The 140,694-nt window shown below is 34.5% G+C and overlaps 18 protein-coding genes, 2 long non-coding RNA genes and 2 pseudogenes across 26 annotated transcripts; 12 read left to right on the top strand and 10 right to left on the bottom strand.

Annotated features, from left to right (window-relative positions):
• Positions 1 to 24,352: 24,352 nt before the first annotated feature.
• Positions 24,353 to 27,975, bottom strand: LOC116176097. Of its 3 annotated transcripts, none has more exons than XM_031494580.1 (5): positions 27,196 to 27,975; positions 26,848 to 27,040; positions 26,240 to 26,737; positions 25,046 to 25,830; positions 24,833 to 24,993 (listed from the first exon to the last, which is right to left on the bottom strand). In XM_031494580.1, the coding sequence occupies exons 1-5, from the start codon at positions 27,952 to 27,954 to the stop codon at positions 24,958 to 24,960; spliced, it is 2,271 nt and encodes a 756-aa protein (XP_031350440.1). In that variant the 5' UTR covers positions 27,955 to 27,975; the 3' UTR covers positions 24,833 to 24,957. The 3 variants fall into 3 exon arrangements, with proteins under 3 accessions (XP_031350432.1, XP_031350440.1, XP_031350446.1); XM_031494586.1 differs by having other exon boundaries at positions 24,919 to 25,100; positions 25,156 to 25,830; XM_031494572.1 differs by having other exon boundaries at positions 24,353 to 25,830.
• Positions 27,976 to 30,803: 2,828 nt separating this feature from the next.
• On the top strand, positions 30,804 to 33,544 carry LOC116164931. Its single transcript, XM_031479195.1, has 4 exons — positions 30,804 to 30,870; positions 31,326 to 31,714; positions 31,768 to 33,316; positions 33,372 to 33,544. The coding sequence occupies exons 1-4, from the start codon at positions 30,807 to 30,809 to the stop codon at positions 33,542 to 33,544; spliced, it is 2,175 nt and encodes a 724-aa protein (XP_031335055.1). The 5' UTR covers positions 30,804 to 30,806.
• A 292-nt stretch (positions 33,545 to 33,836) lies between these two features.
• Positions 33,837 to 37,407, bottom strand: LOC116164921 (uncharacterized protein K02A2.6-like). Its single transcript, XM_031479187.1, has 2 exons — positions 36,814 to 37,407; positions 33,837 to 36,434 (listed from the first exon to the last, which is right to left on the bottom strand). The coding sequence occupies exons 1-2, from the start codon at positions 37,405 to 37,407 to the stop codon at positions 33,837 to 33,839; spliced, it is 3,192 nt and encodes a 1,063-aa protein (XP_031335047.1).
• A 476-nt stretch (positions 37,408 to 37,883) lies between these two features.
• On the bottom strand, positions 37,884 to 42,345 carry LOC116176125. Of its 2 annotated transcripts, XM_031494605.1 has the most exons (9): positions 41,988 to 42,130; positions 39,218 to 39,434; positions 38,949 to 39,158; positions 38,867 to 38,896; positions 38,703 to 38,813; positions 38,594 to 38,656; positions 38,306 to 38,535; positions 38,099 to 38,258; positions 37,884 to 38,043 (listed from the first exon to the last, which is right to left on the bottom strand). In XM_031494605.1, the coding sequence occupies exons 2-9, from the start codon at positions 39,411 to 39,413 to the stop codon at positions 37,940 to 37,942; spliced, it is 1,104 nt and encodes a 367-aa protein (XP_031350465.1). In that variant the 5' UTR covers positions 39,414 to 39,434; positions 41,988 to 42,130; the 3' UTR covers positions 37,884 to 37,939. The 2 variants fall into 2 exon arrangements, with proteins under 2 accessions (XP_031350465.1, XP_031350461.1); XM_031494601.1 differs by lacking the exons at positions 37,884 to 38,043; positions 38,099 to 38,258; positions 38,306 to 38,535; ... (3 more) ...; positions 38,949 to 39,158; positions 39,218 to 39,434 and adding exons at positions 39,520 to 41,409; positions 41,504 to 41,764 and having other exon boundaries at positions 41,988 to 42,345.
• Positions 42,346 to 70,614: 28,269 nt separating this feature from the next.
• LOC116164914 lies at positions 70,615 to 71,293 on the top strand. Its single transcript, XM_031479175.1, has 3 exons — positions 70,615 to 70,816; positions 70,879 to 71,094; positions 71,184 to 71,293. Exons 1-3 carry the CDS (start codon positions 70,615 to 70,617, stop codon positions 71,291 to 71,293), a joined length of 528 nt encoding a protein of 175 aa, XP_031335035.1.
• Positions 71,294 to 71,725: 432 nt separating this feature from the next.
• LOC116176613 lies at positions 71,726 to 73,792 on the top strand. Its single transcript, XR_004146476.1, has 3 exons — positions 71,726 to 71,798; positions 72,735 to 72,924; positions 73,091 to 73,792. It is a non-coding gene; the product is annotated as an uncharacterized LOC116176613 (long non-coding RNA).
• Positions 73,793 to 77,634: 3,842 nt separating this feature from the next.
• Positions 77,635 to 82,889, bottom strand: LOC116176268. Of its 3 annotated transcripts, XM_031494762.1 has the most exons (9): positions 82,776 to 82,889; positions 79,031 to 79,248; positions 78,755 to 78,970; positions 78,585 to 78,662; positions 78,481 to 78,537; positions 78,352 to 78,426; positions 78,075 to 78,298; positions 77,863 to 78,022; positions 77,635 to 77,813 (listed from the first exon to the last, which is right to left on the bottom strand). In XM_031494762.1, the coding sequence occupies exons 2-9, from the start codon at positions 79,239 to 79,241 to the stop codon at positions 77,680 to 77,682; spliced, it is 1,155 nt and encodes a 384-aa protein (XP_031350622.1). In that variant the 5' UTR covers positions 79,242 to 79,248; positions 82,776 to 82,889; the 3' UTR covers positions 77,635 to 77,679. The 3 variants fall into 3 exon arrangements, with proteins under 3 accessions (XP_031350622.1, XP_031350614.1, XP_031350630.1); XM_031494754.1 differs by lacking the exon at positions 82,776 to 82,889 and having other exon boundaries at positions 79,031 to 80,481; XM_031494770.1 differs by lacking the exons at positions 77,635 to 77,813; positions 82,776 to 82,889 and having other exon boundaries at positions 77,869 to 78,022; positions 78,067 to 78,298; positions 79,031 to 80,479.
• Positions 82,890 to 83,609: 720 nt separating this feature from the next.
• LOC116164910 (putative nuclease HARBI1) lies at positions 83,610 to 84,956 on the top strand. The gene is made up of 4 exons (XM_031479161.1): positions 83,610 to 84,420; positions 84,473 to 84,669; positions 84,731 to 84,878; positions 84,930 to 84,956. Exons 1-4 carry the CDS (start codon positions 84,184 to 84,186, stop codon positions 84,954 to 84,956), a joined length of 609 nt encoding a protein of 202 aa, XP_031335021.1. The 5' UTR covers positions 83,610 to 84,183.
• On the top strand, positions 84,871 to 85,556 carry LOC116164899 (putative nuclease HARBI1). Its single transcript, XM_031479150.1, has 2 exons — positions 84,871 to 85,134; positions 85,174 to 85,556. The coding sequence occupies exons 1-2, from the start codon at positions 85,002 to 85,004 to the stop codon at positions 85,554 to 85,556; spliced, it is 516 nt and encodes a 171-aa protein (XP_031335010.1). The 5' UTR covers positions 84,871 to 85,001.
• Positions 85,557 to 86,257: 701 nt separating this feature from the next.
• LOC116164890 lies at positions 86,258 to 88,734 on the bottom strand. Its single transcript, XM_031479141.1, has 4 exons — positions 88,507 to 88,734; positions 86,881 to 88,237; positions 86,632 to 86,829; positions 86,258 to 86,578 (listed from the first exon to the last, which is right to left on the bottom strand). The coding sequence occupies exons 2-4, from the start codon at positions 87,097 to 87,099 to the stop codon at positions 86,258 to 86,260; spliced, it is 738 nt and encodes a 245-aa protein (XP_031335001.1). The 5' UTR covers positions 87,100 to 88,237; positions 88,507 to 88,734.
• Positions 88,735 to 90,638: 1,904 nt separating this feature from the next.
• Positions 90,639 to 93,747, top strand: LOC116176312. 2 transcript variants are annotated; one of them, XM_031494820.1, is made up of 6 exons: positions 90,639 to 91,559; positions 91,669 to 91,899; positions 92,211 to 92,525; positions 92,585 to 92,711; positions 92,767 to 92,900; positions 93,315 to 93,747. In XM_031494820.1, exons 2-6 carry the CDS (start codon positions 91,669 to 91,671, stop codon positions 93,630 to 93,632), a joined length of 1,125 nt encoding a protein of 374 aa, XP_031350680.1. In that variant the 5' UTR covers positions 90,639 to 91,559; the 3' UTR covers positions 93,633 to 93,747. The 2 variants fall into 2 exon arrangements, with proteins under 2 accessions (XP_031350680.1, XP_031350672.1); XM_031494812.1 differs by having other exon boundaries at positions 92,755 to 92,900.
• A 15-nt stretch (positions 93,748 to 93,762) lies between these two features.
• LOC116164880 lies at positions 93,763 to 96,240 on the top strand. Its single transcript, XM_031479130.1, has one exon. It carries the CDS (start codon positions 93,763 to 93,765, stop codon positions 96,238 to 96,240), a length of 2,478 nt encoding a protein of 825 aa, XP_031334990.1.
• A 1,636-nt stretch (positions 96,241 to 97,876) lies between these two features.
• On the bottom strand, positions 97,877 to 99,009 carry LOC116164871. The gene is made up of 3 exons (XM_031479123.1): positions 98,567 to 99,009; positions 98,048 to 98,518; positions 97,877 to 98,001 (listed from the first exon to the last, which is right to left on the bottom strand). The coding sequence occupies exons 1-3, from the start codon at positions 98,694 to 98,696 to the stop codon at positions 97,877 to 97,879; spliced, it is 726 nt and encodes a 241-aa protein (XP_031334983.1). The 5' UTR covers positions 98,697 to 99,009.
• LOC116176287 lies at positions 98,995 to 100,639 on the top strand. The gene is made up of 2 exons (XM_031494782.1): positions 98,995 to 100,499; positions 100,550 to 100,639. The coding sequence occupies exons 1-2, from the start codon at positions 99,203 to 99,205 to the stop codon at positions 100,561 to 100,563; spliced, it is 1,311 nt and encodes a 436-aa protein (XP_031350642.1). The 5' UTR covers positions 98,995 to 99,202; the 3' UTR covers positions 100,564 to 100,639.
• Positions 100,640 to 104,706: 4,067 nt separating this feature from the next.
• On the top strand, positions 104,707 to 105,262 carry LOC116176540. The gene is made up of 2 exons (XM_031495151.1): positions 104,707 to 104,839; positions 104,898 to 105,262. Exons 1-2 carry the CDS (start codon positions 104,761 to 104,763, stop codon positions 105,227 to 105,229), a joined length of 411 nt encoding a protein of 136 aa, XP_031351011.1. The 5' UTR covers positions 104,707 to 104,760; the 3' UTR covers positions 105,230 to 105,262.
• Positions 105,263 to 105,301: 39 nt separating this feature from the next.
• On the bottom strand, positions 105,302 to 106,647 carry LOC116164863 (protein ALP1-like). The gene is made up of 2 exons (XM_031479109.1): positions 106,323 to 106,647; positions 105,302 to 106,292 (listed from the first exon to the last, which is right to left on the bottom strand). Exons 1-2 carry the CDS (start codon positions 106,433 to 106,435, stop codon positions 105,302 to 105,304), a joined length of 1,104 nt encoding a protein of 367 aa, XP_031334969.1. The 5' UTR covers positions 106,436 to 106,647.
• Positions 106,648 to 111,174: 4,527 nt separating this feature from the next.
• Positions 111,175 to 111,846, top strand: LOC116164838. The gene is made up of 3 exons (XM_031479065.1): positions 111,175 to 111,254; positions 111,319 to 111,486; positions 111,541 to 111,846. Exons 2-3 carry the CDS (start codon positions 111,352 to 111,354, stop codon positions 111,844 to 111,846), a joined length of 441 nt encoding a protein of 146 aa, XP_031334925.1. The 5' UTR covers positions 111,175 to 111,254; positions 111,319 to 111,351.
• Positions 111,847 to 111,902: 56 nt separating this feature from the next.
• Positions 111,903 to 113,238, bottom strand: LOC116164826 (putative nuclease HARBI1). Its single transcript, XM_031479055.1, has 3 exons — positions 112,916 to 113,238; positions 112,715 to 112,862; positions 111,903 to 112,661 (listed from the first exon to the last, which is right to left on the bottom strand). The coding sequence occupies exons 1-3, from the start codon at positions 113,236 to 113,238 to the stop codon at positions 111,903 to 111,905; spliced, it is 1,230 nt and encodes a 409-aa protein (XP_031334915.1).
• Positions 113,239 to 114,186: 948 nt separating this feature from the next.
• Positions 114,187 to 114,931, bottom strand: LOC116176628. Its single transcript, XR_004146479.1, has 3 exons — positions 114,858 to 114,931; positions 114,666 to 114,802; positions 114,187 to 114,616 (listed from the first exon to the last, which is right to left on the bottom strand). It is a non-coding gene; the product is annotated as an uncharacterized LOC116176628 (long non-coding RNA).
• A 3,415-nt stretch (positions 114,932 to 118,346) lies between these two features.
• LOC116164820 lies at positions 118,347 to 119,608 on the top strand (annotated as a pseudogene).
• A 427-nt stretch (positions 119,609 to 120,035) lies between these two features.
• LOC116164810 (myb/SANT-like DNA-binding domain-containing protein 3) lies at positions 120,036 to 120,644 on the bottom strand. The gene has a single exon (XM_031479034.1). It carries the CDS (start codon positions 120,642 to 120,644, stop codon positions 120,036 to 120,038), a length of 609 nt encoding a protein of 202 aa, XP_031334894.1.
• A 6,122-nt stretch (positions 120,645 to 126,766) lies between these two features.
• On the top strand, positions 126,767 to 128,887 carry LOC116164802 (annotated as a pseudogene).
• The last annotated feature ends 11,807 nt before the right edge of the window (positions 128,888 to 140,694 follow it).

Raw genomic sequence — 140,694 nt, 5'->3', positions numbered from 1 at the left:
TTTTTAGAACATTTCAAATTATCGGTAGATCTGCATGCTAAGACACTTGTAGATAAAGAAACGTCCCTAACGGTACAGTGTCCGGTGATGCGCTCAGATGAAACGGGAATTCATGCAGTGTTTGTAGACATCGCCCATCGTTTCGACGCACTGCTTCGCAGATATCCTGACATCATACGACCAAATATTCAGGTACAAGACCCAAAGCACAACGTGCTCCACTACATAGAAACCAAAGGCACACCAGTCTCGCACAAACCACGTAGACTTCCTCCGGAAAAATACAAGATAGCGAAGAAGGAATTTGAAGATCTTCTCCAAGCTGGTATCATACAGCTCTCATCATCTCAGTGGGCTAGCCCAATGCACATGGTCCAAAAACCAGATAAGTCATGGCGCATCTGTGGAGACTTCCGAGCCTTAAATGCAAAGACAACTCCGGATCGATACCCAATCCCGCACATCCAGGACTTTAGTCATAGCCTAAAGGGTAAAATATTCACTTCGATCAAAGCGTATTACCAAATTCCTGTTAATCCTGAGGACCGCCCGAAGACAGCAATAACGACTCCATTCGGCTTTTTTGAATTTGTTCGAACATGTTTCGGTCTTCGCAATGCTGGCCAAACATTCCAACAATTTATGGATCAGGTACTTCTAGGGCTAGACTTTGTATACACATACATCGACGACGTCTTGATCGTTTCTTCAACTCTAGAAGAGCATATAAACCATGTTGTAACAGTGTTCGAGCGCATGATGTTACTTATTAACAAGATGTGATCACTAGCAGAACGCATTTCGAACAGAGTCGCGCATGACGTCACCGTGTGACAAACTTGCATGGGGGGAATCAGGCAAAGCATGGCTTTTAATGTAATTTCGTTAGGATTTTTATTACTAATAAATAATAATTTATATTTTCCGTTGACGGTAAGTTCGGTGTCATAGAGTAATAATAATAATAATAATAATACGTTTATTGGTACAAGCCCAAAGGGTAACATGTTCAGCCACAGCTGATCTTCCACATGTACCCAACAATACATCACATAATACAATACAACTATTTTTTTTATTATTTATTTTATTTATTTTATTTATTTATATTTATTATTTATTATGGGTGAATTGAACCTGACAGACGAAAACATGTCTGATTTATCAAAAAACGCGCGTCGATCCATAATCAAGTCTAGAACATGGAGTAACTGGAATGAGCAATGGAGAGAATCGGAAACGCTCTTAAAGAAGTTCAAGGGGGATGTGGGTCCGATGTTTCTACCAAATAGGGAAAGGTATATACTAGGAAAAATATATCGGCTCAGGTTAGGACATACCTCCATCACTCACTCATTTCTTTTGGTTAATGAGAATCCCCCTCAATGCGAGCGGTGTTTAGTAAACCTAACTGTAGTCCATTTACTGTGCGAGTGTCCAAAATATAACGCAGAGAGACAGCGGTATAATGTGAGAGAAGATATTGTAGAAAACCTGACAAGTGAATGTCAATGTAAAAATACTATAAACTATTTGAAAAGTACTAATCTATTAACTAAAATCTAAACTACAATATTCTTACCAATAAAATGGCAAATGACCATAGCAGTCGACGCCTATAAAAAAAAAAAAAAAAATACAACAGAATACACAGTAGTAGAGCACTTTAGCTTTTCCCCTACCAGTCTTTTTAAGAAGTTTTAAATTTACCTCCCACACACAAACACCCTAACTCTCACAGACACAATTGCGCATAGTGCATGTAATGGAAACCCTCTACCGAAAACCTCATAAATTCAACCGTCCTGCTCATCCAATAGTGCTTTTTTATAATTGAACTTAAAATTTTGAAATTTTATCGAGGTGATATTAAGCTTGCACGTATTGAGCCACTTGCATACAGAATATTTAAATGATTTTTTGAAAAAACTGGTACTGAATTTCGGAACTGTGAGTAGGCCTCTGTGTCTTAAATTCAAGTGGTGTACGTCTGTTCTAAAGCTAATTTTACTGTAAAGGTACTGCGGATGCTGAGTACGGAGCAATTTAAAATAAAAACACGCACAGTGAAGAGATCTGCGCTTTGCCATGTTTAGCCACTTAATTGTTTTTCTTTTATGCGATACATGATCATACTTTCGTAATCCAAATATAAAGCGAAGACATGCGTTCTGGACTTTTTGTACCCGGCGTATGTCAACCGATTTTAAATATGCCCCATACACAGTGTCACAGTAGGTTAACTGTGAGAGGACAATAGAATCACACAGTACAGTTTTCAGTTTGGTGCTTAGAGTGTGACGATTAGGGTACAAAAATCTCAATTTCGCGTAACATCTAGATAATACAGCATTTATATGTTGCGTAAAAGTAAGTTTGTTGTCAATTAGTAAGCCTAGATTTCGTACACAATCTTTAACGGGTATTAATTGATTATTTAGCGTAATTTTCATCTTTCCATGTATTAGGTCTCGGTTTTTTTGCGTTCCAAATATGATGACCGATGATTTACTTGGATTCATAAGTAAGCCGTGCTGTGTAGAAATATTAAGTAACTTTTGTAAGTCATTATTAATAAGATTTATTGCCTCTTCAACATTTGAGTGGTGAAATGAGTAATAGAGTTGCGTGTCATCCGCGTAATAATGAGTGTTACAATGTTGAATTACAGATGAGAAATTGAAGGTGTGTAGTGTAAAAAGAAGTGGGCCCAATATAGATCCTTGAGGTACACCTTTTGACAAGTGCATGCTATTAGATGAATTCCCTTCTAACATTACCTTCTGACACCTATTTTGCAAGTAATCTGTAAGCAGTAAGATAGCGGATGCACCTACGCCTATATGGTCTAAGATTGCTAGCAAGATGTTATGATTTATCATGTCAAATGCCTTGGAGTAGTCTAGCAGCACCAGTACAGTGAGCTTACCACAGTCTATCGCAGTCATTATATCGTCAAGGATATGAGTAAGTGCAGTAACACAAGAAAATCCAGGCCGAAATCCTGATTGTGTTATTGGCAAGATGCCATTACATTCCAAGTAACCACACAACTGTGCTGCCATCACTTTCTCCAAGACCTTCGACATGGCCGGTAATATACTAATCGGTCTCAAGTCTTTATAATTTTTTGGATTACTAATTTTACATAAAGGCCGTATAATGGCTTGCTTCCATGCAGATGGAAAACAACTACAAACAATGGAGGAATTGATGATGTGAGTGAGATACGGTAGCAAAAAAGGACAGCAGAGTTTCACGAAATCTATGCTGATTCCATCAGATCCGTATGATTTTGAGGAAATACTGTTGATGATTTTATAAACATTGCTCTCATCTACTTCCGAGAAGGTAAATTGGCTCTCAAAAGTGCGTACGTTCTCTGAGTAATATTGCAGAACTTCGCTATAATCGTTATCAAGTGCCGTCACCGAGTTAATAAAATATTTATTTATCTCATTTACATCCTGCAATTCAGTGGGAACATCACCTGTCTTAGGAGTACCATAAACATTAGTAGTCTTCAATATCTTCCACAACTCCTTTGAAGAGTGATGTTTTTGAACATAGTTGAAGTAACTTTTTTTTTCTGCTTTAACAGCGTTATTTGTTAGGTTACGCAATTGTTTGTAGTATTGGATTATTAGTGACTCTAAATCTACGCAGGGCTTTATCACGCAACTTCTGCATCAACTTAACGTTGGGTGTAATCCAAGGTGTATAAGGTTTTCTAAATTTTGTAACTTTTAAGGGCGCATGCTTGTCTAATAGCCATACAAGGCTAAAATTTAAAAAACTCAATTTATCGTTAACATCCGTGAATGCATAAATGTCGCCCCATGGAAGAGATTTAAGATAGGTGCGTGAAGTTAGCACGACATTGGAAGCACAAACAATTTTTTTTGTGCCAATCGTTTGTGCTTTGTTTGTGCGTGATTGTGCACGAAAAAGTTTTTTGGCACGTCCCACCATTTTTTAGATATGAGGTACCGTGTTTCCGTGCCAACTTCACGCCATTTTGGAAGCACAAACGAACTTAATTATGTCAATCGTTTGTGCCTTGTTTGTGCTTGACTGTGCACACAAAAGTTTTTTGGTACGTCTGCCCATTTTTTAGATATGGGGTACCGTATTTCCGTGCCAACTTCACGCCATTTTGGAAGCACAAACGAATTTTATTGTGTCAATCGTTTGTGCTTTGTTTGTGCTTGATTGTGCACTAAAAAGTTTTTTGGCACGTCTGCTCATTTTTTAGATATGGGGTACCGTGTTTCCGTGCCAACTTCACGCCACTTTGGAAGCACAAACAAATTTTATTGTGTCAATCGTTTGTGCTTTGTTTGTGCACAAAAAAGTTTTTTGGCACGTCTGCCCATTTTTTAGATATGGGGTTCCGTGTTTCCGTGCCAACTTCATGCCGTTTTGGAAGCACAAACGAATTTTAATGTGTCAATCGTTTGGACTTTGTTTGTGCTTGATTGTGCACGAAAAAAACTTGTTGGCACGTTTTACCTTTTTTCAGTTATGAGGTACCGTGTTTCCGTCCCAACTTCACGCCATTTTAAAAGCACAAACCAAACATGTTTATGTCAATCGTTTGTGCTTTGTTTGTGTTTGATTGTGTAGAAAAAAGTTTATTAGGCACGTTCTAACATTTTTTCAAATTCAATAATGACATATGTTTAAAATTTTATTTATATTTACTATAACACATACAATAAATTGGAAATCTTATTTTTTCTATAATACATAATGTCCTACTAAGTATAAAAACTAAATAAATCATTATGATAAAACTTAAATTATAGCATACGTAACTCTAAATAAAAAAAAAATAGATGTAATTTTATAGAACCTTCAAGTCTTAAATCGAATATATTAATAAATGAGGTAGAATAATGGTGTTCGATGAAACTGTTAATTTCTTTTTTTCTAAGTCATTATATACTTCCCAAGTTCCATCCACTCTGCGACTTAGGCATGTATAGTGACCAATTCGTTTATCGAAATCGTCTATTTTTCCAATTGGTGGAATAAAATTTATTGCTGATCGTAACAAATAAGAACTAGAAGAATATTTAAACTTTACAGATAGGGGAATGTCTAATAAAGAAGTTGTACCGCAATCACACGTATCAATAAACAAAATATTAGACAATTCTGTTGTAAAATTGCATTTATTGAACATTAAGCAGTCTTCTGCAGACTGGATAAGATCTTTGAATCCATTTTTTTTAATAATATTAATATTTATTGGTATTGTTTTAGAACATAATGTTTGATGTGTAACATCACATTCTTTACTATCGCATATATTTGTTGTGCAAGTACTGTGGAAATCATCTCCTAGAAAATATTGCAAAACATTTACGGCGTTCATCGCGCACTCCACACGGATAGTATTATTAATTAAAGTGGTTTTTCGAAATTCAAAATTAGAAGATAGGTAAATTTCCCCTCTCAACTTATAAGTATGCAATTTTGTTGTGCCAGTTGCCAACTGTTTTACTATTTCCACTACTTGAGGTGATAACATCTGCTCCATACAAATTTGCACTACATTGCTATCACAATACGTAGTTGTTAACCCCTGTATTACGGAATCTAACGGACAAGTATCCACAAATCTGTATTTTTTCTTATTTAAATTAACACATTTATGTAATAAATTGCCATTAGTTAAAATACCGATTTTAATTTTTTTGCCTTCGGTGACATGCAGTATTTCAGGTGCTGCTGCCCCATAGTACGACTTTCGTTTCTTGACACTAGTACCTAAATTTCGCCAATTTTCGTATGCATCTGTTTCATCTGCAACAAATATTGTATCAAGTGTCATACTTTAATCAATTTTACACATTACGTACCTTTGATTGTCATAATTTGAAGTTCATCCGGTTCATCATTCTTCTTATTTTCACCCAAGTTTTCTTTATCCGAAGCAACAGAAGTTATAGCTACAAATTCCAATAAACAAGCATGGTATTAATAATTTAAGTTTATATTACATACCTTCACTTTTATTTGGTTCCCTTGTGACTTTTTTTTCATCGTCAGTCGCAAATGTGTTTCCAACTTCATCTGCAAGTAACATCAGCATTTAGTGTGTATAATTTATTAAACATGAATACTTTACCTATCTTCATTTTAGCTAGAGTCATTTGTCCTTGAATTGCCTCATAATGGTGTAAAAAAAATTTATCAACTTCCATTGGCGTGTAATAATTCTTAAACGTGCGATTTTTTAAGTCATTGAAATAACTTTCAACAATGGCAGATGATTGAGTAGCAAATCCATACATAAATGTTTTTCTCATAACACCACTCCATAAAACAAAAGTCTTAAATAAAAATCTTAAGTCAGTAGTCACATTTGGGCAATAATGAAAGTTTTCATTGTCTGTTGACATTGTGCATTGTGTTAACGATTTTTCAAATATGGCATCAAACCAAGATAAAATTTCATAATTTGAATATTCTTCGGACGTTGATTGTAAATTATGTTGATTTGCTTCATCTTCTAAATCACTTGATATCTCTAACGTGGGTAAACCAGAAATTAAGCCTTTTAACTTCAATTTTTGTACTTCACATGGAGTTAAGGTACCTTCATTGTCTGCTCCACTATATTCACTATTAGCGATAATTAACAGGCCTTCTAACAATAATGCGACTTCTTCTAAGGTTTCACATTTTATTAATAATATTATGGCTCGTACATAAAATTCATGTAGCAGTCGAGGTTTTTTAATTGAATCCCATCGGCATATAATATTTATTATGTGAGCATAATCTGCTCGTAAATATACCTCAGGCACTTCACAATTTTCATTACTCAGCAATTTATAACATATTTTTAAATAATTACTTAACGACATATTTAAAAATGCCCATGCAACTCCCCCTAAAAGTGCTAATGAATGGTCAGTGACTACCACTTTTGGCAAAATACATCCCGATTTAACCCAAGTCTTTAACCAAAAAGAAATAGAATTTGTGTCGTGTGCTTCTGACAGCATTTGACAAACGGGTATTTGATTTTTTCCTAAATTGATTACCGCAGAATACAAAAATATATGACCTGATAATTTTTGTTGTGGTCTTTGCAATTTTTTAACCAACCCCCCTGTAAGCATCAATCGCCAAAACAGAAACACTTTCAACTTTATTATAATGATTATATAGTTGCAGTTGTTCTATGGTCCAATAATGTAACATAAATTTGTCTAATGAAACTAATTGTATACTAGTCATATATGGAGGAGAATACTTTAAATTTAATAAATTTTCTATAGGACTTTTAAATTTATCTAAATCATTCATTTTTTTGTCGGAAAGTTCTTGCTTACACTTTCTAAGTACATTTAAATTATAAATGGATCTTGAGTTGAATGGTAATTTTTTCTTCTGTTGTTGATAGGCTTCTTCCCTTTGCCAATTTATAGCTAATTTTCCATCGGCCAATTCTTTGCCTACTGTTGCTCGTAAATCGCCTTTTAATTTCCTTTTTTTAATGTTAGTATGCAATTGTTCATTTTTATTGCGTATGACAACGTTTATTTCTAATTCTTCATTTAAAGGTCCTTCTTCATTAATCATTTCTAACTGCGCACCGCATTCGCTGCAACTGCCATATATTCTTAAATATGGTCTTGAAGAAGCAGATATGTAGTGTTTCTTAAACCTCCAGATACAATTTCCTGACACAATAGAACTTAACTTTCTATTAATAATTTCAGTCCATCCAGCCTTTAATTTTACTTCAAACTTATTATTACGATAAAACACTTTTGTAGGTCGGATTTTTTCCCAATCGTCATTATTTACTTTAACCATGTGTTTCTCAAAGCATAGTTCTTCATCTTCAGATGTAGTACTTTCAAGAGAAGGTATTTCTTTATTTTGTTGTGCAATGTTTAAAACTTCATGAGAATTGTATCTATTGCACTTTACAATAGTGTATACGTATTTTGGCGATATTTTATGATGAAGGTATTCAGATACTTTTGACCAGACTAAAGCGGTGGGTCGATTTAAGCTAGATAAAATTTCCTCTTCGTGTGTAAGTAAAGCATCTACTATTTTTGCTTTAGACAACTGACTTTCTTTAGGCATTTTGAACTTACTCTTCAATTCTTGCAAATCCAACCTTTAGAATAAAACAATATTTATACATTTTTTAAAATGCACATATTAATATCCAGGGCGTCCCACAGTTTCGACCTTTATTTCTAGGTTTCTCTTTCTCACACAGGCCGTCGATTAATGAATGTAAAAAAATAGTTAATACAAAAGAAAAATACCTTAAAAGGTAGCACTTAATATTAATTGCATTAGGCCCAGTTGCACCAACTAAATTAAGGCGCACTTAAAGTTAAGTATAGCTTAAAAACCGTGGTAACCATTGTTGAGACAATGGTTGCTATGTATTTTTTAAATTTTATTATGCGAAATTTAAAGAAAACGCAATTTTAAAATTTAAGATGGTAATTACGCCCTCTGGTGATAATTTCCAGAACTTGAAAATATTTTCCAGCGATTATTCATGACCGATTTACCCAATAATTTTTTTTACCCCTAAGTCATACGACGAACAGTTCCCGAGATATGGCCGAGGAACAGTCTTATTGGGTCACCCGGTACATACACTGTGGCAAGTTAACGACGGGATGTAAGTAATTAACATAGAAATTTTCTGCGATTCCTGCTCCCCATTTCAACAGAAAAAATAAAAACACTTCCGAATAGATCATTAAAATTAACATTAGATGACACTAAAAAAGTGTGCCTATGCTTTTTTAGCATTAAAGTTAAATTAAACATTCAACAATTGGTAAAAATTGGTTAGCTTTTATTTACCTACCGCATTTGATACCTTATTTAACGCATGATGACACTTAAATCAAATCAAGTAAGGTAACAAATGCCGTAGGAAAATCACGGCTAACCAATTTTTAACAACTTTTTGTATTCTGTACCTTCACTTTTTATGCCATTAAAGAAGGGCCTAGGTACACCCTTTTAATATTATTAAATGCCCTTGTTAAATGCCTATTTTCATTATATTTCCAACGGCGTTTTTATTTTTTCTTTATATTAAAATAGGGAGCAGGAATCGCCAAAAATGTATTTTCTCATGATATTTCCCTATGTCCCGCTGTCAACTTACCACACTGTATGCGTATGTTTTACTAATATATTTTTTTTATTTGCGCAACATTTTAATTTATAAAATGAATTATTAAAATAATTTAAGTACCTATGCTGTAAAATTAGAACATCACAGCTGTGACACGCAAAAGTAATAGCTGATCCCTAATTGCTGCTAACTTTGGGTTTTCTTACAAGAAAAACTACACAAACAACAAAACAAACATTCATAATAAGTGAAAAGTAAAATAAATTCGATACTGTTTTGATTTAATAGTAATAAAGTGTACTACATATTACTTCACGGACTCGAGTGCAAAGTTTGGTTTTCGTAAAATAAGTTGAAAACGATTACAAAACAATTCAATTTTCGTACCTACGAACTACCACGCCCTGGATATTAATAATAAGAAATGTTTTTATGCAATACAACTCCTCACTAAGTTTGTTATTATTGGAACTAGGAAGTTGGCTAAATTAGAAAATATTAAGCATTTTTAATGCATTTCTTATTTAAAGAAAAAGACACTATGATCACTTTGTCGTTTGTCTGTTACTCCGCAGATTATCTCTTATTTAATTAATTTATTTCTTATTTAGTTATTTATTATTTAGTCTACTAAAAAGCTGGAAATAGTGTTATTGTATGAATGCCGCTCGAGGGCCTCCAGGAGCAAACCTGCAAATTTCAGGAAGATCGGCCAGTAGCCTCAACAGTGCAATGGAAATGCACTTCAATCTCTCGAATCATTGAGACCTTTCCCATTTTGATTGTTAATTTTCCTATCGCACTTGCCAACAAAAATACTTCATATTTGTTAATTTGCCAAACTTCGTATATTAAACTGACTTACCGATAATTTCCAATGATGTATTCACGTTATCTTGTATCAGTATTTTTTCAAGGTAATATATAATGAATAAATAAAAATACACACGTCTATACTTTTTAAAATAAAAGAAGTCTTTATCATTCGAATTAGTTAAACCTACTGCACAATCTTGTTGCAACAACATACCAATACCAGTATGTACTACCTATAAATTATTACATTTGTCATGTTACTCATGTTTATAGTTTACATTTATTAAGCAAAACAACCCTATAAACGAAGGAGAATGTTTTCAAATTCTGAGTATATGAGGTTTGTTTTAATTGCTCTTGTTACTACAAAACGTCAACGGTCAACTAAATCATAATGTCTATACTAAGAAAAAAGCGGTTTTGGCGTTATTTTATCGTGTCGTATTAAATTATGCTTAGATGCCATGTAAGCCTGCAACTCGTAAAGGAAATATCAAGTTATATTTATAGAGTCGATAATTACTTTGTGTAGGTCCATATTATTCTTCATAAATAAGTAATAAAACTCAATCTACACTAGAAAACGTATTTATTGCTAACGCGTTTCGACAATTTCCATTGTCATTGTCAAAGCAAATTAAATTTTAATTTTGAAACAAGCATATTTGATTTCTTGAAATTTGGAAAATATGTAAGGTGATCTTTGGTATATTGGTAATCATCAAAAATGAAAATGATATACACCCCTACAACCCGTGATAGAACACGTGCGTCAGGCGGCACAGATTAAAAATCATAATCAATCATTATCAATTGTTGTATAAGTGCAATGTTATGAATATACAACATGTGGTAAAGCATTTACTTCAAGGTCTTTTTTTGTATTTATGAATTTGAAATCCCTCAAGAACATCCAATTTTGATTTATAATTACAAAAATGTAAAAATTTAATATTGTTTTGTGATGTCATAACATGTTTATGTTCAATTAAATGTTTAGCATAGTTAGATTGGTTTATGTTGTGATGTTTATAACAACTTACGTGTTCTTTATACCTAATATCAAAATTTTTTATTGTTTGTCCTATATACAGGGTGTCCAAAAAAAACGGACAGGCAAATTGCGACGCTATGGCTGATATTTTTTAATAAGCAACAGCATGGTTGGATATAGCTTTAATATGACTATAATTTGAGTAATAAATAATTTTAGCCGTACTTCCGGTTTAACCGGAAATGGCCCCTACTTTCGATTTTCAAATGGAAGGTATATGGTTTCTATCTTAAAATTGAATTATCAATTCATTCTCAATACAACGATGTCTAATTTTTAATATTTTATGTAATAAACAAGCAATTAATCGCAAATGAAAAATAGCACTTAAGTAGGACGAACATTGTTTGAATATGATTATTCTAGTTATCCATGACAGGACAACACTACCTGATAAAGCCTCATTTACACAACACCGGCCGGCGCTGACCAGATGGGATTAGATTACATTTAAATACAAATGCTAGCCGGTGTCAATCGTAGTAATATAAACACTTGCATTTGAAAATGCATAAACAATGATGAATCATCGAAATATTATCTGATTCAATCCCGTCGGCGCCAGTCGGTGTAGTAGTGTGAATCAAGCTTTAAATGTCATCTTGACGGATAATGTAATTTTCAGTCAAGGATAACTACAGAATTAAAATTCAAATTCTCAAAATCGCCTACTAACGCGTAATTTTTCTTTTACGACTAATCGGTTATTCGTTGTGTAAAATAAAGAAAATTTGACATCGCTGTATTCAGAATGAATAGATAATTCAATTTTAGAATAGAAACCATATACCTTTCATTTGAAAATCGAAAGTAGGTGCCATTTCCGGTTAAACCGGAAGTGCGAGTAAAATTTTTTATTACTCAAATTGTAGACATAATAAGATCATATACAACTACGTTATACTACTTATTTAAAAATATGAGCCATAACGTCGCTATTTGCCTGTCCCTTTTTTTGGACACCCTGTATACTGCATTACAAGAGCTACAATTTAATTTATATATACCCGATTTTAAAAAATTATCTGTTTTATCTTTAGCATTGAAAAGAAATTTAAATGTATTTAAGTTAGTTTTGTATGCTATTTTATTTGTTTTTGTTTTCTGTATAATTTTTGCAATTTGTTCTGAAAGTTTCCCTAAATATGGAAGTGATATGTAGTTGATGTTTATTATCTATTATGTTACCAAAAATTCGTTAACCTAAAAGAATTAATTTAAGCTGTAAATGAGGAAATGTATTTCTTTGCTGTAATAATTTTGTTTTATCATTTTATATTGTTTTTTTAAACATCTTTACTTTTAATTCTTGTAAAGGTTTTTACGATAAACCATTTCGTCACATATTCCTTTGGAAACTATATTCGCTAAATGAGCAGTACTGTTATTTTTGAATTACGGTTTGTATTTTAAGAAACAAAATGTGATCCTAAAACTCATAATAGAATTGAAAAATAGTGAGGCGTGCCAAAAAATTTATTCCTGCACAAATGATTGACACAAACAAATTCGTTTTGTGCTTCCAAAATGGCGTAAAGTTGGCACGGAAACACGGTACCCAATATCTAAAAAATGGGTAGACGTGCCAAAAAACTTTTTTGTGCACAATCAAGTACAAACAAGGCACAAACAATTGACACAATAGAATTCGTTTGTGCTTCCAAAATGGCGTAAAGTTGGTTCGGGAACACGGTACATCATATCTGAAAGATGGTGGGACGTGCCAAAAAATTTTTTCGTGCACAATCAAGCACAACCAAAGTCCAAACGATTGACACATTAAAATTCGTTTGTGCTTCCAAAACGGCATGAAGTTGGCACGGAAACACGGAACCCCATATCTAAAAAATGGGCAGACGTGCCAAAAAACTTTTTTGTGCACAATCAAGCACAAACAAAGCACAAACGATTGACACAATAAAATTTGTTTGTGCTTCCAAAGTGGCGTGAAGTTGGCACGGAAACACGGTACCCCATATCTAAAAAATGAGCAGACGTGCCAAAAAACTTTTGTGTGCACAGTCAAGCACAAACAAGGCACAAACGATTGACATAATTAAGTTCGTTTGTGCTTCCAAAATGGCGTGAAGTTGGCACGGAAACACGGTACCTCATATCTAAAAAATGGTGGGACGTGCCAAAAAACTTTTTCGTGCACAATCACGCACAAACAAAGCACAAACGATTGGCACAAAAAAAATTGTTTGTGCTTCCAATGTCGTGCTAACTTCACGCACCTGTGTTCCGTGGTACTTTGTTGTCAAAGCAGGTGTTTAAAGAAGTGCAGTGCAAGTTTTAATTTAATTTGCAAATTTATTGACAATTGCATACAGAGATTTGTTCTATAATAATTATTCATATTAGTGGGTTTTAACTTTTTCTCTTGAAGTTTAGTGTTGGTTAGTAACAATTATCATACTGACAAGGTAAGTGACTTTTTGTTTTCGATTTTGTGTTAATCCTCTATGTCCAAACACCGAAATGTACCGTAATTTAGTGTTGAACGCGTATGAAAGTGATATTATTCGGCATGTTATGAAAAGTGCGAACATTTTCGTTACACGTTTTTGAAATGAATCAATAAGTAGAACAATTTTTTTACTTGACTTTTTTTGTTTTTTTAAAATTACACATACATCCTTATCTTTTCTTATACTGCTTATGGCACCAACAATGTTCTTATTTCGGCCTTCTCTAATTCTCTATATGTACTAGATCATGGTGCGCAGCAGAATTCCACCAGAAGACTTGATTGAAGTCCTCAAGGCGTGGAAAAATCAAATTCAAGAGAATTATTCTCATTCTTCAAGTAGTATTTGGTTAGAAATTAGTCAACACCTCTCGAATGAAATGTCACCCAAAGCCATTTATACATTTGTGAAGGAGAACAGGAAAAATTGCCAAGAAAAATTGGGTTTAAATGTTGGTTTAAATTTATCGGACGTAACTGCAATAGACAATGCTGAAGAAGACGAAGAAGAGTCCCAGGAAGTAGAAGATGTTGACATTTATACCGATGTAGACATTTGGCAAAAAATTATTTCTAAAGATGACTCAAGAAAGTTGAAACAGGGTTGGGCTGATATTATAAATGACGTATTGTGCACTAACAAAGAACTGCTAGAATGCATTTGGGTTTTTAAGTTTGGGTACTTTAAGAAATTTGACAACGAGTTTTATTCTGTCGCACTTTGTAAAGAATGCAATGGAAAACTTCAATTAACAGGAGAGATTCCAGATGTAAGCGGTGGCCAACAAGTAGCAGTAAAGATTCGATGCAGCTTTCTAAAAAATGTAAACAAAACCCTACACTCTGGAAAACATAAAAGAAAATTAACAGGAGAGCGAAGAGAGCAAATGTCCCAGATCCTCGTTAAGGAACTCCCCGTAAACGTGCTGAGAAATGTCGCATTCTCTTCCAATGCGAGTGATCCTTTATTACGGAAACTACCCAATCTGGAAGTGTTGAAGAAATGTAAATATGAAGCTGCGATTAAAAAAAATAAGCACCTTGCGTCGACCGAAAAAAATGTATTGGAGAGACTGAACATACTAATGTGTACCCAACCATTTCAATCCGCAGTGCATCATTTGGCATACTGCAAATTTGCCATACAGTATTGGAGTAAAGAGCAACTCTGTTTATATAATACTTACCTATTGTAAGAATCCAAAAAATTTTCCTTCAAAATTGGCAATTGATGCAACTGGAGGCTTGGTTAAGAAACTATCGCGACCGTACAACAAACTTTCCGGAAATATTTTTTTATATTCTGCTGTAATCCACACTAACAATAGACACGGTCAAATACCGGTATCCCAAATGCTGTCGGAGTCTCATGACACAATTTCTATTTCAAACTGGTTAATGCACTGGAAGAAAGACGGAATCCATCTACCAAAAATAATAGTGAGCGACCACTCATTAGCACTGATGGGAGCAATATGTTGGGCATTCAATGATATGCATTTAAATAAATACATAAAGGAAACTTTTTTCCTTTTGAAAGGTTCGCGTGTAGAACTTATTGAAATTCCTCGTGTTTATTTACGGATAGATTACGCACACTGTATTAAAATTGTGTGTAATTGGAGCAGTTTAAAAAAAAAGCCAAGAAGGTTTAGATAATTTTACCAGCATTGTATGGCGAAACTGATTCAGTGTAACAATTTTTTTGAGGCAGAGAAGATTATTGAGTCCATATTAGTGCTTTGTAATAGTGAATATATAGGTCACCAAGAAGGCCAACCAATTCCTGCGGCAATTCACAAATTACACCTTCAGGGTATAATCGCATCTATAGATCCTGTGGTTTGTGACGATGAAGCAGGGGACTCAATCGGTCAGGAGTGTATTATGACAGATGAGTGTGAAGAAGTGGATAATGTGAAAACCTGGATAGAGTCTATTAAAGAAATGAGTTTAGAGCAGTGCAATGTTGAAACCGACGAAGATAATTTCCATTATTGCCCCGAAGTTGGATCTGACTTGATGAAATTCTTGAGGACATTTATGATATGGTCAGCTGTCCTGCAACCGCAATTTGGTTATGGAGGTTTAAAGGAAAGTTCAAGTATTGTGGAAAGTTACTTTAATGATATCAAAAACAGAAGCTTTAGTGCAAATGAGCTGCCAATGAGGGCTGACAAGTTTTTTATCAATCACTTTAATGCCATACAAGGCATGATGGTAATCTCTGAACGAGAAAATAAAATATCATCCGCGAACGATCACAATGCAGTTCACCCAAAGAAAGGGAAACTAGACCAAGGCAAGTAAATACATATTAATTACCCATAATACATTATTTCTATTTTTACATTAGGGCACAACAAACAATGTCAAATGGAACATTTTAGTCACACCACCCATCAAGCAGAAGGTAATTACTACATCACGTTGCACACTGATTATACTACGTTTATTTATACACTACGAAGTCTTGAATTGTAATATGATGTAATTATACTTTAAAAGAATACATACGTACATACTTTCTTATGTATACGTTGAAATGCACATGCCATTGGGAAATTTGGTAACCTCAATAGCACATATTTACCTGTCATTCAATATTTGGAAATGGATTTCGAGTTTGATATATTTAGCGCGATTCCCTTCATAAGTTCGAAAAATGCGCAAGGGAATAAAAAATATGAATGGTAAATTAGTACTGGATAACATTTTAAGAAATTTGTGCGTTATGTTTTCGGCTGAATTTCCTGCAATATGATAATCGATGCATTCCATCATGTTTGCATTTATTTGTTGTGACTCTGCATTTTTTGTTTGTCACTAGCTGCTGTTTAAGTTGTCTAAATGGCTGAACATATGTATTCTTTTAAAAAATTCTTTCTATACGTATTATACAAGTGGATTTACAAATTTGGCTACTTTGAAAAATACCCATTTGTAAATTTAACGATTAAGGAGAAGTTGTCATACGCCATCAATTAGCCAATTTCCAAGTACCAAATTCTTCAAATATACAGGGTGACAAAATGTCACAAAATGAAATGGGGGGTAGTATGGCCCAAAATATGCAGAAAAGTCCGTAAATCAACGGTTTCTGAGATACGGAGTGTTTAGCGTTAAAATTTTTTTTTATTGTGTACAAAAAAATCAATGATATTAACAAATAACAGAAAGTCAATGAAGATGTTCGAAGTGCCCTTGAGGCGGAGATGACGTAGCTGCATTGAAATGGAAGGAGGGCACTACGAACATCTTCTTTGACTTGCTGTTATTTGTTAATAGGTAAAGTTGATCTTTTGTACACAATAAAAAAATTTTTTAACGCTATACACTCCGTATATCAGAAACCGTTGATTTGCGGACATATGTTTATTGAGACTTTTCTGCATACTTTGGGCCATACTACCCCTCATTTAATTTTGTGACACTTTTTTTTAACACCCTGTAGATATGTAAATGTTTAAAACATCTTTAATTATGTCAATACATTTATCACTTTCTAGCTGTAAAACAATCTAACATGCACCAAAGTTGGCTTGTAATGAACCTCATAATCGAATTATACTATCAACATACCGCAACCGCAATATTCAATAAGGTTGTCGTTGATTGACTTTATTAAAGTATCTTTATGTGTTATAGAAACAAAAAGCAGAACCGATCCTCAAGAAAGTTATAAAGTCGACAACGACCCTGATGGTGAATTATCCGAATCTGAAGGTTAGTGTTGATGGAATACATTGAACACCAACTTTTTATCATACATAGTTTTTAAAACGAGGTATAAACGTGTTAATTTGAATTAAATTTTGAATTCCTTTGTAGTCGCCGTTAAAGATATTGAAATATATATGTTACGTCATTTTAGTTAATTGGTCATTATTCGTAATGTAATACATTTTTGAAAATATTTCTTTATTACTTTGCAAAAGTGAAACTACCACTGCTATCAATTAAACTAAAGAAATATTGATTTAAAAACATTGTGTTGGGTTTTTTTAAAAAGGTTTTAGCGTTTCAATTACTCACATTCACCGGTCATTATGAATAATGCCCAATTAATTACCATGACCACAGCATATACATGTTTAGTCAAAACTAATTAGTAATAATAATTCCAACCTGTTTAATAATTTTGATTTTATTTTATTTTATTTCTACTACAACCTACTTTTAGATGCATGGGTTGAAAACTGGAGAGGACTTGGCGTTGCAAAGAAGAAGCGTACATCTTATTATGGCGTCCCATGCCCAGAAGTGTTAACTTTGGAGGCTGGAAAAAAAATTAAAATTCCGCTTTTACGTAATGGAAACTGTTTCAAAACGCCAGTCATACATACCGTAAGACGGGGCTACTTTGGACAGCTCGGGTAAATTCGAACAACGGGACCGTTTAACATGTAAAAATTATGGGGGGGGGCAGTGAAATTATTCACGGGGTCACCTGATGAGAAGAGAGTGTTTGAAACAGTTGCCCTTGAACGTTTGGTGAGTATGGATGTTTTTTTCGCACCCAACGATTTTTTACGTCGGTTTCCGTAAGTAAGCAATTTTTTGACTTTTTTAAAAGTGGAAAAAGTAACTTGCGTACACCGAAACCTATTAATGATAGAGTCGTAGTTTTTCCACTTTTTGGAAAGCTTGTATGTTAGGAATGTTTCGTGTAATTTGTAGATTTTGATTAGTCCATTGTTTTTGTTCAGATCGTCCTAACAAAAAAAATCACCTTTTGAAGGGTAACTTCGGACAATGGTGCGAAGTTACAAAAGGCAACTGGGGAGCCGCCCCTACCAGAATTATTCGGTAGAAGTGTTAAGAGCAGCAGTAGCAGATGTTAAATCTAACAAAAAGAGCATAAGAGAGGCGTCGGAATTTTATGGGATTCCAAAATCGACAATTGGTGACAAAGTTAAAGGGACTCATGATAAAAATCCAGGACGGCAACCAGTGCTGAACACTGATGAAGAAGCAAATTTGCCTCATGGAATATCAACTGCAGCAACCTGGGGTTTTCCACTAGTGGAATATGATGTAAGGAAAGTTGTGCAGAGCTACCTTAACCGAAAAGGAGTCCAGATTGATCGATTTTCTGATAATTTGGTAGGAGTAGATTGGGTTAAGAAGTTCCTAAGTAGAAATAGACAGTTATCAGTAAGGCTTGCGCAAAATATCAAAAGAAGCAGGGCTAGCGTCAACCATGCTACTATTCAACAATATTTTGATGAATTAAAAATTTCATTAGAAGGTGTGCCTCCTGAAAACATAATAAACTATGATGAAACAAATTTTAGTGATGATCCTGGGCGAGTGAAAATAGTGTGCAAGAGGGGCAGTAAAAATTGTGATCGAGTTATTGATGCAACGAAAACCAGCATATCCGTCATGATGGCCGCTTCTCCTTCAGGAACATTGCTACCACCGTTTGTCGTTTATAAAGCGAAGCACAGGTATCAAGAATGGGAGGAGAATGGACCCTTAGGATGCCGATATTCCTGCACACCATCTGGCTGGTTTGATGCCCGAGCTTTTGGAGAGTGGTTCCAAGAAATAGTTTTACCCTACTACCGGAATAAAGAAGGAAAGAAATTAATGATTGGTGACAACTTGTCCTCTCACATAACATTGGATGTTATTCAGAAGTGTGAAGAAAATAATATTACATTTGCCCTACTTCCTGCTAATTCAACTCATGTTTGCCAACCGCTTGATGTGGCTTACTTTGGTCCTTTGAAGAAATGTTGGAGGCGAATCCTAACCGATTGGAAATTAAAAAGAAGGGGACCTTTCCAGAAATCCGATTTTCCCACATTACTCAATAGAACATTAAATGAAATCAAAGCAACTTCTGAGAAAAATATCATTTCGGGTTTCAGAGCAACCGGAATATGGCCTCTAAATGCAGACCAAGTTTTAAAGAGAATCCCAAGACAACAGGATGAAAATAATGATCCAAATGCTTCACTGCTTTCAGACAGTTTATTAGACTTTTTAAAAACATCGAGGATGCCCGAACCTAAAACAAAGACCAAAAGAAAGCGCATAAATGTTACAGCTGGAAAAGCTGTGGAGATCAGAGATTTCAGTGCACCAGAAGCGATATTAAACCAAGTGGGACAAGAAGTAGACTTAGAAGACTTTGATGATGAACCATTAAGTGTTATGAGGGACCAAATATTAGAAAAGAAAAGGCTTGACTTACTTGAGGCCGGCCCCTCTCATCATGACGATTTTCCGACAGAGCACTTTGAAGAAGAAAATTTAACCGACAGCAACTTGAAAGATAAACCTGAAGTTCAGAACGTTAAACCTGGAATGTTTGTCATAGTAAAGGTTCCGATAGAACATTCTTCAGATATAAAATATTATGCAGCCAAAGTTATAGAAAAGGTGGGTGAAGATACTGAAAGTCCCCTTCTTCAAGTAAGATTTTTAAGAAAAAAAAAGACTGAGAAAGATACCTACTTTCACTTTCCGGATGTTCCTGACCAGAGCTATATTGAGGGTCATGATATTTTTGAGATCCTCAATCCAGTGCCTTTAAGAAGGGAACGATATAAATTTTCTAACGCGCCAAAGATTGTTCTACAGTAAGACGTTATTATTGAACCAAAAACGAGTGATGACTTGTGATATATCAAGAGTTTTTTATTTTTGTTTATTGTAAGAAAATGTTTTTTAGTTTCATACTTGTTATATAAATTTATATAATTAAGTTTTTGACTGATATTTTGATAGTAATGTTTTTTTTTAAATAAAACACGTTAAATAATTTGAAGAATTTTTGTATTTTTTGAGTTTCTATGTGAAAACAACTCTTTTTTTTTTAAAAACTTATATTTGTGTCCGAAGTTACTTTTTAACTCGTAGAACTTCAATTTTATGCATTTTTAAATACATGTCCGAAATTACCCCACATATGTAGGTAAATTCGGACACCAGAGAAAAAAAAACTATTTTTTTCAGCAAGTCATAGCGGAACGGTGTAGTAACCTACGAAAAAAAACCTGGTTCTATTCGAAATAAAATAAGGTAAAAAAAAAAGAAAAAACCTCAAAAACTGTCCAAAGTAGTCTTACGGTAACAAAAAAAAGTTTCTGCTGCAAAACACATGCCCGTTTGATGCCGTAGTACAAATGATGTCTTCAGCATATAGTGACAGTAGAGAAGTACAAACATTTATGAAGAGCGAAATATCAGAAAATGAGATTTTTAATTTTGTTGCAAGGCTTTTGGAAGTCGGTGCAACAACTGCTATTTTGAAGAAAAGAGCCGATTTAATAATTTCTTCCAAAAGCTTTCAAACTAATACATTGGTCAACGGAGTTATTACCACAGTGAATTGTGCAAGCAATATTTCATATGTTTTATCAACTTTTATTGATCAATTGCACTGTGCCGTAGAAAATATGAACTGCGATAAATGCAGTTTTACGAATTGTCGACTGGTCCCATTTATAGTGTTAAATATTAATGAAGAATTTTATATAAACATGCAACATTATTTTGAACATTTATCCAAAAACGATTCAGCTCTGTGTTGCAGAAAGTGTAAACACACACTCGATGTAAGTAGAAAATATAGACCGTACGTTTTTATAGAGTGCGACAAAGGCCACTGTTCATTATCTGATATACCATTATCGATTAAATTAGAGAATAAAAGTTACCTCTTAAGAGCAGCAGCTCATTTTGAGGAACCAATTCCATCAATTTTTTCGGCAATTGGTCATTATATAGCATATTGCCGAAGGATTGATGGCAAATGGGAAACCTATGACGACTGCAGTAAAGAGTATCAAAACGCTAGTGCTGCCAAAGTGATCAATCCGCACTTGTTGCTTTATTCTTTGTAATCTAGCTGTTAAGTATCTTCGATGTTACAATAAAATATAAATATTAAACAATATTATCTATGACTTCTTTAATACCTACAATGAATAAGCAGAAGATGTACAGTGTCCTATAGGTAATGCCTATAATCTAATTATATCATATCAAAAATCGCGAGAGGTACTCATTAGGTCCTTTGTGTTATACACTGGGACGGTAGCATACACACTAATTAACTGATGATTGAGTTTATCCCACGGTGAATACAATTTCAATGAATAATTGGTTATCATGCCATTTTAAGACTGCTGAGATTGCTGAGAAGGAAGTCGAAACAAAACTTCAAAAAATCATTCTCCAAAACGGTTGGTGCTGTTGATCTGAAATATGAAACAGGATGACATGTACACATAGCAGCACAAGCAGGATAAGGTTTGGATGATCCTGCTTACAAAGTGTTGCAGGGACGGATGTCAGCAACGAAACTTCAAAAATTCATAGCTCCAAAACGGTTGGTGCTGCTGATCTAAAATATGAAGCAGGATGACATGTACACATAGCAGCACAAGCAGGATAAGGTTTGGACGATCCTGCTTACAAAGTGTTGCTGGGACGGAAGTCAGCAACGAAACTTCAAAAATTGATATTTCCAAAACGGTTGGTGCTGCTGAGCTGAAATAGGAAGCAGGATGAGGCAGGATGATAGCAGCATAGGCAGGATAAGGTTTGGGCAATCCTGCTTCCAAAGTATTGCCAGATTCCCTGACCTTTGTGCGTGCTATGCGTATGCTTTCAAGAGAAAATGAAAATATAACGAGGGGCGTAACTCTTAATGTTACACCCTATAGAGTGAATGTTTTATCAACATTCAAAATCGATAGAATATCTCCATCAAAAAGAACAAACATAAATAAGAAAACCATGTATTCAATGTACTGAAACGTAAATTCCAGGAAATCTGATAACGCGCATTCGCTACCTTATAGTAATCTCACAAACGCCTACACATATTTTTTTTAATCCTTTTAAATGTAATATGATATGTGTAAATAAGCGAAGGAATGTTGAATGGGGTCATGGAAGAGATAATATAACGAGTCTCGTGTGTCGGATACGCACGATTACGGCTTCGCGGGCTTCCGATGATGCGCTTCAAGTCAAAAGCCCCCTATATAGTCCAGGAAATAGAGATTGAAAATGGACCATTTCCTGCAAAACGAGAAGTAGTTCCAATTTTTTTTGCATGTCATGAAAGACTAGCTGGTGGTTAAGAATCCAAGTTTTCGACCTCCCACCCCTTGTGCTTCCCCCGTACCACCCTTAAAACCAAAGAAATTTGGTTGGTTTTTTAGTTTTTCAATCATATCTCTTTATAAGTTCATTTTACAAAAAAATATTGTTATCAGAAATTGTAGACTATAAAATTCTACACAACTTTGATATACACTACTTTTTTGTGAAATGTTTATTAACAGCGATATAGAGCTTCAGAGTTGCTTATATTTTTAAGAACTCTAAAATTTGTATGTAGATGTTTTAACCAAATTTTATACTTTATCTCTATAATTAAGAGTTTTATGAGAAAATATCTTCAATTTATCGTGGCATAAATACCCTTACGCTGCACCCTTACCAAAGGGGATGCATAATAATTCAACTTTCAACCCTTGCTAGTGGGGATATTTGAATCACTGTGAGATTGTAGGGCTTTCTAATATACGTTTGAAACAAAAAATTATTTTCACTTCAGTTCAGCTTCATCCTTCATCCCCCCCCCCTCCCCCCAACCACGGTAGGAATAGATATTTAAGAGGAATAGAAAATATTATGTAATAAGCGTTGTATTCTCTGACTAACTTCACAATCGCCACAAGAGCGTTTAAATATCTATTCTTTCCGCGCGGGGGGGAGAGGGGGAGGGGGGTTAAACTGAACTGAAGTGAGACAATTTTTTCATTTCAAAAGTATATTAGAAAGGGCTATAATCTCACAGTAATTCAAATATCCTCACTAGCAAGGGTTGCAAGTTTCATTATTATGCATCCCCTTTGGTAAGGGTGCAGAGTAGAGGGATTTATACTACGATAAATTCAAGATATTTTCTCATAAAACTCTTAATTATAGTGTAAAAGTATGAAATTTGATTAAAACACCTACATAGAAATTTCAGAATTCTTAAAAATATAACCAACTCTCAAGCTCTATATCTTTTTTAATAAACATTTCACAAAAAAGTAGTGTATATCAAAGTTGTGTAGAATTTTATGGTCTATAATTTCTGATAACAATATTTTTTTCTAAAGTAAACTATACAAAAGATATGATTGAAAAACTAAGAAACCTACCAAATTTCAGGGGTTTTGGGGGTGGTACGGGGGAAGCACAAGGGGTGGGAGGTCGAAAACTTAGATTCTTAACCACCAGATGACTGTCTACGACATGCAAAAGAAATTGGAACTACTTCTCATTTTGCATACTAAAACCCTCTATTCCCTGGACTAATAGTCGCTTGGGCGGAACTAAACATGCGGTTGCCAATCCGCTCATTTACGCCGTTCATCTAGTGTATAATGATCTTTGATCAGTCTATCCCTAAAGTCCCTAGATTAGTAGAGTAGGTACCGCAATTGATTTGTTCACTCCTTTGGAGTCAAAATGGCCGATAACATCTGACGGCATCGTGTTGATATCATAACCACAGACAGATCATAACCTGCTTTCGTTGATATCACTGTTGATATTCGTTCAATTTGTCATCGTGTTTTCGTGTTTGCCAGAGAGAACGTGTTTCGTCGTGTATTTGTTTTAAAAACTGAAACTTGCCGGTTGTTGTGTTCTGGGTTAAAATCGAAGCAAACGTGGTACAGGTTACTTAGGTTACCTGTGTGTAAGAATAATGTAGAGAGAACTAAACTGTGGATGAGTTTATTAACAAAGATGCGTTAGCTCCAAGAGCATCTCTGTGTGTGAAGTAAGTACAATATATATGTTGATGGAAATTTCAGCGTTCATGATAATAATTTTAACCGAGGGGCAAACCACTAAGCAACATTTGTGACAGTATTGCGCAAAACTGGGATTTCTCATGATTTTTTTGCGATTTCGCATGATTGCGCCAGATTTCGCAAGATTGCGCCGGATTTCGCACGATTGCGCCGGATTTCGGACGATTGCGCCGGATTTCGCACGATTGCGCAAGATTTCGCTGGATTGCACAGTTATTCGTAGGATTGCGCGGGGTGATAGTGTGGTGTTATTTTTCGCCCAATTATGTGCGATGCTGAAGCCTTATCAGATTTTTTAATAAATACGGGCAGTTTTTTAAGGGTTTTGTAGAAGACAATAAACGAATACCTATGTCTTACAAAAAATTTTAATAAAAAAAATATTAAGAAACATGTCTAAAAAACAAAACATTTTACAAAAACTCTTTTAGCTCTTTCTTAATGGTCTTAAAAATTTGCTCAATTTTTATTTTCTCATTTCGTCTTAAATGAAAAGGTCCATTACCCATTAATGACACTGGACCATAAAAAATGAACTTATTGTTAACAATTTGTTTATCGTCCTCTCTTGGCCAAACATACTTATCTAGTTCTAATTTTAAAAACTTTATCTCACTTTTTGCATTATCTACCACTTTTATGATCCTTCCAATATACCAGCTTTCGTAGCATACTGCATAATAAGCTTCCTGTTGTATACTTATATTTCGACTTATATTACTTACTTCCGAGCTTATTTCAGAATCATCGTCTTCCGAAAAGGTTTCATTCTCAAACTCGCTATGAACAGACAACGAATCACTTACTGAAGTCTCAGAATCTGAGATATTCTCACTTTTCTTCTTCTGCTGAGTCTTCTGAGTTTTCAAATTTTCTGTGTTTTTGACCCGGTTGTTGACACATTTTTTGCCTATTTTTTGATTAATACCTGATGTTCTTTTTTTTGAGGAACTCGTTGGTCCACTCATAGCTTTGCATCGAATTAACCTATCGCTCGACAAGCGTCCTTTTCTTTTGAAAAACAGCCAACATAAAGTTGATTTTTTAACTACCATTTCTTTATCATTAATTTTAATTTTGATTAAAGAGATGTCTGATATGTCTGTTTTGCATCCGCTTAGGTCTTTTATATCTAAGGATGTAAAATTTTGCAAAATCTCTTCATCTTTGTTAATATCTTGTATATCTTCTTCATTTGCGGTTAATTGGGTTTCTGATAATTGTTCTGCTTCATCTTGAAGTGCCGTCGAGGTAACATTGGATTGAAGCAAAAAATTGCTGTCTGTATGGTCAGAATCATCTTGCTTTGGAATAGAGACTTCCGTTAAAGCTGCCTCCCACTGATTTTCTAACATATCTATTCCTAGTATTTTACAATCATTGACTGCATCATCTCTGGCTTTTATTATAACATTTCGTAATTCTTCGGTTGGCGGAATAAATGTTTCTTTGTTTCTTAAATTAGCACCTAGCTTCTTGTTTCTCTCTCTGGGGAACACGAATTTGTCTCCTAAAAAACACATATAATTAAGTAAGTAAGTAAGCAACAATTAAATTATTGATTAATGGCTGATTTAAAGCTAAGCAAATCGAGTCAGTGCAATAATTAGTTGTTACCACAAATACTGTTTTAGGCCTAAATTTCTTCAGTATAATTTTAAAAGTCATCTCTAGTACCCACCACTTACATAAATTTAATGAAATTTTGTCGCATCTAATAGTGAGTTCCACAGTACTGCTAAGTAGTAGAGATTTTCTGTTACATTTATTGCATTAGACACAATTTCATGCTTAGTAAAAAAATTAAAATTAATAAACTAAGCTCGAAACTAAGGTAAGCTGTACTTAATATGTCTTTTTCTTTTCTTACTATTATGTAATGCTATACAATATCCAATAAGCTTCTTTATTTACTTTACCTGAATCGTTTATTATACTATTTATAGCTTGAATTCTGTGTCTTCTTCTTAACAAATCCAGCATGTCAAAATTTACGACAGTTGACCAAGTTGATGTCATCGACCTCGTCTGCCTAAAGAATTTTTCACACGGTTGGCTGCTATAAATCCATGGTAACACAAATTCAGGATTGCTTCTAAACTTTTCAATGAGGATCATATAACCATGTGCATTTAATTCTATGCAAGTATATGTATTCAGAGTGAGCCAATTTTTTGCCAAGGTGTAGTTGCTTTGTTCTTTAATCCAAGCTCTCCATAGACGTAAAAAGAGCGTTACATACCAAATTAAGTAAACTCTTTCCTCTATTGATAATGACTTATCCAAGTATGAATCCAAAATGTATCGAGTGAGAACAAGCAACTGACGGGTAGCTTTGCATACATCACTGGTTAGTAAGCTGATCACACGAGTGGACGACAATTTGTCGATGGCTTCAAAATTCATTTTATCCGAACCTAACAACGAAAAATAAAAGCTAAGCAAATTTTCACAAAGGACTGAAAGAAACTGGGTATTTACTTTTAGTAATTACACCCTGTATAAAAAAAGCAGTAATGTTACTTACTATCCAGATAACTAAGGCATAATAAATGTTTGTCTTTGGAAACAGTGTTAATCAAATCGGTTAGATGATCCTTCGACACTTCGTAATTTCCCATTTTCAACACAATTTTTTCATTCAATAATCTGTTCTTCATTTTAGTGGCAATATGTACTGTGTCTTGCATTGGCACTAGATTATTTATGTCAAAATTTGCCTGAAAGGGTAAATAAATTTACTTTTATGAACATTAGAAAAAACCGGAAATATATTTGTATTTAAATAATCCAAAAAAAAAAACAATTTTTATAATCTACTTAGTTCTTTCCTCGGTTCTTTCTTTGTTTAATTCCAGAGAAATAAAAAAATTACCTGAAAGTATGGTGAATACGGTGTCTCTTGTTTGGAGAAAGCAGGAAGTCCGGCTATTATTTTCATGGCTTTTAAGCAACGAGAATCCCCATCAGAAGAAATTCCATCGACTACAATATTGTAATTTGTGGTTTCTTGTTGTATATATTTCCATCTTAATAATACATCTTCATGTGTAAATGTGTTATTACTCCCAAACAAAGTCAAGCAAAATGCGGCAGCCCCATCTTGTAAAGGCTGAGCCATAAAAACATAGGCATTTTTTGCAAGATCGCTATTTTCTATAATATTTTTAATATTAGAGACTGAATTTATTAAGTTTTGATTCGTCTTCGGAAAACCAGTGTGTTCCAAATTAGTAAGAACATAGCCTACTAACTGGTTGGTTGATTGATCATAACGCGGTCGCCTCACAATAGCCGTTTGATCTTCTGAAATAAAAATCCGAAGAGGGTAATTTCTTTTTTCTAAGAATTCTTTTAACTGACCAAATGCTAATTCTCCTTCTCCACATTTTTCATAATTTTTTGACAAGCTTCTACTTAAAGTTGAAACAGAAGGAAGTCCGTTTGGAATATTAGCTACCAGAGTCTCATATGCAAGACGCCCTGAAGTTAAAAACAAATAAAGGCACAGATTTTTTAGTTCATCTGGGTACCGATTAGCAGAAGAGCTTTCTGAAGAATTTTTATTTACGGCTCTTATAAGCATTTCAAAAAACGATTCTGGGCCAAGTTTTTGACACTCATTATTTAACATTTCTGGTTGTCTATTTTCACAAAAAATGTTTGCTGATGTTGAAAAAGCTTTATTTAGCGTTGCGTTTTTAAGTATTTGACTTTTTATTTCTTCACAAATTTTATAAAAGTCGGTGATTTTAGTCTGACTAGAATCAAAATTTAATTTTTGGTAGGAAATTTTTTTTCCGTTCTTGAACGACTTTTAGGCGTGTTTTCAGCCGGCGAAATATTCAAGTTACACACCGTTTTACCCTCGGTTTCACCTCTGCTGTCATCTATTGAAATTACAGAATTACAAATATCCTGATTTATGTCCTGTTCCAAGTTCTGTTCAGAAAAGTCTATTTCCTGCGAGATTTCCTGCATAGTTTCTGGAGATTGTTCTTCTGATAAGTCTATTTCTCTGTTTGTTAATGGGCGTGAATTTGGGCATTCTGGTGGCAAGGATGAATTAGACGGTAAAAAATATTTTCTTATATTCGAGTTTATTTTTTTTTAACTGTAGATTTTTCGGAGGGTAATTTAAAATGAGTTTTAAAGTGCCTATTGACGTTTGAAAGGACCCACTTTTTTTATTTCTCTTCTTATCTATTTCGCAGTATGCCTTTGACCTAAAATCACATCGACTACATTGAATAAACGCCACGTCATCCTTGACTTCAACAATGATATCGTTGGTTGCTTGTTCCTGAAGACAAGAACTTTCTTCTGCTCCTATGCTTTTCAAGAATTTTTCTTGATAGGAGCGAACAACCAATTTTATGTGCTCTCGGATCCTTTCATTATTTTCCGAGTTATTTTCTTCAGAAGATAAAGCGCAGTCATTATCAGAAGCCGTACTAGAAAGGGATGTACCTCGGAATGTAGCTTGAGATGTACCTGGTGTCTCAGATATTCTTTTTTTTTTTGTTTGGCGATTATTTATTCTATCGTTAGTATTCAGTCTTTTTCGCTTATTTTCTTCAAATTCTTTACATTTTGTTCTCAAAAATTGTAGTAGTTTTTTGTCTCCATCCACGATGCAAAACACAGGAAGATTTCTAATAAATATTCCAAAAAAACTTATTTTTTCCTCTTCTGTAAGTAACAAGGGTAAAGTTTTTCTTGCAAAATCTTCAAGTTTTACGATGTCTTCGTCGTCTAATAAACTGAGAGCTTTATGATTAGAATATCCGGTGTATGCAAGGAGATCAATAAGGTATGCTGGAAAATTGGTATCTATATCAAATTCTTTTAGGATATCCAAAATTTTATTCTTGCTTTCATTTACTCGCTGCATTTTCTACCAACCTAAAAAATTATATGTTTGTCACATTGAAAAGATTAAATATTAACAGAGAAAACCAATATACCAGGTAAAAATAAAAACAGGGAGCATGCCGCCATTTTTCTTGTTTAAGTAATCGTTTTGAAATTTTGGGTCAATAATTGAATCGCAAATACCCATTTTTATAGCCGAATTCGAAATACGATTCTCACAAAACTGACGCTTCTATGATCCTTAAATTAACAAGACCGCGAAAGAAGGTTAAAACGAACACAAAAGTTTCTGCATCAGCATTTGCGTTTTTTTCAAAGCTTGTGTCTTACAAAATACAAAATAACTACAATTGGAAATTTTGCGACCGTATTTATTTCATTAATTGTAAATAAAAACGAAAAACAAGCGAATGTGAAACGAAACTCTAATGTAAAAGAAGATGCGCTACATATTTGCCATTATAATTTATTGGTGATAAATCGGAGTTAAATTTAAAATTTTGTTTTTATTAATAATTCAGTCAATATCCTTCAACGCACGCGAAAAAGTCTCAAAAAAAGTATCAATCTAATTTTGTATTATTGTTGTTTTAACGCGTGAATCGTATCCCAAAAACACGAGCCGTAATTTGAAGATACTCTGTAAGTTTTCTCCTCGCTATTAGTTTCGTGATTCTTTTACGAAGTAAAGGACGAAATATTCTTAGAAATATGCAAAGGAATTTAAGTCAAGCGTTTTCTCACAATAACCAAAAGAAAAACAGTTATTTTACTTACCTTAAGATCTGAGAAACTCGCCGAGAAATCAAAATAACACAACAGTCGAGACAACAATACACTTCAGACTGCACTCATAATAAGTATTTTGTTTATGCTGCAGAAAGTTAACACTTCCGTTACGCATTGCGCTGAAAATCACGCGGGAAATTTTTGGAACGCTATGATTGGTTGAAACTTGAAACTCAAGGTTATCTGTGAGGCTCCGATTTCCAAAAATTAACGGATTTCGCGGGATTTCGCAAGATTGCCGGTCGATTTCACGCGATTTCACAAGATTTCCACGCGATTTTGCGATTTCCATAGCGATTTCCGCGATTTCGGGGGATTGCGACAGAATTTGTGACAGTATTGCGCACAGTGGTTAACCCCTCGTTTTTAACAAAGTGACTTTTTATACGTCTGGTGTATATGAAAGTCGATAAACGGTCGATGATTTGGCCTACAGCTCCAGCTAGCTAGGGCCTAAGTGTCGGCCCGCCGAGGACTAACCCATATCAAACTAAGTGGACTCACTTTACTGTGATTCTTTGAAATAATGTTTTTCACGTCGGACTTATACCGAATTGCATATCCTTCTGACGTATAAACAGCCACTTCCTCTTTTTAAATCACTAAAAAGTACAAATATTTAAGTAGTATTATTTGCAGGCGCATTTTGACGATAAACAATATGAGTTGAACCGAATTGACAGAAAAAAGCTGTTGAAGAGAACTGCTGTTCCCACAATTACTGTAGAAGATCTTAAAAAGAAAAGGTCGAATGGATTGTTTTTAGTTTAAAATTATCATGAAACACTTTTCTTATCATATGAAAAATTTTCAGATCACACAATGTTCACTCAAGAACTTCAGAAAGGCACACCATCCACTTCTAATATTCAAAATGAATCATCAGGTAACTGTTACATATATAATAAACGAATCTCCGAAACTTATTAAACTTTTGACGGTGTTACGCTCTACAACAAATATTTTTTACGTGCCAAAGAGTTCAGTGCAATTTGGTAGTATATGAGTTTAGTTTGTTCATTGTTTTAATTCTGTTTGTTTTTGATAGTATATGTATTATGCAACAACCATAAAGTGAGGCTCATTTTACACGAGTATGAAAAGTTGCAGCGACCGAAGGCGAGTGCTGCATTTCATATTGGTGCAAAATTGCCAGTTTGTGCGAGTTACAAACTATACTTTTTGTAAGGCAAACATTTTTAATATCAATGCAAAGAGGCACAGTGCACCCGTAAATTATTGCACAAATTCATTATTTAATAAACGAAAAATAAAGAATTTGTGCAATTGAATGAGAATTATTTTATTAGAAATTGCAAAAATTTTATTTTTCTTTTGCAGAAGAGCCGCAAGCAAGTAATAATGAAGATGAAGAGTTGTATGTCACCAATTTACAATTCCAAAGACTGCAACAAAAATTACAAGCTTCCCAAGCAAAGGTTCATACTTTAGAAAGCCAAGTAAAACAATTTGAAGAACAGTTGAAAGTGATTTTTAACGCGGATCAAATACATATGTTAAAATACAAGAACCATCGAGGCTATCAGTGGTCTGATGAAACTGTTCAGAGAGCTCTTAAACTGTACATGGCTTGTGGAGCAAAAGGCTATCAAGAACTTTGCAAGCAACAATATCCCCTTCCCAGTATTCGTACATTGCAACATAGAATCCAGAACTTTAAAGTTCAAGCAGGTGTGTTAGAAGATATATTCGTGCTTCTTAAACTAAAAGTAAAAACAATAATAATTGTGTTATGTTATAAACCTTTCTAATTTATATTTAGGTCAATGCGTTTGAAAATCAAGAAAAGTATGCTTCCCTCTTATTAGATGAAATAGCAATAAAACCGGGTTTACAATATGATAATTCTACAAAGGAAGTTGTGGGAAGACCAACAATGATGCTTTCTGGGAATAAGGATAGTTCAAACAAACTGGCTACTCATGCCTTAGTTTTTATGCTAGCAGGAATGACTATGCGGTGGAAACAGACGGTTGCTTACGAACTTACTGCAGCTTCATACAGTGCTGACGAGGTTCTACAGAAATTATATTACATAGTTAGGAAGTCACACGATATAGGATTAACTATAACAACTATTATATCCGACATTGGACCTGCAAACCGCAGTTTCTGGCGGTTGCTTCATATTACTGCTGGTCGTCATGAAAAGGTGAAGAATTACTGCGCACACCCGTGTGACAAAAATGAAAGGTTGTATGTAATGCCAGATCCAGTCCATGCATTCAAAAACGTTGCTACAAGTTTAGTGCGTCACAAAATATTCAAAATTTCTGATGCAATTAAAAATAAATACAAACTGCCTTCAGAATATATAAAGATTTCTGCTATAAAGAAAGTTTTTGATCTTGATTCTCAAGATGAGATAAAAATGGCATACCGTCTTAAGGATTACATGTTCCAACCTGGACATTTTGAAAAAATGGATATCAACACAGCATACGCCCTCTTTCACAATGACACAGCTGCTGCCATTACTTATTACATTGCAATTGGAGCTCTTCACAACAATTGTGCAACAACAGCGTGGTTTTGTAAACAAATATATAGGTGGTTCAGCATTATAACTTCGAGATCCAGCAAGCTTGGATTGTCTGAAAATAATCCTGAGGTGTATGAAGAAGCCCTCACTTTTCTGAAACAATTTATGGACATCATTTATAACATTACTATTGATAAAGGAGAATGGAAACCATTTCAGAGTGGAATTGTTTTGGCAACCCAAACTTCCTTGGACTTACAGGACCATTATTTAAGGGTCCATGGCTTCCGTTTTGTATTGTTAGGACGACTGACTCAAGATGCCCTTGAGAACTTATTTTCTGTGATTCGCAGTCGAACACCAGTCCCAGGACCACATGAATTTAAAGTTGCATTGAGGTTAATAACTTTATCACAGTATGAGTGCCAAATTGTTCGAGGTAATTATTTTACTGACAATAGAAGTCACTTAATAAATTATTGTAAAGAAAAACCAAATCATTCAGAAGATCAGGATCAAGTGGAGATTTTTTCGTGTTCGGAAATCAAACTAGATGAAGATGAGCTCGTTCTCAATGAAGCTGTTAAACAGTCATTATATTATTTATTAGGGAGTGTAATATTTTCATTAAAAAAAAAGAAAAAGTGCTCCAAATGCATTGAATCTATCACAGTGATGTCAAGCAATCTAAATGATCACATTATTAAACTGACCCAATTAAAAGAATACAAAGAAAATGTATTATTATTCCCAAAGGTTCAACTTTTTGATTATATTCTTATTGCAGAAACTTTCTTTAGGAAACAGGCTAGAATTATTAGAAAACCAAGTAAATTTAGAAGTACTTACAAAAACATTTTTATTTAATTTTAAATTTAATGCAGAAACTTGTCATAGTAACATAATAGATGATATTGTTTCGTTGTATTTCAGAACTAGATTTTTCTTAGCATTAAAAAATCACAATGATGTTGAAATGAAAAAAATTAATGTAACTGAAAATACTCGTAGCAGTAGGAGTGTTGCGATGCGAGCTCTAGTTAAAAATGTAAAATAATAAATATGTTCATATTATGCATAAAATATATCAAAACATTTTGTTTATTGTGTTGCGTTTTATTGATTGTGTTTATGTGACGTCTTTTCAAATTTCCCACCAAAGTGTTGGAGTCAAAATGGCGTCAATTGCGGTACTCTACTAATCTAGGGACTTTATCTATCCCTATATCTATGCCTTTGAGGGCGCCACCTTCTCACACGTGCTTGGCGTGCTCTGAAGGTTGCCATTCCTCAGGCGCACAAAACATTAACTAAAAGTACATAATATAATACATCTTTCCCCTTTAAGATTACAAATTTAATCGCTGTATAGGTTTTACCACGCGACCTACTCTAGTTTTTACAATTGTTTCCCGCTTGCCTATTACTGGATCTACCCCAGAATTACTAATGCTATAGCTGTTATCATCATCCACCATTTCCGGCAAATCAGAACAATTTTGCTTAATATCAAATTCGTTATGTGATTTTCTTAGATCTACACGATTTCTTCTAACTGTCTCACCACTATTAATCTGAACATTATAAGATCGTGGACTATCATGCTTACTCACAATTTGGCCAGGCTCCCAATTTTTGTTAACGTGATTAAAAATTGTAACATTTTGACCTGCGTTCATGTCTGATAATGGCTTAGCACCTTTATTAAAATAAGTTTCATTTCTCTCAGACCTGTACCGTAACTTATCATCTACTCTTTCACAAAGTTTAGGGTTCAAAAGATCTGCCGAAATGGGTAATTTGGTTTTACACATGCGACTCATCATTAGTTGTGAGGGAGAATAATCAATAAATTTAAGAGGGGTGTTGCGATAGTTTAATAACGACTCAAATATGTCTTTTCCTTCCTCATGTGCTTTTTTGATCATTCTCTTACTTATGTCAACACCCTTCTCTGCAAGACCATTTGATTGAGGAAAATGTGGACTCCTCGGAACAATTTTAAAATTCCAATTCTTTGCAAATTGTTGCATAGAAAAACTAGTAAAAGGATTATTGTCACATACCATAATATCAGGACATCCAAATTTGGCAAAAATAGATTTCAATTTCAAAATTACTTGAGAAGATGACTTATTTTTTAAGGTGACAAGCTCAAGCCAATTTGAATAGGCATCATATACCACAAGATAGACACAATTTCCGTAAGAAAATATATCGGTGGATATCCTTTCCCACGGCCGAGTAGGAATACAATATGGCTTTAGCGGTTCTTTAACGTTTTTTCTAGCAAATTTTTCGCATGTTTGACATTTTTTAACAAAGTTTTCAATTTCCTGATTCATTAAAGGCCAATAACAAATCTGCCTCGCCCGTAGCTTCATTTTATCCATCCCGATATGCCTTTCATGCATCTTTTGAATCATCAATGAACGACAGTCGCTAGGAATAATCAATTTATTGCCGAAAAATAGTAGTTTATCACAAATTATCAAGTCATCCTTAATTTTAAAATATTGGCGCAGGTTAATGGGAATTTTGTCCTTTTCTGGCCAACCACAATTGATATAGCCCATAACCATTGACAAATCACTGTCTCTTTGAGTACCTTGCGTTAAAAGAGACTTGATTTCATCCGAGACTGGTAAATAATTTACAAGAGTATGAATGGCATATTCAAGATCTGGATCATCATACCCCGGGGTAACTAAATAAGCCCTTGACAATGTGTCAGCAATGTACAAATATTTTCCTGGTTTATAGCTAACATCCAAATCATACTTCAATAATCTTAGACGTAAACGTTGCAATCTAGGTGTAACAACATACAAATCTTTCTTGAAAATGGATACTAGCGGTTTATGGTCAGTATTGATAGAAATATTTTGAACACCATAAATCAAATAATGAAATTTTTGACATGCAAAATCTATCGCTAGCATTTCCTTTTCAATTTGAGCGTATTTTATTTCGCTATTGGTTAAACTACGGGAACAAAAAGCTACAGGGTGCCCATTTTGTAACAGACACGCGTCTAAGCCGTCTTTAGAAGCATCGGTCTCAATTACTACACCTAAGCTTGAATCAAAAAACGCCAGAACAGGTGCATTGGCAAGCAAGTGCTTTATTTGGGTAAGAGCTTTGTCATGTTCGTCCGTCCAGATCCATTCTACGTCTGTTCTTGTTAACTGACGTAAAGGTGCCGAAATTTTAGACAAATTTGGAATAAATTTACCCAAATATTTTGCCATTCCTAAAAATCTTAATACATCATTTCTTTGCTGCGGTTTAGACATTTCATGAATTGCCCTAACGTACGATTCGCAACGCTCTATCCCTTTCTCTGTAAACAATTGGCCCATAAACTTAACTTGCCTCGATTTGAACTGAATTTTATTGCGATTAAATTTGATATTAAATTTTTTAGCACGTTCCAACACTAACCGTAACTTTTCATCATGCTCCTGCTCTGTCGTTCCTGTAATTATTAGATCATCAAAATAAATCCCAACGCCATCTATGTCTCCGAAAACTTCATAGTTTTTTTTTTGAAAAACCTCTGGAGCCGATTTAATGCCAAAGGGTAAGCGAAGAAACCGATACCTCCCAAAAGGCGTTCCAAAACTACAATACTCTGAACTCTCGTCTGTAATTCTTACCTGAAAGTAACCATCTTTCATGTCCAACACCGTGAAATATGATTTCTTAGACAATTTACTCGCTATCTCTTCCACAGTTGGAATAAGAAAATGTTCTCTGCTAATGGCTTCGTTAAGGTACTTAGGATCTAAACAAAGTCTTAAGTCACCATTACTTTTCTCTACAATGACAAGTGGATTTAACCATTCAGTCGGCTTATCCTGCTTTGTAATGATTCCATCTTTTTCCAACTGTACAAGTTTCTCTTTAACTCTAGAATACAATGCCTGCGGAATTCGTCTAATTGGCTGTAATGAGGAACTGCGTCCTTCTTTAGCACAATTTTATGAGGTGAGGGAAACTCTCCCAAGCCTTCAAAAACCATCGGGTACTGGTTAACAATCTTTTCTACTGAAGTGAACTTTAATGAAGATAACATATCAACCCGTTTTATTAAGTGTAAGTCAATACAGCCATTTAAACCCAACAACGGCAACTGATTTTGATTATCTACAACAATAAATAAGATTTTGACTGATACATCCTTTACTTTGCATTCCAATGTCACTTGACCTATGGTTTTATCTTAAACTGATCACAACCATATGCAACTAACGTGACATTCGTTTTATGAATAATTCTATTACATTTCAATCTCTGAACCCAATATAACGGTAAGACACTTACTTCCGCACCTGTGTCCAATTTGAATTGGACTTGCTGACCTTGGACGTTGACTGTTTCCATCCAATTCTTCTCGCATGAAGGTGAGCCATTGCTTTTTAGCCACCGAACCTGCTTTGTGATTGCGCTCACAAAAAACTGGTCATCGTCATCAGGCTGCTGCTCCTCGCGAACGTTATGCACTTTTTTATTATCACTTACATTGCTCTGCTTTTTCACTTGCATGCACACACTCGCAAAATGATTCATTTTTAAACACTTCTTACACTGCTTCCCAAATGCTACACATTTGCCCTTTTGATGCACAAAGCCGCAATATTGACATGAATGTGTTTCAGCCGATTTATAATTAAACTTAGTTCTCCTCTGCACTGCATTGAGGGACAGTTCTTGCTCGTTTTCGAGGACTTTGACTTGCGTTCTGCTAACCTCCACTGCCCTACAAAACGTGATAGCTTTTGTCAACGTTAAATCCGATTCCCTCAGCAGCTTTTCTCGCACTTCTTTGCTCGATACTCCCATGACAATCCTATCACGAATCATGTCATCGGAATCCTTGTAGTTTGTGGTCTTGATTCCCACATAGCACACCAACATATCTATAACATATAATAAAGATTTTGTTCAAATCTATGAAATATTGGTAGAATATTTAACATTTGCCTCCAAACCTTTTCAAAACATTTAGGAAACATCTAGATGTCCCACTTCTAATATTTTCTACACATTTACTAAAATATTTTTTAAATATTTGTAAAACATGTATAAATGCTATCATAATATTGGCATACTTTCTGATAATGTTGTTATAATGTTTGTAATACATTTATATCATATTGTTCCAAATATTTCTTAATATTCCATAAACATTTAAACCTGCATTTTGATTTTGATGACCTACTTACATTTTATTAGAGCTTTCAGTACAACTTGCACCTTTGTAAATATTAACAAATTTCTTATTTACAAAGGTACAAATTTAACCAAAGGCTGAAACAAAATTTAAATAGCTTACTATCATTTAAAAAGGGTGCACCTGTGGTTTTCTACGAGTACATACATTACTCAAAAGATTTCAATAAAATGGATTTTATTTTGTAAGTATTTAAAACAAAAATAAAGTATAAAATTATTTTTGTTTCCTAAATTTTGCTTGTGCCAGCCACTGCCTGGTTTCTGGTAGTATGTCGCTTTCTGTTGCGTCATGCGTTTTTTGATTCTTCCGAATTGATGCTGTAAAACATAGGTAAAGAGAAATATGAGTTAAAAATGCATTGCTATAACTTACCTAATAACAAATGATACAGTTTCAAAGATTTAAATTTTAATTTTCCTTTTGCTCCGTCAAAACTATACAGTTTTGCCACATCATTTGTTAACATTAAATATAATATTCTTCGTGTTATATCTTTTGCCGTTTCTCCTCCTACCAATGAAAACTTCAGAGCCTTAAAAATAATTATAAGAATTATGTTTGTATAGTGCATCTACCAACCAAATGTTGTTGCAGCTGTTGGTCCGCTAAAGAATTTTCCACGTCTTCCAAGGCTTGTACGCTATCAAGTGGAAATAATTTCCAAATAGAAAGAACCTGTTCGGATTCCTCATCTGTTACTTGGTTAATGTTTGATTTTCTTATATTTGCAGATTCCGATATTACACGTTCCAAGTCATTTAATTTATGCTGAAGAGCATACTGATTTCTCATAACTTTACGCTGAAACTCTGTAAATATATTGTAAAATATCTGACTAGCAGTCGGTACTTAAACAAAAAATGTCACCTTCATTTTTTGAATCTAGATCTTCTAATTTTTTTATAATTAGAGATATATTATCCATTATATCTGAAAATTACAAAAATAAAATTTAAAATCATGGAAACATACGCACTGGAATGATGTGAAGTTTCACTAGTTTCACTCTGTGCTGTATAGGGTTCTAATACATTATCACTTTCTGTATAGAAATCCTCTGGGACATTCTCTGTTACTTTATTGTTATCTAAAATGTGAAACAATGAAATACAAACTCGGAAGTTTAAAGCACAATATTACCTGCTGTATTTTGTTTGCACTCTTTCGGATCTAAAAATCAATCAAGTTAATAATTTTTAGATAGGGGAATGTGTATACATACTAGATCCTTTAAATGTTGGAAATGTTATATTAGTATTTAATTCTTCGTCATCTGTATTAATGTTCATAAACTCACTAAATTTTGTATTAGGTTTACGTATTCTCTGTCCTTTTCCATCCATGCCATCAAGCATTGTCTTTGTTTTTTGGCTGAAAATTTTCTTCCCATTTCTAGCTGCTTCACATTGTGTTTGGGCATATGTAAAATCATCTAAAAATTAAATGTAGATTAACAAAATTTTGTGATTGGGAACCAAAACTAATACAAACCATATTTTGCTAACATATTGACATCATACACCTTCCAATCCTCTTTTGGAGAAGTGCCACTTTTAATAATTTCATAAAGTCTAAAACCTTTGACAGGTGGAAAATGGCATATGGTGTTGTCATCATCGAACACCCAATGTTCCGGTACTACTTCAATTGTTTTGTCAAAATGGAAAAACACTACACACCACTGCATGTTGCCAACCAGAAGTTAATACTATAATATACATAATAAATAATACTAAATGTAGCAAAAAGATATAAGTATTAATAAAACTGACAAGTTAGTAATTTTCCTTGTGAATTTTTACATCCAATATCTTACAAATGTAACAAAGCAGTTGCAATATATTCATTATCATTATATGGTAATATCATTACCTTACAACGGATATCACTGATATTATACATTTTTAGATTACTAAAATGGTTTATATTGATACACCACACACCCACTAATTCCGATGAACAAGGTCTATTAAACCAAGGTCGAATTTTTGTGAAAGATTGGCCAATGGCACAAATGGCATTTCCAAGAGTAACAAAATTACAAATTTTAATTAAATTTTTATCATTTAACAAAGCATAACAATCCCTTAAATTTAATTTAAACGTGTAACCTTTAAGTTTTGCAATCATAAATTGTGGTGAGCAACAATGTCTTAACAGAGGACCCTTTGAATGCTCATTTAAAAACTGGGGATACTCCATAAAAAATTGAGGGCGATCTATCTTGCAAGATATTCGTTCAGACACACGCTTAACTATTTGCTGAATAGGTTTATCTTGTTTCCTTACTAACTTTTTAAGTATCTGCATATAATTTTCGAAATCAAAAGCTGAAAAATTATGTACAGGCCCAAATCTTTCAGCATCATCTACTAAATGAAGAAGATTATGAACATTAAATGATATAAAATCAGGGCCATATATTCTTCCGCTGTCCTTAACAAAGGCATCCAAAAGAGCTTTTGCATATACCAACATATCTGTAGATGTACCATAATCCTCACTATTCAATATTCGCATTGCAATATACAGATTTAAAAAATTATAATAATAATCAGGTTTGAGAAATTTCTTAAATACAACAGGTCCTGTATATAATAATAACAATCTAAACTCTACAGCTTTAAAACGTGCACAATGTTGTAAAGATCTAGCTTTTCTATTAGAAAATTCACATACAATAAAATTATTACAATCTTTAAGATTTTTCGATATTTCACCTTGCTGAGTTGCAGAAAGTTTGTGTAAAAAAGTTCCTTGAATCCAACCAAAATTTTTATGACATAGTAACCTCTTCATTACACCTAAACATACTAAGTGCATGTAGTCAAGAGGCACATCTTTGATTAAGTCAAATTTTGGTAAACTTGTGAACAAAGTCGTACCCTGATGATGATTATCTTGAGAGCAATTCCTAAATTCATAATCACTCCGTAAATTCCGCTTAGCTGTCCATGGAAAACACATTACATTGTTAATTCTTTCAGCAGTTTGATAGCATTTGGTGCAGCCAGTTTCTGCAGTATGTCCTTTGACATTCAAAACATATGATTTAGCAGGGGCATCACAAACCAGCATTTTGATTCGAAAAGGATAATTGTTCCCAGAAAGAAAAATACCTTTATTTGATAAATTCACTGCTTCATCAATAAAGTCTTTCAAGAACTCGTTGGCTGAAGAAGGTTTTGAATATCCATGAAAAACAGCCACCATTACAACATAATTTTTAATATGTAATAAGGAATCTATTTTAATTAATATTGGCCATAATGAACTGTTTGAACTAGATGTTAATGGTAATCCATCAATGTTAACTATTATTTCAATTAGCGGTGTGTTAACTGGTATAGTATATTTTAATTGCAATAACAAATTATTTAAAGTGTCCGAGATGCCAAAATAATAGAAACTTCCATTATCTAATGTCTTCACCAATACTTTTCTTGGTGTGTTCAATAGGGTGCGGGGATCTCTTGGTAGATTTTTAAATGCATTTATATCATTTTCTGATTTAAGAATTTCTAGGAGTTTTCTAAATGTAGAATGAGGTACATTTTCTTCTGTGCTCCACACCCTCAATTTTTCATCTAAAGTTTGCATTTCATTTATTGAATCATTCACCGAAAACTCAGTCTCATTTACTTCCATAATATCCTCAAATGCATTATCATCGAGAGAAGATTCTAGAATATTAAATAATAAATCTGTGATACTACTGAATCTGACTAACTACACTAGTTACTTGGCATGTGTAATCTAAGACATAAAACAACTTACCATCGAAACTATCGATATTACTGACTAATTCATTACGGCCTGCATCTTCGGTAGGAACTTCGATACAAACGATATCATCGTCATGATGTGGGGTTGAAATCTTCAATGGTTTATTCTTATGGGGCTCAGTAGCAACACAAATATTGTTACGACTAGCTGCGGATTGTTTGATTTCAAGCATTGCTGCATTTACCTGTTTATGCAAGATTCGGTTTGTTTGCCTTTTTGATCGATTTGCTCTCGGATTTGGCATCCTGAAGACTATTTACGACAAAATCAGTTTCATTCCTATCCGCTGATATAGGTAAATAGCTAAGATTTTTACGAATTCGATGTCCGTATCGTAAGATTAATGACATTTTGTGGGTTGTAGAAAAACACAAGGAAAACAAACTATTTTGGTTATGTTGATGGTTATTGTAAGCAATTTAATGAATAACCTTTATACAAAGAAGAGTAAATAATAGTGAATCTTAAGACATACCTTGCAATTTATAATTCTTGGGTACTTAACGACACGATTAATTTAAAAAAATGCACCTACGTAAACACCAAAACACGTAAATTTAATGGCGGCCACAGACCATCAACGGATGGCGACCATCGAGTGCAAACGCAAACTACATTCGCTCTGCGCAGCCGTGAAAAATTCCCCGCCATAGTTTTGTATATATATTTTTCAAACATTAGTATGCTATTTGTTAATATTTATACATATTAATAATATATTAAATTAGTCATGTTTATACAATATTGTTGGGGAAATATTTAATATATATTTACATACATTTTATAAATATTTACAGAAAATTTTGTTGGAATCATTACTAGTACAATATTTACGTAATATTGTAATAACGTTTAATTATTAAATATTGGTTCATAAATGGCATAGTAACATTTTGACGATATTTTGTGCTATGTGGGTTCCCTTTCGCAGCTCCGTCAAAAAGGAATCAAACGACCGCCCTTCCTTTTGTGTGATGCTATTAAAAAGGAACCTTTCAAAGATTACGTTCTTCTTTGGTGCACAATAGTTTTCAAACTCCTCCTTGACAAGCTTCAAAGTAGCCTTCTTAGCATAATCGAAACTATTAAATAACTCCAAGCCATCATCGCCAACGAGGTTCAAAAATACTGCCAGTTGCTTGGAATCCTCTTTTTCATTCAATCCTGTTGCCACACAAAAGTTATCAAACTTTTGCTTAAAAAGCCGCCAATTATCTGCCACATTGCCGTCCAAGTTCAATGCTTCAGGTGGTTTAAACATTGACTCCGCCATTTTCCTCACGTTTACACACCAGATTCGATTTTCACCTTCCCTCTAGACCTGACACCATGTTTTAGTTGATAGAGAATCAATAAAAAAGCCTTGGTTTGAACAATACGTATATTAAATACAAAACTCAAAACCATCCTCCATGACATTACATCAGTCTATCCCTATATCTATGCCTTTGAGGGCGCCACCTTCTCACACGTGCTTGGCGTGCTCTGAAGGTTGCCATTCCTCAGGCGCACAAAACATTAACTAAAAGTACATAATATAATACACGGTGTGATAGAGAAATAGGATCATATTTTTTGTTTTAGGTGCCAAAAAGTAACAAAGAGTGGAAAGCTATTGAAAGCGATTTCAACCATAGATGGAATTTTCCAGGCTGTTATGGTGCCATTGACGGAAAACACATACTCATCCGCGCTCCTGAGAATTGTGGCAGCAACTTTTTTAACTATAAGGGACAAAACAGTATTATTTTGATGGCTATTGTAGACGGAAATTACAATTTTACATACATTGACGTTGGTTACAATGGACGAGCATCGGATGGAGGAGTTTTTGCGCAATGTTCTATATTTGCTGCCTTGGAAAGAGATATATTACCCGATGGAGGATTTCTTGTTGGAGACGATGCTTTTCCGTTGAAGCATTATTTACTTAAACCATATTCAAAAAATGCACTTACTGCTGAAGAAAAAATCTTCAATTACAGATTGTCCCGCGCAAGAAGAATTGTGGAAAACAGTTTTGGGATTCTAGTGTCCAGATTTCGAATATTTGAAAAACCAATAGGTTGTGGACTATCATCAGTGGACAAAATAGTCAGAACATGTTGTGCCCTGCATAATTGGCTTAGATGCACTTCTGTAAATAATTATTTACCAAAAGGATCAGTTGATGATGAAGATATTGATTAAGGTAGAATTATTCTTGGAAGTTGGAGGTCAGAAGTGGCTGGGTTGCCATCAGTCTCACGTGCAGGAGGCAACCGTTCATCACATTTTGCCCGAAATTTAAGAGAAAAATACAAACATTATTTTATGACTACAGGAGCAGTCTCGTGGCAGGAACGAATGGTTTTTTAATTTCGTCATATGTTATTCTCTTACTGTTAAATAAAAAAAAATATATAGTAGCTTCTAGTACAATTACTTACCATATTACTACATGTTGCCCTCCTTTTATCCATTGTTTTTAGAAACATATTCATTACTAAAAACCACTTCATTTTTGGTTGATATATTTCATCTACTCCAGCTCCAGAACTTTGTGATTTTTTAATTTTGGCTACCTCTTGTACATACGTCGATCTCAAGTTTTTTATTTTGTTTTTTACCTCTTGTGGGCCAAAATCCTCAGTACCCATTGCTTCCACAATTCTTTTTATAGCCGCATCACGTGCTTGTTTATTTCTATAACCAGCTGTGTATTCCAAAGGCACTCTTCGTCTCTATATAATTCTACAAATTTCACTGTGGTGTCTTCGGTCCATTTTGCGCACATTTTGTTAAATGATAACTACTCGTTCGTTAATTTACTAAAACCAATCGCTGGAATCACACTGCCAAGCGCGTCTACACAGGTTTAGTTAACAGGATAGTGAGAGTGGGGGTCCTCACTTGCTCCAGTAAATAGAAGTGGTTTCTATTCACTGTACTGGAATCATTACTAAAACCAGTGCTGAAATTTAGTACTAAAATATATGTTTACACTAGGCAAGTACTAAAATCTAGTGCTGGATTTTAGTAACTTGTACAAGTCACTGGCATCGTGTAAAGCCGCCTTTAAGCTTCCCGCGCATTTACGTTGCGCACATCATTGTGCGTCGCATCGCATGGTAACCTCCCGGCCGGCGACTGCATGGTCTGTGGCGACTGCCATTTCCCATTTCAATTAATGCACGTGCTCAACGTGTTTTATTCTTTTTCGTCATCCCATACTGTTATTTCAATTTAACTCAACTCATTTGACAAGTGAAATGTCATTTGTAACGGACGGCGTCCGTTAAAAAATAACGGACGCATATGCGGCCGTTAAGGAACAATGCTTTATTGAAATATACACAACTACTTATTATAATGGATATGAAAATTAAAGTGACAGTTATTGCTAGAAATCTGTAGACCATCGTAGGAAACTTGAGGACCACTAGCACCTGTGGAAATTACACTTTATGAAGAAGCAGTGGCTATGGATGTTGTAATTTCAGCGTTTCCATCGGAACTTTGAAATAGTGGTGATTTTTAATCGCTTCGAAACTTTTGTCCATAATGAATTGAGCGAATACATTTCCGATTTTCCCTTTACGTACGCTAATAACACGTCTTCATTTACTAAATTGATCCTCTTAATCTTAAGCCATCACTTGAAATCTTCGTATTCTTTATGATATCGCTCCCTGTTTTTTCTGGTAGCAAATCAACACTTGCAGCCATGGAATCTGCTAATACGTCTGGAGGAATATTGATATTTCCTTCAATTTGGTGCATATTTTTGGAAAAACGTCGTACAGCTTCTCAGCACGCGTTTTTAACGAATTGTTTACTTTTAAGTAGTTGCGTCCATGACAACCGCTAAGATGTGACCATAAGCATACCATGATCAAGATAATTATTATATTTAACTATTACGAAAAGATGGATCTTTATGAAGTCAAAATATATCATTTCCAGATGATCGGATGACGAAAAATCTTGAACGACACACGGCCGATTTGCTACATATCGGCCTTATGACGTTAATAACTATTAACTATTATAACGATAAAAATAAAAACTTCAAATGCTTCAAATTTGAGGTTAATAGTGAAAAACTGTTTTAAGTGTTAAGCACGTCGTTGAAGTTAGCATCAGCTTCAGAAATGAGAAACGAATTTTTACAGTGGACCATATAAATACTTCGAAATTATAATTTATTACTAAAAAAAATAGGGTTAAAGGGTTAGTACCCAATTGTCAAAGATATAACTTTGCAAATATTTAAAATATAAAGGTATAATCTACCCTACACTAAAAACAAAACATTAAAAAATTCTTAGAGGGTAGAAAAAAATTTGTAACAAGTTTATACTTAAATTAACATTAGATACTAATATAAGAAGTGCTATGAACGTATAGCTTTGCAAATATTTAGAGTTTAAGGGGTTAATCTACCCTACACTAGTAAAAACATAAAAAAATTCGTAGAGGGTGGAAAAAAATTGTAACAAATTCATACTTAACTTAATATTAGATACTAATAAAAGAAGTGGTATGAACGTATAGCTTTGCAAATATTTAGAGTTTAAGGGGTTAATCCACCCTACATTAGTAAAAACATTAAAAAATTCGTAGAGCGCGGAAAAAAATTTGTAACAAGTTCATACTTAAATTAATATTAGATACTAATAAAAGAAGTGGTATGAACGTATAGCTTTGCAAATATTTAGAGTTTAAGGGGTTAATCCACCCTACATTAGTAAAAACATTAAAAAATTCTTAGAGGGTAGAAAAAAATTTGTAACAAGTTTATACTTAAATTAACATTAGATACTAATATAAGAAGTGCTATGAACGTATAGCTTTGCAAATATTTAGAGTTTAAGGGGTTAATCCACCCTACATTAGTAAAAACCTTAAAAAATTCGTAGAGGGTGGAAAAAAAATTGTAACAAGTTCATACTTAAATTAATATTAGATACTAATATATAAAGTGGTATGAACGTATAGCTTTGCAAATATTTAGAGTTTAAGGGGTTAATCTACCCTACACTAGTAAAAACATTAAAAAATTCGTAGAGGGTGGAAAAAAATTGTAACAAATTCATACTTAACTTAATATTAGATACTAATAAAAGAAGTGGTATGAACGTATAGCTTTGCAAATATTTAGAGTTTAAGGGGTTAATCTACCCTACACTAGTAAAAACATTAAAAAATTCGTAGAGGGCGGAAAAAAATTTGTAACAAGTTCATACTTAAATTAATATTAGATACTAATATAAGAAGTGCTATGAACGTATAGCTTTGCAAATATTTAGAGTTTAAGGGGTTAATCTACCCTACACTAGTAAAAACATAAAAAAATTCGTAGAGGGTGGAAAAAAATGTGTAACAAATTCATACTTAACTTAATATTAGATACTAATATAAGAAGTGCTATGAACCTATAGCTTTGCAAATATTTAGAGTTTAAGGGGTTAATCTACCCTACACTAGTAAAAACATAAAAAAATTCGTAGAGGGTGGAAAACAATTTGTAACAAATTCATACTTAACTTAATATTAGATACTAATATAAGAAGTGCTATGAACCTATAGCTTTGCAAATATTTAGAGTTTAAGGGGTTAATCTACCCTACACTAGTAAAAACATTAAAAAATTCGTAGAGGGTGGAAAAAAATTTGTAACAAGTTCATACTTAAATTAATATTAGATACTAATATAAGAAGTGCTATGAACGTATAGCTTTGCAAATATTTAGAGTTTAAGGGGTTAATCTACCCTACACTAGTAAAAACATTAAAAAATTCGTAGAGGGTGGAAAAAAATTTGTAACAAGTTCATACTTAAATTAACATTAGATACTAATATAAGAAGTGCTATGAACGTATAGCTTTGCAAATATTTAGAGTTTAAGGGGTTAATCTACCCTACACTAGTAAAAACATAAAAAAATTCGTAGAGGGTGGAAAAAAATTTGTAACAAATTCATACTTAACTTAATATTAGATACTAATATAAGAAGTGCTATGAACGTATAGCTTTGCAAATATTTAGAGTTTAAGGGGTTAATCTACCCTACACTAGTAAAAACATAAAAAAATTCGTAGAGGGTGGAAAAAAATTTGTAACAAATTCATACTTAACTTAATATTAGATACTAATATAAGAAGTGCTATGAACGTATAGCTTTGCAAATATTTAGAGTTTAAGGGGTTAATCTACCCTACACTAGTAAAAACATTAAAAAATTCGTAGAGGGTGGAAAAAAATTTGTAACAAGTTCATACTTAAATTAATATTAGATACTAATATAAGAAGTGGTATGAACGTATAGCTTTGCAAATATTTAGAGTTTAAGGGGTTAATCCACCCTACATTAGTAAAAACCTTAAAAAATTCGTAGAGGGTGGAAAAAAAATTGTAACAAGTTCATACTTAAATTAATATTAGATACTAATATAATAAAGTGGTATGAACGTATAGCTTTGCAAATATTTAGAGTTGAAGGGGTTAATCCACCCTACATTAGTAAAAACATTAAAAAATTCGTAGAGGGTGGAAAAAAATTTGTAACAAGTTCATACTTAAATTAACATTAGATACTAATATAAGAAGTGCTATGAACGTATAGCTTTGCAAATATTTAGAGTTTAAGGGGTTAATCTACCCTACACTAGTAAAAACATAAAAAAATTCGTAGAGGGTGGAAAAAAATTTGTAACAAGTTCATACTTAAATTAATATTAGATACTAATAAAAGAAGTGGTATGAACGTATAGCTTTGCAAATATTTAGAGTTTAAGGGATTAATCCACCCTACATTAGTAAAAACATTAAAAAATTCGTAGAGGGCGGAAAAAAATTTGTAACAAGTTCATACTTAAATTAATATTAGATACTAATATAAGAAGTGCTATGAACGCATAGCTTTGCAAATATTTGGAGTTTGGGGTTACTACATTAGAAACAATATCGAGAATTCCTATAATGAAATTTGCTATTAGGAAGCAGTTGCAATAGGGGCGAATCGATGAATCTAAATATGTATCTCTTTTGAAACATTCTGAAAACAAATAAAAAGTTGAATTTTTGGAGCATCTTGGGAAGGAAGATTATCTGATTATATAGTAAGCAATATTTCGGAATTGAGAATAATCGATAAATTATTGTACTTAGGGTATAGCATGTAGCATGTATGCAAGTGCATCAAACCTTAGGGAAGGTCAAGAGTTGCTCTGTGGGCTTGTACAGTTTACATAAAGTATGTAATCGTTTGTCCCAATTAAAAATGGTATCATTGATGGTATATTTAGATGTGTAGCAGACCCAATTTCATGTTATGATTAAATACCACTCACAGTTGTATAAAGACCCATTGTTTCTTGTATGGATCAAATATCATAGTTTCATTTTAAATTTTTTTAATTTTTGTTTACGTGCGTATCCCATCTTACAAATTTATCTTACTTCGAGCTTGTTGTGGTAGATCGGTGGAAATTGTAATGGAAAGTGAACTCAGGGAGCCGTCCTTAAGGGCAAGGTCGTGTTCATGGTGCAACGGATATATCAGGCGCCGCGCCGCCGGTTTTAAATATTTTTTGCTTTAACAATGGTTAAAATTCGAATTGTATTGCATTTGATTTGCTAATCGTAATGACATGGCGCTTAAATTGACAAATGTTCGTATTGATATTTCTGACACTATACGATGTTTAGAGATACCAGATTCATAATTCCATAAACATCTCATATTACGCTAACATTAAATTTCGTGTAAAATTACACAGAAGTCAGGTCTCTGTTCTGTGCTTCAGAATTAATGTAACAATTGGACATTGACACTCTAATGAACGATTTTGCGAAACTTGCTATATATGTTTGTGTGGCTGTGCATATGCACGTGTGCACAATTTTTTGCTTTGGTAGTATTTTATGCTTACGAAGAATATTGTTGACGAGGTTAAGAAGAGAACTCTTTGGGAAAGTCAGTGATGCATTTTAAATATTTCCATTCGCAAATATTAGTTTTGCCTAAAAGTAACATTTGCGAATTTTGTAACTAGTGTGCTAAATCGATCAAATTTATGCCCAAATCAACAATAAATAAAAAATAACGCAATAATAAAATAACGATTACGCAAAAACCGGTTGAAACGATTTTAAGAATATTTTACACACAAAAATAATTAGAGCAACTTAGACCAAAGAATTTTCGTAAACCTACAGGGTTGTTAAGGGGTTAAAATTAATGGGTGATGTTTTTCGAATTCTATATTTTAAAAACTAAAAAATCTAAAATATGAATGCGTCTCTCAAGTCACTCAAAATGTTTGTACCTGAAGGTAAACTTCTTCCAATGTATAAGGAATAGGATAGTCTAAATTGTGTGGATTTTCAATTCCATGAAGTTCACAATATTTTGCTACAACGCCGCCTTGATCTTCCGTAATTCCGTAAGTCTTATTAATAATTAAATAACATATTTGAGCTAGTAAGACAAACACTATGAACTTCTTGTCGTCAATTTGGAGCATAGAGTGAATTAAGTTGGCTATTGTCACAGCATCGTGTAATTGAAAAAATGTTGTGAAGTATTCCCATTTTAAATCTTTCAGCGGATCTGCACTTGATCTGTATCTAACGCACTCTTCATTAACGTCTCTTGTACTGTAAATGATTTTTAAATCAGGTATATATTGATTTATAAATAAACGATATTCAATGTCTTGCCAAGAAATAGTTTTTTCACAAATTGCTGAACGAAATGGATTTAAATCATTAGTCATGCAGTACTGACAGTTGAAACTGAAACTGCTATCAATGTCTGTCAATGCAATATTGGTATTACTACAATTTTTAATATGCAGCCACCGCTTACATGAGTTACACTGAATACGAGTATTATCCTCACTTTCTAGTCCACAAGCTACACATCTATAACACATATTCTCCGACGTAATCAGTAAAAGACGTTGAATGCTTAGTCTATAACTCTCAGAATCAAAATATAAATCGCTACTTATTTTATTAATGTCACATTGACGTGTTAACAATTGTATATAGTAAATCACATATACACCACAGTTTACACCATCTTGTTGTTGTGGAAGTTTCGGTGTATTTACAATGTTCCATTTACGCATATTAAATTTATAAACTTTATTTAACCTATCTCTAACACTTAAAAAATCTTTCACTTTTTCTAAAATATGGTTTTGCTCCACAGCATACGTTGCACTGGGATTTAAGATATATACATATGTTAGGCGCAAAGACCGAAAACGGTCATTGAGCGAAAAAAACGGCCACAACGCGTTTTGGGTAATTTCAATTGACCACGAAGCGTTCTTGACGTTTTTTTCGGTTTGTGGGCGTTTAAAAACAGCCACTTCGCGTTCTGAATAATCTAACTGTACCATTACGCGAATTCGTGTTGCGGCTCTTAACTGTTTTCAACCACAACGCGTTCTAAAAATACCAAATATGTAGAACCCATTGTGACTAGTTTTTCCAATAGCTACGACGTGATTATTAAACATTCTGGGTAGTTTTTGTGAAACGGGAGGAAACTTTATTAGCTTAGGAACCACAACTTACAGAGAGCTACATACGATTTTTTGATACTATCTCTTCCTTGCGTAAGTGTTCTTTATTTATTTTTGCAAGAGCTGTTGGAGTGGCATTTTGAGTTACATTTCACGTCTTTGGATTTGCACTTGCACTTTTTGTCGCTGCAGTATCGCTTGCAATTGCAGCTGACAAACCCCTGTGTGCTTCCCGACGATTTCCCTGAAGCGGTCCTGATGGTTACCGTATTCGTTGGTACGTCGTTCTCATCCATGAACGTGTTAACAGGCGTGAACTCGTTTCTTCGTGCCTAGTTTATAAAGCCCAGAGGAGTTGACGCTCGTTACAACTGCTATGATGTTCCTTGGAGCTGTGCGGCCGCGATCGACGTCTGGAACTCTAATGGCAACGATTTTTTAGAACGCGTTGTGGTTGAAAACAGTTAACAGCCACAACGCGAATTCTCGTAATGGTACAGTTAGATTGTTCAGAACGCGTAGTGGCTATTTTGAAACGCCCACAAAGCGAAAAAAACCTAATGAACGCTACGTGGTCAATTGACATTACCCAAAACACGTTGTGGCCGTTTTTTTCGCTCAATGGCCGTTTTCGGTCTTTGCGCCTAACATATACACTTTTTTTATCTATGTCTAATAAAACTAAAATCCAATGAATTTGTCGGTCATTATAAGGCATCAGAATGTACTTTACACCATCCAAGTTTTTATTATACGGGTCAAATTTATTTAAATTGCGCGGTTTTTGATTAAATAATATGTAAGTAGAAACAGTGTCAATATAATACACTGATTTAATATTTTTTTTTTTTTTTTTGTTTATTTAAGGCGTCGACTACTTGGTCATTACCCTATTGTAAATACTGTATAAATCATAACATGTCGAATATATTTGCAGACCTTAGGTATTTTATTACATTTTTAAGATGTTGTGGCTGTTTGAGTATTTCTCCTACTTCATCTATTAAATGAAAAGATTGCCTGATGGGCTCCAGTACCGGACACTCCCTTAGGATATGTTCAACAGTCATTTGATTACCGCAGCGTACACAAACCGTAGGAGGCTCCCCGCGTAACAGATGGGCGTGCGTTATTTGCGTATGACCGATTCTTAAGCGGTGGATTTTCACTCGCTCAATCCTACTGAGAAGTAGTGGTGGTCTCCACGGTTTAGGGTGTACTAATGCTGCTCTTAAAGCTGCTTTTAGGTCCAGATGCCTCACTCCCGTGGCTCTTTTAGCAGCTTCGTCTGCCATCACATTGCCACGTATACCAACATGGCCAGGTACCCAAATCCAAAATATGCTTTTCCCAACCTCGACAACATTGCTGTAAACAGCCTGAATCCTTTGCACTAGTGGGTCCCGAGGAAATCGAGAATTAATACTATTTAATGCGCCCTGGCTATCACTTACAATAGCAAAGCTCTCCTCTGTATTGCTCATAAGGCAGAAAAGCAGAGCTTGCCATATGGCATACAGTTCGGCACTGAAGATGGTGCATGAGGAAGATAGAGTCCACTCATGTGTTTCGCCATCTACATAGATGGCACATCCCACACCCGATTGCGTCCGCGACCCGTCCGTATAGATAGCCTTAGGGCTATGATACTCTTCCATAATGGCGTTAAATTTCCTTTGAAACTTTATAGCAGACGTGTTCTCTTTCTCAAATTCGGTCAGAGCAAAACATGAAACGATCTCAGGAACCATCCAGGGGGGAACTTCTCCAAATCCTACAGGTAATACTGTTGGAAGCCCAACATTCATCATTCTTAGTAGTTCCTGTGCTCGTACCCCAGTAGGTCTTGTTAGTGAAGGTCTATTCTCGTATCCATGACGATCTCCAAAAAATAATGTATAATTAGGGTGATTTGGCTGAGCACGGATCCCTACTACGTATCCGCACAGGAGCCGATCACGTCTTCGGAAGAGAGAAGAAAAACCAGTTTCAGTGTATAGCTTATCCACGGGACTGGTTGGAAACGCACCTATACAGTATCTCAAACCGGTATGATGTATAGGGTCTAGTTTCCTCAGCGTCGACTTGCGAGCCGAGGAATAAACCACGCACCCGTAATCCATTTTAGACAGAAGAAGGGATCGATGGATATCTAGCATAGTATCGGGGTCAGTACCCCACTTAGTACCCGCAAGGGCTTTAAGGATATTGGTGACCGACTTACATCGCTCAATAAGACTATTGATGTGCAGATTCCACCTTAGTTGGTCATCAAATATGAGACCTAGGAATTTGATAGATCTTGTTATTGGAATGGGGTTGTTCTTGAAGAAAAGGACAGGATCGTAGTGCGGTCTCCTCAATCTACAGAAATGGATGCACTTTGTCTTTTCAAGCGAAAACCTAAATCCTGTATTTTCCGCATTCTGCACTATTTGATTTATTGCGGGTTGCAGTTTCCGTGTGATTTGACCAATGGACGCTCCCGAACAAAAAATTGCCAAATCATCAACGTACAGGCACCTTTTTACATTGCAGTCGATATTGGCCGCAATATCGTTGATGGCTACCGCAAATAGCGTCACACTTAGTGGAGATCCCTGAGGGATTCCATTTTCAACTACCCTTGGCCTTGAACATGTGTTTCCACACTTCAGTCTGAAACTCCTATTACCAAGATAGTCCCTCAAAAATAGAGGTAAGTTGCCCCTAAGTCCCCACCCGTGTAGTTTCTGTAAAACACCATACCTCCACGTCATATCATACGCTTTCTCTAAATCGAAAAACAGAGCTACAGTATGATGTCGGTCCCTGAACGAGTTCTGTATAGTGTTGTCGAGGCACACAAGTTGGTCGGTGGTGGAACGATTCCAGCGGAAACCCGCCTGATAATTCACAAGACACTGATTCGTCTCCAAGTACCACATAAGCCTGTTATTGACCATCCTCTCGAAGATTTTACCCATGCAACAGGTCAAACTTATAGGCCTATAGCTTGACGGACTTAATGGATCTTTAGAGCCTTTCAAAAGAGGGACGACCACCGCCTCCTTCCATTGTTCAGGGTAGGTATTTTCTCGCCACGCCTTATTATATAGGTGCAACAGGGACGTTTTTGCGATTGGAGGTAGATGACGGAGGAAAATATAGGGGATCAAATCCGGACCAGGTGACTTTGATTTCGAACAACGCAAAGCTTCTTCAAATTCTCCTGTGGAGAACGGTACGTTGTAGGCTAGCTCATCGCCTCCTCTAAAATTTAGAGGGACCTCTCTGTCCAGTTTATTTTCGCGAAAAGGCGATTGATAATTTTGGGATCTGCTTGCCTCTTCAAACTGATCGGCAATCGTCTCAACAATACAGGGTGTTTTTTTGGGAGCTTTAGTTAAAAGTTTCTGGGAAAGTAAAATAGGTAGGTTTTTGAAAATTTGTACTTAGGAGTTACTCTGAAGGCCGAATCGATGTAAAATATTTTCAAAATGGCCGCACTTCCGGAAACACCGGAAGTAGATAGTAACTTCGTTATTTTAAATGGCAACCCCTATTTTTTATTGCTTTTTTGGATTCTACGTGAAATTTCACTTCTTTTGATACCCATATGTCGATATCTACCATTTATGGTTTTTAAGTTATTTTGACTTTAAGAAAAAAAATGGCGGATGCAGATGGTACCTTGATAATTGATTACTTGCAAACGGTTGTAGTCATGGCAACCTATTTTTATCAGTGCATAGAGAATGAATAGGGCTTTCTTTTAGTGCACTTAAAAAAAAGTTAAGTTGCGTACGACCGCCCCTATGGATATCCAAATTTATGAAACTTCAAAGACTAAAAACTCAGTTTTTTTTTAATGGAATGACCATGTTCTTACTATTCCATGAGATAGAGAATCGAAATGGGCATATTTTGACAATACATGTTCCTATAGCTATCTTTAACAGTTTCTGACTTATTTCCATTTTATTGAATTGACACTATTTTTTTAGGATTTTCTTTTTAGTAGTCGGCCATGATTCTATAACAATTGAATTTTAAACAAATCTAGTGACACTAATCCATCACCCACTGTTATAGGTTACCATAAGTTTTTCAAAAATCGAAAAATGACTCGCAGTGGTTTCACCTATTTTGGAATTTAATTGTTATTTATGGTGAAATGGGCAGAATCGCGGCGCGTGCTTTCCGTACATTCATTCGAAAACTAGAACGAAATTGTATGAATTTTTGAAATTTTGTACCCCTAATGCACTACAAACCGTTGAAGCACAAGTTATACAAAGCTCTACAAGAGAATATTTAAGAAAATGAATTGAATTGCAAATGCAAGATTAACAAAATAAATTCAATGCAAAATATAAAAAACTTTGTTGAAACATTTTTGGTATGGAATTGTTGCTAGAACAGATATCGCATTACCTCTCTTAATTTCCAGACTTATACGTTGTTTAAGAAATTCAGTTGAACGACTCTGTTTAGATTTTTCAAAAATTTTCTGTCCTATATCCTTAATAAATGAGTTATTTATTAATGAATTATTTAGACTAGAACTAGAATCAGTGGTATTAAAGAATCCATTCCTTGATTTGTTTAAAATTCGATTGTTATAAAATCATGGCCAACTACTAAAAAGAAAATGCGAAAAAAAATGGCATCAATTCCGAGATCAATTCAATGAAATGGGAATAAATCAGAAACTGTTAAAGATAGCTATAGGAACATGTAATATCAAAATATGCCAATTTCGATTCTCTATCTCATGCAATATTAAGAACATGGTCATTCCATTTTAAAAAAACTGAGTTTATAGACTTTGAAGTTTCTTAAATTTGGATCTCCATAGGTGCGGTTGTACGCAACTTAACTTTGTTTTAAGTACAGTAAAAGAAAGCCCTATTCATTCTCTATGCACTGATAAAAATGGGTTGCCATGACTATAACCTTTTTCAAGTAATCAATTATCAAGGTACCATCTGCATCCGCCATTTTTTTTTCTTAAAGTCAAAATAACTTAAAAACCATAAATGGCAGATATGACATATGGGTATCAAAAGAACTGAAATTTCACGTAGAATCCAAAAATGCAATAAAAAATAGGGGTTGCCATTTAAAATAACGAAGTTACTATCTACTTCCGGTGTTTCCGGAAGTGCGGCCATTTTGAAAATATTTTACATCGATTCGGCCTTCAGAGTAACTCCTAAGTACAAATTTTCAAAATCCTACCTATTTTACTTTCCCAGAAACTTTTAACTAAAGCTCCCAAAAAAACACCCTGTATTGTGAGGTACGTTAGTGATATTCCCATCTCTCATTCTAATATGATTAATAGCGTAGTTCCTCTTACCCGACCCTACCGCTTTTACCTTCCTCCATACTTCAGATGAGGTAGTGTTCGGTCCAATTGACGAGACAAACCTATGCCAAGATGCACGTTTGCGTTCCAGGATTATACGTCTAGCAATCGCTCTAGCACGTTTGAAAGCAATCAGGTTCTCTACAGTGGGATACCGACGGAAGATGCTGAATGCTTTTTTCTTTCGGGTTATCACGTCTTTTACCTCTGGACACCACCACGGAACATTCCTCACAACTCGCCTTCCCCCCACTTCTGGAATTGAGATTCTTGCCGCCCGTATGATTGCATCTGTGAGCCGTTGTACACCTTGGGACAGGTCCCCGTCAAGGTTAATACCCGTGGACATTTCCTCTTCAAACGCCAACCAATCTGCCCTTTCGAGGTTCCATCTACGGGGAGTGATGATTGGAGATCTAGGAGTGCCAGTTCTAATGACGATCGGGAAATGATCGCTATTATGAAGGTCATCAAGTGGTTCCCATTCAAAGCGAGTTGCTAAGAGCGGGGAGGCCAACGCGAGATCGATCGCGTGGAAGTTTCGAGATCTAGCATTAAAGTAAGTATTAGCGCCCGTATTAAGTAAAATGATTCCTTCGGACTCTAGTAGTTCTTCTATCTTACAGCCTCTACGATCTCTCGTTTCGGAACCCCAATGAGGACTATGTGCGTTGAAGTCTCCTACCAGCAGGAATGGAGCCGGAAGCTGCCCCACCAATTGCCGGAGATCTTCCACATCCCAATCGTCCCTGGGTAATAGTCCATTTATATTAGTTCTAAAGTAGCCGAATAGAAAAAAAAATTATAAAGTTTTGCCATTTGCAGATTATATACAACAAGGGAAGAGCTTTTAAAATCAAAAGAGTTCTTAAGTTAGTAGGGTGAGCTTCACCCCCAAAAACCACCCCTAATACGCACCGCGGTGGTTTTTGTCGTTTTTCTCAAGAACCCTTGGTCGCACAGAAAATTTTATTCTTACTAAAAATGTTGCTCATAAAATTTTCTACAAAAAAGATTCTTTTCATTATTTTATTTCAGCCAATGCATTTCGAGCAATGACCGATTGAAAAGAGGGGTAGAAACAAACACAGGTCGCCTCCTGAGTTGTAGTCCCCCAATGTGGTTTAATGTTCTAAATATACATGCGACAGATATAATACTGCAAAATATAGACAAAAATATGTTTTTTGTGTAATTTTTTTTTTCTGTTTTTAAAATATTTGAACCTATTTTAATTTTGCTGCTCATTTCCACACCACCCATGAGGTAGAGCAATCAGTGCGTTTTTTTTCAAGTGGTTTCCCCTGTAGGCCTATTCCACTAAGTTTGATCTATATGTCATCGTCTACAGTCTCTATAATGTACTCGGTATTCGTACAACTTTGGCCACGACAGGTTCCGCACATAGTTGTACATTTCAAGACCGCCCTAATGCAGCTACATCTTTTCACACACCCTTGTTTGCAGTTGCAAGTTATTAACGATAAAATTTGAGCCGGGGCGGGCGCTTCTGTCGTATATATAGGCGACAGTGTGTTATTAATTTTCTTCCAGCCCCATAGGTCGGGCTTTAAAGATTGTTCCCGCCATATTTGTACTTGAAGGTACGTTCGCCGGGAATGTTGCTGCGCTGCAGCTGATGTGGGAGGTAATTTTGACAAAAGTACTGTGCTATTTGCCTTACCAACTAACTTATTAAAACAAGAGTACCTTTGCTCACTAAGGCTACCTTCGGATGGTTGAAGTTTGTACAGTTCCAGTACAAACCTTTCTCCGGCTTTGTCAATTTCTTCAGGGCTTGACTTTGCGTTGTTGAAAACATCTACGATATTGTCAAGGTCTGTTTTTCTATTAAATGTTTGTAAATATTGTTGTTTTCCTTTTCCAAAAAATCCTGATGTTGTGTCGCAGCCGCTTATAGCATGAATAAATAAAATCGATTCTTTTAAATTGCGTATAATTGTGGATGATTGTAAGTCCTTTGAACTGTACATTCGTCGTTTCACATTACCGATAGCTTCTTTCAGAAATATAATGTCTCTTTCATCAGGTGCAAGTGCTGCTAATAAAACAAGAAGATCGACGTCTTGTCCGACAACTAGAACTTCATTTTTCTCACTTATTTTAATGGCAGTACGAACAATCTGGACATCAGCATCATCTACTGCAACTGATGTGCTGATATTCTCGCTATTCAGGTGTATAGCAAGCTGCGAAATGAGTCGTTCCTTATTTTTAATATTACCCAGGAATTTATTTTTCTGTTCGACCAATAATGTATTGCTATTAAAGACAATTTCACGACTCGAACGCTTCAGCAATCGCCTTTCACGTTCGACGCATTTTGTGCTTGTACTATTTTCAGTGTAACCGTCGAATACCACAGTAACTTTTTGACCATAGCGCTTTCGAATAAAATTGGTATATGCAGTATAAACATCCAAAAATGTACCTTCTTTTGGCCACTCCATGCGGTGGATAAGAAAACCACCGTCAAGAACAACATGATAATTTGCTGTGTTGATTTCTCGTTCCGCAACTGCATTAAAGATATCATAAAATGTGGATTTTTTCGTCTTTCTCATCATTCCAGTGCTGTCAAATAAAGATAAAGGTACAGAAGCAAGTTCATGCTTGAAGCAAAAGCGCAAATCCTCTGGAGAATGGATAGTGCATAATATTCTTTGGAAAAGCTGAGTGGAATCGACTTGAATAATATCATTGCCAACCTTAATTTTCCCAGCTGGCGAGGCCATGGTCCTTACTATGTTTGCACGCTTCAATTTAACTGTCCCAAATTCACTGCCTACAGTACCACGCAGAATTTTCTCTCCCACAGTTTTCGCTTCATAGCAATTGGTTTTCTCCTCGGCCACAATACCAGTAGATAGTGAAATAAGATTCGTTGTAATAGTAAACGGAGAGTGTTCTCGGAGCCACTGCTCAAATTTTCGACAATCTTGTTCATCTGTCTGTATTCTTGAGTCTCTCATTTCTACATGCTGATCTGTGGTGACTGGTGTGATATCGCAATATGTTTCCACAGCTTCGCATACATGGTGGGTAGATGGCATTCCAAGAATCCATTTATTTAGAACACTTTCTGAAAATCCTCTTCCATGAGTTAAACCACCAAGGCTTTTCATGCCTCTCATAAGCGTTTGCTCAATGGTCATATCTGACCAAATTCCAGACCAATGTTTTTCTGAACGGCGAATTGTAAAAAAACCCTGCTGTGTAAATTGCTCATATTCCTTATTAGTCATCTTCTGATTAAGACAATCCATTTCTTGGAGATAAATCTGACACGACTTCGCGTACGGAAAATGACCAGTTGCGTGAAAAATTGGAAGCATTGCTCTAATGCAACGCAAATGAAGGTCCCAATTTCCCGTACGTTCCGCTTGAATGAAATGAATCACAATAGTCAATAACTCTAAATACTGCAACCATAATTTTGCAGTTTTTCCATTTTCATTTAGCCGGCTTATTGTTTCTGAAAACTTTAATTTTTGTAAGGGTATCATCATTTACTAAGATGTCGAAAGTTACTGTTTTATTTTTTCCAATTCCGGCGAGTAAAGATTGGATATAGTCTTTGTCTTCCTTTGAAACTTCAATTTCTTCAACTATTAGCATGGAAATAGCGCAAAAAGTAAGACAGTGAGCTCGAATCGCCCGTGCGTATGCATGGCCTGAAAGCATATGGGGGATAGATGCAGAAGCGTATACCGTTGACCATAATTCTGCAAGTCCACTGCCAGTCATAAGAAAGCCGATTGATCCCAAGAACGACATTAATAAATGGAACCCTCCTAATCTGACGATGACATTTGATAATATTCCGTGTTCATAGTTATTTTGTAGCACGATGTCCTTTGCTTTCATATACAATGGCTGGTCAAAAGTTACGATGCACGTAGATTGTCCACTTTTTTTGCTTTCCTCAACTGCATACATCAAAACGGTTAGTATAGTACTTAACTGGGTTGGAGGATGGTTTACAAAAGGTAGGGCGAGAACCCTTGATTTTACGTACGGTAAAGCAGAGGTAATTTCTGTCATAAATCCTTGCCAACCAGGAAAAGAGGGCTGTTGCAAAAATTTTCCCATAATCCAAGCGATATCATGATTTGTCAATTCTGTAGCTTTTTGAAAATCGACTTCTTGATACACATTTTTTAAAGACTCTTTTGCAAGGCCACCTTCACTTTGCCTCTGGAAAGACTGCATTTCTATTCTTCGAGTACTTGCAATATCTGTTGATGCCGGAACAACTGTAAGCCTTGGAACATTTGTATCATTTACTGATGTATATGGTGTAAGGCATCGTATACCACCCATTGAGTGAAAAGTTTCCTTTCCGGTCATTGTCCTGATATTAAAATCGGCGTTGTCAAAAGAAAACTGCGAGAAGGCGCCTTTCTCAATAAGTGGATTCCAGGACTGCACAGCCGAGGCCTCGAATAAAGTAACGTCTCTGTAGCTCGAACAGAAGCCCATATTCGAAACAGCATCAACAATGTTTTTCGAACCTACTTTTCTGAATAAATAAATGGCGAGTCCAAGTTGTAAAGGTGATATAAAAGATCTTGGTCTACTTGCAGCTATTATTGAGTGGGAAATAGCTGAACATTTTTTCAAAAATCTATCTTTTTTCCCTTTTTTATCCGCTAAAATTATTGTCTCTAAAAACGCCTTTAAAGTTTCAGGAACCATACTCTCGGTATTGTCTAAAAAATTCATTATTTTTGGATATTCAGTAGTATCGTATGCCGTTGTTCTAATATCCTCTCGAACTATCGTGGCTGCTGTTCGAACAATCCTCATCCTTTCTTCTTTTTCATTACCTAATCGATTGGTGTACCAACTATTTGCAATTTTATGCGCAGATCCACGAAAACAAGCAACAGTCGGTTTTTTTCTCATTGTTACGAAAACAACTCCATCGCCGAATTCTTCAAATAGTTTATTTCGTAGTGTCGCCATGGACATTGATTTGCCTGATGGCAGCTGTTCCTCAACTATCTTAAGTAAATCAACCATTGAAAATTGGCATTCGTCTGAATTTTCAATGAAGCTACGCAATTTTTCGAACGCAGAAGCTAAGCACTCATCTTCCGACCGTCCCCTCTTTTTAGTTGTAGATGGATTGGACGCAAATTTTGAATAGCAATCGTGGTGATAACGAGCTTCTTCTGCTACCAAACATATAGCTCTTTGGATACGAGAAGTAACTGTCTGACCCCAAACGTCATTTCTTAACGCGGCTTTTTCAAGCAAGGTATCTTTGACGGTTAAGGAACGAACTTCAAAAATTTTTCGACGTATATTTGTAGGTTTTTTCTTTTCCTTCATTATGTCACAGCTCTCAGCACATATTAAACAAACAGTTTTAAAATCAAACAATTCATGAGACCGTAGAAGCTGCTTCCCTGTTTGGTCTAGTGATTTCTTTTCTCTCAGGAAATTCTTAATATTCTGGTCTTTAATATACTCCCGCCTGCACAATTGGTGTACTACGATTTCTTCTACACTTTCAAAATGTTTATGTTTGCCATCTTCTCTGAGCTTACTGACGCGAACTAAATTCATCAGACCTTTTTTGACTTGCACCGTTTCACCTTCAGATAACGATTTTTCACAAATAACACAACGACTTGTTGACGCCATATTGCGTATCATACGTGCAGTTTATAAATTGAAAATGATATTATTATCAAAAGCGTAACTATTATTTGTCCTTTATATTCTAATATTATGTGTCTTTGTTAAAATTGCACTAACCTGTAACACAGTTGTTATAAAACATTAATATGTCACGTAACGAACGAACAAATGAGTAACGCACATGCAAGTGAAACAACGTTTAACGCTATACTAAAATCGCAGTAATCGCACTGTTAACGAGAAAACGCATCGCCTATTGCAGATGGTGACGTCCCAGTGTTTTCAACTACTTCCTAGTCTCGCACAGTGGCGTACCTGAAAAAACCCTATTTTAAGACACCTTTTAAAACTCTGGCTATATATGTTATGATACTTTTTCATCTCAGAAAATGTCGCTACTCTGTTGGACTTAAAAAAATATAATTTCATATATTTTTTATATCTATTGAAAGAAAAAGATGGCGACAATTTTACAACAAAATATCAGTTAAATTACTTTAAAAATATACTACCCTTGTTGCCCTTGTAACAGTCGTACAATATTTTAACATCTAAAAGTGTTTTTATTCATTAAATTAAAATCATGTTTGATTTGTAAAGTCAAATAAACAAAAATTCGGTATAACCCACCTGCACTGAAAGCAACCCCTAACTTCGATCGCTCGTTGCTCGAAATTCATTGAATAAAACAAGATAAATATAAGAACCTTTTTTATAGGAAATTTTATAAGGAACATTTTTAGTGGGAATTAAATTTTCTGTGCGGCCAATGGTTTCGGAGAAAAACGAGAAAAACCACCGCAATGCTCGTTAGGGGTAGTTTTTGGGGGTGAAGCTCACACTTCTAACTTAAGAACTTTTTGGATTTTAAAAAGTTTCCTTTTGGTGCGTATAATCTCAATATTTCAAAACTTTATAATTTTTTTTTTCTATTTATGCTAATATCAATGGACTATAAGTATAAATTGCAGATCGAAAGAACAATCGGGTGATTAATCCGTACTGCGACTGCTTGAAGTTGAGTGTTAAGTTGTATATTCGTAGACCGCGTTAAGGCACAAGCAGCGGCATCGATGCAATAATCTGTTAGCCATCGTGCTGCTCCATCGGGAATATTATCTACGATGTTTAACACTGAAATTAAAGAATCTACATCCGAACTGTGTAGGGTTATAGTTTGTTTATTATATTTGTATTTTCCGAAAACAAATTCCTTTTTGTTACGGCTATTATTCAAATAATATTCAGCATTTAAAATTAATCCATTTTTTAAGGTTCTATTGTCTGTCTGCTCTTGTTGAAATGCTTTTAATGATGCATCCACGACGGTTGCCCTGTTTGCAACAATTTTCTCTACTGTGCGTATCTTCTTTTTATACGTGCCATAAAAGTATCCTTTCTCGTTCTTTCTTTTTCTCCACTCTTCTTTAACAGATGGATTGTCAAGATCTGTGGTCGTGTCTAAAGGTTCTTCTAAGCGCTCCTTCATGGGCACAACTCCGATATCAAACTCAATCTTCTTTAATTGAGCGTCAATCTTTTGTTTTAAAAAGTGAATAAAGCGCCCTACTCTCATATTGGTTTGATTTTCCAAAACTTCCTTTTTTAATATTTTAAACCAGCATTCCACATTGGCGTTACTATATCGTCCTATATTTAAAATATCGCTCCATAATGGGGCAAACGGCATAATTCTTTTTAAAAGATATAGGCACAAGTCACTTGATTTATATGGGTTTTTTAAATCGTCTTTATCGAGATCAACATTGATTTTGCTAACTTTTGTTAAAATTTCTTCATAGATTTTAAAAAAATAAATAAAAAATGGAGACTCAACATATTCACCACGAACTTGTTCCTCATTAAAATGCTTTATGATAAAATCATCCATAAACATGCGATGGTTAAGGATATAATTGTGGAGATCTTCACCTTCTACAGAATATAGGTGTTCAAGGGCGCTTTTCACCTCGTCGTTGTGTATGGGGCACAATAACAGAATTGCCACGTTTTCAAAATTGTACGTCAGTTCTTCTAAAGAGGTACTAATGCACAATACTGCCACTGCATTAAGTAATGTATTTTTGACTGTTTTGTTTTTTATGACACTCTCAATTTTATTAGACACCATTTTTATAAAATGAGCACAACAAGACTTAATTATTATTATTTTTTCAAATTTATTATCACTGTAAATGTTTGTTACAAATGTAAAACAAATTTTTAAATAAGTAAACAATGTCATACTCCAATCTAAAACAATTACTCGAAATATGGGCCAACATTTTCTACACTTCACTTCTACAAAGTATTTAAATTGTACCAGAAAACTTGTAATGGTGGCCGCATCATGCCTTGATGATATCATTTCCGCCACTGGAACTATTTGGCCATTAATATTCACTATTAAAGCATAATATAAAACCCTTTGTTCCGTTTCCCATTTGTTGGGACGAACCACGGAACCTGTTGCGTCAAAATATGCGTCTAGTTTTGCACCTTTCTTGAAAAGCACTTTAATTTGCCGTTTGGAATATAAATGCACTAATGTCCTTCCAGAAGGGTATTGTATATATTTTTCATCTGTATATTCAGATAAAGATTTTAATAGCAAATCTATAAAAGGATTTGGATGCATATCCTCTTCAGAAAGTGCTTCGGACTTTGCTTTTTGATAAACCGACAAGGATCGAATTCCTTGCCAGTTTCCATCCATTAACAAATCCTCTTCAGCATCGTGAACGGCTTTTGTTCTTTCCGTGTTTGGCAACGAACGTAATAACTTTTTTTTCATTTCTTTTCTCTCCAAACCTCTCAATTGGTACGCACGTTGCCCTACATGTACACTATTGAGAGGCCCTTTAAAAAATATATTCACATTTAAAACACTTTTGCCAAAAACATAACTTTATAAAAGCGGCAGTTAAGGTGTTTGCATTTTATATATTCGATTAATACACTACTATATTCACATGATTTTTTTTATTTAATCTCCAACCTTTGAAGGCAAGTACGCAAGTAATTAGTTTGTTTTCAAATTCTTTTTTGAGAACTTTATGCCGTAACTCGGAATTTGTAATTAAATCTATTTCTTCTTTTATTGGAATTTGCAGCGTTTCCATTAGCATAAATTTATCGGTAACGGTTTTTGCATTTGGTTCTTCATTAACAGTGGTCTTGTTCGTGGGTAGTGTTTCTTTTGCAATTTCGTCTTCATTAACAGTAAATGTAGATACCATAGAACTTTCTGCATTGGACCATTTGTTACTCCTGTGTACTTTTTGAAGTTCTACTTGATCACTTTCGCCATCACCTAAGTAATCGATGCATTTTTCTGGAACGCCGATGTCTTCATTTGCTTGCAATTCCTCTTTTATGTTGCTTATGGTTGCGAATATTTCCACTTTCGTAAAAATGTCTTCATCATTACTATTTACAAAATTTTTATATTCTAATTTTTGCTCTAATAAATTTTCGGAATTAGCTTCTAAATTCAAACATTGTCTTTTTAGTTGCATATAAATAATCAGTCGGTTCTTGTAGGTATTATTTTTGTGCAAAAATGCACAGAAATGTCCTAACAATGAATCATGTTGGCGCACTACACTGCACTTAAGCAATTCGTCCGTAGAAACATTTCTTTCTTTACAAAATTTTAAGACGTCGTTATTAGAAAATAAAATGCTTTTTGGCCTTCCGCGCCCCATTTTACAATTATTGAAACTTAGGCACTAATAGGAAATTCTTAACAAGAAATAAACACAGCAAAGCACATACAACGCGGACTCGTACAAATGTGTCCAATAACTAACGAAGTACAGATGAAAAGCATTTTTACAAATGAAAACTGTATCAGCAAAACCGACGAGTTTATTGTACAATGCCTTCTTTATAATGTAAGAAAATTTCGTTCAAGAAATGCACGTCGATCAAGGACTTCCGCAAATAAAACGCCACAGTCATCAGAACAGCGACGAGTATATTTGGAATAATCAAAACTTCGAGAACGTTATTCAAGCAAGGATTACTATGTTGATGCGATAATTGTTAAATCTACACATTTCCATATGAAAATTCAATTTTCTACCCTCTACGGTTTTTATGTTTTTCTAATTTAGGGTAGAGTAACCCTTAAACTCTAAATATTTGCAAAGCTATACGTTCATAGCACTTCTTATATTAGTATCTAATATTAATTTAAGTATGAACTTGTTACAAATTTTTTTCCGCCCTCTACGAATTTTTTAATGTTTTTACTAATGTAGGGTGGATTAATCCCTTAAACTCTAAATATTTGCAAAGCTATACGTTCATACCACTTCTTTTATTAGTATCTAATATTAATTTAAGTATGAACTTGTTACAAATTTTTTTCCGCGCTCTACGAATTTTTTAATGTTTTTACTAATGTAGGGTGGATTAACCCCTTAAACTCTAAATATTTGCAAAGCTATACGTTCATACCACTTCTTTTATTAGTATCTAATATTAATTTAAGTATGAACTTGTTACAATTTTTTTTCCACCCTCTACGAATTTTTTAAGGTTTTTACTAAGGTAGGGTGGATTAACTCCTTAAACTCTAAATATTTGCAAAGCTATACGTTCATACCACTTCTTTTATTAGTATCTAATATTAATTTAAGTATGAACTTGTTACAAATTTTTTTCCACCCTCTACGAATTTTTTTATGTTTTTACTAGTGTAGGGTAGATTAACCCCTTAAACTCTAAATATTTGCAAAGCTATACGTTCATAGCACTTCTTATATTAGTATCTAATGTTAATTTAAGTATGAACTTGTTACAAATTTTTTTCCACCCTCTACGAATTTTTTTATGTTTTTACTAGTGTAGGGTGGATTAACCCCTTAAACTCTAAATATTTGCAAAGCTATACGTTCATAGCACTTCTTATATTAGTATCTAATATTAATTTAAGTATGAACTTGTTACAAATTTTTTTCCACCCTCTACGAATTTTTTAATGTTTTTACTAATGTAGGGTGGATTAACCCCTTAAACTCTAAATATTTGCAAAGCTATACGTTCATACCACTTTTATATTAGTATCTAATATTAATTTAAGTATGAACTTGTTACAAATTTTTTTCCACCCTCTACGAATTTTTTAATGTTTTTACTAATGTAGGGTGGATTAACCCCTTAAACTCTAAATATTTGCAAAGCTATACGTTCATAGCACTTCTTATATTAGTATCTAATGTTAATTTAAGTATGAACTTGTTACAAATTTTTTTCCCCCCTCTACGAATTTTTTAATGTTTTTACTAATGTAGGGTGGATTAACCCCTTCAACTCTAAATATTTGCAAAGCTATACGTTCATACCACTTCTTTTATTAGTATCTAATTTTTTTTTTTTTTTTTGGACAGGGGGGGAAATGCATTACGCACACTCCAGATGGAGGTCTGGAGTAGTGTGGGACTCTCCCATTATTTGGGCATACCCACTAAAACCCCACCTGAGGCTTCGGCTTCTAAGGCCATTTGCCGATCTATTTCCTACTTATAGCAGCTAAGATATCACAGTTTTAAAATGCATACCTACTAGTTACATATATATCACAGATTTTCAGCTCAAACGTACAGTCATAGGACATATTACAAACATTTTATCACAGTTTACTTATCACATTTATGGTGCTTAGAAATCGCAGTACTTCTGAGCATTTATGTACAGTTCTAAAATTTTCTTCCCATATGTCACTTATTTGATAGAAGTTACGCGCATCTTGGTATTCTGGACAAACACAAACTATATGCTCCGGTGTTAGGTTTACATCACACCCTTACGCAATGAGGACGATCTTCACCGGCCAACAAAAAACCATGTGTCAAGGCAGTATGGCCAAGCCGGAGTCTATATAGTTTTATCAAAGCGGAACGATTCGTATTAATAAGAAACAGTGGTCCTAGGCTGGGCTTGACCTTCTTCAAGAATGTGTCAGATGCCCTCCACTGGTCACTCCAACGGTCATTTATTTGAGCTTTTACAAGCCTGCCTCGAACTATTTTAGACAAATCTGCAAAATTTGCTTCATGGAGTTCTAAGTGTCTCAGTTCTTCTCTAGCTCTTTCTCCTATCGTTCTACATCTATTTAGACGAGCATTTGTGATCTCATTTGTAAGCAAGTGATGGTTCGGGTGACTGTTTATCTAGAGACACTTTAAGATAATAGTTGACCAGAATCTGCTTTCGGCGAAGAGTTAAAGGAAGAATGTTTGCTTCCACGTGAAGTGAGGCGACAGGAGTTGTTGGGTATGCTCCAAGAGAATACCTTATTGCAAGGTTCTGGATTTTATCTAGTGCTCCTAATAAAGTGTTGTTACCGAATGTGAGGTAGGCAGGGCTACCATAATCAATTTTTGATAGAATCAATGCTCTATATATGTTAAGTAGAGTCTTAGCATGCGCACCCCATTTATTATGAGCTAAAACTCTGATTATGTTCAGCAACCTCCTACTTGTGGTAACAATGTTTTGCAGGTGTCTAGACCATCTTAATTCACGGTCAAATGTTAACCCCAGGAACTTGACCTCTTGGGGTACATTTATAATTCGATCATTCATAAACAGGACTGGGTCGTAGTGAGGTTTACGAAGTCGACAGAAGTGAATGGCCTTAGTCTTCTCTTCCGACAGCACAAATCCGACAGCGCTTGCATTTTCCCATATTTTATTTATTGCCATTTGTAATTTACGGGTTATGGCACCGATTGTTTTACCAGAACAGCAGATCATCAGATCGTCAACGTACAGGCATTTATCTATTTCCTCGGTGACACCCATTGCTATTTCATTAATGGCAATGCCAAATAGGGAACAGCTTAGTGTTGATCCCTGCGGCACCCCATTCTCTAACACCTGTACCTCTGAATAGGCGTCGCCCACCCTGACAACGAATGTTCTGTTTTCTAAAAAGGATTTGATAAATTTTGGTAGGTTACCGCGTATATGATACTTAAAGAGTTTTTGGAGTATTCCATATCTCCAAGTCATGTCAAATGCGCCTTTAATATCAAAGAATACCCCAACCAGGTGTTCGCCACTGTCAAACGCCCTTAGAATTCTGTCAGTGAGTCTGACAAGATGGTCAGTCGTTGACCGCCCCCTCCGAAAACCAGTTTGATAAGGTACGTACACATTGTAGTTTTCAAGAAGTGTTTGCAACCGCACATTAACCATTTTCTCAAGCAGTTTGCCCAAGCAAGATGTCAAACTAATAGGGCGATAACTCTGTGCCAGTAGCGGATCTTTTCCTGGTTTCGGTATAGGGACGATGACTGCCTGTTTCCATTCCGAGGGGTAAGTATGTTCATTCCAGCAATTTTTTTTTTTTTTCTTCAGGAGGGGAAATGCATTACGCACAAAGTGTGGGGCTCCCTGATACCAGGTATACCCACTAAAACCCCTCCTGAGGCGTCGACTGCTATGGTCATTTGCCATTTTATTGGTAAGAATATTGTAGTTTAGATTTTAGTTAATAGATTAGTACTTTTCAAATAGTTTATAGTATTTTTACATTGACATTCACTTGTCAGGTTTTCTACAATATCTTCTCTCACATTATACCGCTGTCTCTCTGCGTTATATTTTGGACACTCATTAAAGAAAGTATCTAATATTAATTTAAGTATGAACTTGTTACAAATTTTTTTCCACCCTCTACGAATTTTTTAATGTTTTTACTAGTGTAGGGTAGATTAACCCCTTAAACTCTAAATATTTGCAAAGCTATACGTTCATACCACTTCTTTTATTAGTATCTAATATTAATTTAAGTATGAACTTGTTACAAATTTTTTTCCGCGCTCTACGAATTTTTTAATGTTTTTACTAATGTAGGGTGGATTAACCCCTTAAACTCTAAATATTTGCAAAGCTATACGTTCATACCACTTCTTTTATTAGTATCTAATATTAATTTAAGTATGAACTTGTTACAAATTTTTTTCCACCCTCTACGAATTTTTTATGTTTTTACTAGTGTAGGGTAGATTAACCCCTTAAACTCTAAATATTTGCAAAGCTATACGTTCATAGCACTTCTTATATTAGTATCTAATGTTAATTTAAGTATGAACTTGTTACAAATTTTTTTCCGCCCTCTACGAATTTTTTTATGTTTTTACTAATTTAGGGTGGATTAACCCCTTAAACTCTAAATATTTGCAAAGCTATACGTTCATAGCACTTCTTATATTAGTATCTAATGTTAATTTAAGTATAAACTTGTTACAATTTTTTTTCTACCCTCTAAGAATTTTTTAATGTTTTGTTTTTAGTGTAGGGTAGATTATACCCTTATATTTTAAATATTTGCAAAGTTATATCTTTGACAATTGGGTACTAACCCTTTAACCCTATTTTTTTTAGTAATAAATTATAATTTCGAAGTATTTATATGGTCCACTGTAAAAATTCGTTTCTCATTTCTGAAGCTGATGCTAACTTCAACGACGTGTGTTAAGCAGCTACATTATGTAAGTATGTATTCAGAATAGGTATCAAAATAATTTGCTTAACTTTTAGAATGCCATTCATAGGTGTGCAATTTGAAGAGGGAGAAACTATCGCAATTGTGAATAAAAGTTGGTTGACGCCAAGAAAGCAGGAGGTGTTTTGGCCACCTTACAGAACACAAGAACAATACTATCGTTCTTTAAAAAACCACGAAGCACCATCCGAAACCACTTGGAAATTATATAAAGTTTCACGTATTTTTTTTGAAGAGGGTAAGTGTAGCTGCATGTGATGGTTCAATAGTAGGTAATAGCAATGTCGATTTTAATTGTAGATGATTATGAGAAAGCTTTACAAAAAATTAAATTAACAGAAGTGACGTCTGATGTACAAACAGATAATGAAACAGCGAAAAGGAAAAGGAAAGCTCCAAGACGGTTATTGACGTCTTCCGAGCACTCTTCAGAGTCGGGATCAGAAGAGGACAAATTGCCCAGGAGGTTCCCTCGTCTGAAATCGTCAAATCTTGAATCTCAGTCCAGTTTTATACGTATGTACCTATATTTTTGTGTTGTTATCCACATACACTACCCAGATAGCACTGTTTGTACGATGGACGTCCGCTAAGTGACCACACAGAGTCCAGTAGTCCGTGGACAACTAATGGAAATACTATGGACGTTTTGTTGTGGACGTTCATAGGCTCACTTGAAATGGACATCCTGTGGATGTACTTTGAGTGGCCATGACACCATCCCACTTCACAGCCTAATTAATTCTTGATTACTGACTACATGTTTGTAATCAAGCGATTTATCTGATATTTGACCTCAAATGGTAACATATAACAATGCGACACCTTTTTCTTTCAGTATTTTATTTAAATTAATGAATTATTTTATTTGGTTAAACCTAAATTTATGTAAGTTTACCGGTTTTCTGAAAAATACAATTTACTTAGAAAGTGAACTAAGTTTCTATATTCCTAAAAGAATATAGATAATTTAACTTTTGTGTTATTATACGTATCGCTTGAAATTCGCGGGTATTTATCAAATAAATGAAACTTGCGTTCGGGATCGCATTCGATTAGTTTCGTAAGCTCTTTTTGGTATCATGTTCGTAAGCGAATTGCGCATGTGAATGGACAGTGGACGGCATTCATTTTGTTAATGTGTATTGTTTAGTGATTAATTTAATTCGCCGTTTGTGTGTGTTATCTAAAGGTGCCTCTGTGTATATGTGATAATCTAGGTAAGCAAATAATTTGACCTTTGTATGTTTGTAGGTACTATGAATAGTAATACAGGTACGTGTTTGCAAAGAATTTAATCTGATATCAATGTACACTGAGAAAAATGAATAATAACGGTTATTAAAAATAAAGTAGAGTCAATTAAAAAGTTCAATACTATATGGGACAGATAAAAAGTTTAATTATTCTAAGTAAATTTGTTCTTCTGACTTAGCTTAATTGTACTTATTATGGGAGTCCCTACAGTAGTAGGTACACCAACTTAATTATCACTAATAAAGATGTTTGGATTATAGTATATTTGCAGGTACTAATCATTTGATAATACCAAATATAGCGTTGCATAGCAGATAATAAACAAATAAGATTGCCATTATTATACAGTTTAACTGTAGTAAACCCAAGATTCAATAACCTTTATTAATCATACGACGAATCATAAGTGGTTTATAGTCCTAGGCAGTATTAAATAATTTTTCGACATACACAAAATAATAAAGTAATTCAGAAACATCAAAAACAGCTACACCTTCAAATATATCATGTGATAGGTCCACTACATAATTTTCAGTTACATGAAATGTTGGTATTCTGTTAAAAATACAATCTTCTTTAATTCCTGTAAGTGTGACATTGTTTAAATTGACATCCGTATGATAGTTTTCTCTATTCCTTAACAAATTATTTTTTTGGTAAATATCTGTTTCAGTTTCAGAACGTGTGGATTTACAAAACCTACAAAAATAATTTGCTCTAAAACTCTCTACAAAGCCCATCATAGTATTTAGTCCCAGATTATCACCCAAGCATAGAGTAAAATAAAACCGAATGTTTAAAAATTTATCATCAACAGTTATAGTTATCCTATCTTTCTGCAAAAATATTAATTCATCTATTAATTTCGAGAATATCATACCACTTCCAAATTCTTTTAGATCTGAACTGTGGAATAAAATACTCAAAAATATATTTTCAACCTGTGCTCTATATTTTGGAGGAACGCAAGGAATCGAAAAATAAACAGCTCCTAGTTTATGTATAGTGGCGTGAGATCCTAAAGGATTCCCACATTCAAACTCATCAAAATAAAGAAAAATTGGTAAAGCAATGTCGTTTTCAGATAAGGTAATAATTTTTTGTTTCCAAAATTTAGTTTGTATTATGTTAGAAATTAAATCATTATTCTTTAATTTATTTGTGTATTTCATAATTTCAGAAAAAACTGATGGCAATTCTAAAAACTTTGTTAATACTTTTCCTATAGAAATATATTGACTTTTATATGTTTTAGGTAAACCAATACCATTACAAACAGTGTCTAAGCGATCTCCAACTACGTATTCTATTGGTTTAATATAATATTCGGCGCGTTCAAGGTAGTTTAGTCTAAGGTAATCTGTATGCAAATCTTTAAATATGTTGCGTAACTGAGAAAAATACTTGGTGATTATTTTTGTTTCATTATCATGAATGTTATTATCAGCAATAAAATTTAATAACTCTGACTCAAACAATTGTAGTGGTTCCCGTAGTAAATTATCTACAGACTCGATTATTACTTGTACATTTTTCCGGTTTAATGTAGATTCATTAAAAAAATATGTGACAAAATTAATAGCATTTTGATTTAGCTTCTCTTTAAACAGATTGAATTTGAAAGCATCACTTGTTTTAACAGAAGAACATGAAGGTTCCGCATCATTTATTTCTGTTTCTGTATCTGAATAGGAGAATTTACGTATATTATTACCGTCTTTGTTTTGGTGCACTGTGTTGACGGGTTTTGTTACAAAAATATTAGCCTGATTAGGATCAAGTCTAGTTAAATCAATACTTTTGTGAGATTTCAAATGTTTCTTGAAGGAGTTTAAATTTGTAAAATTTCTGAAACAAGTTAATTCACCACACTTAAATGTTGAACTATTATCAAAACCATGCAGATGTTTTAAATGACACACTAGAGCCTTAATGTCAGCAAAAGTATTTGTACAATATCCACAGAGAAACATTATGCATTAAGTTTAGGCGCTTTCTAAATGAAATTTTATATCTGCCACAACTGATGCTGTACTAGTATTTTTATTTGATACTGGTATTTGAAAAACTATTTCCTCAATAAAATGCCAAATATGTTTTGACTCACATCGTCACCCCAGTATTATCTTGCGCTATATCCCAAAACACCTGTTTTGGGAAACTGCAAAAGAATATATTTTTCTTTATAACTTACCTTCTTCATCTCGGATTTCTAAAATTTTTTTACATAAACATTGTTCATGTTATAGGTAATGTTCTGTTATATAACGTTGATAACAACTGAGCATTTATTGTTAATAATAGCGTTTTATTATTTTGGATATAGAACAAAAATGACACTTTCCGTAAATTTAGGAAAAACTAATGGATATAGCACATTTTTATAACATGAATTTGTTCTACATCCTTTATTTCTGTTTTAAGTAGGTAATATTAAACTCACGTAAGTAATAATATTTTCAAAAAAAGAGTAAACTTAATTAAACTTTATTGCGTAGGTACAGAAAATAACAGATAATTCAAAAAATTCAAAACATAAACTTAAAAATAATATTTTGTGCATATCAATTTATTATTAAAAAAATGAAAATGTAAAATAAACTATTTTGTTTTTGTGGTGGATTTTTTTGGTTTTTTTTTGGTATTTGCTTCTTTTGATTTCTTGTTTTTAGTGTTATTCCTCTTCATTGAACTCTTGGTACTTCTGGCAACTTTATCTGCAGTAACAATACGCTTGTTTTTCTTTTTCTCTGTGGTTATTTTTTTCGGAGTGTTTTTTATCGCTAACAATGTTTCATAAAAGATTTTTTCAGTATCATGAGGAATATATGACTTCATTTCAGTTAAGTGCTGTCGTTTTAAATCAGATATATTAATTTCCAAATCAGCCAATGGTACATCACATGAAAAATTATATAAGTCACATAATATATCTTTTCGCTCATGTCTAGTTAAATTTTGTTGTTTCAACACACAAATTTTGGTTTTATGCATACCACCCTCAAACATTTCTTTATATTCTACATTATTGACATCTTTTTTTGTATAAATAATATGTTTCACTCTAGTGTATGGTATTGTGCCATAACTGAGTAGTTTACTCATTTTCTGAAAATTGAAGTAGTCGGTCTGTTTCATTTGCAATACTTTGAATTTAAATTTCCATGATGAAGGAATAGACAATAGGGCTCTGACTAAAGACATGGGACTCCATATTTCTAAATTTCGAATGTGTTTTTCTATGCAACTATGTGCACAATCTATTTCCTGGACATTACCATGTCCAGGTTCGCTAAATTTTTGTTCAACAATTTCAAGACCTTTACTGTATTTGGACTTCAAAAAATTCTGTATAGCAAACGTCATCACGGAATTTCTATTTTGTGGCACGCAACTATCGGACCACAAAATAAGTCTTTTTAAATTTGTATTGTCTACCATTACTTGTTTTAAAATTCGAAATATTCCACTGGCGATATGAATGCCAGCACGTCCAGCAATAAACTCGTGCCAGATTGCATTATAAACAAATTTAGTTTTATCCAAATAAGCAGTTAAATTATAGCAAGATAGCTTAGTTTTATAGTAAAAATTTGATACATTGGCCTTAGGGAGTGAAAAAGTATTTTGTAAATCAAAAGTTATTACCCCTACCGTGTCATCCTCAATAAATTTTTTTCTGTCTCTGTCCCTTTCTTGTTTTCCAATATTCTTGCGTTTTATGTGTTCTTCCTGTTTTACGATTTCCTCTTCAGTTGGTTCCTTTAGTATCTTGAACAGTTCGCACTTGTCGCAAAGATCCTTTTTAGGCTTGAAGAAGCTTATATTAAATTCCGTGTTAAATATCTCCGAGTACATATGGAATTTAACAGGATTTTCCGTTGAAGATCTGTATAAATCATACATTTTACGTAAGGTTATACCACGCTCTAAATATTTTTTTTTAGTCAGAGCTCTACAGTAATGGGAGTCAATTGATGGAAATGATTTAATATGTGATCTTACTTCATCTTTTTTTGCAACTGGTATGAATTTTTTCTTGTGTTTACCTTGGGTGGGGGAGTTTGGTACATCCTCATCTTTATTTTTCTTAAAAAAGTAATACACCCTGTTTTTGCTTATGTTTAGAGTATTTAAGAAATACTCTTGGCACACCCGAATCTTCACTCCTGAGACTACAAAATGGTATTCGTAGCTGTATTTTTTTCTGCTCGATTCCTCCGCAGTTCTCTTTCTTAAAGGTGTGACACGTTTTATATGTTTTGAGTAGAAATGTACTTTTTTTTCATCGTTCAGTTTCCAGAATTGCCTATGAATGTGGCCTCTTTCTTCATTGGTAATGGCTTGTGAACATTTAAATCCACACTTTTCTGAATGGCATGTTTCATTTTTAACATTCTTGGGTGGTTTTAAAGTACCTTTAGAATCCAAATATGCTTCTCCTCTTTGTCGCTTAGACTTTCTAATATTTTGTTTCCATTTGGTTGGATTTCTGTTTCGCTTGCGGGTTAAAACTTTGTCTGAACCGTTTTGTGGTTCTTCGGCAATAATTACTTGCTCTTCATTTCCAGATAACTTTTCACTTTCACTATTTTTTTCAGGAACATAATCAGGATCGGTCTGTACATTATTTGGTAGTATTTCTTGAACAGTTTCTGAAATTAAATAAGAGTTAAGCATCTGGAGAAGAGTCTGTGTTAACAATATCCAAACCTGTAACTGCCATAACGTGTCCATCTTCATTAACATCAGTTATTTCTAATATTACTTGTTCAGTATTACAGGGATAGTCATTTTCGTCAATAACATTGTTGATTATTACAGCCAACTCACTGAAAAAGTTAAGTAGGTACGTTAGATTAATTCAAAAGTTTGAGGTTATGTAGGTACAAACACATTTCAATTTAGAAATTATTTCAAAATGTTACTTACTTCCAGGCCTCCGAAGGGCATTCAGAAGGTTTGCTACGGGGAATAGAACTAAATTCACTGTCCATTATTAGGTCAGAGTAAATTAAAACCGTAGAACAACTTAACTAAACAATGAATGGTGTGCGTATGGATATAGAACAAAACATTACTAATAAAGGTTTCAAATGGATATAGAACAAAATGAGGCTGTATGGTTTATAGAACATAATAATTCTTAAGGAATGAACGGAACAAGATAATTCTATAACGTACCCGAAATTTTAAGGATATAGTCCAATCATTTACTTAAAACTTTGTTATACACCAGGATAATACTGTTATTTCAACGGATAATGAACAAGATAATTTTTTTAAAATTTGTCAAGCATTTGGTTGTATAAAGTCCAAAAATGGACATAGAACAAGATAATACTGGGGTGACGACATGCAATATTTGAGATTCAGCGCATGGATTGCTTTAAACAAAATTTCTAATGCCCTCGTTGAAGATTCGTACTTGTATTTGTTGTCGTTGAGTGAAATATAAAAATCTTCCCCTTCTATAACAATAAATGGTTGCATAGGTAAATCAATGTTCTCTCCCATATAGCACAAACATATCCAATGGATATCATATGGAAGTAAAGTTTCCAGCAGTCGTAATATCCAGTGGATATCCTGATGGAAAACAATGTACATTCAATGGATATTCATTGGAGTTCCAGATGACACAAGTATGGATATCCATAGAATTGACTTTTTGGATATCCTATGAATATCATCTTTGTAATTCCAGTGGACAAGTTTCACGATTTATTCTGTATGTACAATGGACATTCACTTCCGTACCGTGATGGATATTGAGTCACCACAACAAAATTAACGAAACTATTTTAACCAGAGAAGCCTTTAATAATAAACGTTTATTAATAATTACATATCATTCATGTTATTTTTCTTTAACTTGAATTCAGATCTTTCTTTTGATCTCCGCAACCATTTCATTACACACTCTTCCACTTCTTTAACAGAGGCATTTCCAAATTGCTTATTCATTTTTCTGGCGTCTGTAAAATCCAAAAATAAGTTTTTTTTAGTGTAAAATCTACCCCTTACCCAAGATTAGTGTACAAAGGCGTAATTTTGAAAAATTTTGTTTGTTACGCAGTCCATAATAGGTATAATTTGTTGCGATTTTGTCAGTCATGAAACTAGATACAATTCGCTTCGCAAATTCATATAAATTATTGCCTCCTACATTCGACCTTTCATGCACCTGTAATTATATATTATGTGGAACACCATTAAGTAGTAATAAACCTTTTTACTGCTGCTTTGAAGTTGCTCTCCTCGCTTAAGTAATCTTCCAGTGCCACCAAATCATTCGGATCATTGGCTGGCAATGTCAATTGGGAGAAAATGGAATTCGTAGTAACTTCAGTTGTTGAATTGTTTTTGTTTTTAATACTATGCAATTCTTCTACTACATCCATAATCATCCCTTTAATGAGGCGTTGTTGCCGTAATATTTCTTTCTGCATTTTCAATCCAGCTAAAAAGATAAGAATTAGGTATTGTCACATTTCAATATGAAGAAATAGGAACCTTCAGCATCGTTTTCCCGTTGCCTGTGCCTTGGACACAAACTGCATTCTTCACAGTAGTTTACATCAGAGACACCTAAAAAATTGTATTTTATACTCTATTTGGTGGATACATTTCCTTGTTAATTACCTGCACCCAATGTATTTCCATTTTTATTTTGATCTTTAGGTGGACGCTGAGGTGTATCTACAATTTATCAATTTTACATCCTATAAATTTGAAATAATACCTACCTATGTTAGTAATTGGTCTAGGGGCATCCACTTCCTCAACTTCGTCATTTACATGATTGCATACATTTGTATCAGAACCTACAACCAAATTATTTTCACAATGCTATAAATACACATAATTCATATTCGCAAAACAAGAGGAAGAAAACTACGAAACAAGATAAGTTTACCATTTTTCCGAGCATTTTTCTTAGGTGGCATCGGCAAGCAACTGACCCGAGAATTGACTACTCTCTCATCACTGTCATCATCCGACGAAGACAGGACTCTTTTCATTACATGTTTTCTTTTTTTCTTGGAAGTAGTGTCGGAGTCGGAGGCGAGGTTTTCGATATTATTGTTTTTCTTAGCTTTTAACCGTTTACTCACAGCCAAAGAATATGATTCTGAAATAATTGTCACTTATGAGATTACCAATATTACTATAAGACATAAAATATGCATACCATATGTATTATTTACATAATGACAAATCTTATATAAGGGCCAATTGTCTTCGGGTTCATCATGGTTTTTCAGCGCTACAGTAAGAGACTCCGTTGTATATGTTGCCGGTGGCCAGTAGCAAAGACTGTTATCTTCTGCTAAAATCCACGTACATGGAACTGCCTCGATTGTGCAATCCTTTATGAATTTAACAATTTTCCAGTTGGGCATCTTGAAACTTTGATGGTTGCAGGCGCGGATCCAGAAGAAGTTTTCACCGGGGGCGATTAAATAAAAGTAAAGATTCTGAGTTTTAACGCAATTTATAAAGAAATATTTACAAGATAATGTCAAGTCTTCTATTTTTGGAATTAGCAAACCGATCAAGTACATGGTGTGCAAAATTGTCATCTTCGACAAGTTCTCTGTGAATATTAAGGAGGGCGATTTTTCTTAATTTTGGGGCATTTGTTGCTTCATACGAAAATTCTCAGGGGGGGCGGTCACCCCAATCGCCCCCCCTTGGATCCGCGGCTGGATGGTTGTGACATGTAAATAGAAAAATTAGTAAAGTAAAATGCAAACACATTTTAATTGTGTATGTACACTATCATGCATTAAAAATCTAATATTATTGAATGGCTACTTTAACTATACTATATTAACTAGTGAGCAAGGTGGGATGAGAATGAACAATAATATAATAAATTAAATTGGATAATTGAATTTAATTATTTTAATTAATTATCTAAAAAACAAGTATATAGGTACCTATTATTAAAAACGCAAAAGGTAAAGATAGCATTTGTTTTAAAATTCATTGCAATGAATAATTGGAATGAGACCAACTTGATGCTCGACTTGATTAACAGAGGTATAAACTGGAAAATACTTAAAGGCAATTTCCTTCACATTCCACATTTTAAGATTTGATAAATTGCTACCTAAGTAGATTCCATATTCAGATGAATTACATGGCCTGTGATAGAGATTTTCTAAATTACGATATTTCTTCCCAATTAAAACCAATCCTCCATCAATACCAGTTACGAAATTTTTAATTTGAACCACCGTTCCATCCAACAGTGCACAATAATTATCACCTTCTTTTAATTTTAATACATAATTTTCACACAACAGTTTTTTATACTGTGGGCAAGAAGTTCCCGGTAATAATGGACCATCATTATGCTCATTATAAGCGACCTTTTTTGGTTTTTCTTGTGGAAGTGTATCACTTGTAGCTGAATTTAATTCTGTCATCCGTTTAACAATTTGTGACAAAGGTTTATCTTGCTTGTGCAAATGTTTTTTTATTTTTTGCATGTAATTCTCAAAAGGGAATGCACTGAAATTATGTAATGGACCAAATCTTGCAACATCATCAACTATACAGGGTGGTGACTTGCGCAACGCATCATAGGGATTTCAATGTAAAATTCATAACATGCGATTATTGGCTCCCCAAATTATTTTAGAGCAAAAATGTATTAAGTTTTTTTGTAGAAAAAAATTTTTTACGTCAATCAACCATATTAGTTTTCAATTTTTTGTATAATAAAGACGGAAAATTGGAAAATAAAACCCACATCTTTTTCAATAATCTGTGACGCCATGGAATTTTATAATACAAAAACTACGTCAATATCCGTCATGCCATGGAATGTCTGCTATAAAAGAAATCAAATTCTATCAAAAAGTATTATATTTAGAACAGCGAATTCAACATAAAGAAAGACCAAATTACTAAAAACGGTTTCCTAATATAACAATTTACAATAAATGTTCGAATAAGTCACTATTAACTGCAATACAGTAACCAAGTCGATCATAAAATCCATTTCGAACTGCTGCTAATTGATAACTGGATATCTAGCTTTTTGTTTTAGAAAATTCCATGGCATCGCAGATTACTGAAAAAGATGCGGGTTTTATTTTTCCAATTTTCCGTCTTTATTATGTAAAAAATTGAAAACTAATACGGTTGAGTGACGTAAAAAATTGTTTTCTACAAAAAACCTTAATACATTTTTGCTCTAAAATAATTTGGGGAGCCAATAATCGCATGTTATGAATTTTACATTGAAATTCCTATGATGCGTTACGCAAGTCACCACCCTGTATGTAGTAAATTGTGTACATTATGAGAAACGTGTTGTTTTCCGTATAAAGTCACATACGTCTGCACAAAATATACTAGCAAAGAACGAGCATAATCAAGATCTACAGCGATGTACCTTTTTGTCGATAAAATTGTTACAGCTACATGTAGGCATAGAAAATTTAAATACATGTCCCTACTAACAATATCTTTTAATAATACAGGCCCTGTATACAAAAGAAACTGTCTAAACTCAGTCGCTTTCCATCTTTTAAGTTCTTCAAGAGATCGAGATTTTCGTACAAACTCACATGGAACATTGCTAGAGTTGTTTACTAGGGCAGCAGATAATGTTTTAGTATCTCTTGAAGACATTTTAGAGGGAGGTTTAGCAGCTCCTGTCCAAAGAATAAGTAATTTACGCATAACCCCAAGACAAATTAAATGCATGTAATCTAGGGGGATGTCTTGTATCATATCAAAATCTGGTATTTCTTCCAAGATTGAAGTGTTTGCATGGTGTTCAGGATCAGATTTAGAAATAAAGTCATGATGTGTACGAAGTTGAATATCACGTTCAGGGGGGAAACAGACTCTATTATTGTGGTATATCCCTCGAATGTTACATTTAGAACAGGAACTATAACCTGTGTGCCCAACAGTACCAGTGCAAAATGATTTAGCGGGAACATCAAAAATTAATGCTTTAATCTTAAAATTGTAGAAGTGGCCATTATTAATGAAACCGTTGTTCGTTAAATACACTACTTCATTCACAAATTTTCTAAGATAGCAGTTAGCGGTATCAGGCTTTGCGTTTCCATGATAAAGTCCAATTGTTTCAACGTGTTGAGGATTTTGAACAAGAGAGCACAGTATTGGATATAACTGGCTAGAAGAACTTTTTGATATCGGCAAGCCATCAACATTTACATAAATTTCAACTAATTTTAAAGAATGGGAAAGTTTGTACTTTGCAAGAAGTCTTTCTATACAATTTAACAAACCGAAATGATAATACTCCCCTGGATTAACCAATTCTTTTAACACACATCTAGGAGTTTTCAATAATGTCCTACCGTCTGATGGCAAATTATTGTAATCGCCACCATTTTTAAAGATTTTTAAAATATCTGATAAAGCCGACAAAGTAATGTTGTGTTTGAATACCCATTCACTTATTTGTGAATTCAAATCGATTGGCTTATTACCCATCTCCACTTTAGTAGAGTCGTGGTCATCGGCGTCGTTATCAAAATGCCTCGATTCATCTTCGGATGTAGCAGAATCAGATGAATAATCTGAGTTGAACAATGAAGAAGTAGATGTGTTCACATCAATAACTGATTCTTGGTAGACACATTGATTTGTTATCAATAATTGCATATGATCTGAACCGTCGTCTTCAATTAATGATCTATGAGGTATTTCGGTATTTTTTTTACATCTGAATTATTACAAGTAGATGAAGTAGAAGATGAGGCCATGTATATTGAAACATCGACCATGTCTCTCGCTTTTCTGTACGTTTTTTGTAAAATTTTCGGCATAATGCAATTTCCCGGTATATAATATTGAGGTTATGTCAAATTGCCACACAAACAAATAATTATTAAGATGTGCGTAGCATACGTTTAGTGATTAAATAAATAAAACGTTCTTACCTTTAATAGGAAAACCAAATGTTTACTGCACTATACACAATAAATCTAAAATTTTGCTTTTTGGCGGAAAACTGTTATTTATAGCAACACGCGATCTATCTGTAGTCTATACAAGATGCGATGCGCATGCGGATCGGCCCGATCGGCGTCGCGTGGACGTGACGTCACCAGTATGGGAAATTTGAAATCTTCAACAGTACTATTTTCTAATACGAAAATCGATATTTTTTTAGTGCCATGCTTTGACACACAATAAACAGAAATTATATTACGTATGTCATATGTCACATTATTATATAAAATAGTATGTCCACTGGAGTTATATCCAGTGGATATTCAATGAATCTTTCGTCAAAGTAATAACATGGAAGGATAACCAATGGACATACATCCGCATTTGTCCATAGGAATTACAATAAAGTATATTCAATGAATGTCCGTCTGATATCCATGGACATACTGGATGTATCATGGAAACAAAATGGATATCCAATGGACATCGTGTGCTATATGGGCTAATTGTGCTTGTCTTCTTTGGATCACTTCTTGCAATTCAAGGTTATCCTAAAATGAACATTAGTAAACAGAACACTGTTGTCTTAATTAACCTTCACTGCAAAGAAGAAACTGTTCTGAATTTCTGTTCGTGTAGGTCGCCAATTTTTTCTTGGATCCTTGGTGCTCTTTTTAAGTGTAACTGGAGAGAATAGGTATGGCAGTATTAATAGCGCTTGAGTAGATATATCTGCAATTAAAAACAAGAATAAGGAAAAATAATTTAATAAAATATTTTAAACATGCGACATGCTGCATCTAAATATTTATTTTTGTGATTACTCAAACTATATTTTATTCCAATCAAATATTAAAAATAAAAATTGAGGCACTTTTCATTAAAATCATACAAACCTTCATTAGCAGGTGGCTCAATTTTCCGTTCTTTAACCTCTTTTAATATAGCTTGTGCAACATTGGGCCACGTTGAATAAATTATGTCAATTTTGTCTGGATATTTTTGATTAAAATCAGTTTCCAACTAAAAAAAGTAAATCAGTATTTAAAAAAATTAATTACATTTGAGTCCCCTTACCAAATCTAAACCATATGAACATTTCAAGCATGGAAAAATATCAAACAAATTATCTCCTTCTGGGCCCTGATTCTTGATTTTCGGGGAGTAGAACTACCGAGAGAAAGTGGGCGTGGTTCTCTCACTGTCGCAAATTTGTATTCTTGACTGTTCTTTCTACTCCCACGCGTTTCCCCGGGGATGAAAACTGTTCTATTACCAATTTGTAGGGAGTTTAGTAGTGAACCTCGCATAACCTATCTATTTTACCGTCGAGTGAAGGATTCCCTCAGATTTTACTATATTTGATTGTTTCTAAACTTCATAGTGTTTGCTGTAATGGAGTTAGAGGATGTAATTTTGTGGGATCAGATAATCAATAATATTCAGGATGCCGAACAAGAACAACAATTGGAAAGAGAAACCTTCATTAGAAAAAATCCATTCTTGCTGTCTGACCAAAAATTTGTGAAGTTGTTCAGGTTAACGAAACCATTGATGCGAGATGTAATAGAGACATTAACTCCTCATTTACAACAGCCTACTCGTAGGTCTGCTTTAAGTGTAGAAACAAAGGTGAATAGAAATTGCGACTATCATGTTTCTCATATATCTAACATATTTTAAGGTACTAGCAACAGTACGATTTCTGGCTACGGGCAGTTATCAGGAACTAACAGGGTCAAGTGAATATGTTGGTATCAGTCAAGCCAGCATGAGTAGGTGCATTTCTGAAGTTTGCGAAGCCCTAAATGCACCAGAGGTATTTAATGCATGGGTACATTTTCCTCGAAATCTGGCAGACTTTGAAAGTTTAAGGCGCAGGTGATTGTCTACGGCATTTAACCTATAGATAGAGCTATATAGGTAGGTACATTTATTTTAGGTTTTATGACAAATATCATTTCCCAGGTGTAATCGGCTGCATCGATTGCACCCACATTGCAATAATTGCCCCTTTCGTAGAAGATGCAGAACATGCCGAGAGAGCTTACATTAATAGGAAAAATTACCATTCTTTAAATGTTCAATTGGTAATATGTAGTGCTGATTTAATAATGCATGTAGTACCTTTTCATTGACAGAAGGTAGGCCAGGCCTTGAATATGTAAATGATGTGACATGTTTTGTAGATATGTGATGAATCATTACGTATCATGAATGTGAATGCTAGGTTTCCGGGGAGCACTCATGATGCTTATATTTGGAGACATTCCGCAGTGTCTCAAGTCATGGAAGCAATGTACCGTCGAGATGCGCGTAATGTTTTTTACCTTTTAGGCGATTCAGGTACATTTTGTACAAAGTAAATAATAAATATCATTATAGGATATCCTACACGTCCTTGGTTGCTGACACCTATCCCGAACCCACAAGCAGGTGGGGAAGAACGTTTCAATGATAGGATATGCAGTATTCGCAGTTTAATTGAGAGGTGTAATGGGGTGTTAAAGAATCGTTTCCGATGTTTGTTACGGCACAGAGTGTTACATTATACTCCGACAGTAGCTGCACGTATTGTCAATGCTTGTGTTGTGTTACACAATATGTGTATTGCATATGCTGTCCCGGAGCTCCGTTACGACCAGTTTATAGATCATCCCGATTACGGGATTTTTGCAGCAGAAGTGAGAGGTCAACCCGGTGGGATAAACCCTGATCTTATAGCAGCAAGGAGATTACAGCAAAATATAATACAAAATCATCTTTAACACGTTTAGCGCCGCAGCGGTCCGTGGGGGCCGCTCGTCACATATCTGATAGGGCCACGGCGGTCCCTAGGGACCACTCGGTAGTTGCAGCAGTTTTTATTAAATTTATTATTTTTATTTTTAAATAAACAAATGTACAGTGTGTAAAGCGATGGGGTATACAAGAGGGAATTTTTTTTTAATATTGATTTATGAAAAAAATTTATTCTTCATAATATTTTTTGCTTGCTTTGAAAGTACCAATAACGTTTCGATTGTTTGTGGTTTGATAGTAATACTCTATCTTAATTATAATGTAGAATGATAACTTTCAATTAAAAAAAATTAATTTTATTATTTTTCCAAATTTTTATAAATAAATTTTAGATTATCGAAACGTTATTGGTACTTTCAAAGCAAGCAAAAAATATCATGAAGAATAAATTTTTTCATAAATCAATATTTAAAAAGAATTCCCTCTTGTATACCCCATCGCTTTACACACTGTATCATGATATTTATAACTTTTTGCCATTATACCCGCCAGAACATATCCGAAAATGCTTAAAATAGTTTTTGGCCCGATAAAAAATTTTCAAAAATTTCTCGTGGCACTCAACGTGTTAATACAAAAATGTTAAACCTAATATTCAATAAAATTACATTAATCCTGCATTGCACTTAAATTATCTGCAATTTTTATAATTGCGTCTGAGGCTACCTCAAGAATATCCAATTTTTTTTTCTTGGTAACTTCTTTTATCCTTCATCATTTGTTCTAAAATTTCCAGCTTCCGTTTTTTGTAGTCGCTTTCCATAGCCAATTTTTCTTGGTTTAGTTTGAGTAATTTATCGTGGTTTGCAATCGAAGAGTGAAGTCTTGCCGATTTTGAACTTTTTTTCATTCTTGGAGTATTTCTCTCATGCACAGGTGTACAGGTAGGTACATCATTGGCTGTTGATGTGGAGGCGCATGGAACATCAATTGTGACTGATGGAACCTCTATATATTTATTTTCCATATCCACATCCATCACAGGGTGCTACAATAATATAACTATGCAAAATTGCACTTAAACACGATGATTATACTAACCATTTCATCATCCAAAATCACCTGCGATTCCACGATGTCTTTATCACCAGTTACGCACACGGGGGATAAAATTTCCAATATTTTGGAATCAGTGGATGTATCAATCTCAGGTAGGGGCGGACCACCCCCTGTACCTGCAGCGTAGTTCCTGGCCCGAGACAATTTGGCCTTGGTATTTTTTTTTAAATCAATCCAGGTCTAAAAGTAACGTACATAAATTATAAAGCATTTTATAAACACAGTTTTTACCTTACGCCAAAGTTTCCAATCTTTACTTGGACCTCCGGGTATACTGTTTAACAGGACCGTTACTTCTTGCCATAGTTTTTCGCTTACCGCCTTTGTGTATGTAGCTGTAAATTTTCCCACATACATTTCCTTGTGTTCGAACACAAAATCTGTTAATGTCTGCTTTTGAGCAGCATTTATACTGCCGCATTTTTTTTGAGTCGTATCACTTGCATCCATAATAAAGTCTATAGTTGTAAGCACACGTAAACGTTATGAATAGAAAATAAAACCAAAAATGTAATACACATTAAAGTACGTACAATAGAGGTTAGGTAGTTGTTTACGTAAATGCCAACATGTGATTGGTTGAGAACCTTGGCAACGCTGCATTGTGCGTTCTATCGAAAAGCTCTACTCCCCAAAAGTACAGAATAGCGTGTAAGGTTGAGGAGAGAACAAAACGAGGGAATAATCGTCGGGGAACGTTCTATTCTACTGTACTCAAGAATCGAGGCCCTGGTGTGTTGTAATACAATCTGTATCTGATTTGATAAGTTTGTTCCCAAGCATTTAGCACACGAAGATGAGGTTCAGTTGCAGATTTTAAAAAGATTAAATCTTGTTGAATATCATCGACTATGTTTTCAGGTTGATTCTCTTTGTCATTAGACGGCTGTGTATCTAATTTAATTAATGATTGATTTGCCATACGTAATGCTGCTTTAACATTTAAATAACGGCACCATAACTTGCCTCTTGCTGGCATCCGTAACCCAGTCTTTTTAGAAGAATATGGAACATAGTATGTTTCTCGTAGTTCAAACGGAAATAGTTCTACAATGTCATCGGTCGCCTTAATAAATTGTTCTCTTCTTATTCTAATAAAATAAATGTTATTCACACGATACTAAACCATTTCAAACTTACTCATATGTTTCATTTGAAGAAAGTAAATCATTTACTACCAGTTTACATAGTTTTTGTCTCAAATCATTGTTTAATTTGTTTTTACTTAATAGTAATATTCTACCATCTGGATGTTTTCGGAGCAAATCCTCTAATCTCTGAGGAAACACTTTATATTAAAAAAGTTACATTTAAATTTTATAATACATACATTTGCTGATGTAAAAGTTGATGATTTCCGTTTTTTAGTAACAATTTCTGCTAATTGTTGCTTTTGAGAAATCTGCGAATTCAGTGGTGCATTTAATAATCCTAGCAGCTGGTCGTCAGGTTCATAAATGTAGTCTTGAGATGAAGGGAATGAAACGTTGCTTGAAGGTACACTTGCTGTTTGAAACGAAACGTTTGAAGTCGTAGAATCAGTATACACAGAACTAGACCCTGCAGATGGTGATGGGATAACCGAGATCTATAAAAAATAAAAACAGTTTGTATATTATATTTGTATAAAATAAGTGTCAATTTGCATTTTTATAAGTACTACTCTTAAAAAACCAAAATTTACCTCTTATAAGAAGCAAATAAAATTAAAAATTATTATAAAATTATACAATAACAAATTTTTTTAATTTTTATAGGTACATTTAATTTCAAGCATTTAATATGTACTTGCACCCATTATACCAAATCTTTAAAGAGTGAAAACTATATATATATATATATATATATACAACATACCTCGTTTATGTAATCTGTCTCTGGTGTCTGGCAAATGTGTGCTTGATACTTTTTTTTTTAAATCAAACGCGGCCCAGCCTTAGGCATTAAGGCAATCATAGTGCTCTCAGCAAGCAAATAGAAACTTTCATCGTTGATGCCTTCATCTAAAAATGTATAATTAAATTACTTGAGATAAAAAAGCTTTTTTTTTTAAATTTTAAGTATACATTACTAAACAAATACACAGTAAAAAATGTTGTAATGGAGAATAAGATTCTTTGAGTGGTTAAGTAAACGAGTGTTAATTTTTACACTCTTGTAAGTAATACTAACATTCATTATTAACACCCACTACTATGCACACATTGCGTGTGACTTTAACAAAAAAAAATTCAAGAAAAGGTTTTTAGGATGTTCATTTATTAAAAATTGGGTTTACAGCATTTTACTAGTGTCAAAGTCATCTTACACAAACTTTATTCGCAGTATTGTTGTTGCTACTAACACCATACCGTGTTATTAATACAATCACGAACAAATTTAACACCCAGGAGTGTTGAAAATGCAAAATTTGCCTGGAATAGCAGTTCCATTTTAAATCAGCAGTCTTAAGCTACCGGTCCGGAGCGCGGATGTAGTCATAGTGCGATGTGCTGTGATGTGATTAAAATGTTTAAGATTCAGCTTGAAAACAAAAGCAAATTCGCTAAAATTGGCGCAGAGGCTACGTACTACGACATAGTACAACTAGGTAAGTAGTTACCTAACTTACTCGTAAATAGGCATAATATGTTAGATACGTAAGTAATCTTTGAAAATTACAACCCCATCCCATATTGCAACGCACGAGTTCATAGCACAATATACAAAAAGTCGTAGTTGTGAAACTGAAAATGAACTATCTTATATTGGCATTCACCCTAGCGTTCTTCGTAAGGCGTTAACGAAGTTAGTAAACATTTTTAATCAGAACTGTTGGCTATACCTATCATTTTTTATTCTGATTGGTTATTTGATACCATGGTATGTCACGACGAGGAGAGTCGGTTTGTATGAATGAAACGCGTTAAAAAGAATGCAGTGTTTGTTCATTTGTTGTGCATTTTAATTAACGTTCACTGACATGAGATTATGATGCTATTTTCGCTCACCTTCCTATGAGACTTTCATTAGGTTGATGACGTAATTCATTAACCTAGGTCGCCACACTATCGTTCGTAATTCCTTATATTACGAGCATTCTCTTGTCCCCGACCCCTCTTTTTAACGTCCAAGGAATTAGAAAATTAAATTATGAAGCATTTTTGTGCACTATCGCAATATAGTTAAATTCATATTTCATGACCAAGATATCTAACAAAGTATTACGTTATTTTTAATAAAATACCTGTAGGTACTATAGGTATCTACATATAGCATAGCTTACACCTTACACAGATTAACATAACTCATCCTGACATACTCTCTAAGAGTCCTACGTGTTAGCAGTTAGCTGAAAATCCATTTTTCTCATTGCTAATCTTTAAAACTCTCCCAAGAGTACGACCTTTTGTAGAAAGGTCTGGCTGTTGCTCTTTGTCGGTACCTACCTTAACCTACCTACATAATATTATACCAATCTATCCAATCATAAAGCCATTTTCGCTCTACCTAAACCTTACAGAGGTCAAGAGGTGAGTGTATTTTACTCCCAGTTAAGAAAAATTTTTGACCGAAATTGGTCTGGGTACTATTTGATACTGGGAGAACAAAAGTAAGTTTAACCAATGGTTTAACGTAAGTAACGTAAGTCAACACTCTAAATATAATGCAGCGTTTTTCAAATCTTATGTAGGTACTATACAATGTGTCCAAGCGATCGTTTTAAGCATGGAAGATATAGCGATTCGGTTCAACGGAATAAAATATTCAGCATATTGAATTTGCTTCGTTCGTTTGAAAAAACTGAATTTTCCAATTCACTTTGTTTGAACTTTTTACTTTACCATACGAAGTAGGGAAAAGTATTGTAATCGTGCAAAAAAAATTTTAATTTTGACAGATTTACACGTTTTGGGGTCCCCTAAAACAAATAAGACCTTTTTTGAAAGATGTCTGTGTGTGTGTGTCTATGTGTGCGTGGTCAAATTTTGTGCGCGCTCTACCTCAAAAACTAGTAAGAATTTCAAAACCAAAATTCATATTTAGTACACTAATGTTGAGACTTATAGTTGATTAGGTTTTAGTTGAAATTGGTTCACGGAAACTTGGGGCTTACTCTTATCCAAAATTTTGAAAAAATTGTTCAAAATTTAATTTAGAACATTTTTGCATTCTATGGTTTTTCTCATAAATGCCATACTTTTTGACATATTTGGAAAGTATGTGATGTTATATTATACTCGTAAAATGATTTAAAGTATGGTAAAGTCATGTGCATGGCCACATCCGATTTTTTTATTTGAAGAGGTTTGATTCCATAGCCATTGAAAAATAGTATATTATTATACAAGTTTAATAAGACGCTGTATTATCACACGAGTGTGTTTGAAGCACGACGAGCGTAGCGAGGAGTGCTTCAATCGAACGACAAACAAATGAAGAAAATTTGCTATGGCAAACGAAACAAATTTTATAAACATCTAATTTAAATATGCTGAATATTTTGAACAAAATGAATCGTTGATTTTCTGAAACCTCAAAAAAACTAATATATAGTTGTTTTTTAGCCAGAACCAAATTTGACATCAGTGAAGAGTTAGTTAGCGACATTTTTTTTTACTGATTTAGAGGGTACTGTGGTTGAGGAGGATTGTATTCACGATTATCTCAGTACTCCTAACTGCGTCCTAAAAATAGGTGGAATACACACACATCAGGAACTTACATCTTCTGATTCTACCCTATCCTTGACCAAAGAAACTCCTTCCGCCATAGAAATTGAGGAGTGGTTGAAAAATGCCGAAAAAGAATCTGATCCAGATCCAAACAACGTATTTGTGCTTAATATCGACCAAGATGGATTTGTTATTCCTCCAAAAATCGATAAAGATTATGCCGCAGGGGCAAAAAATGAACATGTAAATGGAAAGGTAATTAGATAAAAATTGTCTCAAAATTTACCATTATCTTACACCTACTGTATTTTTTATGGTACATTTAGACAAGGGAGTTACTTATATCTCTTAAATATTGTTTCAGATGCTAAAAGAATTTTTACATAATAATGGGGGAGAAAACATTTTGGAGGAATATGACAAAAACAAAATTTTAACAAACCGGACCCGGAAAGAGTTAGTTAATTTAACGGTCCGCATGATGATAAAAAATTATGGAACTTCTTTGTCGAAAGAAATTAAAGTGGAATTTGCTAAAGCACTTGTTGAACTGTTTCCCAAGCTAAAGGACCCAAACAGTACCAAGGGAGGATATGTATGTTAATGCTTTTTGTACACATTTTTGGCTATAACAAAGTGGTGTACCTAATGGTTTAACGTTTAAGTGAATGCATACTTACAAACTAATATATTTTTAACAAAATTTATTCATTAACAAATGAATAAAGTCTCCATTACAATTTCCATAAAATTTAGTAAAAAAAAATATTTGGTACACACTGTTATGAGAATATAGTATTAACAAATAACATATTTCAAATATTCAAATTCTTTGAAATATTAAATATTCTATACTACCTTATTTTAATAGAAGTGCAAATTTTTTTACTCATTCCATATTTTTAGGAAATATTTTATGATGATTCCCAACGAACTCCTAGTGGGTATTTAGCTTGGAGGTTGAGGACCGTTGTTAGAACCATGCCCAGTTTTCATAAGAAAAGAAAACAATTGGCAATTACTACGAACGATCCAAAAAAAAGGAAGCTTTCGCATACATTAAAAGAGCAAGAGCTTGCTGATATAGAGTTTTTGAAAAATGCGTGCACTAAAACTCAAAAACATGAAATATTTCAAAAAATGAAAAATACCCTAGACTGCAGAATAAACAATGATTTTTCACTTAATGACTACCCAAGATTCCTAGACACGCCAGGGCTTGTATGCTTTCATATTTAGTTTTTCATAGTGTGTTATTGTAATATTATATATATTTTTAGATTGAACAAGATTTTACCTTATTGTACCCAAACGCCAACCAATTTGATATTGAATTTGAAAAATACGTGAACAAGATACTAGCTGTGTATGAAGCAACTATTTCTAACAAATCAACGGATATTGAAGGTATCTACCGATTTATCATGTGTGTCTCAGAAATAGTCTAAAGTATTAATTATAGCTTGGGACAAGAATACACAAGCCCTACTTGCAATCCTTCATATGCTGCCTTCTACCGCTAAAGGAAGAAAATCTGGTGGCTACTCCAGGGACACGTTGAATTCTTTGTTTCAGAAATTAATAGTATTTTCGTCGGTAAGTACCTACCTATATACCACAACAGAGCTGGGAAGCATTTGAAATTCTTATTTGAAAGCGCAAATACTTTTAGCAGTTTTGGAGTATTTAAATACTTTTGGGAAGCATTTACTTTTTTCTAAATACTTTATTATTATTATTATATAATACTTTCTAAAGTAGATAAATACTTCTCTTTTTAAAGTATTTGTATTTAGTATTTGCTTATGTTGCTTAAAAAAGTATTTCATATTTAAATACGTTTGATTTTTGGAAAGTAAGTATCTTTTAATAGTCATTCCGAGTTCGTTTAATTTTAATTTAAGAAATGAATAGTTAAAGGACGATACAACATACATTTAGATTAGTCAATATAATTTCAAACTTTTGCAGTATTTTTGAAATCGATTACTTAACTAATATCTCTTTTAGGTTGGAGATCCACTAGAAGCCATCATAGGTGCCGCAAAAGGAAGTCAACCTTACCTAATCGCTATTGGTTCTAACAAGGCAGCAATTCATGATTTTAAAGTAGTCGTAGATAACAAATTTTTAGAAACAGGTCAGAGCTCAATTTTGCAAGCGTTTGATTTTCTGTTTAAAACTTATTTCGTATTTAAAATCAAATTTGATGTTGGACTAGAAACATTTTTTACTTTTATTCAGGATTTTTTTTATAACATAGAGACGGATAATATCCATTATACCACTAAAATGAGGGAGCTTAAGAATAGGATTCTCAATTTTTGAATACAATTTTAATGGGTATTTTACTTAAAACTATTATTGAAAAAGTATTGAAGTAAAGACGCACAGACAAAGTTTGTGGAATATTTTATTAAATTTTATTTGATAAATTAATAAAATCGTGTAAGTAATAATGGATCTGAAGTGTGTCATATGTTTTCGAACATTTACAGAAATCACAAAATTATTACAGCACATACGTCTTTGGCATTTCCGTAGTTCTCGTGAAAATCTTTCTTTGAAATGTTGCAACAATCAATGCGCCTCCACATTTAATACATACTGTGGATACAAAAAACATTTGGTTAAATGTATTATTAAACCTTCTGTTAATGTTTTATGTAGAAATGATGATTTCATAGATGAGTGTACAAATGCAGAGGTGTACAGGAATACTATCTGCAGTATTACTTCGGAGGATAGTAATATCAACCCCAGTGATCAATCTGAAGGAAATGGGGACCCCCATCCTTCAGATTTGAATGAACGAACACATGGGATGAGTGTTGAAACAATTGCGTCTGATATTAGTGTTCATATAATTTCTTTTATTTCAAAATTAATGTCGATGGGAATGCCGCTTTCTACAATAGTTACAGTAGTAGACAATGTCGATGAGCTGATGAACTGTGTTTTTGAAGATACGCTTGACATTTTGTCACAAAACGATAACCAAAATTGTAACATTTTTTTCAATACAATTACAGCTTCTATTCAAAAGTATAATTCGGTTTACAAAATTAAAAAGTTTTTTTCTAACTCTGTTGTTACACCTGTAGAAGTTGCGGTAGGTGTGAGAAGCGATCAAATACTTCATAAAGCTAGTAATACCTATATTGAAAAGAATGTTACGGATACTTTTACATACATTCCTATCCTTAATACTTTGTCTGCATTATTGCAGAATGAAAATATTCAACAATATTTTACAAGAGACTATGGGTCATTGGTGAAAAGCGATCATTTTGAGACATTTTTCGATAGCGATTCTTACAAGAAGAATCCGTTATTTAAGGAAAATCCGAATGCAATTCTTATTCAGCTGTATTTTGACGAATTTGAATGTACAGCGCCTTTAGGTTCGAAAACTGGCATTCACAAAATTGGTGCATTTTATTTTAATATAAGAAATATCCCCACAATGTACTTAGGACAATTGGATAATATACATGTTGCGGCATTATTTTACTCATCAGATTTGAAAAAGTACTCTATAAACAAATTTTTACAACCACTTGTATCAGATCTAAAAATTTTAGAAAGGGACGGTATTGAAGTTTCATTTCTTCCGTATAAGTTAAAGGGTACTTTAGTTGCACTCAGTTTTGACAATCTTGGCGGCAATGCTTTAATGGGTATGGTTGAATCATTTAGCGCAAATTATTTTTGTCGAATGTGTTTAATGCATAAAAGCGACACCCAAGTTATTTTTAATGAGTCGGATCCACTTTGCCGTGCCAGAAATCAAGAGTTTTTTAATACCTTGCCCGAAATCGAAGTCGGTTCTAACTATTACGGAATTAAAGCAAAAAGCGTTTTAAATGAATTACAATATTTTAATTTGGGGAATATATCATCAGTAGATATCATGCATGATATTCTCGAAGGCGTAGCTCAATTTGAAATTAAATCTATATTATCTTATTTAGTATCCAAAAAAATTATCTCTCTCAATGAAGTCAATCAAAGAATTTTTTTCTTCAATTACGGTTCTATCGATCAATGTACAAAACCAAGTCCTGTTAACATAGAAAAATCTGGTGCCAATATAGGAGAACGTGCAGCTCAAACATGGACTCTTGTGCGATATTTACCTTTAATACTAATTGATGTAATTCCAAAGTGTGATGAAAGGTGGAATATAATTACTTTACTGTTGGAAATAATGAATATATCTTTTGCCCCCATAATACCAGTTGCCATGACGTATGTCCTAGAGAATTTAATTTGTAAACATCATCATTTAGTTAAACAATACATCGGAAACATTTTGCCTAAGCACCATATGATGATTCATTATCCACAAGCGATTAGGAATATGGGCCCTCTTATACACTTATGGGCCATGCGATTTGAATCAAAGCATGGATATTTCAAAGATTTAGTAAATAAGGGGAAAAATTTTAAGAATCTTCCACAAACGTTGTCTATAAGACATCAAATAAAGCAAAGTATAAATACCCATAAACTTTATAAATTGCATATGACCTTCGGGCCTGTCAAGCACTTTGATTTGAGTAACTACGAATTTAAAGATGTTATTATTGAAGAATTAGACGTTCCAAATTCTGTCACTCTTAACGAAACTAGATTCTTGAAATGTGGTTTCCATTATAAACCCTCTTTCTTAGTTTGCGTAAAAGTTAATGGCCAGCTACCTATCTTTCAAGAGATAATAAAAATTATTCTAATAGATGAACAGCCATTTTTTATAACAAAATCCTGGGAAACTAAAGAGTTTAAAGAAAGTTTAAATGCATTTCTAATTAAACCCTCAATTGAAATTTCTATTTGCGATCCAAAATTACTAGTTTACAAGGAACCATATGAGTGCAAAACGGTTTCTAGTTCATATTATATAGTACCTAAACATATATTTGTACAAATCTAATGTGTTATTTTTGTATTATACTTCTATGTATTATGGATTAGTACCTATGTAAAACATTATTTTAGTATGTTGAGAGGGTAGATATTTAGGTATCTATATATTCTATAGGTATACATAAGATTAGTCCGTGTTAGGTTTTCTTTAGAGTATTGTTTGGTTTTCTATATTTTCATTTCAAAATAAAAGATTATTTTATTATGTTGTTTTTTTATTTGTTACTACTAAAATCGAAATTACTTGCTTGGACCTAAACAGTGGATTAAAAATCCTGCAACCACAAAGTGCAATTATTTTTACACAGAACAAGAATGATATTTACACTCAAATACATTATTGCAACACTTGGATAAGATCTTCCTTACAGTAAAAAGGTGTTTTAATCATATTATATTTGATGGTTTTCACACAACGGTTATGGTAATTTTACACTCGTAATATCTTTTATAGTCAATTACAGGATGTTTGTAACCCTCACATTTTGTAAAAAACATTGTGTGCGTGTTTTTTGCAACCACTAAAGATTGGTCTATTAACCACTTATGCTAGTCATTTTTTCTCATAAAATATCTAATAACATTTCATGTACATTTTTATAACTGTTTAAAGGTGTTGTAATGGTATACATATTTTATCATTTGAACCATTAAAAATGGTTAAACTTGTCACACATCCTACCATCGCAGAAGTAAATGTTGTTGACACTGATCAGTGTGGATAAATACGAACCACTATGGGTGTTGTTTCAGTGTAAAAATTAACACCCAAATTTTTACTGTGTAGGTATGCAATGGAAACAGAATCAAAAACAATTAACATGATGACTAGAAAAAATGCAGTTAAAATGTTCGTCAAATTACGCGTTTGAAATTTTGAATTAACAGCAAAGCAAGTCTCAAAATAGAATTCTGTGGGATGGGATTGTTTTGTTTTTTGCTTGCAGGTTTATTTCGCTGCACACCTATACTATGTAGCTCTGTGCTGTGCTATTATAACTTATTACTTACAACGCCTCATGATTAGAAATAAAAAGTGTTTACTTACCAAGAAATCTTTGACAGAGTTCTTCATCAAATCCCCAACTGGATAGCAATTTAATGAATTCCATTACGTAAATATTACGTACAATACACAGAGAACAACCACCAGTACAGTACTAGATAACGAATTGTGGACCTTACACCTACACGCTGAAGATTACAGAACAGAATACAGTACAGAATGAAATAATTGAAATAATGAATACGCAACACACATGCTGACAGCACCGATGCCTGAGGCGGTCGGAAAGAAATGTGCAAATTCAGCCAACTCGCAATTCATTCAATTTTTTCATTTACTGTAATTAATCTGTTTAATACTGGGAATTATACATGTATGAATAGCAAGTAAATACATTTGTACCGACTATTATACCATGTTTTACAATACGAAGTTGATTGATAGTATTAAACGTGCTTCTAAATTAATAACAAAGTTAATAGGGGTTAACATCTAGATTAGTTGCAATAGAAATACAGTAACAGAACTCTTTTTTTAATTGTGGCTACTATCTTAAACTTTAATAGAACGACTACCGATAACTAATTTATTTTGTACTAAACTTGTTTAATTGATCCATTTTTCTCAGTGTAAAAATCTATCTTGTCTTTGCATTTTCCCTATGCCTTTTATCTATAGCATTTTCTATTGCTTTCTTGCGAAGCCGTCGAGTCGGCGTATTATTCATGGTTGGAGTACTGCTTCTAGAACTGTCTGAAGACTCTAAAAAAATGGAATTTACAAAAATGACATCTATAAAATTGCTTACCATTCTCTTGCAACCCACAGCTACTGCTGCACACTGCTACAGGAGTTATTTCTGGCTTCTTGTGTAATATGTCATTTATTAGAGCATAAAACTTCCAATACTTGTGGTCATTACCTGATGTCTTGTTATGTTTTTTAACAATTTTGTAGTGGCGAATCAGACCCTTCCACTTCGTGTAACATTGGATGCCTGTTATGGTCATTCCTGTAGCTTCACATAAAGTCTTGGAAATTTTATTCCATATGTTTTTTTTAACTCCGCTGTTAAATTCATTTTCATGTGTTTGGTATAGTCGAATTAGCAATGTAATGTTCTCATCGGTCCACATCTTTTTCTCGTCCGGCTCTCCATCAAGTTCAGACTCTCTTTGTGCCGTTTCTCCAGAAACTTCAGTATCATCAGCCAACAATTCTACAGACTCTACATTATACGACACAAACTGTTGGGCCACATTCAATAATAAAGAGGGATCTACAAGCCATTAAAGAACAACACAACTAGCTTTAAATTTCAACTTACCATTATGTAGGGGAAAGTGGGGGAATACCGCGCACGGGGTAATACCGCGCATCAATGTTACAACCCACTGGTGAATAAATCTACAGATATCCATGCATAGACATCTAACGAATAACATGTCAACTAACATACATTATAGCAGTTCCCGCCAAAATGGCTCATTGCTCACCAGTTGGGTTTAACACGTGAAGCGTGTATTTTCTCTAATATTGTGCGTCCCTAAAATAAGCAAAGTAAGTCAATTTTTTTTACTTACACAGACTAGGTTAATTTACCTGAATACTTCATCTTTTGGGCTTCCATTTGCACCTTACCTCATGTCATTTGATTGTTTACTTTTTTTTATATCCGTCAATTTTTACAGTATGTACCGGTGGGGTAATACCGCGCATGATGTAAATTTGTGCGCGGTTTTACCCCGCATTGTTTCTTATAGCAAAATAGTATCTTTTTATCTACACATCTTTTTTAATTATTATTGGTACTTAGATTCCACGAAACTATGTACGAAAAACTGAAAGGAAGTCTTGGAGCTCCGACAGCCTTAAAAAGGCCCTAGAGGCAATTAACGGAGGATCGTCAATTCGCAAAGCTGGACGAGACTTCAACATTCCCGAATCCACGCTACGTGATCAGATGAAACTAGCATCTCCCAGCGTAAGTTTAGGCAGAAAAGGTATATTTACTCCCCAACAAGAGCAAGAAATAGTAAATCATGTGATAAAACTAGCAAACCTTTTTTATGGTGTAACGCCCATGAGCCTTAGAAAAATTGCTTTTGATTTTGCTGTAAAAAATAATATAAAGCATAATTTTAATAATCAAAAACAATTGGCTGGCAAGGATTGGCTGTACCTTTTTATTAAGAGGAACCCTAAAATAAGTCTTCGGCAACCTGAGGGCACCAGTATTAATCGCATTACTTCTTTTAATGCTGATGAAGTAAAACGATTTTTTTCTCATCTAGAACAAATTTACTCTAAATTCCATTTTGCCGCAAACAGGGTGTATAACTGCGATGAAACGGGAATCAGCAATGTACCTAATAAAAGTGGTAAAATTTATGCTGCTCGAGGGTCAAAGCAGGTTGGAGTTGCCACCTCTGGCGAGCGAGGTAGAAATGTTACAGTTATGTGCTGTATGAATGCGGCTGGCGGATATATACCACCAATGTTCATCTATCCTCGTAAGCGTATGAGTGCTAGTTTGGAAACAGGGGGGCCAGTAGGTGCCATTTATCACTGCTCAGACAATGGGTGGATTAATCAAGATTTGTTTCTCACCTGGCTGGAGCACTTTAAGAAACATGCAAAACCATCTTTGGATGATCCAGTTTTGTTAGTGTGTGACAATCATGGGAGTCACATTTCTATAGCCATGCACGATTTTTGCAAAAAGAACCACATTCATGTCGTGTCGCTTCCCCCTCACACATCCCATAGAACGCAACCATTAGATGTGTCCTTTTACAGTCCACTGAAAAATGCATTTTACCGGGAATGTGATCTCCACCTAAAGCTGACAGGTCATGAAAAAATAAACATGTCTGAGCTAGCTAATTTATTTAATAAAGCATATGTCAGAGTGGCAACGATGGAAAAGGCGGAATCTGGCTTTCGCTGTACCGGAATCTTCCCTTTAAATGTGGATAGATTTACAGCTGATGATTTTGCCCCAGCTGAGCAGCATCGTAACATTTCTATCGCATGTAACCTAGACGAAAGTGACGTTCAAAAAAATCCTCAAGTAACAGAAGTCAATGTAACATCAATTGAAGACACAATGACCAGTGTACCATCAAATTCAGAAAGAAAAGATACACAACCAAGTACATCAACAGGTACAAATTGTGAAAAAAACCTAAGTGCAGCATTTGTGAGCATTGAAAATATAGCACCTATTCCAAAAAAAGTCCGTAGAAATATTAAAAAAGGTGGTCCTAAAAAACAGCATTCGCAAATTCTAACAAGTACTCCTATAAAGGTTCAACTCCTTGAAGATCAAAAAAAGAGAGAATCAAAAGCAGCAAAAGCAGCTGGAAAAAAAGAAGCAAGCAAGCTTAAGCCAAAGAAAACTTTCTGGTCTGTGTAACTACACAGACCTAAAAAAGTGATGGAAAGTGATACCGAGACAGCTTAAGCCAAAGAAAGTTACACAGACCTAAAAAAGTGATGGAAAGTGATACCGAGACTGAAGAGTCGGACACTGATATGTTAGACGTTGTTGATGATGATGATGTGGAGCTTGACGATGAAAATATGTATGATGAAAATGAGTGTTTAATTTGTGGAGAATTTGGGCGTAACCAGATGCGTGGTATGTGGAAGATGGGCGCACCAGGAATGTAGCGGTTGGGATACGGCGGAAGACTTTACCTGCGACTTTTGTTATAAACGTAGAGGAAAGAGAGTATTAGAATTTTGAATTTCAAATGGAGATACCTACTAATGGTTTGTAAGTTTATTTTTTAATTCATTAAAGACATAAATACATCAGTTGTTCTAATTGTTTTATTGCGCTGTATTACCCCACTCTCCGCGCGGAATTACCCCGCAGGGTGGGCAATACCGCGCAAGTGCAATATCTTGAAAATAAAAATATTTCTCAGAGATCGAAAAAGATAAAAATGTTTAAAAAATTTCCCATACGACCTTTATGAAATGCTTAATATGAAACGTCAGTATCATCAGTTTTTTAAACCTTCTTTTTGTGGGTGTAATTAACAATTTTCCTTAGGTGCGCGGTATTCCCCCACCTTCCCCCTATAGTTTGTAGGATATCCTCATCCGGTAGCATTAATACTACAATTTCATTATTATTAATTTTTACTTTCATTGAAGACATTTTTGCCAAAAATCATGAACACGCAGAAAATTAATCCACTTAGAGGTTATAAATAAATGGGCGGTAAACTTTTAGAACCAGGTTGGTTCGTTTTCAGGCGCAGAGCTCAGATGTATCCGGCAGTCAGCTGATATTAATCTGCTCAGCACCGCGAGCACAAAACCGAACGCACCACTGGTTGCAACATAACCTTCCGTTTTAAAAGTGACTACATAACCCTAGATCTTTAAAAATAGATCAACAAATTGCTGTTATTTTTAATTGTTTAATAAATACTACCGATGAAGAGAGCTCAGATGATGAAATTATGTATCGTGCACCGATGGGTTTGTTATTTTTACCTTACTGTACACTTTACACATGCTTTGTAGTGGTGAGACCTCGCATACAAGATTTTGAGGAAGTTGTAGATCGTTTCTCTGATCAAGAATTTAGGGAAAATTTTCGTATGCATAGAAGTACCTTTGATGTTTTAAATTTTTAAATTTAGTTAGAAACGATATTGAATCGAATATGATGGAGGCTTGTAGGCACACAATAAGTGTAAAACGGCAGTTATTGTTAGCTTTGTGGTATTTTGCAACTCCTGATTGTTATACGAGTAGGTTTGTAAATAGCAATTTCGATATTCTTGTAGTTAAGATTCATTCCAATTTAATTTCTGACTGGTTGCGTTTTAGATCAATATGCGGACGGTTTAATGTAGGAAAAGCAACCGCACATAGAAGTGTCCACAGGGTTACAGATGCTTTCTTTCGTCTCGCACCAAGATATATAAAGTGGCCTAGGGGAGATGAGTTAGTTAACGCTCGAAACAGTTTTAATGCAAGTGGTTTTCCTAACACGATCGGTGCTATTGATGGATCATATATAAAAATACGAGTAAAAATACCATTACCTCAAGACAATGGGTTGCATTATATATGTAGAAAGAATTTTCCAGCTATTTTTTGTTTTAATAAGTAATTTATTTAATCAACAATTTTAGGGGATCTGTGATCATCGGATGATGTTCACACATTGTTATGCAGGGGAAGTAGGGGCTAATCACGATGCTCAAGTATTGAGAAGAAGTGAAATATGGGAATTTATAAGCGAACGTTCAGAATTGTACTTTCCTGAAAATACCCATCTTGTTGGAGATAAAGCTTACCCCTGCATACCACAACTAATGACACCTTATTGAAATAATGGCCATTTAACCGAAAGGCAACAGAATTACAATTTTAAAATATCAAGTGTACGTAATATCATTGAGAGAGCATTTGCTTTACTAAAGAAAAGATGTAGGTGTCTTAAAGATACACTGGATATTCGTCTACAACAATGGATCCCAAAAACTATTGTCGCATGTTGTGTTTTACACAACATTTGCATTTTACAAAATGACATACTTCAATTAAATGAAGACGATTTTGAAAATGAAGAAGATAATATTAATCTAAATGTATTGAATGAAAGAGAAATGTCTCAAATAGGTCACAATAAAAGAGACAATATTTGTGTAAATTTACCTTTGTAATAAAATATCATTAAACATACAATTTTATTTTGAAACTAAAATAACTGCTTCTATTATAAACTCACAGTTCCCTACAAACATTAAAACTCAAACAAAAATTCTATATTGACAAAACAAATGAGATGTATGTATAGATCCGACAAGTTAGCGTTATTTTTTTAAATGATTTTTAAACCGTTCAAACATTTCTTGTTTTTGCTGCATTTTTTCTTTGTGGCGCCTTTCTTTGTGTTCATTGAATTCACATAATGTCATTTTTCTTTTGTTATTTTTTTTCGGTACGGGTGAAACCCTCGAGGATGATGAAGATGAATTCTCTGTTTCATTATCTACCGATGTTACAGGGCTTGCAGCGATAACTGAGGTACCGCCCAGGTTGCCACTACTTGAAGCAGTCGCAATGGGATGATACTGAGGATTTTTACTCATAATATACTATATCTTCGTAAAGTCTCCAGGTTGTCATACAGTTACCAGTTTTGTTATTGTCTGTATTAACTTTATCATACTGTTTCTTTAGATTTCGAAACTTTTCATCACACTTTTCGCCAGAAATATCCATGCCTAATTTTTTCATCTCGGCGGAAATTATGTTCCATACTTGTTTTTTATTAAATTGTGGAGACATAAATTTAGGTTTATGTTTCCTATAAGCTTCTAAAAGAGCCTTCACATTTTCGTCAGTCCATGTGACTTTCGTCATAGGTGATGGTTGAGGTGTCGAGCAATGCGGAATATCCAATTGTGTTGGCTCGTCATGAATTGCATATAACACCCCATTTTGCCTTTGGTGCAATTCATTGCACCCTGTGAAGCAGCTGTGACTCAAGGAGTCCAACTCAGACAAACCAACTTCTTCCCCACAATGACCACAAAAGAAATGCTACAAAGAAATGTTATCAATAGTATTGCATCATAATGATTGAAATGTATATATTTGAGTGTGTACTTCTTTCTAAAATCACTTACTTCTTCTTCCATCTTATATAAATCCTTTTCACATAAGTTTTCAAACCATATACACAACTGACATTTGACATTACAACCATAACAAACCGACAGAGTTGTATATAAGTAAATAGAGAGGTAGTACATACGACCTGCGCGTGGAAAAATAACTGCCCTTTCACAATCATGTTAATATTAATGGTAATGGTAACGTAATGTTAGAATGTTAAACTCCAGATAATGGCATTACAAGCAAAGCGTTCACAATGATGGTAATGGTAATGTTAACCTGTTAACGTAAGATGGTGATGTTAAGGTCCAGAAATTTTATGGATCTACTAACATCGGCGTTAACATCCTCCAATAGAATTGCAGCTACGGTAAAATGCAGCGCATGCGCATGTGTTGACTGCTGACCGCGTGAACTGTCACCCATCGCGTCATATTTATTTAAGCTCTGCAGTTCGTTTGAATTTCTCGTTTGCCTTGTTGTTTTCGTGTGCAATTGCTGGTTTTTGTTATTTGCTGTTGCGTTCGGTGCAATGATGATTGTTGACGTCTCGTTACTGTTGGAGTTAAATACAACAATACCCATTCCTCTACGATAAACAACGCAGCGATTTTAAAGACATAAAGAAAAAGAACAACGCCTGGATTGAAATTGCTGAAACCCTTAACTGTAATGGTAAGTTTCCAAAAAGCATTATTATTTTGAGTCTTTAATATTGAGGTTATATTTATATTTAAAGTGGAAGAAGTGAAAACTCGATGGCGAACACTCCGGGAGAGGTTTACGAAGGAGATAAGAAACCATGACTTAAATACGAGAAGTGGACAAGGCCAAGAAGACACCATTGGGAAATGGGAGTGGTTCGATAGCATGGCGTTTTTGAGCGACCACGTCAAGCAGCGAAAAACTACAAACAGCAGCCTGACAAAAGTTAGCAACAACAACAATGGTAAGTTATTTGCTAGAGTGTAATAATAAACAGACATTGCGATGATTGGTCGTTGCAGGTACCGAAGAGGGCACGGACGCAGAATTAGCGGGCAACAAAGAAGATGAAAATGAAGACAGAAGCTTATTGCCTCCCTGTTCATCATTGTCTGGGGAAAACCATCAAACACCAAGGGCGAGTATGAAGCGGAAACAGTGCCAGGGAAAGGACTCCAGCATCGAACTTGAGATGCTGAAGACTTTGAAAGACCTTGACAAACCACAACAGGACGATGAAGATGACATTTTTTGCAAAGCCGTCGCATGTGAATTAAGGAAAGTAAATGATACTCAAGAGAAGCAGAAGAGGAAGGCAAAAATTTATTTAATTGCTACAGGCATTGAATTGTAATACATAGTTTCTTAATAATAATAGTTCATAATTTGTTGTACATATTAACTTGAAAATATTTCACTGAAATTTTTACATCCTTCTGCCCCTGTTCACATAATTAACTTGCCCAGGCAACGCTCCTGCACGGCTTATGAGGTACTGAGTTAATGTTTCTCGTAATTGTAGCGCTGCTCTTCCAGGGTTATTCCCTCCCCTCCCGGTTTTGTGTACGTCTTGTAAGGTCACATTTCCATTTTGCTCCACTTCTCTCCTCCAAGCACCTGGTACTATTCCATCATCCGTTTCACTGTCACAAAATGAAGCCGGGCAATATTTCTTTCTGCATTCAGGTACGTTATATTCTTTTTGTTTCAAAAAATTGTGCAAGCAGACCGTAGCCTTCACGATGCTGTCCACTGTTGAGGGACTTGCTGTTATAGTGCGAGTAAAAATTCTCCATCTAGCAACGAGAATGCCAAAGCAATTTTCAATAACGCGTCGCGCACGACTCAATCTGTAGTTAAAAATATTTTGCTCAAGGGTCAGGTGAAGTCCTTTAAAAGGTTTCATTAAATGTTTCATTAATGTGAAAGCGTCGTCGCCAACAAAAAAGTATGGCATTTTGATGCGGCTGTTCGGCAGAAAGTCTTCCGGAGGAATAGGTAAATCTCCCGATTGCAACGCTTCTCCTAGAGCTGAATTGGCAAGTACTCCACCATCACTTTGGGACCCATACGCACCTACGTTGACATAGGTGAAATTATAGTGTGCATCGCATAAGGCCAAAAGAATGATACTGAAGTGCTTCTTATAATTGAAATATTCACTTCCAGATTTTGCAGGACACTGGATACCGATATGTTTTCCATCCAAAGCTCCTAAAGTATGTGGCAAATTCCATCTCATTAAAAACTGATTAGCAATTCTTTTGAAGTCTTCTTCACTGAGCGTTTTCAACACGATTTTATTTAGCACTCTCCAAATTACTATCGTAGTCTCTCTAATAACCATTGACGCAGTGGAACGTCCTATTTTGTAGCCAGATGCTATACTGAACACGGAGTCGCCTTGCGACAAATATCTGCAAAACCTTTTTTCTCTTACAATCAACCTGAGCGTGATCGCGAGTCTTTGTGAAGCACAAAGAGGTTCTCGGTAGCTCTTCTTGGTCAAACTAGGTCCTACAAGACTCAACAAATCATCGAATTGCGCCGAAGGAGTCATCCTGGTATACAGAAAGAACCATTCGTGATCGATAACCTAAATGATAAATGAATTATTTTAATGTAAACCGTTTTAATATTTACTCTTACTTTGTATTTCTGAAAGACAGTCACAAATTCACCGCTCGTTTTTCGTTCTCTCAGTACCGGGCGAACACCCCAGCGTCTACTCCTTTAGCCTTTGCTTTTCTTTCATCCTTCTACCGATTCGTCTCAGTAGCATCACTTTCAAGATCGCAATCGCAATTCTTTTCCTGCTAGGCATTTTTACAACCTCCCAAACGCAACTTGCAAAATGCAAACTTCAATTAAAGGTTATATTTTTACGGCCCGTCAAACAACCACAGACCAAATCAAAGAATTTAAACAGACAATTTATTTTTCGTTGCGCCCTCCAGCGCCACCACAAAACACTGTCACTTTTGAGTGGGGGAACTTCCTCTACCATCAACATTAACAGTATTGTGAATAGCGTTACCATTACCATTAGCATTACCATTAACATTAACATGATTGTGAAAGGGCAGGCAGTAACTCCAACTACAGTGGCCGACTTTTAATGCATAGAACAACAAACTTAGAATGGAAACTGTAATGTAATGTAAAAATGACGCGCCATCTCGTGTATGTTCTCAGCAACTTTTGCGTGAATGGCGCCAAATTTAAATATTAAAATGTAAGCTACGTCCGCATGATACTGAATTTCTCCGGATCTGTAACAATAACATTGGATTTGACTAGCTGAAACCTAAAAGGTAAATGAATCCAGCCAGTGAAGTCCAAGTTTGTTTGTTAGGGATCCAAATAAATTCAGTTTAATGCGGATGCACCTCACCAGTCAGGGCCTTCAAAGAGTACAGGGCACTTTTGTTTTATAAGTAACTCCAATTAATCCAATCAAGGAGTTATACAGGGTGACAATTTGAAAACTTACCACCCCCCATATCTTAGTAAATAAACGAAATATTAAAAAAAATCAAAATCCGTTTCGGTAATTCGGAGGGGGAATCACAATGACATAGTTGGCGACGCACCCCCTCCAACCCCCTGCGCCCCAGCCACCCCAACTTTTAAATCTTAAATAGTGACCCCCATGTGTGATACGTCGTTGGAAAGCTCTGAAAAAATGCTTTCCAACCATACCAAATAGCATTACATTTAGGTTAGTAATTATCGTGCAAATCAAAACATAAACTAATATATGATACATTTGAAATCTGTCGTATTTAAAACGCAACCGGCGAACATAAGACGAACTAAGACAGAGAATAATTCAAGAATGTCGAAATATTGCAAAACCAACATTGGAAAGGTTCGACAAGAGTTTGAGAATAGATTATAACTGGCGATCAAAAATGAGTTGCTGTCGAGTCGGCTTTGGAAGTTCAAGTTAAATACGATTTTCCATGTTTATTTTTTGATTTGCACGATAATTACTAACCTAAATGTAATGCTATTTGGTATGGTTGGAAAGCATTTTTTCAGAGCTTTCCAACGACGTATCACACATGGGGGGTCACTATTTAAGATTTAAAAGTTGGGGTGGCTAGGGCGCAGGGGGTGGGGGGGGGTGCGTCGCCAACTATGTCATTGTGATTCCCCCTCCGAATTACCGAAACGGATTTTGATTTTTTTAAATATCTCGTTTATTTACTAAGATATGGGGGGTGGTAGGTTTTCAAATTGTCACCCTGTATTTAATTTAATATGATTATACAAGATACAAGATTAACTTCATGGAACTCTACTGTATGATGCTCTCGAGATCGTTCTAAAAACAAAATATGTAGCAATTTATTACAATTCAATTAGTGTTACCTGCTAAATATAATGTGCGAACTGCCACACGCTTTAAATCTCTTCGTGTTCCAGGTTCTAAAGCGCAGCCAGAAAAATGACGTTCACAAACCAAAAACTTTTGTGTAAATTTCTTCCACATTATATTCTAAACCAATTCTTAAAAACTTCGGGCTCCATTTTTGGGAAACGTCTTCACAATTTGTCACACAACATTTACGTTCTCGACTTGTATATGCATAATTCATTGTAATAATGAATAGTAATTATACTTAAAGCACAATAAACCGTCAATCAAAATTCAAAATTCAACTGTCATAATGGCGAACACGCACGAAAGTCACTAGATTTAGTAACTAACACGCACGCTAACTATGCGCCATCTATTGAATGTTCTCCAAACTAATTATATTTGTACTCAGTTGTTCCCGTTTACGTTTCCCTTCTAAGTTTTTTGTTCTGGGCTTTTAATGGCGGAGCCGTTGGGACTCATGCGCAGTGCGTGAAAGGGAATCAGCACGATTTTTGGGTGCATTCAGTTACACTTACATAATCACAAAACAAAACAGCAATAACTTTTCAGATGCTTCAGATTCATTTGTAAATAAACAGACGCTTTGGAGTACATAATAATTTAAGCATACCCATTACATTATACTCTTTACCGCCATTTCAATGTTTAGTAGGCGACAATCTGTACATAAATAAAGGTTATTTTAAAATGCTCCTAGAAAAGTGCAAGAAAAGATCAAATATATGGGTGGAAGGAAAACTCTTCGCAAGCAATTGTTGAAACTTTATTTAAGAAGATTAAAAGAAAATGAACAACCTGAATGTGACAAGAAATCCGTTATATACTTGGACAAAACCTATATTCACCCATCGTACGGAGTGAGTAAATGCTAACAATCAGATGAAGTATCGGAAGTTTATAATAGGGCTGGTCAGAGGTAGTACATCGTAGTATGCTGGTAGTCGTTCTGGTTTTGTAGAGGATGTCGCACAGTAAATCGGGGGATTATTACGATGATATGAATCATACCAACTTTATGCAGTGGTTAGAGAAGCAGCTTATACCAAATTTACCAGCAAACTCACGCACCTTATCAATCAGTGTTCAAATAAATAAGCCACCAACAATGAATAATCGTAAGGAAGTGATACGTTCTTGGTTAGAAGCAAATAACATTCCTACGAGAAATGAATTTATTGACAATGTACAATTTATTGTGAACACCGGCAGTTCCGATGATGATTAGTGATCAAGTGACGATAATGAATGAAAAAAGTTAAAGGTTGTGTGTTAATTTAGTCAATGTGAGTGTTATTAATTTCAATGTGATTGTTATTAATTTCAATGTGATTGTTTCAATAACTGTCCATATTTACACAGCAGAAGTGCATCAGAATTGTAAATTGTGTTGAACATGAACATCTAACAATCTTAAATGTATTTACGTTTTGTAGAAATAAAATTATTAATTTTACGGTTTCCCCTTGAAGTAATGCAACTCATATCGCGTGGCCCACTTATTTATATTTAGTAGAGTCAAATTTTGCATGAGAATGTACAGTCTAAATTTCCAGCGTCCTCGGACACGCCCTGTCAGGGACTTTCTGAGCGTGGTGCCACTGTACATACCCTCTGCCGATGCTCCATTTTTGAGATATTTGAGTTATTGGCATTTGAAGTTTGTCGACTTTGTGGCTACCCGTATTTAAACTGTGTTTTCGGCATTGCACACCTGAAATTTTGTCCCGCACCAAAATAAAATTTCAATTTATTTTATTCTTTCATTGCTTATTTTTATACTCACTGAGTGCATAAATAGATCTTTAAACTCGATCGCACGACAAATATACGATTTCCTTTATACCAGAATCTCAAAAAATCTTTTCTCGATTTTGATGTTGTAAGCCCCTTACCAGCTTTGTATTGTAGTCTACTGTATTAAAAGTTCTTAACGATTGTAATGTTTCTTATTTATTCAAGATACAGTGTTCACAAAATCATTCACCACACATTGAATTTCTTTTCAATTTTTGTTGCAATGAGAAACCATATTATTCTCAAGCCGAACCTGCTTTAAGGGTCATTTAATTTGAAGCCGGTTCTGTTGTCGATTACTGCGCACACTCACCAACGGCTTGCGCAAGGTTCAATTGGAGTCAATTTTTCGCTACAAGACTGTCTCTCTATTTACTTATATACAACTCTGTGAACAAACCGCGCTAAAAAAGGCGGTCGTTTGGTTGACGTTTTGGTTACCAGTTTCAGCAGTGTGAAGTTGGCAAATAACTGAAATCTTCAGGTTGTTTATCGATATGGAACCCGCAACCATAATCTTGGTTGTAACCAATGTAATAATCGACCGGAAGAAAACCCGATTTCGGTTAGATTAAATATCTTTATTTCCATTCATGTATTTATATTACATTGTTACTATTGTTTAAAAGCCGTTTTACATTACACAATAAATTGCACAAGAAGTTGCACAATTTTTGAGCCTAGAAATATTGTGTAATATCAAACGGAAAATTGTATGCGATATCCAAATTGTTCAAGATATTTAGAACATGCTCTATTTTCATACAATTTTTCGTTCAACTTTTTTCAAGTACGCATGCGTTATCGTGTGGAATGGCTTCACACACACTTCACACTTCACAGCTGATCGCTGATGGTGATGAGTAATTATTGTGTACTGTGTTTCATACCGTTATATTACTTATATTATCATTAAAACTTGAAATTTGAGATGTCGTGGTCGAGTGATCAGATATCATGTTTGATTGAAGAATATAGGAAGTATCCAGTTCTTTACTTTGTTAAACATAAAGATTATCATAACAAAGCATTGCGAAATGGTGCTCTACAAACAATTGCTGCAGCTTTACAAAAACTGCGGCCCAATGTGACAGAGGCAGATTTGCAAAAGAAATTTTTGGGATTACGTACCACTTACAGCAATGAACGTAGAAATGTTTTGGCTTCATTACGTAGTGGAATGGATAGTGATTGAGTAAGTACTTACGTCGTTATTGTTCCCACAGGTGTTATACAGAAACTTCGTAATTTATTTTTAGGTGTATCAACCTAGTCTGTGGTATTATGCGAAAATGGAATTTTTGAATAATCATTTGGCAATACGAACATCCGTTTCGAATTTAGATGCATTAGTCTCCAACACAGAACTACCCGAGAATGCAATTATTGAGGAAGAGGAAACAGAGTCTGAGGAATATGTACCCGAGGTAAGTCACCATTGGTTATTTAAATAGTTTTGTGTAATTAAAATGTATTATTAGGTTACTGAAGAATATGTGGAAGATAATGTACTATCACCTGTATCTGATACTGGGACAATAACGCCTCGTGACGAAACTCCTGCTTTGTCAAGATCGGGCACTCCGATTGCGAGAAAAAGGAAGGCAACCAAAAAAGATAATGACAATGAACTACTTTCACAGATGACGAAGCATCTTGGAAGTGTTGTCAGTACATTAAATAATCCTAAAGAAACAAGTAATGATGATGATATATTTGCAAGTTTTATTTCATCACAACTTAAAATGATATCAGATCAGCGAGTAAAAGCAAATGTTAAATACTAAATTCATGGCATTTTGCATAAAGCCATGAACAATTGAATGTAATAAAAGTAATTTGTTCAAACAATGCCTACTGCTCTATCTTGCCATTCCACTCTACCCACTGAATTAAAGTATTCACAAAATTTGTCTCTAATGTTAATAGCTTCACGGCTGCTATGACTTCCACCTTGTGATGCAATACTTTCCAGATGACATTCTTCTTCAGTTCGTGTATAAAATGGATTGTTTGATGCTAGGTGGTTGTGTAATATACAACACGTTAATGTGTCCATTTCAGCTTTTTCAGGGCTTAGGTTTATTGTGTTTAATAGAATTCTAAATCTGTTCGCTAAAATGCCAAAGGCATTTTCTACAATGCGTCTGGCACGTGAAAGCCTGTAATTAAATATTCTCTTTTCTCTAGTCAAATTACGAGAAGGATATGGTTTCATTAGCCGGCAGGACATAGGAAATGCATCATCCCCTACCATGCAAAATGGTACTTTCAAAGTTGTTCCTGGTAATGTCTTATCGTCAGGAAAGTTTAATAAGTTGTTATCAATGTAATGTTTCAAACTGCTTTCTCTAAATACACACCCATCACTGTTCCTTCCGTTTACTCCTAAATCCACGTATATAAACTTATACTTTGCGTCAACAAGAGCAAGAAGTACAATGCTGTGATGGCCTTTATAGTTGTAATAGAATGAACCGGCACTTTGAGGAGCTTGGAAGTTTATGTGTTTGCCATCTATGGCACCTATGCACATGGGAAAATTCCATTGTTCTTCAAAATCTTTTGCTATACATTCCCATTCACTAACAGTTTGGGGCATCTAAAAGTATACAATATGCATAAAAAGAAATTCATTAAATCTATTTTAGCAACCTTTAAATACTGGTTCATAAACCCTTTTATTATTGCTTGACACACCTCGGGAATAATTAAACTAATGGTACTTTCATGAATGCGAGTTGCAAACATTAGATCTCTGTAAGTATTTCCACATGCTAAATACCGCAGAGTAACTGCTAATCTAAAAGCACTTTTATGTAATGTTTAAGTATTTAAAACGGAAGCATTCTTTACCTTTGTTCGGCCGGTATACATTCTCTAAAATGTGTGTTGACCTTTTTGATATCTTCAGATATTTTTTGCAATATTTCTGTGAATTGATCGTGGTTCATACGTAAGTAATTTTTGTATGCTTCTGGATCCTCAATGCGTAATTCATTGTGGAGCATGTTTAAAACACCTCTGCCTGCGTTTCTTCGTTGCAACCATTTCTCTTGCCAAGTTTTACGGTTTTTCTTTTTTAATTTTCTACACTGCCTTTGTCTAAGTTGTCTGACCAGTAATACAGAACTTACAACAGCAACAGTGATTAAAAGTTTTTGCTTTAAACTACTCATTATGAAAATAATAAAAATAACAAACAATTAAACTGCGCATGATCACGTACAATAAATTTTGTATGTATATCAAACGGACAAACTTCGCACACAACATATTTCCTACAACATTTTTTGTCTAAAAAAAGTATACAACTTTTTGGCTCATTTATTGTGTAATGTAAAACGGCTTTAAGTTGAAGTTGATGTCATAGCGACTAATCGCGCGTGTCGCTTGACGTGCGAATAACTTAATTGTTACTTAAGAACTAACTTTGAGGTTTGGTTTTGCAACCCTAGAAAATATGAATTGAACATGATTGGTTATCCCACTTAAAGATAGAAAACGTTTAACCAGTGATATTTCTTTCTATAATTACATTTCTTGGAATATTGCAAAAGATGACAAATGACTAAAATGACTAAAGTTTCCTCGAAAGGTCTAATCTTATACTAATAACTTTTCCATTTGTGCCAAGTTAGAGTGGCTCCAGATTTTTTTGGACTAGAGGTTGTCCTGGAGCAAACCGTTTTGTTCACAAATGGAACATACATTTTAAGAACACATAACCTAGTTATCGCGGTTTTGTTATGTCGGTTAAATTACAATGGACGAATTAGCAGTAATATTTAAACTTAATGATGAAATTGTTACCCTAACCTTACCGAACGATGATTCTGATCTTCTTTTTAAGATTACAAGTGAGTAAATACCACTAGTTTTACTTGTCTACCTTGTCTATATTGCACATTTTGTTCACAGTGTATGAAAAGTGTTTAAATAAGAAATTTATTATAGATGATGATGAATTTACAATTAACTACATAATGCAGTTGATAAGTAATGGTTTCATTTCTTTGAAAGATGCCTTACACACGATGCGTAGGGTCAATGACGATGGAAGGTAAGAATCAAGTTTTTTAGAAACCTGAATTTTAGTTCAAGGATGGTCAGATGAGGAAACAAAGTACCTGTTAGATCAATATCAAATAAATTTAAATAACATTGGACCTAAAAAAAAATTTAAAAATAAGAAGGCACTATGGAATTTTTTGAGTTGTTTATTAACTAAGAAATTTAATATAAATCGCAGTGCAACACAGGTTGAAAGCAGATATAAAACTGTACTTCGGAGAAAAAAAATGGCAGTAGACAACAATAATCGTTCTGGACGATCCTATATTTATTATTTTACAGTTTAAGAAAACTGGTAAGCTCACTTTCTCAAATTCCTTAGCCATGCTTAACTTTTGTAGGTCTCCTATAGGAAATGTAATTATTTGAGGGGCTATGCTAACTAGAAACTCCATCACACGATCACATTGTCGATGCAGTGATGCTATGCCAACTCCAAATCTTTGGGAGACATCACGCAGACAACATTTGTTACCAGCAAACCTAAAGCACTTTAGTAATGTGAATTATTGGCAATAACTGGAATACTTACCATAAGAAAGACAGTATGTGGTTCTCTGAACTGACCGATTTCTGTCCTGCCACACTCTTGGGGTAAAACGAAGAACTTCCAAATTTTTCAACTAATTTGTTTGTTGATGATCTATTCATGCGAAAATGGCTTTTAAACTATAATACACATATTGCAATTATAAAACTCTTATCTCTATTAAGAATAACATACCAAACAATCGTTTAGTTTATTCACAACATCATCTATAAAATGTTCTATCTTAGGAATTTTGTATTTGACCAAACGAATAAGAAGTTCATCATCTTCATCTGAGGAAGAACTTTCATCGTACGCATTTTCAAGATTATTTAAAATAATGTTTACTACATTGGCGTCTTCCATTTCCATAGTAAAAATTAAAAAAACAGTAGTTGACACACTGAACTGTGTTGGTACACAGGTCACTTTTAAAACATACATAACCTTAAAAATCTTTACTCCCTCCTTTTGTACAGAGTAAAAAAATTTTAAGTCGGAGTACGAGAGAGTGCGCCAGAGTACAAATGGAACACAATATTGTTGCAAATGGAACACAAATTTAGTGCATGCGAGAGCACTCGAAGTAGGCAAATGGAAAACGCTATAAGAAAGATTTACTTTACTAAAATAAGTGTTTGTGCAAGGATTTGTGTACAATACGAAGATTTAAACTGAACAATGAAATTAAAGAGAAAAATCTGGTAAGATTGACATTTACGCTTAAATTAGCAAGTAGGTACCTACTTAACTGAGGGCTAAATGACTAATATTACGCGTTACGAATTCCGAGGGTTATTACACCTTCCCCCTAAAAACTAACACAGTTGTCGATGGTTTGCACTGTTCACTGCTTAAATACTAAACACAAATCTTAAAATTAACTTAAACTATTTACAATCGTATGTTATACATGTTACAATTCTACGTTGATATGCGGACAATGGATCTAGCTTGAGAAATTTACTTGGTTAAAAAAAAAATTTTAACGTTCAGATTCAAGAAAAGCGTGCTTAATGCGGTCAACGTGTACCATAATATGCTTATTTTTATGTGTTTTAATCGTTACGTTAACAGGAGAATTTATTTCTGTTATTATGAATGGTCCTGTATAGTTGGCACTGAGTTTTTTGGATTTTCCTAATTTAGCCTGTTCATTCATTAGGTAAACTTGTTCACCTATAGCATAATTAACAGGGGAAGCTTTTTTATCGTAGTATTTTTTGTTTTGGAGTTTTGACTGGATGGCGTAATCAAGCGCCAATTTCTGGGAACTAGTAAGTTTTAATTTTAGTTCGTCAACGTAATTATCGTAAGTGTAGCGAAATTTTGGTTCACTTTTAATAGAGTTTGGTAATATTGGTTTAATTCCAAAAACAAGTTCATGTGGAGTAAATTTGGTTGTTGTGTGAACAGTTGTATTGTAACTAAACATAGCAAAATCTACCCAATTGTCCCAATCTGTCTGATCTTTGTTTATAAAATGTTTTAAATAATCTATAAGGCCTGCGTGGCTTCTTTCTAAAGCGCCATTAGTTTGAGGTCTATAAGCACTACAAAACAATTTTTTTATTTGAAATAATTTTGTGATTTCAGTTAAGATATTGGCCATAATCTTGCCCTTGATCAGTAAGTATAAAATGAGGGATGCCAAACTTGCAAATAAAATTATGCACAAAGCATTTTGCCACTGTTATGGCAGTGTGGTCGGGGATGGGATATGCTTGTGAATATTTTGTCAGATCGTCTTGAAGGGTTAGTATGTATTTGTTGCCATTTTCGGTTAATGTTAGTGGTCCTACAACATCGAGATAAACTTTTTGAAATGATTTAGTGGATGTAGTAGTTATTTCCATTGCACTTCGATTTTTTATTCGAACTAATTTGTTTATTTGTTACTCAGTTGTAAACGTTGATTAACAAGACACAACGCAAACGGGTAAACGTCATGTTTAAACGCTACTGACTTGTAAAACTGACAGCAGACCTGTAAAAATTTTACAAGTTAGTAATCTAGTAATTTCATTGGCCAGAATTAATGCGAAGTCTCTGTTACATGGATAATATGATATTTTAGACATTCCTTCGAAATCAATTTAAGAACTAATTATTTACGTTTACAAATGAGTAACAAATAAAATATTGTACATTATACGCCAGGTAATAGTTTTTATTTCATACTATCTAGTAATCGCCGCTTTCCCAGACTGATTTGAGTCTGGTAAATCGTATTTTACCAGACTGAAAATTTTTACCAGACTGAAAATTTTGCCTAGCAACCGCAACTGACATCCATCTAAACGTATGCATTGATATTTGTCAAACTACTGTCATCAAACAAATCAAGTGATCGACTTTTGCTTTTATTTTAATGTGTACCTACAACATTTTAATCAAAATGGTATTTTAATAGAAATAGAGCAGTATGAAATAAAATGTTTTACATTATTTGTATGTCAAATCAGTTTACGTTACTCGTTTCGAAATTCCTGCCTCAGCTACGCTTCGGCAGTAAACATCTCACTCGTTAACGTAAACCTTGATTTACCATACTCATATGTAAATAACTATTACTGACTCTAGGAGATGACAAGCTCGCCTAACGGCTCGCTAGTCTACTTCTCCTATCGCCAGTAAAAACTCACTTACCTGGCTAATAATGTAAAATACTATTTCCCATTGAAGTAAATCTAAACCACATTCTAGATTTGGGATGCTGAGGGAACGTATATCATGAGACAGTAGATGATCTTTGAGTTTGATTAGCGTAGTGAATAGATCGGAATAGTCGGGTTTATCCCAGTAATTTTTCTTTGTTACCAAGTAGTAGATGAATCTATTGTTATCTTTCACAGGTATTACGTCATGCGTGTGGGGATTTTTGGATTTGAGATATTCTAGGTGATTGAACCTTTCCTTGAACTCTTTAGCTATACCGGCTGACATTTCTAAATCGGCTGATATACAGTGGGCTAAATTATCATGAAAAGCAAATAATGATTCGTCGTGCTCAGTGACGTTTTGGTTAACGACAATTGTGGTATTGAGATATTTTAAGAACGTTGAATATGATTGATTTTGATTTGCATCTGTTATTGCTACATTGGGGGTAGTTAGGTTTGTTATGCGGCTTAAGGCATCAGCATTAGTATTTGATTTACCGGGTTTGTATTTGATTTCGTAATCGTACTCTTCTAAAGCTAGTCTCCATCGAATTAGTCTCGAACCTGGATCCTTCACATTAAACAGCCACGTGAGAGGACGGTGGTCTGTATAAATTTGGAATTTCCTGCCATACAAATAAGGGCGAAAGTGTTTGACAGACCATACGATAGCGAGTAATTCCTTTTTGGTAGTACTATATCTAGATTCTGCATGGTTTAGGGTACGACTGGCATAAGCGATTGGTAAGTCGTCACCTTGTGATAGAATTGAACCGATAGCGTAATTACTAGCATCTGTGGTTAAAGAAAAAGTTTTTTTTGAAGTCTGGGTATTGGAGAATAGGTTGATTAATTAAGGGCCAATTGCACCACTACATCTTAAAGGTTAAGTTTAACTTAAATATTTAAGTAGCGCTTTATGGTTTGCACAGTCATTATAAGTTCTACTTATTTTCTTAAGTTGAACTTATAGTTAAGCTGAACATTTACTTGGGCTTAAGTTGAATTCTAACCTCGTACTCGTAAATAACCTAATAAACAACTTGATATCAATGGATTTTGAAGACAATGATGCTATTGAGGATGATCTTGATGTAATAGAAATACTCGAAGTTGGTATACCAAGAGCAGTTTATGTTAGGCAGTATTACATGGATACTATGAGTGACTTTGAGTTTTTTTAACGATTTCGTTTAACAAAAGGCACAGTGAATCAAATTCTAATGCTCATCGAAGTACAGTTAGAATTTCCATATGATATGTAAGTCCAGAAATTTTGATTTCAATGAGTACTACAATAAAAGTATTGTAGGAATAATGCTGTAGCACCTATCAACCAATTGTTATTAGCACTGCGTTTTTATGCAACAGGCCAACACTTGATGAGTGTAGGGGATTTTTTAGGCGTACACATATCAACAGCATCACGCGTAGTAAGAAAGGTGTCGGAAGCTATTGCAACCTTATTACCTCAATTTATAAAATTCCCTTCTACTCATGAGGAAAACATTCGTGTACAAAGAGAATTTTACAATATAAGTGCGTTTCCAAAAGTAATAGGTGCTGTGGATGGCACTCATATTAAAATACAATCACCCGGTAATATATTAAGTTTATGTATCAATTTTACAATAGGGTTACTTTATAGGCGGCGACGATGCTGAAGTTTTTAGAAATAGAAAAATGTACTTTTCTATTAATGTGCAAGCAATATCTGATGCAAAGAACAAATTTCTACATATTGTTGCTAGATGGCCTGGGTCAGCACACGACCAAACAATATTTAATAACAGTTCAGTACGTGCTTTCTTAGAGAATAGACGACTTCAGAATGGTGTACTGTTAGGTAAATACTAACCTGAATTAAACTAGTTATAGTATGCACTCAATTTTGTTGTAGGTGATAGTGCATATAATTTAAAAAAGTACCTCTTAACACCAATCCAAAATCCGCAAGGCAATGCGGAGCAGTTGTATAATGAAGCCCACATAAGAACACGGGGATCAGTGGAAAAACTATTTGGAATATGGAAGAGAAGGTTTCCCATTCTTTGTTATGGCTCACGTCTGAAAGTACAAACAACTCTAGTTGTTATAATTGCAACAGCTGTTCTTCATAATATTGCACGAGATATGAATGAAGAAGAAGCACCCTTAGATGATAACGAGATTATGAATATTAACGAAGGGAATATCCAAATATTGCCACAGAATAATCAACCAAATATTAATGAAGGTAGAAACGTAAGACAAGAATTTATAAACTATTTTGGTAGATTATAATGAAATACTTGCTTTATAAAACTAAACATTAATTCAAATGAATAAAATGTAACCATGTAAATGTACCTATATAAAAAAAAATTACATTAATATTTTTCCAGTAATTTTTTTAGTTGTAACTGTTTTATCTTATTGTCTAAGATAAGTCCCTCTACTTTTAATTTATTTTCTTCGAGTTTAAATGTAAGCTCAGCTTCTAAAATTTGCTTTTGAAGTTCTGCATTTTCTTTTTTAATTTTTGCCAATTCCATGTATTCCACTGAAATCTCATTTGTCGTAAGGGCTTTTACAATTGGTCGGCGTCTCGCTGTCCAACGGCTACTAGATGCATTGTTGCGTGCTGTTTTGAGTTTATTGGTCACGGGGGTTTTCAAGTGCGAAGATTTATAATCGCCCCAATTGATTATTCGTTCCTAAAACATTACGATTAACAAGACTTGCATTGACACACATTACACACAATACTGACCTGGTTTTCCTCCAAATTAACAGCAATTGGATCGTCTTCTGTAATTACTTCGATATTATCAATATCACAGGGAGACAACATTTCAACTTCTCCAACATAACTACTTGTTTCACTAGCCGGATTGCCAGGGGATTGTGTGTTTTCATTTTGATCGCACGAAGACTGTACAATATTGTCCATGTCAAATGGGTTATCTAATCCTGCAATTGTTTTTTTATTCATTATTTTTAGCAGTAATTCTTTATGCGGATCATCTCTTGGCATTTCAGGGGGCCCCCCACCGGTCTGCAGCAGCTGGATCCGTTCATTAGAAACATCTTGTCGTATTTGTTTTTTTTTATTCATGTAACATTTCCTAAGCGATTCCATTGGTCTAGGTATACTGGCCATTGAGTTATAATCGGATGCAATTTTTTCCCAGGCATTTTCCTTTTCACGCCATGTCACGGCATCTGTTTTTTTATTTTCCACCACATGCTTATAATTGTAGACTATATTAAATAATGTGTCTTTTTCATCGGCTGTAAAATTCGAAGTTCTCTTTCGTTTATTTTTTGTAACGTCCATTATTCAAATTAAACTAACGAAATGTAAGGTTATGTTGTAGTAAACAAGTTAAAATTCGCGATGTTGCCATATGTTATACATTACTAAGTCCCACTTTGCAAAGTAGAACTTTAGAACAACGGTGTGCAACGAAAAAATTAGTTAAGCTCTACTTTAGTTTAAGTTCTACTTACTTAAGTTTATATTTATACCGAACCTGTGCAATTGGCCCTTATATTATTTTGTTTAGATGTGTGTAGCTAATTTATTTGTGTTAAACAGGTTGCAATGACCATCTGCTTTGTGATGGACAGCAGTTTCAAGCTCTATTTATTTGATAAATTTGATTATACAAATATATAAAAAAAGAGCTTGTAGTTTCACTAACTGGCGGTCGTTCGGCGCCTGTTGCGCTTTTTATAAGTCGATTGAGATCACGCCAACGGAACATCATTGAACCTTCGGATTTTCAGGATTGGATTTGTAACATCGCTACTGATCTGCCACATCAACAATGCGTTTAAATCTAGTGAAGACATATTGAACTTTGTTTAGCATTTAAGTTTTAAACCATAGTAATGTGTCAAAAGTAATGGAACGATTTAATTATTTTTTAAAAAAAGAAGTTTTCTGTGAAAATAAAGGCTAAAGTAGTTTTACAGAGTTTATTTATATTAAACATTAGACAAAAAAGTCGAACTCGAAACTATATTTTTTAAGGCTCTTAGAAATTTTAAAAGGGAAGTAGCCATGTGTATGTACAAGTGTGATATTTAGATTTTATAGCTAATTGTATGACGTATCATGTATAGCAGTGTGCTAAACAAATCTTCAGGGAGTTGTGAATGCCTTCCTAGAGATACATATTACTTAAATTAATTATTATAACATTCTTGGCAAAACCAAGTCCTAATTTTTGGAATTCTTCTCAACCCTGAACATTTCGAAACATGGTACCAAAACAAGCAGCTTTCGCACACAATTGTTGGTTCGTTGTTTAAAAGTTTTTTGAAGGATTTGCACCTCCACTCGTTTTTCTCTCTTTTCATTTAGTTTTCTTTGGAACAAATCCCATGCCCCTGTGTTGAAGTATTTACACAAATTTAAATTTTCATATATTGATGGATCTAAAAAACATAAAAAATATTAGACATTTTGTTCTGTTTATTTCCCTTATCTATACTTACCCAAGATAGCATCTGGTAACTCTTGTCTTAAGTCATTTTCATTTACTTTAAATGTATTGGTTTCAATTGAGTCAGATGTTATTTCTGCTATATTTTCGGTGCATATTAAAGAGAAAACATACAACAATTGCGATGTTGTTGATTTCAATGTAAATTTGGAAGGTAATTGTTTGTTTCGCTTTTTTTTCAAGCCGATAGTGGTTGTGTCATGACCTTTAGGTCTACCCCTTTTTTTAATTTTTGGTGGTAAGATAATAGACTTGAGGACAACCTCGTGGTCGAGCAGATTTGTTCCTTCTGCATCAGAAGTAACATTCATCTCTAAAGATTCTTGATCTGTTGTAGGATTTGGAGGTAAACTGTTCATTTGTAAGGGTTGGTGATTAGTGTCAGTAACAAAACCGTCAAACAGTACGTTTTCATTTTCTTCATTAGAGCAGTTATACTGACTTTCTTCCTCTTGTATACTTATTTCGTTAGTACTACTTTCATTAGGTATGATACAAGATTCGTTACTAGAAGCAATATGTTCTTCAGGCCTATTAGGAATATTATTTTCGTCACTGTTTTCGAAGTCATCATTTAAAAGACCTAGAGTTACTTCTTTACCACTTTTCCAAATGTTTTCAATTTTCTTTAATACCTCGAGCTTATAACAAAAATCACTGTTACTTGAAAGACTTAACAAATGCACAAGTGAATTAGTTACTAGTGTTGCTGATTTTCTTTTCTCCGTTAAGGTCAATGTTTTAGGTTTTTCACTGATTGTACAGTTTGGTTTTGTAACTTCCCCAGTGCATACCCGACCAACTCTTTGTTTTGACAAATAATACTCTCTTGTCCATCTTTTATGGCAAATCTCTTGAATGAATAGTGGTAGATCTTTTAGTTTTCTAACAGCTAAAATATGTCTGCAAGGTAACATCATTGAAGCAAAATCCCCACATTCACAATTATCAACAGCAACAGATATATTCCCTCTCGAAGTTTTAATTATAAATCTGATGTTATCCCCAACTTCACCAATTATTTTAACTTTTTGCATACATGTAATTTGTTTTTGCACAAAATTAAAGCTATAATTTGTTAATAAGCTCATATACGCTTCCATATCTTCCTTATGACTTTCAAATCGTTGGAGAGATTTTTTGAGGAAGTGTTTGGCCGCTATAGCGTCTCGCTCTTGATAATGAGAATCCAAAAAAACAAAAAAAGTATTTATAAAATCTAGGAGAGAGCTATCTTTGGATACAACTTGTTTAATTTTCTGATTAATAGATTCCATTCTGTTATTTGTTGTATTATTCATGTTACTACTTGTCATGTTAAAAACAAGCCATTCATTGCAAATTCCATGCCAATTTTTATTGAAATAATCCAAAACTTTTTTTGGAACACATTCACTAAATTGTTTGTACATTAAGTCATATTCTGCTGCATTTTTTATATACACTAATTTCTGCAGGTATTCTAAGGATAAGTCGCGTTCCTCTTTGGATATATCCAGTTTATCGCAATTTATCTCTCGTCTAAATGTTTTTAGAGTATGAAATAAGCAGAGATAAACTGGTACTCCCGGAAAGATTTCTTTTATTACATCACGTTCCACGAAATCTTTATCCCCTTTAACACTTGATTCCATCAGTCTCCATTTCGTTTTTGAAAGTGTTAAAAATCCAATGGTATGCATCTCTGTCTTCAACAGCAATAAGAGCGACAGATGCAATTACCGATTGTCCATTTGAGTCTTCCACCACAAACAGGAAGAGTGTACATCCCATATTCAGTAATTTGTAGGTTCCATCAACACTGACAAATTCTGGCCATGCATTCATTGCATTTCTCATATTTTCTGTGGAAAACAGTAGAGCTTTAAACTGCTGTTCTTCATCACAAAGCAGATGGACATTGCAACCTGTTCAACATGAATAAATAATTAGCTATACATGCATGGAGGTGTACCATAGCTGCACGTAATTATCAATAACGGAGCGTTCAAATATCACTAACAGTTTTTCAACACTTTTAGCCACCTACCCTTTAACACGTTCCGTAATACTTGAACTCTCCCTGATAGTATTCACTTACAATACTTATCTTCTAGCAAATGAACTGCTTCAACTAAGTTGTTCCGTCCGAGTATCGTTTTGGAATAAATGTTGTGTATATCTTTCAATGTTGTCTTTTTACCACTGTCTGCTAATATTTTATTTTGAATTTTCTTTTTGTTCGCTCCCAAAGATAAATAAGTGGCAACATCCTCTGTCTCAGTCTCATTTAGGGCACGATTGCAGTGTAAATGATCAAAAAAAGTCTACAATAAGGGATAAATACATGGGTATAGGTAATTTCCTTATTCTATAATACCGTGGACATCTCATGATTCGTGTGTTCTAAGTTTGTACTTTGTATAACCAAATATTGGCCAGTGGAACACGCTCGCAAAGTAAAATGCGCCCGACACTCCAGTCGTAAAGTACTACAATTCTCTATTTATTAGCGTAGAGGAACAAACTACTTACTTACTTTGTTTGCCTTAATCCATTTCCTCTTGCTGGCCGTTCTTGACCGTGAACACAAGCATAATGTAGTTCATAATATGCTAACGCAGGGTCTAAAGGTCTTTTTAGAATTTTTGAAGCTCCTGCTATCGTACGACTACGTTTTTTTGAAAATTTTTGTTTCTTGGACTTTTCATACTTCATTATATAATCGCATAATGCTTTATATGAATCAAACTTTTGACCTATATAAAAGTCCTCTACTGCTGCTGATGCAGGCCCAGTGTCATTATCTAAACAAAATAATATGAATGAACAAGAATGTACACCTACCTATATCTACTCCCCACTTGCTTTACTTAAAGTACCTTTAACGCAAGATTCCATGTTTAAAGTACACGATCACCCTAACTGCCCTAACATAAACAAAACAGAGGTTAGACATTTATTGTTATTTATTTTTACTTGTAGGTTATCCGTATGACGTGGCGCCAATTTTCAAATAATAGGCACGTCAATGACGACAGTATCTATTTTGACGTCACTAACGTGCCTGTAAATAGTATATTAAGTATGGAGAACGGTAAGGGATTTTTACCGTTCGAAGACAATTGTTTGGAGGAGGAGCGAAGCGACGACTCCAATTATTGTCTGAGAACGGTAACCATTAACGTTCGACGTATGCTTATAACATTTTTTGCGCGATCGAAATTAAAATTATGCAACCAATATAAATATGCACTAAGAAATTAACGAGCAGAATAAATCGAAATGATCGAAGTGGTATGGTGTACATCACTAGGTAACCAGTTTATTTGTCAAAATTGAAGTTAATAATTTCATAAAAATGTGCATGTGTCTGATGTAGTTTACTAGCTTTGAACTTCCTTTATGACTGTATGAGCGTCTTGCTATAGGAAAAAAGGAAAACGTGTTTCATTCCTCCGGCACCCCTGACTACAGGAATACCGGAGGCGGGCTGCTCAGGGCTTCCTGGCCCTCTTCAGCCAGAGAACGGGATTGTAAGGATGGGTAAAGTTAGGGATTGGAACGGAAGGAACGGAGTTAGGGTGCTGAGGGGGAGAGTACTGCTCCAGCATTCGCCTCGTAGATTTCAACATAATGCTAGCATTATGCGAAGCTACGTATGTCTGAGGAAAACCCCAGACAGAGCAGTCGGCAGCGGGATTCGAACCCACAACCTTCCGAATAGCATCGGTGAGCGCATCCACTGCGCCACGTGCCTCGGTTTGCTATAGGAAACAACAGCACAAATTGTACGTTTAATGTACCTAACAATAATTAAAGATTAAATGTAATGTAAGACTGTTGATTTTTAAAAAGGCGTCGGTAAGTATTTTTGCTGTTCTGTTTTTAGATCGCTAAGTAATTTTGACGTCGTCGTAATCATAGCAACTGGTAAATTCTACCTACTGTCATGGAAACACCCATGGTAAATAGTCAGAAATGACCGATCGCGCAAAAAAATATATTACAGGCACTCTAACGTGCCAGTAGTCACTGCGTTAAATCAAAAGCGGTTTGGTAATTTACGTAAATTTAACTACGTAAAAAGGTATGTATATGCATGCAAATAAGTAGAATGGTAATTGGTAATGGACTGGTGATGGTTAGTTAATCAATATTTAGATAGCAACCTAGCTGATTGCAATGGATGTGGATGCCGAATCTGACAATGAACACTCCGATTCTAATTCTGTTGCTGACAATGTAGATCAGGACCTCACACTTGCAGATGTGTTCCACACTGACTCCCTGTACTGCGCAAACGCAAGCGCGCTAAAATTTGAATTTGTGTACAGCTGTCAAGTGTAAGGGGTAAATAATATACACATAACCGCCAAACGTTATAATTGAAGATAATTTAGCTTACCTGCTTACCTATTATATGTAGTAGGTATATGAAAATGCCATGTTATCAAGATGAATTTTGTTGTTATCTACATTTGGAGTGCATGGTCATAGAATATGCCAAAGGCGATATTAGGAAACTGCTTCGGTAAGTACTGTAATAGTTAATTAGAAAGAGTTAATGACATTTACTTACAGCAATAACGTTACAGACCAACATTGACCTATGGTAAAGAGAGAGTCCGGTGCTGAACGAATCACAAAAAACCAGACTACAAGGATCATGACTGATAGCTAAAGTAGAGGTTTGCTTTCAAGTTGGCGCTATAATGTATTTAACTGGAATTCACAGTAGTGACCGAAGGCTTTAATTCGAGAAGAAGAACATATTCTTTCCGAAAATACAGCGACATTTGGTTTGTAATATGGAAGTCAGCAGGAACTGGTATTATAAACAAAACAAACGGTGGCACGTTAAAGCAAATTCAAATTTTAGCGCGCTTGCGTTTGCGCAGTACAGGGAGTCAGTGTGGAACACATCTGCAAGTAGGACCTCACTCCCCCAAAAGCCGAGAAACAAAGGGTATCTGCGATTCAAAAACGGCACCGAGAGCAGAAGTTTCAAACAGATTGGTTGAAAGATCCACAGTTTAAGTACTGGCTAACCCCTGTCGCAGGTAAAACTAATTTATAATATCATTGAAGCTCTAATTTATAGTTCACAGATAACTGCAAAAAGGCCAAGTGTATTGTCTGCAAGGTTTCGATGTTATACGAGCTGACAGTCCTGAAGAATCACATGCGAACCGAAAAACATTTACGTAATGTCAAGACCGTTGCTTCGACATCCTCAGTTTTAGAAAAATTTGTGCGTGCTGAAGCTCCAACAAAAAAAGAAACACTAATCAAAGAAGCAGAAATCAAAATTTGCAGCTACTTTGCAGAGCACAATATACCCAATAACACTATTGATCATTTAGAAGGTATGCTGAAGAGTGCATTTCCAGATTCGGAAATTGCAAGAGGCATATCCCTAAAAAGAACAAAGTGTACCGCTATTATAAAAAACGTTATTGGCAGTCATGAAAAACAAGAATTAATAAAACTGTTGTGCTGCAGTAAATTTAGTGTTTTGTGTGATGAATCAACAGACATTAGTACAAATAAGTGTGTGTGTATTGTAGTATTTTTGATAGACGAGTTAAAAAAATTGTTAGTTCATTCTTTGAATTAGTTTCTGTTTTCAGTGATGATAATAGTAGTACATTAAATGCGGAACATTTATTTGAACACATTATAGATGTGTTCAGATCTAAAAATATACCACTTAACAATATTGTGGGATTTGGAAGTGATGGCTGTAACCTCATGATGGGTCGCAATAACTCGGTATCCAGCAGGTTTAAGGAATTATTTCCAAATGCATTTGCCATTCATTGCACTTGTGTGCAAGTCAAGCATGCAAAGAACTTCCCAGAAGTTGTGAAGATCTTGCAAGGAACATATATTCATTTTTTAAGGTATGATTTATAAGTGTATTGTTATGATTGTATTGGTTTCGGTTTTAGACAAGTGCAAAACGACTTCATGAGCTGAAACAGTTCCAAATATTTGCAGAAACCAATGTGCATCGCATACTTCGTCCGTCTCAAACCAGATGGTTGTCTTTGACTTCTGTCGTATCCAGGATTATTGAGCAGTGGCCTGCTTTAGTTTTATTTTTTAATGAAAAGTGGTTGTCTGAAAAGCTAATAGCAGCAGAACAAATCCATAAGTGGCTCAATGATCCATTTATGAAGCTATATTATTATTTTTTAAATTGGGTTTTGCCAAAATTTCAAAGTGAAAAAGTCTTAATTGCTTGTTTACATAAAAAATTAGAGAGCCATTATAGAGAACTCCTCGAGAACTCCTGTTGTGTTACCTGAAAAATGATTATGTAAATTCTCATGAGACATCAGATATAGATCCGTCTAATACAGCATACTTTCTTCAAAAGAAATCTCTATATTTAGGGGTGAACGTAATGCAGGCTATACAGGGTAATAAAAATATAAATGAAAGGCCAGATTTGTTAGATCATTTTTACACAAGGTGTGTCGATTTTTTGAAAACAGGATGTGTAGAAATTAAAAAAAGGTACGATTTCGAAAATTCTGTTTTTAAGAATATGACCTTTTTCCTACCGCATAACGCTTTATCACACACATTTAGAGAGGAATGTCCATCCTTACTACCCGTCTTGAATAAATTTTATTCATTCACAAAAGAAGAGGAATGGCAGTCCATTGATGACCAATGGAGGCTCTTGCCCACATATCTGCTTGCATTTAATTCCGATGGAATGGAGATTGATGAATTTTGGGCGACCTTGCTAGATGTTAAAAACTCTGCAGGGGAGCAGTTATTTAAGAATTTGTCAATGTTTGCGTTAAATATTTTATGTGTTCCCCATTCAAACGCTGAATGCGAAAGAGTATTTAGTAAAATCAATTTAATAAAGACAACGACCAGAAACAAACTAATTACTGAAACGATCAATGGTACATTATTAGCAAGTCAAAATGTACAACTAAATGGAAGTTGCAGTAATTTTCAACCCCCAAAAGAAATGCTAAGTCGTATGACGCAAAATATGTATTCATTTAAGGTTAAGTCTGTGTCAGATGTAGATGATGTAGAATTTGTTATGGATTTTGAATAAAATGATACCTACGAGATGCGTTTTTTCCTATGTATATTCGTGTACAATTATTTAATTGAAAACACGATAATTTTTGAAAGTTAATACGATAATTTTTCCTTTAACAGTTGGCAACACTGTTTCAACCAGGGTTCGGTTCATCCTCTCTAATAAACCGTTTTGCTGTGGTGTGTACGGGTTAGTTTTTTGATGCCATTTGAGTCTAAAAACTTCTCAAACTCAGAACTGCAAAACTCTCCCCCGTTATCTGATCTAAAATGCTTAATTTTGATTCCTTTTTGATTTTCCACCAACGATTTAAACTTTCTGGAATTTGTCTAATGTCTCACTTTTATTTTTCAAAAAATAAATGAACACCATTCTGCTTAAATCATCCTCAAGAGCCAAAAAGTATCTGGATCCCCTATAGATGGAACGTCCATAGGACCACATAAATCCCCGTGCACAACTTCGAGTAGATCTGTAGCTCGGTTCCCCTTATTTTTAAATGGTAACCTCGACTGTTTACCTTCACAGCATACTTGACAAAGTTCGTCGACATGTATTCCACCTTTAAAATATAATCCCTCTACTGCACCATTCTTCATCGTATTCAAGTCTCTGTCATTTATATGGTCAAAACGCCTGTGCCATAATTCACAAGAAGTCAACGAATACGATCATCGGCGTCGGACGGTAGGGGCAGGGGGGGGCAACGGCCCCCCCCCCCCCTGGAAGACAACCCGGACCCGCAGTGCAAGAGCTAGAAAAGCTAGTACAATTGACAATTCTACGGAATTCGGTACAAGTACAACTGAAAAAAATACGCTAATGGGTAATTGAATCATAATCTTAATTATCTACATTATGCACATGCCACATCATAGCCCATATAATTTTTATGGAAAACTGGAAAAACAAAAATTAGATACAGATTTAATGGAAGCAAAACAAACGAATTGCGCCCGGCCCGGCCGCCCGTGAGTCATACAGTTAACAAAATGTAAACAGCGGCCAGCGCAACGCACGTGTTCTTATAATCGTATATCTAAAGTGCCCGCGCCCTGCCACGGCAGTCGGCACCGGCACTCTTTGTATCTTTTCGTTTCGTAATTCGTAAGCGTAACATTCAAAATAAAGAAGTTTCTAATTTCTTTGTTATAATACCTATAACATAACCTAGATAAATGTAATTTACGATGTGCGATATTTTTTTAAAATAAAGCATTTTATGTGCAAAAATTCCCCACTTCCTAAGACAACAGTCAACACTGCATGAGTCACTCGTGACTCACGAGTGCACGCCCTTCAGTTTTACAATTCTAGCGTTTTGTTTTAGTACTACTACTAATGCCGAAAATCTTGGCTCAAACTTTGTGTGTGTGAAACTGCCTAAATTCAATATTTACTGTACATTTTCATTGTACGTCGGCGTCGCGTCGGTTATATTTTCAACATTAGTTTACGCTTAGTAGGCATTAGATTAGTGTTAAGGTTTGGATTTAGAGAGTATAGGCAACTGGTGATGCACATGTAATTCAATGGGGCGTGCATTGCCTCTGAACTTCATTCACCATTCCATAAGCAAGGGGTGTATATGATCGGAAAAATATGCATTAGGTAGATAGATGTACAGAGCATAGTTTCCATACAATATAAACTGATATTTTGTCCACTAATATATGTTTAAAAAATCCAGAAAACATGCGTCAAAAGAGTTCATAGTTTAGGAATTAATTGCAAAAATTAGGGAGCAATTTAAGCAATACGGGTGCATGGGATCGGTAGCGTGAATACTTATCTATATTTTGGCAATTCATGTGAAGCTCAAAAGTTTTCATAAAAAAAGTGGTGAATGAAGTTCTGAAAAATGGGCATGTAAACTGGAGAAATGGAAATAAACTACGCAGCTGTGACTAATATCGCGGTCAACAGTGTAGCTTCTTTCTCACAGAGGGTGCCACCAAGAGTTTTAGGAAGTCAGTAAAAAATACGATAAAGATATGAAATAGGTAAGCGCTTTTATCTTGCGATGGAGTTGTTCTTACTTTTTAACTAGGCTAGTACTAGTACTGTGTAATGGGGATAATAAAAGACCAAAAATTTACGAGCAAAAAAAACTAGCAGGCTATGTAAGTTGCCTATGCTAAATCATTTAGTGATTCTCTTTCAAGGTTGAACAGAGCGTGCGTGTAATAGAATTTGCTGACAGCAAGAAAAAGATCGTTCACTGGTATATTATTATTTTGTCAACTACTTGCTTCGAAATTTATTTGGTTTCTCTTTCCTATTCATTGCAAAAGGTACCTCCTCTACCTATCGTTTTATGAAATAAATAATAGAAATGGGGATAGGTAACATTCCTTTACAACAAATATCAAAATTTTACGTAATTTTTAGAACAAAGGGCTGTTGTATATTGTTGTTGATGTCTGGCAAGATGCGACCTTGTGTGGGTGTTTATTTGTAATGCGATTTGTTTGACCGTCTTCCCTATTCTTTATCTTTGCTGATTGCAGATTAAAATACCGTAATTTATAATCCATACCTTGTAGCAAATTAAATTTTTTGAACTTCAATAGTTCCATTGAATAAAGCTCTTTATTCAATGATAGTACCTATTACCATTGAATAATAAATCTGAATAGAAGGTCAGTGAGATAGGAGAAAAGGTGGCCAGTATTCATTATCTAGAATGTGCTGGTATCGTACGGCAAGTAACAAAACGTGATTAAAGGAAACTCTTCAACATTTTTTAATTCATACAATATAGCCGAGATACTCACTTCAACATGAGTAGAGAGGTGAGAGAGAATGTTTTGACTACGGTGACATCATGCCATTGATAAACTTACGCACGTCGGTAACTGGATACCTTTGATACAACGATCGTCTAAATATAGTTTTCAGATGAATATCCGACTTAATTTTTTAACAAGTTATAAGTTCTTAATTCAATAATAATAACAGCGTTGTTGCAGAACGTAAAAAGTCAATTATTGGATACGAGATAATTAGACAACAATATGCTATGATAATATGATAAAGGGTCCGTTCACTTAGCCAAAAATGAACTAATTTTTTTTACGTATTGTGCCTCAATAATCATTTGTGCTCAATAGTGCATTTATGCGCACCGTTTGTGCCTTTTTGGTTTTGGAGATAATAGGACAAATCAAATGGGGGCAACTTAAATCGTTATTTTTTTGTTATTTGTGACATTTTCAACTAACTACATACGAAATTAGATCATTCACTAAATAGTAGTAGGCGAGAGACACTTTGTAACCCCAAGGCCCATTCTCCAAACGAGTACCTATAACTTTTGTTTGAAAAGTTATTTTAAACTTTTGTTCCTTAACTCATCCAGTATGTACACAACCAATTTCGTGGAATTCTCTCCATTTTCGTTGTCCGGCCAAGAATTGCAGTGGAACTTTTTTTTCGAATTTTCAAAAACTAATTCCAGATTCGTGATTTTTATGTTCAAAAACCCCCAGGCACCAAATTTCGTCGAAGCAGGGGTGCGCCCTTCCGTGATAGGATTCAAAATCGGAAAGGCCATACCCGAAAACCTAATTAAAAACGTGTCACTCATCTATGTAACTTGTGTAGTGATTGTTTCAGGTACGGTGAAAATTTTTTTGCGGTTTTAGGTCACTAAGTAGGTCTATTTTAAGAATCCGCCCAAAAATGTCTGCAAAAAATACAAAAATTAAATTTTTTAAAAATATGGGCATGTAGCACATCGATTTTAGAGTTTTGAAGTTTTCTGAATTTAAATTTTTAGTTAAAAATGTTTTTGGGGGCGTTTTGGAGGAGTGGGGGGTGTTTTTAAGGGGTGGGTTTTTATATTTTTTCAATATTAACGTGTCGTACATCGATTTATATGTTTTTTATGGATAAGGATCCCGAATTCCACATCAAAATGGAGGTACAGCAAGTTATTCACTGTTAAAAAAGTAGAACGACGCCGACAGACGGCCCGAAAATAACATAAAACGCGCGGTACGCCTCGCCCGCGCTGCACGACATCATTTTAATAAAAAGATAATAATTTTGACGCTATCTTGTATATCTTTCTAGGATTTATTCAAAAATCATACTTTGACATCAAAATTGTAATCTCCACCCCAAGAAACCTATAAAAAGACGTATTGCACTTGTTATATTAAAATGATGTCGTGCAGCGCGGGCGAGGCGTACCGTGCGTTTTATGTTATTTTCGGGCCGTCTGTCGGCGTCGTTCTACTTTTTTAACATTGAATAACTTGCCGTACCTCCATTTTGATATGGAATTCGGGATCCTTATCCATAAAAACATATAAATCGATGTACGACAAGTTAATATTGAAAAAATATAAAAACCAACCCCTTAAAAACACCACCCCAATCCGCCAAAACGCCCCCAAAAATATTTTTAACTAAAAATTTAAATTCAGAAGGCTTAAAAACCCTAAAATCGATGTGCTATATGCCCATATTTTTTAAAACTTTAATTTTTGTATTTTTTTGGCCGCCATCTTGAATTTCTCAAAATGCTCAAGGGTGTCAAGGTGGCATTCTCAAAGTAGACATCCTTACGAACAAAAAACCGTCAAAAAACCTTCACCGTACTTCACTTCCAGGTTAAGCCAAAAATCCCAGTTTGGCATCCAGACTATTAGGGAAGCGATTGAAGAATGAAAGGACACGTCACGGAGAACGGCAGCGACCGCGCGGTATACGGCAATAGTGCTGTCGCTTGTTTACTTATATGTTTTCTATAATATTAATAATTATGTTTGTGTGCCAATTAATATAGTTTGCGTTGAGCAGTTTGTTGCTGCCCTTTCTTCCAATAAGACAACACAAAAGTAACTCTGGGATTGCTGAGAAAAAAATTAAAGAACTCCAAATTTCACCACTTCTTTGGGGGTGGCTCCCAAACGAAACACGTTTGACCCTCGGTTTATTTGAAAAAAAGTGCTTATCTTGAACCCCTCGGCCCTCTATCACCCAATTTTCACCCTGTATAACCAACTTTAAATGACATCCTTACCTTTCCATGTCTGTATATATTAGAAGTTTTAGTTTTTGTTAAGATGAATTCAGATATTTTCAATCGTCTGAACGTTAATCATCAATACAACACAAGGTATGGTCATAAGCTGCAGTATGATAGACATAATCTGGAAAAGTATAAACAAGTATAAATTGTGCACAACTCTTGTACAGATAAAGCGCATTTTTTTAACCGAAATAGCTTTTGTTTTGACATCACTAATTGATATATTTCATGCAGACGTCTCAATCGCCCTTTGTGAGTACCACGAACTTATAAATTAAGATGGACTGTTAATGCTGAATTGACAAATGACACCTACATGGGGGCCGCCATGATGTGCACTCACATGGCGCGAAATTCAAATCAAACCAAAAAGGCACAAACGATGAGTATGAAAGCACGATTAAACACAATCGAAGTACTACGCAATACCGTCGATGAACTATCAAAAAGTTTAATTTTTGGGAGGGCTAAGCGTTCACTTAGCCCCCATTTGATTTTTTCGATTATCTGAAAAACCAAAAAAGCACAAACGGTGCGCATAAATGCACAATTGAGGCACAATACATAAAAAAATTGGTTCATTTTTAGGCTAATGGGGGGCTAAGTGAACGGACCCTATGATAAATGTATGTTCTCTTGATTTATTTTTTGACGGTCATTCCATTGAATGCGATTGACGACTGCGTCTTTTCTCTTGCTATGGAAATTCATAATAGCTTTGAAATTTCTTATTCGATCCGTAAACTCGAGAACTTAAGAGGCCGTTCTCTGCATACGACTAGGAAAGCGCTTCAATAGAAATTATATGGGTCGAATAGCGTGTCTAGGTGTGGGACTTAGTATAACATTTTGAGTAAATTGGATTCTATACCGTGTTGTTAGGTGCCGATGTAAAGATAAAGGACACATCTATGCCTCTATTGTAACAGATTTTTGATTTAATACTCGAATTTTGCATAAATAATTGTAGAAGTTACTTGATATTTATGGTATTTTCAGGTGCCGTAATTATTAATATTTAAAAAATATCAAAAATATGTTACAAGAGAGACGTAGAAAAAGGTTTAGAAGCAAACGTGCCGGCATGGCGTTTTCGAGTCTTCGTTTCGTAAAAGTGCAATACATGAAGCCGATTCGATTTAAAAAACCTTTCATTTCACATCATAATAGATTATATTGCACTTCTCTCATTTGAATTTTAAAGTTGTTGTTTAAAGTAGTACCATTGAATAAAAACACTATAAGAAGCCTAACGCTTATGGAAGAAAGCGCGACAAATCCCCTTGCACCCGCATTGGTTGTGATCACCGAACTCTCTTTGCGGTAAATAGGAGGAAAGCAAATTCTCATTCTTCTCAGTTCAAGAATCGACACTATTGACAGTGTTTCCATTATATTCTCAGTTCAATCTCTGTCGCGCTTTATTTCCACGGGGTTAGGCTTCTTATAGTTTTATTCAATGGTAGTACTTAATTCCAAATTTTGTCTCAAAAACATGTTATTTGTGCATTTATAATTTATATACGGAAACAGCAATTAAACAATATCTGTAAATGCTCGCACAACTGATACTGACAGTATATTGCATATTCTGAAATATCCCAAAACATTGTCTATAGGTACAATAATAGTAAAGTTTAATTTCGATCTTAAAGTCTACATAAGGTAAGATCGTTGGAATCAAGATTTACTTGTAAGTTGATAACTTTGACGTCATTTCCTAAGAGGTGTGCAAATAATAACATGTATTACGTAAGCATAAGTTTGTAAATACAGAGATAATATTGCAATACGATCTTCACCTGCTGCAAAGATCATAGTTATGACTAGAGATGAGCAAAAAATCACGACCTGTGAAATATTCACTGCTAATAAAAAATCGCATTCACAGGTTGCTATCAGTTTTATTTTAAACTGCTAACTGCGATTTGAAATTAAATTTTATTTAGAATCGTTGTTCATGCACGTTATTCGTTAACAATATTGCATTCACTTCACAGGATGTATATATAATGAGCTGAGCGCATCGCATTCACAATTATGAACTGTCAAGTCAACAGCGAGTCGCGTTATCGCGTATTTTTATTTTTTGTAACGTAAGTAGGTAGGTAGGTACAGGAAGTTGTATGTAATATGAGAAACGTAAAATTTAATTCAAACTAACGATTTCTGAATGAATTCCTTTGAATTGATAATTACAGATGCGAATGGAGTCAGGAATGCAATTAAATATTAATTTCTCAAATTCGTCATTTAGTACTGTTCACACACACTGCGAGTTTATTCTGCAAAGTAAATATTCATACGTGTGACTGTGTTGTAACTCTTATACTTGTGTTTAGTGTGTCTATATAGTGTTTATTATTAAAAAATTGCCACTTTTTGATTGAAAAAAAGTAAAATAACAAATGGCCCCAGTTCCAAAAAGACGAAAAATAAGTTTTCTGTGGAACTTTTTTACTGAAGTAGACGACAATTACGCAACTTGTAATATATGCCAAACAAAATTGTCCTACAAAACTAGTACCACAAATTTAAAAAAGCACATGGAAATTAAACATCCCACGGTTTCGTTGGTTGCAACAGATGTCTGTAGCCGCACTACAACAACCGTCGTTGAACATCCTAGTGTCAGTGTGCCTGAAAGTCGGGTAAGTATTTTGCAATAAAAAAATCAAATCAGCATTATATATTCCGAGATATATTCTTATTGTTGCACTTACAAGTTGACCCAGTACCTAACAAAAATGTTTATTTTTCAGAATACTGACAATGTTCAGCCCTCTATCAGCAGTAGCAGTACTGTGGTCAATGTTCCATCTACGAGTAAAATCCAATCAAATGATTCTCCCTCTATCAGAGTTGGTCGTCAAACACATATATCCTCCTACATTCCCAAACGGTTAACACCAAAATCAAAGCAGATCATAGACCAAAAGTTGCTTCGGCTTTTTAGTGAGACCTTTCAGCCGTTCCGAATAGTTGAAGAAAATGCGTTTCGCGAGTTTGTTGCAGCTCTTAATTCGTCTTATGAATTGCCAAGCAGGCATATGATATCAAGAACACTTATTCCGGCAGCGTATGAAAAGTGTGTAAATGAAACACATAGTGTTAGAAGGTGCAAAAAAAGTTTGTGTCACAACTGATTGTTGGACATCAGTAAACACTGAGAGTTTTATGGCTGTCACTGTTCATTTTTTAAATGACAATTTTGATCTAGTGTCACTACTTTTAGAGTGTTCAAGTTTACCGGTACAACATACAGCTGCAAATCTAGCGAAGGAACTAAAACGAGTTCTATCAGAATGGGACGTTATTCAAAAAGTTCTCATGGTTGTGTCGGATAATGCCGCTAATATCAAAGCAGCTGTTCAAACTGAATTGGGGTGGAAACATTTCGGATGTTTCGCACATTCTATAAACCTTGTTGTTAACGATGGTTTAAAAGGAGAAGATATTTCACAAATTATTAATAAAGTGAAGTATATTGTTGGTCACTTTAAAAGGAGCCATTCAGCGACGCAGAAACTTCTGACATATCAACAAAACCAGGGAACAGGGGTTCCGTTGAAACTGCTGCAAGACGTGGCTACTCGGTGGAATTCCACCTTCTACATGTTAGAGCGGTTTATAGCTTTGGAAGATACCGTAAAAGCAACAATGGCCTTAACAAATATGGATCCGACTAGTCACTTAACGACTGATGAGTGGGTTGCCATTAAGCAAATCCTTCAAGTCCTTAAACCGTTTGAAAAAGTAACCAAAACTGTTTCGGGGGAAGGATACTTAACAGCTTCTTTAGTAATTCCGTTAGCCAATGGTCTAATATCCGTATATAAAGGTTTCGTAGATAAACCAGTGGCCGAATCTGAGATTATTCGGAATATGTTAAGGAGAATAAATAAATCACTGGATGAGAGATTTGGAAAGTTAGAAAATAGTAATACACTATCAATGGCGACATTCTTAGACCCAAGGTTTAAATCCCTTGCGTTTAAAGACAAAAGAAATTTTGATATTACTAAAAAAAACGTTATATCTTTGGTGGCTGAAAAAATTGCTCAGTCCAAACAAAGCGTCAGCGAAGATGAACCAATGTCATCGGCTTGTGATGATCCCACTGGTTCTGAAGATGAGATTTGGGCTGATTTTGACAAAGAAGCGTCAGAGTGTCAGCCAATAGGATCTGCAGTGAGCAAAGCAATCATAGAGGTTCAGCGCTATTTGGATTGCGACAGGCTGGATAGAAAACAAGATCCACTGAAATGGTGGAAAGAACACAAATATATGCTGCCACACTTAGCTTTAGTGGCACAAGAAAGACAAAGTGCCATTGCGACATCAGTACCTTGTGAAAGAGAGTTTTCGAAAGCAGGGTTAATTCTAACAGATAGACGAAGTAGGCTCAGTAGTACCAAAACTAAAATGCTACTTTTTTTAAATAGCAATCGCAAAGTCGCAACTTTATTATAAATTAGTTTCAATTTACTAGATCTGAATTTGTTTTTGTTTTAAAAATGCGTGTGATATTTTTGTTTTGTTTTGCGAGTACCTACATAAATACATTTTTTGGTTTCTAAACAGTTCCTTGACATTTTTTTCTCTCCTATATATTAAATAATAATGCTTCATAAAATTCGTAAACATATCTTTATATTCCTTAGAACTCCGCTTGGCGCTTTCGTTTTGTTAGAACTAACAGCAACCAGGTAAGTACGCCCACAAGCGGCAAGCCCAACATAGCGACAGCGTGAAGCAGTACAGCATTGTAAGAAAGCTTTTAACATCGCAAAAACGCTAACAATCACTATTACCAAATATGTTGCGGATATGCTATTGATTCGCAATTCGCATTCACAGGTTATGTTCACAGTGAACAGCAATTCGCAATCGCAGTTGTAACTGTGAATAAAAAATCGCAACTAAGCCCATCTCTAGTTATGACACAGCTTACTTACTTAAGCTGTGGTTATGATCTTTGCCTGCTGTAAATAACTCCCACGCAGTCTACGAGATAAGTACGCGAAAGTAGCGTCATCTAAAGAAATCTAATCACTTTGATTCAGTTGAGTAGGTGGTATAAAACCTCGATTAAAATTTAGTTACTTTTGATAGTTATAAATTCAATGCTTTTAATAAGCGGAGTTTGTCCCAGAGGGCAACCTACGGAGAAACTCCGTTAAAGTGGACCCTTCAAAAAGCATTGCGTTGTCTTTCTATTCAGATTTATTATTCAATGCTATTACATTTACATATTAGTATTAGTTTAGTCAGTTTAGTGTAATGTGTAATAATTGACCTATACAGGGTGATTCAAATTCAAAGGCCACCATGGGGATCTCGGGAACTGTAAGAGATAGGTAGTTTACATTTGACAAAGTTACCCTTGATGGTAACATCATTTATTTTTAATAAGAAATAACGTTAATTCGTAAAAACGCAAGAAACTACTTACGTACGTTACTTAAGACAAAGGCAAAAAAGGTATTTTACAAGCATTAAAAAAATTGATGTGTACATTTTTGAAATCAGAAAAAAATTCTCTATCAAATGACACAAAAAGTAAAAATTACTTCCATAAGAAACAAAGTTGATGATAGTTAACCGGAGACGAAACGTCAAACTTCAAATTTAAAAGTAGCATCTTGTAGAGGGAAAAAAGTGGTCATAATAATGTGTCATTTATTATTAAATATCTTTTTGCACTCCTTCGTTCTAAATCGCGTTTTCCCAATAAACACGAACGTCAGGAACGTCCATTTTACAATTGACTATCTACTTTCGCGCACTAGTGCCTAAAAATTCAACGAAATTATCTATTTAGTGCGGATCATAAACTAATAAGTAGTATGATGGAAGAGTAAAAAAGAAAATATAAATACACTTTACATCATTCCCTGTAGTACAGGGGCAAAAATAAGCTTAAACCAGAAGTTTTGAACAATAAATTGACATTTTAAATTTTTAGATTTCTACTTTATCGGCATAGAGGACTTGAATTTTCAAAAGAATTATAATGTCGCAAAAATCTCGCGAAAAGGATTTGAATTTATGTAAATTCGATTTAACTACTATAATCCGTGCAAGAAATAGAATACATGTTACGTGCGTGAACAGTATTTGCTTGATTCGCGCGAGATGCGTCGCTCGTGCGCGTTGCGCACTCGCGCCGCCAAACTTCGCGCTCACCTACAAAATAACTGTTCCCGCACTAATAATGTAAATAACTATTGTAAACAACTATTAACTTCAGTAAAAAACAAAAACGATTTTCAAAATCTCGTTTTTTCCGGATATCTCCGAAAGTAGTCAGAATTTTCAGTTTCAAAACTGTTTTTGTTAAGCATCAAAATACACAACTTTGCCAAATTTACCACCTACCTATCTCTTTACAGTTCCCGAGATACCCATGGATGGTGGCCCTCGAATTTGAATCAGCCTGTATATTACTAATTTACAAAAGACCATCCCTCGAATGTAAGACATGGGGAACAAATAGGTATAAACGGCTAAAAAATTTTAAAAAAATCGGTATACCGTATGTCCCCGGATTGACTTTACAAGAAGAAAAACTTTTACTATACTTTTTGACAAAAATGCATTCTCCATAAAAGCTTTTGCTTGTTCTAATTCGAAATTTCCCTACCGTTTCAGAGAAAAATACAAAAAAAAAACGAAAATATGGTTGAACTTTTTCCAAGTCCTAAAAGTCAAAACGCGTCTCTACTGTAATAACATTTCGTTAGTTACAAAGTCTTCGTTACCTGTTATTTGAATA

This window comes from Photinus pyralis, unplaced genomic scaffold (assembly GCF_008802855.1).
Source record: "Photinus pyralis isolate 1611_PpyrPB1 unplaced genomic scaffold, Ppyr1.3 Ppyr1.4_LG1, whole genome shotgun sequence".
Lineage (NCBI taxonomy): Eukaryota > Metazoa > Arthropoda > Insecta > Coleoptera > Lampyridae > Photinus > Photinus pyralis.
Note: the sequence above shows the minus strand (reverse complement) of the source record. Positions and strands in the feature narration are given on the sequence as shown.

Coding starts and splice junctions, on each gene's coding strand:
- LOC116164810 (XM_031479034.1), bottom strand. CDS start 120,644: ATGGACGTTACAAAAAATAAACGAAAGAGAACTTCGAATTTTACAGCC.
- LOC116164826 (XM_031479055.1), bottom strand. CDS start 113,238: ATGAGTAGTTTAAAGCAAAAACTTTTAATCACTGTTGCTGTTGTAAGT. Junction 112,863..112,915: donor TGTATACCGGCCGAACAAAG/GTAAAGAATGCT, acceptor AAGTGCTTTTAG/ATTAGCAGTTACTCTGCGGT. Junction 112,662..112,714: donor TTATGAACCAGTATTTAAAG/GTTGCTAAAATA, acceptor GTATACTTTTAG/ATGCCCCAAACTGTTAGTGA.
- LOC116176268 (XM_031494754.1), bottom strand. CDS start 79,421: ATGACAATTTTGCACACCATGTACTTGATCGGTTTGCTAATTCCAAAA. Junction 78,971..79,030: donor TTATGTAAATAATACATATG/GTATGCATATTT, acceptor CAATTATTTCAG/AATCATATTCTTTGGCTGTG. Junction 78,538..78,584: donor TAGACCAATTACTAACATAG/GTAGGTATTATT, acceptor GATAAATTGTAG/ATACACCTCAGCGTCCACCT.
- LOC116176097 (XM_031494572.1), bottom strand. CDS start 27,954: ATGTTAAATAATGAGTGTCAAAAACTTGGCCCAGAATCGTTTTTTGAA. Junction 26,738..26,847: donor ATGCCTTAGTTATCTGGATA/GTAAGTAACATT, acceptor TTTCGTTGTTAG/GTTCGGATAAAATGAATTTT. Junction 25,831..26,239: donor TAGTATAATAAACGATTCAG/GTAAAGTAAATA, acceptor TGTGTTTTTTAG/GAGACAAATTCGTGTTCCCC.
- LOC116164838 (XM_031479065.1), top strand. CDS start 111,352: ATGGAATTTTTGAATAATCATTTGGCAATACGAACATCCGTTTCGAAT. Junction 111,487..111,540: donor CTGAGGAATATGTACCCGAG/GTAAGTCACCAT, acceptor ATGTATTATTAG/GTTACTGAAGAATATGTGGA.
- LOC116164899 (XM_031479150.1), top strand. CDS start 85,002: ATGAATGTGAATGCTAGGTTTCCGGGGAGCACTCATGATGCTTATATT. Junction 85,135..85,173: donor TTACCTTTTAGGCGATTCAG/GTACATTTTGTA, acceptor ATATCATTATAG/GATATCCTACACGTCCTTGG.
- LOC116164910 (XM_031479161.1), top strand. CDS start 84,184: ATGGAGTTAGAGGATGTAATTTTGTGGGATCAGATAATCAATAATATT. Junction 84,421..84,472: donor CTTTAAGTGTAGAAACAAAG/GTGAATAGAAAT, acceptor ACATATTTTAAG/GTACTAGCAACAGTACGATT. Junction 84,879..84,929: donor ATTCTTTAAATGTTCAATTG/GTAATATGTAGT, acceptor TTTCATTGACAG/AAGGTAGGCCAGGCCTTGAA.
- LOC116176287 (XM_031494782.1), top strand. CDS start 99,203: ATGAAACTAGCATCTCCCAGCGTAAGTTTAGGCAGAAAAGGTATATTT.
- LOC116164871 (XM_031479123.1), bottom strand. CDS start 98,696: ATGTTAGTTGACATGTTATTCGTTAGATGTCTATGCATGGATATCTGT. Junction 98,519..98,566: donor CCACTTTCCCCTACATAATG/GTAAGTTGAAAT, acceptor AATGGCTTGTAG/ATCCCTCTTTATTATTGAAT. Junction 98,002..98,047: donor CTGTGGGTTGCAAGAGAATG/GTAAGCAATTTT, acceptor CCATTTTTTTAG/AGTCTTCAGACAGTTCTAGA.
- LOC116176540 (XM_031495151.1), top strand. CDS start 104,761: ATGGCGTTTTTGAGCGACCACGTCAAGCAGCGAAAAACTACAAACAGC. Junction 104,840..104,897: donor AGTTAGCAACAACAACAATG/GTAAGTTATTTG, acceptor TGGTCGTTGCAG/GTACCGAAGAGGGCACGGAC.
- LOC116164931 (XM_031479195.1), top strand. CDS start 30,807: ATGTTCACTCAAGAACTTCAGAAAGGCACACCATCCACTTCTAATATT. Junction 30,871..31,325: donor TATTCAAAATGAATCATCAG/GTAACTGTTACA, acceptor TTTCTTTTGCAG/AAGAGCCGCAAGCAAGTAAT. Junction 33,317..33,371: donor TAGAATTATTAGAAAACCAA/GTAAATTTAGAA, acceptor AATTTAATGCAG/AAACTTGTCATAGTAACATA.
- LOC116164914 (XM_031479175.1), top strand. CDS start 70,615: ATGCCATTCATAGGTGTGCAATTTGAAGAGGGAGAAACTATCGCAATT. Junction 70,817..70,878: donor ACGTATTTTTTTTGAAGAGG/GTAAGTGTAGCT, acceptor TTTTAATTGTAG/ATGATTATGAGAAAGCTTTA. Junction 71,095..71,183: donor ATCTCAGTCCAGTTTTATAC/GTATGTACCTAT, acceptor GTGACCACACAG/AGTCCAGTAGTCCGTGGACA.
- LOC116176125 (XM_031494601.1), bottom strand. CDS start 41,756: ATGCCAAATCCGAGAGCAAATCGATCAAAAAGGCAAACAAACCGAATC. Junction 41,410..41,503: donor TAATATCGATAGTTTCGATG/GTAAGTTGTTTT, acceptor TTAATATTCTAG/AATCTTCTCTCGATGATAAT.
- LOC116176312 (XM_031494812.1), top strand. CDS start 91,669: ATGCTAAAAGAATTTTTACATAATAATGGGGGAGAAAACATTTTGGAG. Junction 91,900..92,210: donor ACAGTACCAAGGGAGGATAT/GTATGTTAATGC, acceptor CCATATTTTTAG/GAAATATTTTATGATGATTC. Junction 92,712..92,754: donor CAAATCAACGGATATTGAAG/GTATCTACCGAT, acceptor AATAGTCTAAAG/TATTAATTATAGCTTGGGAC.
- LOC116164921 (XM_031479187.1), bottom strand. CDS start 37,407: ATGTTGGTGTGCTATGTGGGAATCAAGACCACAAACTACAAGGATTCC. Junction 36,435..36,813: donor AATTGGACACAGGTGCGGAA/GTAAGTGTCTTA, acceptor TCCTCATTACAG/CCAATTAGACGAATTCCGCA.
- LOC116164863 (XM_031479109.1), bottom strand. CDS start 106,435: ATGACTCCTTCGGCGCAATTCGATGATTTGTTGAGTCTTGTAGGACCT. Junction 106,293..106,322: donor AGACTCGCGATCACGCTCAG/GTTGATTGTAAG, acceptor AAGGTTTTGCAG/ATATTTGTCGCAAGGCGACT.
- LOC116164880 (XM_031479130.1), top strand. CDS start 93,763: ATGGATCTGAAGTGTGTCATATGTTTTCGAACATTTACAGAAATCACA.
- LOC116164890 (XM_031479141.1), bottom strand. CDS start 87,099: ATGGATGCAAGTGATACGACTCAAAAAAAATGCGGCAGTATAAATGCT. Junction 86,830..86,880: donor ATTGGAAACTTTGGCGTAAG/GTAAAAACTGTG, acceptor CGTTACTTTTAG/ACCTGGATTGATTTAAAAAA. Junction 86,579..86,631: donor TGATTTTGGATGATGAAATG/GTTAGTATAATC, acceptor ATATTATTGTAG/CACCCTGTGATGGATGTGGA.